This window comes from Colletotrichum graminicola (genome assembly GCF_000149035.1).
Source record: "Colletotrichum graminicola M1.001 genomic scaffold supercont1.8, whole genome shotgun sequence".
Classification (NCBI taxonomy): Eukaryota; Fungi; Ascomycota; class Sordariomycetes; order Glomerellales; family Glomerellaceae; genus Colletotrichum; species Colletotrichum graminicola.
In genome coordinates this window covers 963,482-1,069,230 of record NW_007361012.1, presented here as the reverse complement: position 1 = coordinate 1,069,230, position 105,749 = coordinate 963,482, and the positions used below count along the sequence as shown (strand labels likewise).

The window sequence follows — 105,749 nt, the reverse complement described above, 5'->3', positions numbered from 1 at the left end:
ATTCCTACTTACTTAGAGCTAATAACTAGAGGATCCCTTATAACTATAATCTAAAGTTAGCTAGATAAATAAAGATAAATAATAATATAAACTTAAGGAACCTTAGACCCCTAAAACTACATCTAGATAGTAATAATAGACTTTAATAGGGACCTATCTTCTAACAAACTAGAGGACACTTTAATAAAGGGTAACTTAAAGGATAGTAAGGATAATATAGATAAGAATAATTAGGAAGCCTTAGATAAAAAATCTTTAGCCTAAATACTTCTCTTAGTAACTAGTAGAGAAGGTAAAATTAACTAAGAAAGGCCTAGCATAGAAACTAAGAGGGCTCTAGGTTTTAAGAAACTAGAAATATCTAGACTACTATCTATTTATATAGAAAATCTAGACTTTAAGGCCTACCCCTTAGAAAACTTAAAAATACCTACTTTTTAAGAATTATTAGACGCTCTATAACATAAGGTGGACTTATAGTTTTAGGACTTATAGATAACTATAAGGAATATAGTAAAAACAGAAGAATAGAGGGCAGATATATAAAGACTTTATTATACCTATTAAGAATACTTTATTAAGACACTAGTAAATATACGTTAGACTATACTTATAGAACATATAGTAGACCTATTACTAGGAGTATAACTAAAGATAAAGAAATAACTAAGGTATAGTAAAAAAGAGAGAGAGTTTATAGCTATAGTATTCCTAGAGATAAAGAGTATAAATATTATCTTCTAAGCAGATAGATAATCTCTATAGGTAGTAAATATATTATTCTAAGTAAAACTAAATAAGCTAAAGACCTTACGTATTATATATAATTTTAGACTAGTAAATAGGTCCTTAGTTAAACTAGTATACCTATATTATAATATAGAGACTAATATTAACTTTATCTTCTATAAGAGACCCTATATATACTCCTAGTTAGACGCCTTAAATAGATTCTAAGGAATTCCTATAAGACCTATAGACAGATATAAAGTTATATTTATAGGCCCTAAAGGTATATAGGAATATAATAGTATAGCTTAAGGACTAAAGGGAGCACTATCTATATATATAAGATTTAGTAACTATATCTTTAGATATTATAATATTAATTTAAAGTATATCCCCTTTATTATAAGATACCTCTCTTACTTAAAGTCCTTACTTTTTATCTTTATAGATAACTATAATATTACTAGTAAGATATATAAGGAACACTTCTATTTCCTTTAATACTACTACTTCCTAAGAATCTTATAGGCCCTAATTAGACTTAGTAGGAGTAAGATATTTCTCTTTAATAACTATATAAACTTAGTTAGTTTTAAAATACGTAATAAAAAAGTAAAGCTATTACTAAAACACTAAAATAAGTTTATAGTTTAAAAGATATAATTTAGGGAAATACTACCTAAAATATAAGAAGAAGTCTAAGGACTACTATATTTAACACCTTTTATATAAAAACATATCCTAAGAAGAGCTAACCTAGAACAGACTATTAAGTAAGCTTTTTTTTAAGAAGAATATAAAACAACTTAGTTAGAGAAGAAAAGCGTCTAGTAGGAATAAGTCTAGATTAAAAACCTAAAATAAGGAGTAAAATAAGCTAACGCCCTAAACAAGATATATAACACTATCTAGAATAACGCTACTTATAGTATAAGTTTAAGAGCCTAATTCTATCTTATAATAGATTTAAGTAACTACATAACTAAAGTAGTCTTAATATAGTTACTAGAAGACACTTTAATTAGCACCTTAATAATAAATAAGAACTTTAGGGATATAGTTATTATTATATAAATAAGCTTTTAATTTTCTAACTAGGAGAAAAGATACTTTATTCCTAAAAAGGAGACACTTATAATTATTTAGGCTTTAGTAGAATATAGGTAGCTTACTAACACTAGCCTTTACCTAGTTATAGTTTATACTAACTATAAATTAATTAAATAAAGTATAAAAAACTATAAAGAGATATATAGTAAGCTAGTAAGATAAATTAAATAGATAATAAAATATAACGTTATCTATATTTATAGACTTAATACTATAAAGGTTATTAAGGTTATAGATAGTTTAAGCTAACTACACCTTAGAATATAAGACAAACTACTAATAATAAAAACTAGGATAGCGTATAAGGCTACTATTAAAGACAGACTTATTATTTAGGGGGAAGAGGATATATAGTCTAGGATAGACTACTTTTTAAACACCCTAGTAGTAGTAATAGGCATACTTAATATAAATAGAAAAGTAACTATATAAAATAAGAGGATTATTATAAATATAGAACTAAGTAATATTATAAGTTAATAAAGATAAGTAATTATAATAGAGCTACTTAAGGTATAAGGTCTAGAACTATAGTATAAGGATATTATTAGATATCTAGTAAACAGACCTATAGCCTTAGAGGGACTATTAAGAGATAAATAATAACTAGTGTAAGTAAAAGTAATATAGTACTAGATATAAAACTAGACTTTATTAAAGATAGAAACAGACTTAAGCCTAGTAATATATATATTAAAAATAAAGGTGCTATTAGCACTATACTCTACTTATAACTAGATAAGACACTTTAGAAAGATAATAACCTTATACTATTTAAGAGGAAGATAGTTCTAGCTAAAAAGAATATAAAATATTAATATATATATATAATTATATAAGACGTATATAGTATACAAACTAAAAGTGCCTTTTTTAACCCTAAGGAAAATATTAGTACTATAACTATAGATAATAGTAGTAATAGACTTTATAAGAGAAATAACCCTAATAGTAGCTAATAGATCTAAATATATACTACTTAACGTTAATTACTTTACTAAGTTTTTTACTTTATCTTTAGTATTAGAAGTAATAGTGTAAATAGTATATAACGTCTAGTCCTTAACCCTATTAAGTATTTTTAGGTAGCTAGACGCTATTTACTATAATAATAGATCTTATTTTAAGAACGCCTTATTTAAAGTAGTTACTAAATTTTATAGTATATAACTAATATATAGACCTATATTATATTTACACTCTATAGGATAGGTAGAAAGAATAGTACGCCTAGTAAAGATATAACTAATAAAATAGGTATATAATTAAATAATAGAAAACTAAAGACGCTAGTACTATAAGATTTTAAATATATTAAAATAGAGAAACTTAAGGTTTTTAGAAGTAATTTTAATAAGTCTAGCTAAGGTAATATTTAGCTTTAATATAATTAGACTAAACCTAGGGATTAAGGGTCTAGAAAACCTAGAATAATATTAAGCTAATAATAGATATTAAGAAGTAACACTTCTAGAAGATAAGTATACTTATATATCCTAAGAACTAAGTTAGATAGTATTAAAAAATATAGATAAATAAGATAACCTATATAAACTAATAATAAATATATTAATATCTTAAGCTAATAAAATAAATATAGAATAGGTAATTAAGAGGACGTTTAAGACTAGTAACTTAGTATAAGAAAAAGAGAATAAAGATAAAGTAGCTAAGTTAAAGTTTAAAGTATTATAAAGCAGACTATAAATAGTTATAAGACTAAAGTTAGAGGTCTCTTACTAGATTATAAAGCCTAATAACTAAGTGCGTATAAGAAAGGTTTACTTAAATAATCTAAAGCTATATATAAAGCGCCTAAAGTAACTAGAGGTGTCTAAACTTAGACTAAAAGAGGATACTATAAACGTAATTAGAGATATCTAATTCTAAGATATAGGACACTTAATAACGCTAAATTTAGAAATAATAAGAGAGGAAATAAATAAGGCTATAAGGGTAGAGGAAATATTAATAAAATAAGGACTAAAGGAATAAGATATAGTAAAAAAGGGAATATTAATAATACTATAAGGACACGTTAGGGTTCTTAGGAGAGATAGAGAGTAACCTAGGTTAGGCCACTTTTCCCTCTAAGGTAGCCTAAAGGGAGGAACAACCTACCTAAGGGATAGTAAAGGTTAAGCTTAGACACAGAATTATGTCAGCACAGCATACTTTAGGCCAAGACAGGTATAGTTTAGCATTTGGAAGAAACAAGCACAATTATTATCACCTTTCACTCCTTAGATCACGCCTGAAGGTTTTGGTAAAGTTGACAGTCAACTTTCAGCCTTGAGCCACGGCGTTCGTAGAGCAAGACACGCCCAAAGTTAAAGAGGTACCTAGCCTGTGAGAAGCCAAAAGGGTCGTCTCCGGTTCCGATAGAAGTCACATTTCAGACGGGGTGGCGCATCCATCCACGGGTTCGCAGCCGAGGCGACATTGCGATGACTAATAAGCGGCCGAGGGAACCGCGGCGGGAAGCGAGCATGAAGCATGATGGCGCTTGACAGCCTGTCCTCGAAACCTCGCCCGAACTCGCAGCATTGATAGAGGGCAGGAATGCAAGTCCCGATCGCCAAGGCATCAGACAGGGTCACAAGTCTCCCTTCCACCCCCATGTTTCTCGATTGTTCCTCTGGTTTGCCAAGTCATCTCCGGAGAAAGCCATCCTGGTGTGAATGAATGTTGGTGGTGAGGACAAGCACTCGAGGTTTCTGGACCGCCAAGGATGCACCGCCTCGGAAGACACGCAAGACGAGCACACCAATCACCACTGGCGCCATCAATTAAAAAAGGGCACAAAAACAGAATTCATCCCTCTTTCTCCAAAAATAAGAACCATCCGCCACTTAGCAGTCGAACCGATCCATTGCAAAAGCTTGGGCCACCCTCTAAACGTCTAAGGGCCAGTCAGCAAGCATATGGAATTCTTCCCTCTCGGTACGGTACGGATATACGGAGTAGGTCGAGCTAATTCTGCATTAAGGTAGCTTAGCCCGCCTCCAAGTTCGAGGTCACCCGCGCCTCCGCCGACCTCAACCGTTCCTCTCGTATCACCGTCTGTCTCCTCGTCCCTTTCGTTCCTTCAACTCCCTGGGACGACGTCTCGGCTGCCATCACTGCGGTGTTTCTCGTCATATCAGACATCTCAGTTCCGAAACCAGCAGTCGGCCCTCTCACACTAGTGCAGCGCTAAACAGCAGAAGGAGGGAAGTCTTACCGCCGTCATCCGACCGGTCCCCCGGGTGTTCCACTGCCATTCATCACCCACTGCTCGCTACCGCTCCTTCCCTCGCACCTGCAGCAGCGACAGCGACTGAGCGTGCATATATCTATCTGATCTGGTCTGATCTATCGTAACCACTGAACCCGCCCACCATGTTCTTCTTCTTCGTGTGCGGCGAACACACCTTTCGCAAGCCCGTCGAGGGTTACGAGGGCATGGTCTGCCAGTGCTACAACTGCGGCAACATGGCTGGCCACGTCATCAAGAGCCATCCGTGGTTCACATTTTGCTGGATTGTGAGTCCCCTCTACCTTTTCTTCATTCTGTTCACTACTTTGTGCCTGCCTATTTCTTGCCGTCTACGCCCCTTTGAGCTTGATGTTCGGTTTCTTGTCGGCCGACTCAAAGCCCTCCGTCATTCCACCCGCCACCTTCATCTGGCATCTTATCTTCGCATCGCGACCTTGATGAGACCTATGAGAAGTTTCAAGTCCAAGAAAGGACATCCGAGACTAACTGATCCCGCAGCCTGTCATCCCCTTGTCTTTCAAGGGCTACACCGATGTTGTCTGCCACATCTGCAACTTCGCCCAGCCGCTTGAGAACCGCCCTGATGTCACGTCGATGAAGGGCGGCAGCCCGATGTACCCTCAGCCCGTCCATGGACAGCCTCCTCAAGGATGGGGTCAGGCGCCACCTCAGTACCGATGAGAGGCGAAGCTTTCTCATATTTGGCCATCAACATCACTAGCCATCTCAAAACTCCTCACTGGGGAGTGGACGATCGCATCAAGGGGAGAAAGCGACAGGCCTGGGAGGGGAACTCGAACGGACAGGCTATTAGTGATGACCTCTTGCCCACCGCGAAGGGTATGGTATGGCATTTATGTTTCCTTGTGATTACAGGCAAGATACCAAGCTGGTTAGGCGTTGGGGCAGGCCATTGCGTACGATGACGACAATTGAGTTATTAAGATTTCTTTCAGATACATCGCTTGCCCGAGGAGTGGCATTCATCTTGATGTCCTGCGCCAGTTTGGCGCCAGTCTTCCTGGTAGAACTTCTAAATCAGGTGCTCTACTTTTCGATCGTTTCCGCTAATTGTGGCGAGATTATACAGGGACCACGGGATGCGCCTGTCAGCCATGTGTGAAGCATCCGTTATCGAGACTGCATTGCAACGTCGCCTTCTGTTTAGTCCAACCTTGTCAGAGCTTAATCATCACGGAAGTCAAGCGATATTGCCTCATGCCCAGCTTGTGCGGAGGTCTGGGGATCATATCCCTGCTGACAGCCTAAACAACCCCAACATGTCAGCTCTCATGGAGCGTCAAGTCATGGCAACAGAGTATCCCTTGTGAGCAATCTGCCGCAAACAGTTTGCTGGCAGCCAGCCTGCGGAAAACTCCAACTTGAGCGCTGGTCGGGGGTTGAGTCAAGACCCTTGCCACATCATGTACCACACTTTCTGTGAATGCAATTTCACATGTTGAGTGCTGCCTGTATATTGAATGAGAAAGGGGGAATGCATCATTGAAACCAAATTGAGCAAACATCAACTCTACACGTTATAACACGATTTGAATCCAACGACATGTACTTATTGAAACATTAGCATCGTAGTTTTCGTAAAAGTCAACTGAAATTTTGGACGCGTGTATAATTACATGTCTGTTAGTAGTGTATACCAAAATACTTTTAGATGTAAAGAAATACCTTGACATAGATGCATCTCAGCCTAGATGAAAGCCAAGCATTACGGCAGCACATGACGTATGCCTTCTGCACCAGCCACAAGTGGGAACTGTGGCGGTACACAAGCACTGAACTTTCCTGACTGCTTCCGTCATGTCAATGTTCGCACTACTTCAGATCCCCGACATGGACTGATCATCGAAACCTCGGTTATCAGTTTGATCCAACAAAAGAGGAAAAATCTGCGTGATGCTCGTTGAATCTGTTGCGCGATAGAGACAATCTATTTCCGACCCACGAACTCGACCGACAGCCTCCAAACATCCGCAACAATGGCGTCCGCGAAGCGAGGTCCATCCGTGCTGGTCCGTCACAACCTCCCGTTCCCCTGCCCGGCCATCCAGTCATCCGTAAAGACACTAATGCATGCCTTCTGTAGGTGACCGACTCGCGAGAACGTCCTCCGCAGAGAGGTTCTCTCCAGCGGCAGAGTACCGGCATAGGAGGTGCCCAGGGCCGGCCGGCCATGCGCTTCATCTCTGTCGACAATGTGTTGCAGTACGCCTCCGACATCCCCTCGGGTCAGCCCCGCGTCGCCCCCCCCTCCCAACGTCCCGGAGGTGGCCCCGCGAGCGCTCGACGCGGCGGCGCAGGCCTGCCGAACCTGCAGTCGAAGACGGGGCAGCAGAGCATGCCTTCGCGCACGACAAAAATTAGCGAGAAGCTCGTGTTGCTTCCTGAGACGGATGAGAAACCCGGATCCGACGAGGACCTCGACGAGCCCGCCAGCAGGATAGCGCGCGAGATTGAGGCCGAGGAGAACCGCCCACTACGCGACGAAGAGCTCGATGTGCTCCGCAAGAGAGGCGGCATCCGTGGCAAGAGTTACGCCGAGCGCCTGTCCAAGGTCCAGCGTAAAGAGAAGCTGGCGCGGTTGACGGCGTACTGCACGGCGCAGTCGTACAAGATGAAGTCGGCCGCCGAATTCTTCCGGACCAAGCACGACGCCAAGACGAAGCTCTACGACGACTGCCTTTACGTGGTCTACTCTTTGCCTCTCCTGAACGGCACCGAGGGCTACCGCCTCCGCAGCCGGCCCATCGTCAAGACGCCGGGAAGCGGCAAGACGGTCCTGGACATGGAGATTGAGCGGAGTGAGCAGCGCGACTACCACGAGGGCTATTTCGAGGACGTCGTCGACGCCGAAAGCCCCATCAATGGTAGCCCCATGAACGGCAACAGCGTCTACGGGGACGGGTCATCCTCGCCGCGCCACCACCGCGAGCAGTCCCCCGAGGACCCCAACATGTCGCCCATGGCGCGGATCCCGGACGCCAAGTCGTTCGCCGAGATGTTCCTCTTCTCCTACGGCGTCGTCGTGTTCTGGAACTTCACCGAGCACCAGGAGAAGGACATCCTTGCGGACTTGACGTTCGCGCAGAACGAGAATGGCCTCTCGCTGCTCACGCGCCCGCTCGACGAGGATGACTTCGAGACGGAGGAGTTCCACTTCGAGTACAGCCACGACGTGAAGCGGCCGCGCATCTTCAACGACATGATTACACTGCTGCCGCGCAGCGACCACATGGTCAAGCTGACCATCAGCCATGCCATCGCGCAGAGCACAAAGCTGTGTCTCTTCGAGGAACGCATGAGCGAGACGATGCTTGACGCGCAGCATGTTCCGAAGCGGTTGGCCCTCACGGGCGAGCTCAAAATGACGAGGGTAGAGATTTTCAAGATCCTGGGCCGGCTGTTCAAGAGCCGTGTCGATATCAACCTCTGTAGGTTTGCCCTCCTTCCCACATGCCCTGGCACGGCAAGTCTATTTGGACGCGGCTTCCGAGGTGTGCTAACCCATCTTGCCCAGCCTCCAACATCCTCGACGTCCCCAACTTCTTCTGGGACTCGGAGCCGACGCTGCACCCGCTCTACGTCGCTATCCGCGAGTACCTCGAGATCGACCCGCGCATCAAGGTCCTCAACGAGCGCTGCCGCGTCTTCCTGGACCTCGCCGAGATTCTGGCCGACTCGGTCGCCGACGCCAAGATGAGCTACATCACCTGGATAGTCATCGTCCTCATCATCATCTCCATTCTGGTCACCATGACCGAGGTTGGCCTGCGCTTCGGCATGCTGACCAAGAACAACGGCAAGGGCACGGACGTGCCGCTGATAGCCGCCGGCGGCGGCTCCTCGGGGGCGCAGACGCAGCTGTTGCCGGGGAGCGTCAAGTGGGAGCTCGAGCGGAGGAACGTCAGCGTCGACGAGCTAAGGCTCTGGAGTCGGATGCTGAGCGAGGAGGAGGGGGCCAGATCCGATCAGTCTCCTTCTACGGGGAGCCAGATCGTGGGCAAGACCTTTGCTGGCGTATGAGGACTGCGTCGACTTCCTCCCCCGCTCCAGCTCTGGCTTCTTCATTTCTCGTTCCCTTTTCCATCTCTTTTGTACCATTAGGTACTGCATAGCGTGGCGTTGGCGGATTTACAAGTTTCCTTCCAAAATAAAATCATACGCGAAGAAGTTAGGCGCAATAGGAATGGAGGGTTATTCTCTTCTCATCAAACAAAGCCTCGCACGTGGCCCCAACAGCGTCGGCGGATCAATCCGTCCGTCTCACCATTGACCGTCAGCACAACGAGAGTGAAGACAAGACGCCTTACTTGGGAAAAGGACAGCAGATACGGGGGGGGGGGGGGGGGCTCTGGCATGATTACACCATGATTACACAAGTTCACACACCTATTTAGGTTCCCCTGGTAGATTGAATTTGAGAATTTGGTAGTCTCGTTTTAAACACCCAGTGCTATGATATCCAGACAATGTGCAGTGAGGCAAGGCAGGAGGGTGTTGGAAAGAAACCCAATCGTCAGGCGAACTTTGTTAAAATTTTCTCTCCAACAAGGGCTCTAACGAGGAAGGAATGGATACTCTGTCCACTGCCCATACGCGACCTTGACTGCAAAGGACCATCTACGCCTATTCTGTACATTTATATCCACAAAAAGGAAAAAAAAAAAAGAAAAAAAAAAGAAGAAAACCCCCAAAAACCCGGTTCTTTTGACGCGATCAAAAAGACGACAGCAACCCAACGGGCCTCTTACTCATCCCGGTCCGCCATGTTGGCGAGCGGGACGTAGCCCTGGTCTTGTGTTCGCCTGCCACGGAGCTTGCGAACGACGTATTTGACCCTATCGAGGAGGCCGAAGCCGCGGCTCTGGGTGCCGGCCGAGGGGTCCCTCATGTAGCTCGGGCGGGTCCAGAACTTGAGCATGAGACTGCTCACGACGACGCTGACACTGCTGCAGGCCATGGCGGCACCGGCAGCCATGGGGTGGAGGTGGAGGCCGAAGGGGAGGAAGACACCCATGGCGAAAGGCAGGCCGATGGCGTTGTACAGGCAAGCCCAGGCGAGGTTGAGCTTGATGCGGTTGAAGATGGAGCGGGCAAGGTGGAGGGCGGCGGGGATGTCCATGAGGTCGGTGGGGCGCATGAGGACTACGTCGGCCGCCTCCATGGCGACGTCCGTGCCGCTGGCCATGGCAATACCGACGTCAGCGGTCGCGAGAGCAGGAGAGTCGTTGATGCCGTCACCGACCATGCCGACGACCTCGCCTTGGTCCTGAAGCTGCTGGACAATGGCCTGCTTCTGGTCGGGCGAGACACCGGCGTAGACGTTTTCGGATGGAATGCCGACAGCAGCCGCCACAGCGACTGCGGTGGAGCGTTGGTCGCCGGTGACGATAGCCGTCTTGATCTTCATGCGGTGGAGGACAGCGATGGCCGCGGCCGCGCCTTCCTTGATGGTGTCAGAGAGACAGAGATGACCGCTGTACTGACCGTCGATGGCAACAAAAATGTTGGTGGTGCCTGCCGAGGTCTTCTTGGCGCTGGAGTTGGCTTTGGCATTCAGCTGCTCAGAAGCATCGACCGCCTCGGCGGGGACATTGACATTGTTTTCGCGGAGGAAACGGACGTTGCCAAGGAGGACGCGGTAGCGGGTGCGGTCGTTGCCTGTGGCCGGCTCGACGAGAGCGTTGATACCTTTGCCGACGACGGCCTTGAACTCGCCGACGCTGCCCTCGATGGTGGCCTCTTCATCGATGCCAAGCTCGGCCTTGGCGGCATTCAGCACGGCTTTGCCTACCGGGTGCTCGCTACCCATCTCGGCGAGCCCGACAATGTGCCACCACAGCCGGCGCTGCCACTCGATGTCTTGCCAGGCGGAGACAAGGCTCATCTTGGCCACGGTCATTTTGCCGTACGTGATGGTGCCGGTCTTGTCGAGGACGATCTGGGTGATTCTCGTTGTCGTCTCCAGAGCAGCTCCGCCCTTGACCAGAATTCCGTTCTCGGCGCCTATACCCGTACCCACCATGACGGCGGTCGGGGTTGCCAGGCCAAGCGCGCAGGGACAGGCAAAGACGATGACAGAGATACACAGCTTGACGCACACCATGATCTTACCGCCACTAGCTGCTTCAGTGAAGATCTTTGGTGGGTTCGCGAGCACGTGGCTGAGGATCATCCAGACGAGGAACGTCATGAAACCGAGGATGAGAATGGCCGGGACAAAGTAACCGGCAAGCGTGTCGGCAAGACGCTGGATAGGGGCACGGGTAGTCTGGGCGTCCTGGACAAGCTTGACAATCTGGCTGAGCTGCGTGTCGCGGCCGGCCCTGGTGACGCGGAAGTCGACACGGCCGTGACCGTTGACGGTGCCGCCGATCAGGTAGCTTCCCTTCTTTTTCTGAACGGGCATGGCCTCGCCCGTCACCATACTCTCATCGATGTATGTTTCACCGCGGACCAGCACACCGTCTGCCGGGATCTTGTCGCCAGGACGAAGGATGACGACATCTCCGACTTGAAGGAGCTCAGTAGGGATGACCTTCTCCTCTGCTGCGTTTCCGTCGCGGTTGGGAGTCTTGGGCTCACCGGAGACCGCGGCGTTCTCCCAACCCTCTGCGGCTTTCTCGGCAGCGATGGGATCGGCATAGATGGTGGCCATCGACGGAGCCAGAGACATGAGGCGCGAGAGGGCCTTGGAAGTCTGGCCCTTGGCGCGGTTCTCCAAGAATCTGCCGAGAGTGACAAAGGTGATGAGCATAGTGCTGGTTTCGAAGATTGTCGCCGGCCTTGTGTGCGGCGGGAAGAGGAAAGACACCAGCATGGCGATGATGCTGAAGAAGAAGGCGCACGAGGTACCGAGGATGACGAGGACGTCCATAGTTGGCGATCCGTGCTTGATGGATTTCCAGCCCGAAATGTAGAAACGCTTTCCAATGCCGAATTGAACGGGGATTGTGAGACCCATGCAGATCAAGTCGCCGAAGAAAATACCGGGAAGAAGCTCCCAGCTGCCGAAGTCCAAGGCGGGAAGGACCATGGGCAGAGCCATGCTGATGAGAAAGACGGGAATGGCGAAGGTCAGGGACAGCTTGAAGGCTCTCCGCCACTCGTTGATTTCTCGAGTCTTGGCGAGCGACTCAAGCTGCGCGTTATTGTCATCGTTATCGGAAACCAATGCATTAAGGCCCTCGGCCTCAACAGCCTCGACGATTCCCCGCAGTCCGATGAGGGTGGGCTGGTGAACGACGGTGAGTCTCGAGGTGGCCAAGCTGAGTTTGGCAGAGTTGATGCCGGGGATGGTCATGAGCTTTGCTTCTAGCGCCGAGGCACTGCTGGCGTCGGGATTGCCGTAAATCTTGAATTGGGCAGTGGAAGAAGCGCCATTGCCCTGTGTGGACGCCTCGAGCGCGGTTGACAGGATTTCCGCGCCAAAGCCCCTATCCTCGATGATCTCGGCAATCTTTTCTGCTGGCAGCTTGGTCGTGTCGTGAGTGATGACAGCGCGCTCGGCCAACAAGCTGATGTTGAAGCGCAGGACACCCTCCAGCTCCTTGAATCCTCCTTCGACGGCTGACGTACAAGCGCCGCAGGTCATGCCCTCGATGGAAACTGTTGTTGTGGCGACGGAGCTTGTGGGGTTGCTGCTGGCCCTGGGCTTCTCCTGCTGGGTGGTTTCGCTGTCTATGATCTCGGCGCCAAAGCCTCGGTCCTCGATGATTTCGGCAATTTGCTCGGCAGTGAGCAGTTCCGGATCGTGCTCAATGACTGCCCTTTCAGACAGCAGAGAGATGCTGAAGTTCTTGACGCCCGGGATGTCTTTGAAGCCTCCCTCGACAGCAGATGTGCATGCGCCGCACGTCATTCCTTCCACAGCAATAGTGGTTGTCATGAACCCGCTCTCCTCCTCGGCATCGAACAGGTCCTGGTGTGTTGGGAACATGGGTGAGGGCAGGTCGGTGGACAAGACTTCGGCGTCGAAACCGCGGTCCTCAATAATCTCGGCAATCCTCTCAGCAGAGATGGCTTCGGGGTTGTGCATAATGACTGCGCGCTCCATGACGAGACTGACGGAAACACTTCCCACGCCGTCAACGCCCTTGAAGCCCGACTCTACTGCGGAAGTACATGCGCCACACCTAGCAACAGGGGAGACTTGTAAGCAAGCAGGCGGCGGGGAAACATCACGCAGCAAGGACTCAACTCACGTCATGCCTCCGACTTTGAGGGTCGTCGTCGCCCATTGAGTTGGGGTCGGAGTAGCGAGAGTGGCTGTTGGCGCGCCAGCCTCAAGCTTCCCCGGTACTCTGATGGCTGGAGGGGCCATGATTTCGGTGTTTTCCGTGGAACGATGCGCTTGGCAATTGCGGAATGTCAGGAATGCAGGGCCAGCCTCGCGGTTTGTTGGTGTTTCGGTCTCGAGTCGGTTTCCAGCTATTGGGCTCCTGTCTTCGTGGTAGGGCTAGCAGTCCATAGAGTGCAAGAGGAGCTGTCGAGCTTGCTTCGAGGTCGAGGCAAAACGGTTGGACTGCGAGAAGAGGGTTTTGGTGAGAAGGCTCCAGAAGACCGGCTTCCAAGTACTATGTACGAATGCTCCCGGGTTGGTGTCGTGGTCGGAATGTTATGTGGAGTATGTGCACGAGGTACGATGTGTACGGGGTAGCGTAAGGCCGCCTTGAAAAATAAAAAGGTTGGTAAGATTGAGAATTAAGGGCCGGGGAGGCTTCGGGAGAAGAAAAAGAGCAACCGGTGGCAGTCAATGACACGATTCGGGGGAAGAAGGGAAAAGAAGACAGTCTTGGGGAGGACGTAAGCGGAAGGACGTAAGCAGGAGTTTGGGTTTTGCGGGTTTTGTCAGCCAGAGATCTTGCCTCGATAGGCATGGGAGGAGGATGTGATGGGGGGCGTGACAGTGGCAGTGGGCAGCGTGGTATCAGTTGTGCATCTATCTATTGTCTGTTGTACCCGTACATAGTAGCACCGCTGGACTGCTGCGAAAGCGAGCGATAGCCGGAGAGGAACAGAACATGTATGTGTGTGGATGCAGCACGGCTCGACCGGCATACAAGGTGACAAGGTCATCCATCATCTGGCGCAATCGTGGGACGGACGACCAGGGGTGTGAGAGGGAAAGGGGAGGGGGTGGGTGGCGTGTGTCTGGGCGGGCGGGCGGGCGGACACAGACAGATACTGGAACAGGTACAGGCACAAGTACGGAACAGACACGCCAAAACTAACGGGGACCGGGCTTTCTGACTGGCGAGAAGACAATAGCATGCCCAGGAGGGAATTACCTAGCAAGGTAGTGTATCTATTTGTATCTAGTCATGTTCCGCGTCGCTGCTAAACCCGTCGGCACTGAATAGAGGATTACCAGGGCTTCTTTGCTCCTTACGGGGCTCGTGCGGTTGGCTTTTCTCTCCCTCTCCCCCCCTCTCTCTCTTTCTTTTGCTTTTGGCCGAGAAAAGAAAAGAAACCCGTTCTACTACCTAGGATGCTGACCCAGACCTAGGTACCTACATGATTTGCTAAGGGGGAAAAGGAGACACCACGACGCTTGCTGGGTGCTGCAGAGCGGTTTGTGTGTGGAATGGTGGCCTAGTAGTAGGGGAACCAATTGGGTTGCACGGGCCATGTCAGCCCGTGCTGCAGCTCTCGGTAACTTGAAGTCGTCGGGGGCCGGGTCGGGGTGCCCTCCACACACTCCTCCCATTTCCCTTTTCTCTTGGTCGCAATACATATGGACATATAGACACGGCCCGCAGCGAGACCATCGCAACAAGAGGGGGTGCTAATGGCCATCTCGCTTTGCTGTGCACGTACGGATCGTATAGCAGGTTTCTAGTTGTGCTGAAGGACCACTGGCTTACCGGGCGTCCGGTGACGCTGCCGCCATCTGCCATCTCTCAGCCCGGTAACGCGGAACCGACCGCTGCTGATCCTTCGTAAAAAGTACCCGGTCAAGGACCTGTTGAGCCAGGGATAGGGTTACCTATGTGCGCCTTGTACAAAGGTAAGCTGAGATGATGAACTCAAACTTGCCACTGCTACAGTACGGATACACTACAGAATAGGCATAAAAACTGACAGTGCATGTATACTCCGTACGTAGTACACACACAATAGTAGTCATTCTGGTGTGGATATGTATTGCATGTTGCATGCGCGTACCGGTACGAGGACCACGCACCTGAGCCAGGCTTGTCAGGCCCTCGAAACATTCAAGGGCACCGCAGTTGAGGCAGTTTTCCCCTCGAGGGTCCAAGAGGGGGCTTCCTTGGTTCGGATAGAATACTAACTTCCGACTATCAGAGAGTCGCCAAATCCAATTCATCCGAATTGTTTATTGGGTCTGATATGTCTCCGACGTGGGCCTCCGGACGCTATGCCTCATGCTCCTGAATAAGTCTTCCGTGCTGTCCTTCGCGCTGAACACCTTACGGTACCCAGTACCTCATGCCCTGCAAGTCATGTATTCACACCGCCTTCTTTTTCCTTTTTTCTTCTTTTTTTTTCTTTCTTTCTTCATCATCGCCTTCTGTCCCCAAGTATCCTCCTAATTTCCATCAATTGATGCCTTTACTACACACAGAGATAGGAGGAGACAGCTGGTTACCAATGTCATCCTCGGGATTGCCGTGACTGTGACCGAGTTTACTTTAACCTTGAGTTTCCGACGAAATGGCCAATGGTACTGATCTGACCTACTGTCAGAGTCAACTCCCGTTGTTTGCTCCCACACCCGAGCCACTTCCTCGGGAGATTCTCGCCATGGAGGTACCCCCGACAAAAAGCCAAGCCCCGGCTCGAATTTCCCCCGAATGCTTCATTTTGGTGTTTTAGCTCCAGACTAAGTCCATGATCGCCTGCAGCCCCCCTTTTGGCCTTCCTATCCATCCACCCGAAGGGTAAAAGACAATGGCCTCTCTCAACCACAGTGTTTTTCACCCAACTGCCATCTTCCAGCCACTCTTCCAATTATTGGAGGGACACCGACAAAGAAAAACCCATGCTGCACTGTCTTTGTTCCGTTCTGTGATAGTCGCTGGAGGCTGAACCTGAGAAGAAAGTACTACGCTGGGGAAACTGGACTGGTCAATCACATTATCTTAGTGCGAGATACCCCACTGCCTGAGCTGCACACTCAGCACCTGCCTGTCAGGCGGCCTGCATGACTGCCCCGCGCCGGAACCGTAGTGGGCCCCCCACCCAAACCACTTGCCGCCTGGCTTCCATTGACTGCACCTCAAACAGATCTGACACAAGCCTCCTCTGAAGACATCTCCCTTCAGAAAACACTCCAAAGAACCCCATCTGCTTCTGACGCCCCCCATCCATCCATCCGACCACGCAAGGGTCAGGAATCCAAGCGCCTCCTCTCAGCCTCACCCAGTCTGTTCGCCGCTGAGGATACCAGCCCAACCTCAGCCTCGCCACAACCCCACCTTTGGGGTATCACAGCGTGCTCTAAGTGACGACAACTGCCGCCCTCGACCGGAACCCCCACCTCCAGAGAGCTTCGTGAGCGCTGCCGAGAAGCTTTCAAGATGGAGCAGACGAAAGCTCTCAACGCGCTCGAGGTCAGTAATTCCCCAGTCGCTCCTTCCATCGCATGCTAACTCATGCCCGCTCCAGCCCTTCCTTGCTCTGAGCAAGTCGGCCACCTCACCACGCGCCGCGGCCGATCTCATCACCCGCGCGACTTCGAATCCGAACACTTTCCTCTTCACAGAACTCCTCGAGGCCCCGCAGATCCAAGCCCTGTCCCAGTCCCCCGAGTTCCTCCCGCACCTCCGCCTCCTCGAGATCTTCTCCTATGGCACTTACACCACTTACCTCTCCTCCGGCCAGCAGCTGCCCCAGCTCAACGACGCCCAGACCCTCAAGCTCCGCCAGCTCTCCCTCCTAACCCTCTCCAGCAACCGCTCGAACCTAAGCTACGCCGCCCTCCAGTCCGCTCTCGGCCTTCCCTCGGCCCGCGCACTTGAGGACCTCGTCATCTCGGCAATCTACGCCGGTCTCATTGATGCCACCCTCGACCCCCGCCGCCAAGTCGTCCAGGTCAACTCCCTCGCCGCCCTGCGTGACCTTGCCCCCGGCGCCGTCCCGCCCATGATCCGCGCCCTGCACGCCTGGTCCTCGCGCTGCGAGTCCACACTCGAGGACCTTGAGGCCCAGATCGTCGGCATCCGCGACGCCGCCGCCCGCCGCCAGCGCGACAAGGCCGACCAGGAAGCCCGCCTGGCCAAGCTGGTCGATGAGGTGCGAAAGGATCCCGAAGCAGGGACCGGGACCGGGAGGAAGCTCGCCGTCGGCCACGGCGGCGGCGGCGAGCGCGGGAGCGGCTTCCTGGGCCACACGTCCAGGGCGCAGCGGTACAACAAGAGAGGTAGCACGAGCATGATGGACAACACAGCCGAGAGCATTGACGACGAGGCCATGGACGTGGACGAGGAGGACCCTGAGCAGGAGAAAAAGCGTGCCAGTCGGCGGAAGCTTTAGCATGGGTGAGGACGGCAGTTCTGCTTTGAGAAGGGGGCACACACATACACACTCCCTTCCTGTTCAGGGAGCAAGGAGGTCCTTTGGAGATCAAGAGTTTGAACCGCGGCATTACGAGGACCACGAAGTATCAGTCAATGCCAGGGTAATGAATGGGAAACGAGGAACAGCATGATCCGCAAAAGAAGAAAACCAGGAGCTGGGAGCGTAACCGGCAAACGGCAGCAGAATATCACGATAGATGACGAAAAAGCATTCAACTTCAAGTCAGCCCCGAAAGCGCGTTGATAGAGAGAGGCCACTACTAGCCTCTTCCCATCCCAGGTCTGTGGTACCTATCTAGAAAGCCAAGAATGAAGATTGAGGGAATCAAGAAATGAATGTGAATGAATGTGTCGAAGCCAAAAAGAAGAAGAAAAAGAGCTCTTGCCCGACACGCCTCCGCCTCTTCCCTCCATCTTGGGCTACCACCTCCGTTCCCGTTCCTGCTCAGGCAGGACTATCTTCTCTCGGCCCCCTCCAAAGTAATGGTACACCATGCCTCGTGTGCATGAAATTGTAAAAAAGAGAAAAAAAATTAAATATCTCACTCTCGCCTCTCATTCAACGCCGAATGCGAGGCTGGATATCCCATGTGGCCTCTCCCATTTGTCCCTACGCCGTCCCTCTTTTTGGGTAATGTGGAATCCTGAACGGGGAAACTGATGAAAACTGGAAAATTCGAGAAGGGGGGAAAAAACGAACTCTGTCGCTCAAAATCCTGGTGGGGGTCATAACGTTCGTGAAAGCTCTCTCTCTGTGTGTCTCTCTCAATGACAAGGGCCATAATTAGTACATCCTTGATGTTGATTGGGGAGGCCACATTGTTGATGAGTTTGGGGTATTGCAAGTCATTTCCTTTTTTGTTTTTTTTGTTTGTGACACAGAACAACACAGTGCAGAGCGACCTTTTAAAGCCGCTTGCCTGGGACAAGGATGAAAAGCACACAGAGCGCTGCGTCAATCAAAAGTGTGACAGAGAGAACCATGACGGCCCGCTTGATGAGGAGATTGCGAACGTAAGGCTCACGGATTTTCGAAAAGTTGAATGGCGTGTACTCACTCAAGCCGATAAGAGCAAGCACGGGGTCCAATGAGTATTGGTAGGAGGCAAGGAAATAGACACCAATGGTGAATGGGAGGATAAGCTGCAAGTTGGTTAGCGAGTGGGCCCATAAGAGGTCATCAGGAAACTCACCCAGCATCTTGTCAAGCGATCAGCATCAAGGAAGATGAGAATAAAGCCGGCCCAGAAGCCGCCAAACATGGACAAGAGGCCGAGAATCATTCTGATCTGAAGAGTAGTCGGGATGAGGTTGCCAAGAGCCTTCATCCTCAGGAAGTTGGGAAAGGCATCGCGTTCCATCGCCTGGAATACGTAGTCCTTGGCAACGTCGAAAACCTCCGGGTCATCTCTGCCAAAGTCCTCTATAGCGGTGGTGACGTCCTGGGTGATGGATCCCGGCAGGATGATCTCGCGTTCGGCGCCGGGGAGAAGAAAGGTATATAGGATCTTCTCTGCAGAAGCGCGGATATCCTGTCTCGCGACGGTGTGAGCCGGGGAGTTGGAGTCGGTCATGTCACGCGGGGTACTGCTGAAGGCTCCGCTGCCGCTATTGGGGGAGTCCTCGTGGGCCTCCTCTCTCAGGTAGGCAGACATCTGGGCGTCCTGGTTCTTCTCCTTCTCTGTGGCGTACATTGAAGGCCCAGCAGCGCTGTGGCTCATCTCCCCGAGACCCTCCAAGATTGCGGAAGACCGCTTGGAGCCTGCCTTGTCCAGATCAGGTGTTCCGATGAGGACGGATCTTCGAAGTTCGCGCACATAGTGCCGGCAAAGAGACATGTGCTGAGCAACATCGAGCCTATGGTCCGTTAGTGATAGTGACGCGTTTTCCAGATATCGTTTGCACGTACCAGAAATCGAGATAGTCGACGGATTTTTGCTGGTCTCTCATGAAGATATAGAAGGAGAAGAGGTCGACGGGAGGCAGGGTACGGCGGCTCAACACCTCGAACAGAGTCGGCAGTCGGTTCCGGTGCAGGTCTGGCTGAGGGGATGGCGTGCCGGACGCCCCAGTCCCATTTGATCGGTCCTCCATCATGTTAATTCAGTCGCGATAACAGAGATAAAGTCGGGGTATCGGGTTTGGGCGGTGAGTAGTCTTGATGTAAAGAAATCGGATCGAGAACGAGAGGTCGGGCGACGGAGTCGCAGTTGATTAATGTTGTAAAATCGGGAGTCGAGGGCGTCGAGGGAACGCGAGTTCGTAGATGAGGTTCGGTAGGTGTGCCCAGAAACAGCAAGAGTCGGCTTGGCTCTTCGTCGCTAGCTTTCCCCGTAGTGGGTTCGGTTGTTTACTGAATGAGCGTAAGAAGGGAAGGATTGCGAACGGCGCAGACTGACAGCGTCAGTGTGGTTGACGATGGCGCTCCAAGAATGGCGTTGCGGCTTGGATGGCACATCAGACCCAGACACTAATTTCGTTCATGTTGTCTGGTCAGGGGGGAACAAACGGTCCACTCCGAAGGCTGGGTACGTACAGTAGAGTTACCTCAGCGGCTCAGACCAGAGGGAAATCGCGCTTTCCCCAAGTGGGCGTTAGGTCGGCTTCCCTCTGGATGCCAAAGTCACCTGACTTGACGGGTCCTCGATGCACCGCCACTCACTAGCCGCAAGCACGGACTCCCCACTTTCCAATTCGGAAGGCGCTTTCTAGGGCTTGCACCTGCCTTTTCGCTTCACAAACTTTTCGTGCTCGATTACGGGGAAAACCACCACCATCGACCGAACTTCTCAGCCAACTCGACTCCGCGATCCCGACGACCGAACGCCCAACGAGAGGTACCGCCAAAATGTCGACCAAGCAGAAGAAGCCCGCCGGAAAGCAGCGTTCCGCCATTGCGGACGTCGTCGCTCGCGAGTACACTATCCACATGCACAAGCGCGTTAGTATTTTCCTCTGAGAAAACCCAGGCCGCCGTCGTAAGCCAAAATCCGACGGCGTCTGGTGACGGGCTACAATCGAGCACGGCGATGCTGACATTTTCCCCCTCCTGCAGCTCCACGGTGTTTCGTTCAAGAAGCGTGCCCCCCGTGCTATCAAGGAAATCAAGGCTTTCGCTTTCCAGGCCATGGTACGTTTTACTGCCCCTCGATAATACAATCTCGAAAATCCAAGCACACACACGCACGACATCAAGACCCGACTCATCGCCATTCCTTACCCATTCCTCGGGAGATGATCACGAATCGGCCTTTCGACTTGAAAAGAGGAACGCTCGCTAACCCGCAATGATTGTATAGGGCACCACCGACGTCCGTGTCGACCCCCAGCTGAACAAGAAGGTCTGGGAGCAGGGTATCAAGGGCGTTCCCTACAGACTCCGCATCCGCATCTCCCGCAGGCGAAACGACGAGGAGGGTGCCAAGGAGAAGCTGTACAGCTACGTCCAGGCCGTCAACGTCAAGAACCCCAAGGGTCTCCAGACTGTTGTCGTTGAGGAGTAAAAAGTTCTCTTTGGGATGGTTTTAGGGCGGCATAAAGGCATCGGAGTTGCATTCGGCATTCTAGTCTCACATACAAAATCGACGGAAATGTGAACAACGCTTGATTCCCCACACACGAATTCGACGACTTATTACTAGTGGTCCTGGACCCCGCGATGTGGTGGGATGTTATTTTTGTCTGCGCCGAGTGCGCGCGCGAGAAGGGGGCGTTGCGTATGTGCCAGCAATGGTGATGGAGGACTTGGGACAACAGTTTACTTTGTGGTTCGTGTTTACACACATTGTCCGACAGGGTCTTTTCTATCGACTTGGGTTGTCTGCCTGATGCAGACAACAGGATATACCCAATCCCAGCCAGGCCCCAGCCATGCAATGCAGTCCAATTCCTAACAAAAAAAGTTACAAAAACCACCAGCCCGTAATCATACAAGACAGACTCCAATTCTCCAGTGCTCAAAACAATGCCTTCACTCTGTACTGGCCCTCGCTTCGTCTTAGTTTGGGTACACTCACTCGTCCTCGACATCACGGTGACGAGCGAGTACCTTACGTTTGAACTCTTCGTGGTCCTTGTCCCAAAGCTCCGCGGCCTCGCCGTTCAGAGGGGAGGCGCTGGGTCCCAAGTGTCAGCTACAGGTACGTACGGTGGACCACTTTTTGCCGGGGCAACTCACTTGTTTGGCTCGCCAAGCAGACTCTGCAAGCTGAGGAGGACGGTCTGGATGTTGTAGGCGGGCGTCCACTTGTCCTTGAGGATATCCAGGCAAATACGGCCGGAGAAGTCAAAGTTGGGGTGGTAGATGGGTGTCTTGAAGAGCACCGTCGGTGGCGCGTAGGGGTAGTTGGTAGGGAAGGACAGGCTGAGCTTCAGAGTCAGGCCGGCGTACGGGGTCTGATCGGGTCCCTCGATCGTCGCTGTCCAGGACATGAGGTTGCCGTCTGCTGAAGGGAAGGCCGAGACACCGGGAGCGGGCGATGTCATAAGCTGCATCAGCTCCGTCTGCAATCTGCGACGACAGTGTCAGCTCATCTTTTTGGGAAGAAGGGCGGCGAAATACACGTACCTCTTGGTGACGCTCTGCGCGTCGGGCCCTTTCCTGGCACCGCCGAGCTTGGCCGCCTGAACGCTGCCGGGAGCGGCATTCTGGTTTTCCTCCATGCTGTAGTCCATTGTTGTAACTGTGTATGTGATTTCAAGTCGATGAGCAAGAAAGTACTGGCGTCGAGAGCAATGGAGCCGAGACGAAAGGGAGTTTCTCGAAACCGGAAGAGTGCTTGAGGTGAAGAGCTGGGATGAAGCAGGTAAGTCGTTTGGTAAAACAAGGAAGCAGTCCGGCCGTTCAGTACTTATGTGCAAGGGAGAAAACGCAACGCGCAGGAAAGAGGAGGAGGATCAAGGGGCGAAGGAGACGAGCAACGTCGAGAACAACAGCAGGGCACTTATTCTGCAGGGCTCCCGGGATTGGTGAATCGGCGACGCTGGTACCTGGGCGACGCGCTGGGGTTCGACTGACGTTTTTGGGCTAGCGCCGTCGCTGCTGTATAACGGGGTACAACCGTCCGGTACGTACTGCCGAAACGGGTCAACGTCTAATAACATGCATTGGACTTCAATTCATCCCCAATAGGCAGGCGCTTTACTTCAACGTCAAGACTTTGCATACACATTTTTGGTTTACCATTTGTATATATTGAGGTATTCTAACTTCAGTCCCCGGTCAAAGCAGCTATAGAACTGCATACCAGTTTCTGGTACGTAGATGTATTCATCAATGCCACTTGAGCAGGAGCTACCTAGATGCTTCAACATACAATGAATTAGTTGCCGAAGCCTGGATTCAGCTTCCATACAAAAAAATACGTAAATGGAAAGACCTGTTATAGTGACTGTAAAGGACCCACTTGGACGACTCTGAACTAACAAAGTCCGTAATCTGGTTGTGCACGCTTTTACTTGTATCTTACGATGATTGTTCAGACGACAATTTCGTCCCAGGTTCAACATCAAAGGTCATCTTTGACTCGTTCGAAAATTCGTCACACTTTTCAAGGCACCCGATTAAAAGTGTTCCAGGCATGCGCTCTCAACCTTGCGGAAAGAAGAACAATTGCAGTGATCTGGTTATTGGAAGCCGTGGCGGAAGGCTGACTCTGTCTGGCCCCCTCCCGCCATTTCAACTTTGCCTGCCTTCACTTCTCCTTGTTCTTTTCTTCTTCAGTTTTATTTTTCCGATTCTTCTATTCCAACGCTACAAGGAGTACCCAGCCACAATTAGCTGGCCAGACTTGAAGCTTCTGATCCTGCAGGTGCTGGGATTTGTCAGGCTCAACTTTTTCTGGCCGGTCTGCCTCACTATCTCCCTTCCTCCTCTTGCATATCGTCAGCATGGCACAGTTTCATCAGTGCCCGTGGGAGAACTGTTCCCAGGCTCGAGAGGAAGTGTCAGTCGGGTAAGTCATCCGATTTATTCATTACCAGGTTGATATGGCTAACTTGTGGTTGGCAGCATTGTCTCCTCGCCCGAGGACAACTTCAAGCTTTGCGAATTGGAAGACATCAAAGATTCGTCATCTTTTTCTGCTCCATCCCAAGAGGATTGCAGTGACGTTATGAGCATACTTGAGATCGGTACAAGCATTTCTGAAGCTACGTCCACGAAGGCCACGTCTGTCACCGCCAGCTCGCACCCACTGAGCGAGAAGGGAAAGAAACCGAATACCCATTGCGTTCATGAGAGTTCACGATATACATGGAAGTTGGTCGACAAACGGGGTCAGAAATGCGATCTATGCGCCGGCGTGCTACCAAAGTTCGTGCTTCGTTGCACTAGGTGTAATATACGAGTCTGCATGATGTGCGGATCTCGAAAGGGATGGATTTCGAGACGAGATCAGAAGTAAGTCTGGAAACTAGGATACTTTGAAGGCTTTTCTGACGTTTGGTGGTTTTAGGAACCCTCCCAGCAACATTCGACGATGGGACTCTGCTCATTGAACACTTGGTCGATCCAAGCTCCGTCTACCGCAAGTTGCCTTGCCCGAATGACCAACTATGCAAATAAATAACTATTGCAATGAAAGAAAAGGGAAAAGGGAAAAGGCAAAACTAAGAGCACAGTATCAAGGTTTCGTTAGTGCTTGGACTGGAATGTGATGGTTGAGGATCATTGGAGGGAAGCAACTATCCTCAGTTTCTCGATAGGCAGGGAAGGCAGGCAGGCAGGGAAGGAAGGAGTCCAGATGGGTGATGGTGGTTGAGAGTTCATCAATACGCAATTCAACCGAGTCAGAAACTCAATAAAAGATGTCTGTCTACAACCATTATGTGTCATGGGCTTACTGCAGAAGTGGTGCGACGTTTTATAAAGGATCTTCCCAAGGCGCGGGGTGCTGCAAAAGCGGCGACTGCTCAGATGTCAGTCCCTGTCAGTTTAGAGGGGCGTAGTGGCGGAACTGTTTACCTGGCCGACGCTGCAGCAACCGCGATAAGATGACTTATCGGCCAATGGGTTCGCGCCGCCCCAGGCGGCAATAAAACATTGCATCGAAACAAACACGCTCAAAAAGCTCTTTACGCGGCTGAGACGCGCGCTGGAGAGGCACCCGCGTTGGGACAGCTCGAGACACCATCTCAGACAACATGGTGAGTTCTTGCTGACTCTGGTCCCTGGACCTGGGGCCTTTGTGCGCAATCCACCTTACGTTAGTCTGCTACGTCCAGCCGCTCTGTCGGGTTTCCTGTTGGGGTTTTCTTTGTCTGGTGTCGTCTGCCTAAAAGAGTCATCGTAAATGGATATCCAAGATCCCTGTTTGCCCATGTCATTTCCCCTTGGCATTGTATGGAATAGTCCACCACCACAGCTTCTGCGAGGGAATCATCCGAACATCTCACCCACTGCGATTTACTCACCAAGCAAAGATGCAACAGTCGCAGCTGGACCCTTTACCCACTGACCTGCCCTTCCGAATCATCTCCAAAACGATTGGGCGAGGCGCTTATGCATCGTGGGCCGCCCCTCCACCCCCCTCTCACCCAGGTCGTTCGTGATGGACCCCTCCACTGACACTCTAGCACGCAGAATAAAGAAGGCCGTCCCCCAGGACGCGCAAACGCCCGTGTTTGCCGTTAAATTCATCCACAAGGGCTATGCCGTCAAGCATGGCAGGGTATCGGCGAAGCAGCTGTTGATGGAGGTGTCGCTACACTCGCATGTCGGCCAACACCCGAACATTATCGAGTGGTTTGCTTCGGGAGAAGACACCAACTGGAGATGGATCGCCATGGAGTTCGCCGACGGGGGCGACCTCTTTGACAAGATCGAGGCTGACGTCGGCGTGCACGAGAACATTGCGCACGTCTATTTCCTGCAGCTCATCAGTGGCGTAAGCTTCATCCACTCAAAGGGCGTCGCCCATCGCGACTTGAAGCCCGAGAACATACTGCTATCGGAGACGGGAACCCTCAAGCTCGCCGACTTTGGTATGTCGACCATGTTTGAGTACAAGGGCCAGCGGAAGACGAGTTCCACCCTCTGCGGCAGTCCACCCTACATCGCCCCTGAGATTCTCGCCTGCGGCAAGGCGGAGAAGAAGACGTCGTCGACCGTGAGCAAATACTCGCCGGATCTCGTCGACATCTGGTCATGTGGCGTCATTCTATTTGTGCTGCTGGTGGGCAACACCCCTTGGGACGAGCCGTCGAACGGCAGCTGGGAGTATCAAGAATATGTCCGGACAAACGGCCGCAGTACGGATGCTATTTGGGGGAGGATACCGTCGAATGCCTTGTCGTTGCTTCGCGGTATGATGAACATCGATCCCGACAAGCGCTTCTCATTCCGGCAGATTCGTCAACACCCGTGGTACACCAGACCAAACCCACACCTAACATCGGACGGCAAGGTTTCCGACCCCATCAACCTGGCCACGCAGATGCTGGAAAGTCTCAAGATCGACTTCAACCAGCAGCCGACGGCGTCCCAAGGTAACCCGACCAGTAGCGACCCCATGGTTGTCGACACCATCGGCCAGGTCTCCTTCACGCAGCCCGAGACGCCCATCAACGACGTCACGTGGGATTGGGAGCGTCCAGCCCTCAAGACCATGAACCCCATCGCCGTCCCCTCGACGCTGCCTCTGTCCAGGAGCGTAAGCGGCGTCGCCAACAGACGCATGTTCCTGCAATCCCTCGCCGAGGAGCCGTCAATGAGCCAGTTCTCGCAGACCCCAAGCGTCCCGTTGACCCTCACCCAGGCGGCGCGCCGGTTCCGCGACATCGTGCCGCCCGAGTCGCTCACGCGCTTCTTCTCGCACGTGCCGCCGCAGCTCATCGTGCAGATGCTCAGCGACGCGCTGCACCAGCTCAACGTTCCGCTGCCGCCCGTGACGCCGAGCCTGTCGGCGGACCACATTGTCACGATCAAAATCAAGACGCTCGATGAGCGGCGGCAGTCGATGCACGGCGAGATCCACGTCGACAAGCACAGGTTGCCGGAGGAGCAGGAGCTATTGGACATCCGGTTCGTCAAGATCAAGGGAGACCCACTCGAGTGGCGTCGTTTCTTCAAGAAGATTGTGGTCCTTTGCAAGGACGGTGTCTATGTGCCGGAGTCATAGGGAATGAGGCCGGGCTTGGATAGAGTGATGGATGTGAATGATGTTTACGCCGCAAAGATGTATGGATAAGACCGTTTTCCCAAGGAATGAAAAAATGTAATACCCCACAAAGGTCATCGGGAGTTTGGAGCGCTACCGAACCGCGGTGAAACTCGATCATGGCGTCTCCAGCTGCACGCAAGGAAAGCAGAAGCCTCAAGTCGGCCATCGACAACAGTTGAAGTCGTCGCCGAGAAGGAGACGAAGGACATGCCTGTTTGGGCGTTATTCTACAATCCTAGACATTGAGAGCGAGGGTACCTTGAACTCCTTTGATTGCTTCAGTCTGGACCCTGGTAACACACACCCCTCTCCCTCAACCTTGTTTCCCTCTCAAATACATAGGGCCCCGTCACATACTGTCGGATCGATATCATGAAGCGTACGGAATTTTCTTAGCCAACACAAGCAACAGGATTGCACAACCCGGGTATTGCCAATTGGAAAAAACACTACAAACGCACATTCTATCAAAACATCAACTCTCAAGTAATCTGCCAACCAACACTCATTCTCCAGAAATCGCATCCAGTCGTGGCTTCTTCAACGCCTGTTCCATCCGTCATGTCACCTTACACGCCATCCACGTCGCAGCTCCCGTCAGCCTCCTCCTGTCCAGGGATCCTCGACCCAGGCCTGCGGTAAGTGATGCTCATCACGGATATGCCGTTGATCACCTCCTCCGTTTGACGGACGAGATTCCGGGGGCTGTCTGCCCTGAGGGGGAGCAGGCCTCGGTCTCGGCCGTCGGATCTCCATTGCTGACGCGCCGCGGCCTCGAAGGCGATATTATGACTGACGATCGAAGTGCCGGGAATGCATTCGTGTTTGTTCAGGGACCCGAGTTCGGGATGCCACTCCCGGACCTCCCCCAGAACCAGGGCGTAAAGCTTGGTGAACGTGGAGGCGTGTCCGGTCACGCCGGTTGTGTTGAGGATGTTTCTTCGGCACTGTGCACCTGCGCAGACGAAAATGCCGAGGTACGCGTGCACCAACTCGTGGATCAATGTCGCGACATTCCGTGCGAATGATAGCCTCCGTATCCTCCTGCCGCCGTCTCGGCTCTGTGGGCTATCGCACGCTAGTCTGCTCCAGAGCCGTACACGAGCGTATGGCTGGTCCGTATTATCCCAGTGTGTGCGGTAGATCTGCGTGTCGCCATAACGGCCTTCGGCGACATCCGCCTTCAGTCGGCCGAATCCCGTCTCCAGAGCCAGCAACAGATACTGCTGGCCCTCTTGAAGACGTGTCATGGTGCCGAAGAAGAAGTACTCGTCGAGGTACTTCATCATCGAGCGCAGCGAGCCCTCGAGAAACGCCCCCTCGGCCTCGTCCAGTTTGGAGCCGCTCCCTTCCTCGAAGCTTTGCACGCGCTGGGCGGGGAGCTTGTCCCAGGCGGTCCCCCGCGGCGACGCTTCCAGGTAGCACTTGACGAAGGCGTCCCGAGCCGCGGTCTGATGGGGCTGCAGCTCGCAGTGGAGGAAGTGGCCGCAGGTCATGTTCAACAGAGGGGTTGCGCCATACGAGGAAGGGGAGATCAGGATCAAGGGCCGAGGCTCGGGCGCCGGCTCATCCGCGTCCTGTCCGTCGGGTTCCTGTGGCAGAGTGGTCTTGGGGAGCCCCGGGTGCCGGCACGGCTTCACTTTCTTGACGCGATGGCCTTTTGGTCGGCGCTTCGAGCCGAAGCGGCGCGTCCTTGTCGTCCTTTTCGGCCTCGTGGGCCCCAAAGATGGCATGGCGGCTGGTTGTAGATTCGAGGTGCGCTAGGGTTGGAAAGGGTTTCGGCTCAACAGAATGGCTGGTCGATGACTGGGACCGTCTGCTCGGAGTCCGGCATCCCGCTCTCTTTAATAACATCTCACAAGATGACTAGAAGATGCTCGTTCGCCGGCCAAGATGCAACTCGCAAGCTCGCGAGACGGAGACCCGACAGACTTTTTGTTGGACTGCTTTGGAACTTTGAAACCGGCAGAACGTGGTGTGCGTTTTGTTCGAAGTTGAGAACTAGAACGAAACTTCCCGGCTTCGACCTGATTTCACTCGCAAGGCCCGTCGTGTTTCGTAGACTTGTAGCTTCCCGGTAGGTGGAAGACGCCTGAACATCGCTTTACGCAGCGTGTACCGAAACACATCGAAGATAAGGTGCAAGAGCTCATGTTTCCTCGCGAATATTGTAGCTACAAATGGAGCTGCTGCATCCGGTCTCAAAAACGGTTCAGACATGGAGCCGGCGTAGAACCTTGACGAGTTTCTGCCCGAGAAAGCACTGTTCTAAGAACTAATTAGTCCTTTTCTGCAGTCAACTGGAAACTGGGTCCGGGGCAGCGGGAGATATCACGGAAAGTAATGGCATGGAAACAGTCCATTAGCGAATTCGTCAATATAAACGTTCTATGCGTAAAACTGCATCGTTTCTCTGTTTCACCGTGTTTCTATGAACTCATGGGTGGGTTTGCGTTTCCTTGTCTTACCTTTGGTTGTTTCGGGAGTTCAAGTAGCTTGACAGCCTGTCCGAAAAACCATGGGTTGCTGATGCTGACTTTATAGAGGGCCATGGGAAGGCTGTAAGTCGTCCTGCTTACGAGTCTAGTAAGGAAAGAAAAAGGAAAGTCAGGAAGAAATTGGCTTTGTCAAAATCTAGTTGACGTGGTAGTGACTTTATTATACAAACGAGACGGACACATATGCTCTTCATACTGGAAGTGAGGGAGTCTGGCGGAACACCCCGTTGTGGAACTGCTCACCCTCCTGCACGAAATTGGCGAAATCGATGGGCGGCTTCCTCGGCGAGTTCGTCGTACCGGTACCATTAATCGCGAGGCCCGAAGAAATCGACCTGCCAATGTTTTGGTTCGCTGAAGGGGAGGTCTCGGGGTTCTCTACATCGGTAGCAACGAGACCCAGACGCGACCCAAGAGCCTTTAGAGTCGGCAGGCAGAGGCAGACCATGGCCCCCGTCAGCTCGCCCATCGACCACATCGCGGGCTCCACGTTCGCCCAAGTGAAGTCGGGCCCGATGTCGAGGTAACGAATACGGATCACGGCAATGACCACGACGCTAGTTTAGGGCCACGCAGTTAGTATGACAGCTCTGCTGTACCGGGCACACGCTCGAGGGAGACCACCCACAAGAAGCCGAGGCTGAAGATGGCCAACAGATAGTTCTTTTGTGAACGGGGTATTTTCAGCTTGGACAAGGCGGGAAGCGGCAGCAGGTAGATGATGACGTCCGTCGCGATACTAAGGGAACTGAAAGCGTAAAACAGGACCTTCTGGTCCATACACCGGGCCGGGACGCGAGGGTCCCAAAAGCCCACGAGAGGGTCGCAGAACTGGAAGATGACGAACAAGTTGCCGAACCCCCACAGCCCGATGAGAACCATGGCCGCAATGTAGATATTTCGCATGCGGGGGGTGCGAAGCACATTGTAATACTGAGCCAGGAAGGCCATCTTGAAAGACAAGTGTCCATAGCCGTAGAACAAGACGCTACACCAGAAGCACTATATCGAAGGGATTCGTCAGCTGTTCGAAGTGGACAGCTTTCGGGCCGTGCATGCTCACTTTGAATACTTTTACATGCTCTTCCAATGTATTAACCGTCTGCTGATGTCTCCCAAGACCGTATCGTGTCACTGTTGGCCGTCAGCATTTATATGCACAGGCCGGTTTTAATCAACGGTATGTATCACTTACTGACTGCGATCGAGACTCCGCATCCCCATATCGACAGCTAAACCGGGTCAGCTGGTTATTCCACCAAATCCGAGAAATTGACAGAAAATCACCAATGCGAAACTCGCGGCGTAGTCATCCCAGCCGATTTTCTGCAGAATGTGATGGCGCGTCCAGAGGCGGAGAGCCAATACGCCCGTAGCAATGACCAGACACATGGAAACGACGCCAATGACCATTGGCGACACGTCCCTCCCTAGCTCTTCGGAGGAGAGCTGCGGTAGATCCATGACGGCTGGCGTCTGACGGAAGACGCAAGCTGCGGAGATGCGCGTCCCTGATGGAGATGGGGTCCCCGTGAATGATCGGCGCTATGAGCAACTACTTATGGCATGCCACCGAAGAGAGAACCACCTCGATGCCCGGGCGGGTTGGGTATCCGGGCCGAAACCAATGACGCCTTCATTCCGCTCGGCTGGGACTAGTAAACAACGACAAGTCGCCTATGTTGGAGACGCATGCGGCCAGAGGCGTACTTTCACGAAAGGCGCAAGCCACAATCTACGGAGCGAATCACGACGCAAGAAGCCCCGAGGCACTGACCGGCTCCGGCTAGTCCCCGGCATTTCCAGAAAAGATGACGAGTCCCCAAGGAGGCGGGAGAGATGCCCTTTCGACGGCCCGTCTAGAACGCGGGACACTGGGCACGGCGTTTCGATAGACCGGCCGAGCCCCGCCGACAAAAAAGGGGATGCAGAATGTGCATACAATGAAAGGTATAAAACGGTGCCGATAGCCGTGTGTTCAGAATCGGTCACATGAGCGCCGTTCTCTCCATGGATCTGTCGTCGTGGAAAGCTCGAGATCCGGGGCCTCGGGCAGTGCACGACACCAATCGCCAAGGGGAAAAGACCAAAAAAAAAAAAAAAAAAAAGGGGGGGGGGGGGATAAAAGGTGCCGTTGAGGCTCAAGTCTAAAGGCTGAAAATAGGCTTTGTGTTTGCTGTTACGCAACGTCCCGTACCGGGAAGTTTTCTCGTTGATTCCAGACCACGCCGGTTTGATGCCCCCCCAGCCCATGCCGACTTTGGTCTTTGGCGTTGCCTCGATGCCATTCGACTCCGGGAACAGGTCTCCAAGATGCAGAACTGTGCCTCACGGGTGCAGTGCAGGGTTGCAACCCAGCCGGTATCTGCAAGTGGACCATTTTCCATCACAATTCCCCCTCGAGGCCAAGACTCGGACGGGTAAACATCCCCACTTATTAAAATTTGGGTTGATTGGCTTTCCCTTCGTCTTCCCGTTGGGTCGTCGTCTCGACCCTCGAGCGCCACTGTAGTGTTAATTCCGACTTCACACACGATGGGGAGGGGGAGAAGGAGGGGGCTCTCGGATTGTGGTCGCGGGATTTGCAACGCAAATGTGTCCGATTAGTCCTCATCGAGGTTCGAGGAACATAGCGAGTGAATAGCAGACGTCCAAGCGGGCCAGTGTCTGCGTGACAATAGTCTCTGGAGACAATGTTAACAACGTCGCAACAGCCGATTGCGCGCCTGGCTGCGCATTACCAGAGAGAAACTTGGCGATTGCATATCGCAAACTTGGATTCCATTGGAGTACAGAACGAGGCTGTCGCAACTGTGTCGGCCGTTCTCTTGAACTTGTTTTCCACAGCCAGCAGACGTATTACCTCATGTACGGTGGGAGCAAGCAGTACGGACGTTGGTGTGCATCGGCCAATATGCAGCGCAAGTGTTGATGCGACGTAAGTGAGTCGTCGGTGCTCATTTCAACAACTCTTCAAGAGTGTAACGCAAGCAAGGCTTTCCAGCAGAAGAGGAGGAGGAGGAGGAGGATTCTGTGTCCATTCTGTCAACTCGTGAAGACTGGAATGTAAGTAAGACCTTCCACTAGGAGAAGAGAGAAGCGATAAGTGAAAAGGAGAGGTGGAAAAGAAGATGGTCAAGTTCCGAGGGTTCCGAAAACTCTTGGGAGGCATCGATGTGAAATCAGTCCATCGATACTGGCTTGGCCAGGACCGGAGTTCTACTCCGCACCATACTACCATGGGTTGTCGTCAAGTGGGTTTGGGACAACCACGGGATCGTCCCATGCGAGCTCAGTGACAGATTGGCCAAGTTCTGGCGGTGAGGGGTTCGTACGATATTGACGTATCGTTGGCTTGTCCATTGGCATCTGGACCGAAAATCTAGTTTCAGGTCGGCGATGGTGCCAGACCGTCGGGTTCTCGAGTGAAAGCGTTGTGCAATGCAGAAGCAGCGAAGAGACGACATCTCACTTCTCACATGAAGGGTGAGGGTTCGTAACGGCGCGGAACCCCTTGCAAGGAATGGCCCTGTATCCGACTCGAATAAGCGGGATTGGCGCAAGAAAATCTGCAGGTGCTGCAACACTGCAGCAGTTCTTCGGCGGAACCGCATCTCGCGCGGATGCGTGACGAACCGATTGCCAGCGCTCCCCGAGACGGAGTGTAACGGGGCCGACGGAACGATTACCTACATGGTTCTGGCCCTAGAGAGCCGAGACACAATGTAACCTTGCACCAACAACACTCTTTCTGCATCACCAATCACCATGCATAGGACTATTGGTTCCGTCAAAAGGCTAACCGGTATGACTCTTCCTTTCCAACAGAACCCATTGGCTAGACCTTGGTACGCCAAGTGGGCACATGCCTACAGTAGGAGGGGGTAGTGTTACTGGGGAGGGGGTTCAAGAAAACCCTCACACGTTGACCATCTCAAATCCCGTCTCCTCTGATGTTCATGGCATGCCCATGCGGGATTGATCAACCGCGGGGTCCGCCACATTTCCCAAAGACTGGTTATTTATACCGTAAGGTGTCATTGTTTTCTTTTTTTTTCCCCTGTCATTGGCGAATAAGCAAGGTAAAAGGAAGAACAAAACGAAGTCAATTGTCTGCTGCTTGGAAAGAATCCAGGAGAAAACTTTTGGGTATCCTCATCGTTACAACGCTAAAAACCGCCCTTCCCTGGAATTCCCTTTCCCCCCCGTTAACACCTCGAGATAAGTCCGTCCTCGAGATGGCTGACGACAGACAGCCATCTTTGTTTCGGCACCTCCTCTCGGGGTTGCCGTCAGATCTGGGCCGCCGCGAAACCAGCCATCGACGACGACGATGCGGGCCATGACGGCTATTTTGTGTCGGTGGACCGCGTGGATGAGGTCGCCCTGCTGCTCCCTGCCTCCTGCAGGATCCTGGCGTCCTCTAACGCCTCTCTCCGCGCGAATTCGTCGAGCAGCTTATGCGCGGTTTCCAGAGGCAGGTCGGCTATCATGGCCGCCAAGTACTGTAGAAGAAAAAAACGAGTCAGTTCAAAGGATTTCTCATGCAGCCTGCGTGTGCGAGATCCCCTCACGCTGCAGGCGACGGGGCAAGGGTCGAAACGGGGAAAAGCTCGCGGCGTTGTTGGTACACATACCTGGGGGAAGATGTCGGAGGGATGGTACTTGAACTCCTCCATCATGCGGTTCAGACGCAGGACCTGCTTCCACGGCACGATGGTGTCGCCAATCAGAAAGGTAGGGAACCTGGCCATGGCTATCTCCTCGAGGATCCATCGGCGTTGGAAGTACGGACGGCCCATGAAGTCGTTGCAGCCGATCCAATGCGGCAACATGAAGGGGATCTCGCCGGTGGCCCCCGGCTCCCACAGGTGCGTGATAGACTCGGCCCATTTGTGCGTCGGGGAGTAGTCCTCTGGATGCTTCTGCCGGTCGCCGGGGTCTCCCCAGTGGGGCGGCATGGCGTCCTCAATCTGTGCGAGCGTCGCCATCGCCAGATCCGTATGTTCCGTCTTGTCGCCCAGCCACCCGACGACGAGCTCGGCGTTGCGGTAGATGTTGCGCATGTCCGAGTGCTGCTTGTTCTTCTCCAGGTCGTCCATCTGGTTGACGCAGAGGAAGTCACACCAGACCCGCAACGCCCTCGGCTCGTTGTCGCTGGCGCGGGAGCTGCTTATGCCGAACAGTTGCCTCAACCATCGCGGAGCGCCGTGAGGCCGCCTCGCCGGCGTCCTCTGGAAGCGCTGCGAGATGGTCGGGTAAAAGACTGCGCGGACATGCTTTAGGGCTTGGGATAAGTGGGCTGTGATGGTGACAGGCTGGCCGCTCACAAAGATCTTGTCGGTTTCGGAGGCGTCGCCGTAGAGTGAGGAGAGTGCGATGTACTCCCGTGACAGGTCGTCGGTAAGGCGGACGGTAATGAGCCGGCCCTCGACGGGGTCGTTGATGCTGCGCGCCGACTGGATTTCAAACAGACGGATCTCGCGCTTCGAGGGGTCCAGTCTTCGGTAAATGATACTCATTGTACGGGTTGGGACAATCAATCGGTCCGACGGTTGGCGCGGTTTCCGAGACGAGCTCTGTCTCTCTTTGTGTGCGAAGCGAACCGACAACGAGTCCTCTTTTTTTTTTTTTTTTTTTTTTTTTTTTTTTTTTTTTTTTCCCTTCCTTCCTCTCTTTTTTTTCTTTTTTTTTCGGGATTCCACCCCTCGGCCTCCGCCCTTGCTTTTTTTTCTGGGATCTTGTTCAGAACACTCCTGTTGGTTGTCTCTTTCCTGTTGTTGGAGAGTGGAAAGTAGCAAGGCAGGGGTGGTTTCCGGGTTTCTGCAGGTCGCACCAACGACGGATGCAACACGATTGATGAGGACTGCGTGCGACACAGGACGGGATACCGGCGTTTATACCAAGAAGGCGCAAAAGGCGGGCCCAACGTCTCGGGCAGGGTATCTCTAGGGCAGCGCTCTATCAACCGTTGCTTCTACCGCCTGCACCGCTACCAGGTCGAGATTTTTTCAATGCACAAGGGTCCAAGTCTGAAGTGGCAGAAGAGGGGGCAGGAGACGAAAACGGATGGGGGGGTCGAGGTGACCTCGCATAGCAGGGTATATTTGTACATGACATCGGCGGGGGGATAAGGTAACGTCTTCATCTCTTGACGTGCTTGCAACGTGACTGAAGGAAGCCCACTACTAATTACCGGTGCAAAGGGATTGCTTGCTAACTCGAGGGTTGTCAGCCGTTAATGCTCTGCAGAGTGTTGTTGCCTGTCATTTCGTTTCGTCCCTACACTCCGGTATGGTTGCGTCGAGTGCGGAACAATCGCCACGAGTTGTTATTGCGAGATGGGTGACATGTGGGCTGGCTACCCCATCCGGCAGGCGATTTTGTGGCGTCGTTCAAGGACAGGGGAGGTTTCTGTTCGCCATCAGACAAATTGGTACCTTTTTTCTTTCTTTCCCACTTGTGTGCGAGCCCGAAACCGCACCAAAAGTCTTCTTATCCTCCTCCTCCTCTTCCTCCACTTCCACTTCCACTTCCACTTCCACTTCCTTGACTTGCCGGACTTCGCTAAAATGACCATGCAACCCTGCCTTGTCACCCGTGGTAGACTGGCATAGGAATACCTACTATGCTGGCTTCCTGCGTGCATCACTGTCTAGCCGAACGCAACCTGGGCAATGCTGGTGATCAAGCATGGCTTTTTCCCAACCGCAATCTCCTGTGCCTCTCGACGTATCTTCGCAGAACACAACACCAACTACCGTTGAGAACACATCGGGGACCACGTACGAAGTACACCGCACGCTGGCTCCGTTGACAGCATGTCGGCGATCATGGCATGTTTTGGGGCTTGGCCTTGACGAACCCCGGATGATCCCCACCCCTCTCAAGCAGGGTGTTCCATGCCGCACTGGCTTCTTCGGCCCTCTTTTCTCTCTCTTCTAGAATGAACCCCCCAACTCCTGACTCGATAAACCCAGATTGAGCTGCACGGGCGTTGCCATTGCCGGAGCAGTAGCCCAGCAAGGAGAGCCAATGCTGATTCAGGAGTCAGGACGAACAGGTACGCCATTCCCCTCGCTGTATCCCTATTTTTGACCAGGAATGGGGCTCATGTTGGGAAGGCCAGATACGAGACGTCTGCGGTTCGGGTGCTTGACGCGACGTTTCGAGTCTGCCGCCCTCGTCTCCCAGCTGTCCTGCCCGTCCACCAAACAGAGAGAGAGAGAGAGGATCGGGCTCCGGACTCTCCTCCGGCCACGTTTCCCGTGATCAGGTGTGTGCGTATGCACCCGTCTTCTTTACCTGCCGCGCAGCCGTCCACCGACACTTTTCGAGTTGCCCTCGATTCGTCCAAACGTCCCCCTGGCAAGCTCACCCCCACAATCCTGCGTCAAGTGGGCAAGTACATGCAAAGTCTGTGCCCATATCGTATCGTACGGCCCAAACCTGCAGGATCAATGGTACTGGCAACGGCGGCTGTTACTACTCCATCCCGCACTTCGACGAACCTACCAACGTAAACCACTTAGCGAGGTACCCCCAAACCCGCATACAACGGGGATGAAAATAGTCGACCATCTGGCTGTCGTTCCAGTCAGCTTGCTCGGGATGGAGATGAGCAATGTATCTTGCCCACAACCCTCCGAAACGGCCTATGTCGTCTGGATTCCTATACTACGTACACTCCGACGCTATCCATAAAGATCAAGGTCTCCCCCGTCTGTCTGTGCTCCATGGACATAGTTGCTAGTTTCAAGTCTGTGCTCCTTCTAGACCATCCGTCGGCTTTCACCGACTCTTTTAACCCCGTAGTATCCTTCCACGTTCGTTCTTCCTTCTTGCCCATTCCTGCCCAACGAAGGATCCTAGCACACCAAGGGTCAAACCGCTGCGACCATGATTAGTCCGTCCCAGCTCACACCCGGGGCTCACGACGCCGCCGTCGCGGCTGGCAGCCCGATGTTCCGGATGCTGGGCTCGCTGTGGGGGATGTTCTCCCCGAAGCGCACCCGGTCCGAAGACGACCTGGCAACGGCGCCGGAGAGGTTGGCCTCTCTCGTCAAGCCCATCTGCACAGATATGCTGAAGGGGCTGAGATATCCTGGCGTCCCGCAGATCAAGGAGGAATCGGTAGAAGCGCTCTTACAATACATGTACAAGAGGGCCGTCGAAATCGGCTACCCTCTCGACACCCCCATCTCCGCAAAGGCGTTCCGGCTGGGCCACTCGCTAGGACTGGTAAATTACCTCCCCCGCCCTTCCCACTATCTCACAGCCTCTCACCGCCGAATTGTCTACCCTCTTCCAAGAAAAACGAGCCAATTGCTGACGAGGCGGCAGCTCTGCCATCCTAACCACCCGACAGAAGTGCAGGGTTACGTTGGACTCTTTACGTGGCTCGTCGTGCAGTACGATGACATTGTCGGCCAGAACGACGAGATGGCCGAGGCCCAGCTCTTCCAGGAGCGGTTCTTCAAGGGCGAGAAGCAGCCGAATGCCATGCTGGAGGGCCTGGCGAGCCTGATGCGAGAGGCTCCTCGCTGGTTTGACCCTGTCATGGCCAACCTGCTGCAAATATCTACCCTCAAGTTCTTGACGTGCAACCTGCTGGAGCGCCACAAGGGCTTCATGAACATGAACATCACGCGAGCCGGGGTAAAGTTCCCCGATTTTGTCAGGGACTTATCGGGCATCAACGTGGCCTTCGCCGTCTTCTGCTTCCCCAAGGCCCAGTATCCCGACGTCGAGCAATACCTGGAAGCAATCCCTGACATGGCCAGGTTTATTGACATTTCGAATGACGTTTTGTCGTAAGTCCCCGCCGAATAGCAGAAGTTAAACACCCCCCCTGTAACACCTTGCTCACGGTCGTCTCAGATTTTACAAGGAGGAGCTCAGCGGCGACACCAGAAACTACGTACACAACCGCGCAATGGCAACCGGCCGGCCTGTGCTTGTCGAACTCGAAGTGATCAAGAACGAGGTGGTTGAAGCCGCCAACCGAGCCGCCGTGATCCTCGAGGGACGCGGCCAGTACGAGCAATCTATGCACGACAGCGTCCGGGGCCTGTTGGCGATGCATACGGCCAACCCCAGATACAAGTTGAAAGACCTTGGGCTAGCCGAGAAGCATCCGCTGGCCCCCTTCGAGGACCAGATTGGCGAGCTCTTCGAGCGAATGAGGGAATAATTTTGATTACGAGTTGGGTTGGCGATTTGCAAGAAGAAGAAAAGGCATGAGATACCCCCTGGGTGGCAATCTGATTTTTTTATGGCAATAACACATCGGCTTTTTCTTTTGTCATAGTTTGGGTGTTTCTTGTATCAATCGGCGCATGGGCAATGGAGCTTGGAAAGAGAGAAAGAGAGATCTCGAAGAGGGAGAGAGAGAAAAAAAAAAAAGAGGGGAAAAAAATAAGAAATCGACAACAAAGGCGACAGACAGCTCGCCATGTAGTTTATGGAACAGACGAGCTGTCCTACGCTATACATATGTACTCACCACAATAATTCCTTTCCGTCATGCTGGCGTGGACTCTTTGAGAATTTCCCGCTGTGGAAGTCATCCCCCGACTGCTGAAGATGACGATCGACGTCTGCTAGCCCTAACCACTTCCCGTGTACGGGTTTCGCCCGCTGCTAACTAGGGCCCTGGCTCACTTACCACCACCGCACAGGGCCACGACTCGAATGGCCCGGGTCTTGGGATTCCTACCAAGTGTCGTTACACTAGACCTGGTGTCGTGTGGAGAAAGAAGGCCAGCTGTGAGCACGTAGAAAGGGACTGTGCGGCAGGCGTTGGTGACTTGTCAGTTTTAACTCGGCTCGGAGAAGACACATCACCATAGAAGATGACGTTGACCACCGGGGATTTTCCCCCCCCCCAGACTACTTACTGTCTCAGTCACATGCACATCATTATCATGTTGAAGCAGAAGAACCCCCGACCGATACTGGTAGAGTTTGCGAGTTGCGGATACAGCCGCCTCGCCTAGGGTTTAGAAAGTCCGAGATCCAGTGACTAGGGGCCACAAAAAAACAAATCACATGGCTATCAAACCTAGTTGCATTCTCGCAGTCTAGTTCGACACCGGAATTCCTGACCTCGCCATGTTCTGGATCGATTCCAGATGAGCAGCGGCGGGGTCATGGCGGTCAACAGAACCAAGGCAGGCGCCTGTGATGAATCAGGCATTCGTGACGTGTTGAGCCGCCGATCTTAAAGCCGGGATCCAACGGTACGCTGATGGTCGCATGTGCGGCATCGGGGTCTCCGGCGGAACGATTGTCCTAATCTGGCATGTCTATTCGGGCGGTATCGAATTTCTCAAGTGACCGTTCCACTCAGGGTTACCATGGAGGCTCTGCTTCACTTGCACAGGCGCGAGTGGGGTTTCCCGGGTTCATGGAAAACCCATCGGGAGATAAGATGGTGGTAATATTCGCTGTTTAGAGTTCAGCCAACGAACATATACTCCGTATACCCCGTTGCTTCAACCAGCCGCAGATCATGAACGGGTTTAGCGCGCTCAAAGTGGGTTGATTGAAATTGCCGACGGAAAATAAACGATAACGTGTCCTGAGGAATGACAGGTGGATGCGGACAAGATCGGAACATGAGAAGGCAGATAGGTAGATTCAACATATCCAATCAGAAAAGTATAACAACGCATGTAACTACTCCAAGGCTAAATTATAGGCTTGAGCTAAGCTACCTAACTTGTCAGCTTGTCAGACTATAAAATCCGGCTCCGAGGTCCTGGTAACTGGTACACACAGGAACGGTTCTGATATACCTAGCGCCAGGTCCGAATCCGGTCTAGTCGCCACGCTGCCCGCACATGCGGTCAGCAGCTTAGCCTCTGTATGACCCGTCGCGATTGGTCGAGCTATCTGAGCGCGTATTGCGGTACGAAAGGACAAGCGAGCTAGATCAACCCATACCAATCGTTACCGTGGGTCTGGAAGACTCAGTCACAATTGCACAACTTTCTTCTGAGCCCCCATAGGAAGACACTGGGATGTTTATGTTTTATGTTTTGTGGTTTACAATTTTTTAATATATATACATATATATATATATATATATTGCTGACCATGCATGCATCAACTGTACGCGGTTTCTAATACAGCACATAGGACGTCGGATAGATTGCTAATCCAGCGGAATCTTTGGACAAGGCGACGACCCACTATCGGTTTATACACACCATGAAGCTCGCGTGAATTTGTGAAGCTGCCCTGAGCTATTTGTTTGGAACCGCAAGAGCCCTTCCATGCCTCCTACGGCATCCCCGGGGCCGTCAAGGTTTCCTAACGCTCATCAAGTTTGAAAGGATCTCGCCCCTCCAACTCTCGGTACTTTTTCCGAGCCCGAGAGAGAAGACCACAAATACCATTCCCGCCCGACTGAACATGTCGGCGGAATATTCGGAGCGGTGCACGGACGTGTTTTTCTATTACGACGAACTGTCGCTCTAGATGATCAACACCCACCCCATTTCCCGCCCAGGCTCTTTCACTCTATGTATTACGAGTACAGGTTCCTCACATCAACCAACACATCATCCTGTCTTTCTTGGTCGCATCCGTCAATAAAGTCCTCCCCGAAGCCGCCCAGGGCGTCATCCCACTCCTGTATGCTCTCGTATATGTGCTTCAACAACGTGCGGGAATGGCATCCATGCCGTCCTCTTTTGTCATGAGAGTATTGGGAGCAAACCCCGAACTCCTGGCAGGAGCCGCCTCGACACGAGAACAGCAGAAGATACCCGTGCACCATCTCGTGGATCATCATCTCAACAATCCGCCCAATGGTCCACGCCCCTGCAGCCTCGATGTCGACATCGACGACGGGAAGCGACCCGACGCCGTCGCTCTGCACCCCGACTCGGAAGCTGCTGCATGAGTCTTCGCAATTCTCATTGCCGTCTCGGATATCGATTCGGAGGTAGGCTATCTCCTGGCCGGACGGGCGTCTGTGGGTGTGGGTGAGCCAACCTTGCAGGAAATACTGATCAACGACCCTCGCCACCTCGAGCATGTGGTCAAGGTGCTCTTGGCTTTGGCTGTCGTAGAGCTCGTGAAGCCCTTCGATCAAGGCGTATTTCAATTTGTCTTTGGCATCGACTGCGTCCTCTGCATCAAGAGAGAGGCCATGTTGAATGCTTCTCGTCACCAAGTCGTCAATGTAGTAGGCGCCATACTGACCGTGCGGCCGAAGTTCGGAGCTAGAACCGGGCATTCTGTTACTCATGTGAACAACGCAAGGACGAAGAACGACGTCTGTCTGGCGAGGTCCGCTGTTATATCTCTTCATGGCTTCCGTCCGACTGTACGTGACTGGCTCGGATGTTGCCGTCTTTTGAATGGTTGGAAAGGATTGTGAGATTCAATGGCGCGGACAGCCGTGATACTTATAACTGTGCACTTCTTTAGAAGCCAATACCGGAAAGCCATTGTTCGGCTTTCGACCTTGAAGGCCAGGGCCAGAGTTGCGCCTTGATTTGACCCGACTGCCGACCTACACGACGATCGATGGCCTGGCTCGACAAAGAATGGAACAATGAGTTGGTTTCGTGTTGAGACTGGAGCATTGTTGAAAATGTCACAAAACTGGCCTGATATATCATTTCTCGACTTTGTTCACGTTTAATAACTGACTGAAGAGCCTTCACACAAAACGCAAATGCCGGTTCTGTTTGCGTCTTCAGCACTCAAACCTCGCCGGATGTACAAGTCATAGCCGTCCCACAATCCATACGACAAAGTTTCCCAAAGAGAGGTTCTATCCCGCCCCGGCCCGTGCCGTTGAAAATTAGATTCTAGCCCTGCCAGGTCCCGTTTACAACTGAACCGTGGTGGTCATGTCACATATGCACAGTGAAACATCGTCGAACTAGAATTCTTTTTTTGAAAAAGGTAGTGCCAGAGCCCCGGGCCTTCGCCGAAGGAAGACACACGTTCATGTTGCCGTATTAGAGGTGAATATGGCTCGACTCCAGCGAGTGGTGTTACCCTCCGCGACCTGTGTAACGCCGACGCCGACGAGAGACGAGAGCTCCCGCTCCGTGCCGCTTGCCGAGACATGACTCTAGTCTGGGTTGCCGTAATCCCCGGAACTGAGCTTGGGTGTTGAAATTAACCGCATCAGCCGGCCGGGCAACAGTCCCGGAGCGGGTTTCAAGCATGCGCAGGATAGACTGGCCGCCAAGAGGCGAGACTGCTCAGGTGGGCACGAGGAAGAGCGCGACCAGGTCGAGGACTCGCAGCTGATAGCGAACGACAAGAGTGCCCGCCGCTCACGCCTCGGCTACCCATCAGGTGCTCGAGGACTCTCCTCGTAACCGCTCCTTTTTCCAGTTTTCAACGCGCGGCTTGCGCCATCATACGGCCGGCGACTGTCGCGAAACTGATCTGGGAGAGGGTTGCGAGCTAGACTTCCCCCCTTCAATGATTCCATTCACCGAACGACATGCTTCGGGCAGAGAGCACTTCCGATGGCGGCCGCATTCTGATACCGCGCATCAAGGCGACCGTCTATCTTCTGTCCGTCGGCCTGCGACATCAGGAAAAGTGAATGCGAGAAGAAAAAGCTGGGCGGGCGACTGCAGAGACACCGGAGACGACCACAAATAGATCCTTACTAGCCCTTCAAAACTAGTGCGCCGTGCCGCCCTCTGAGGGGGCATGGCTCTGATCTGGTAACACGCCGTGTTGAATGTCTTGGCCCTGCCTCTGTGCAGGTCCTACGTCCTCACAACCCAGCGTCTTCACAAGAGGGCTTTGTTCCCGAGGTCGGTTCTCGGGATCCATGCTGATGTCGCATCAAAGACCTCAGGTTGAGAACAAGGAAGGGGTTTTTTAAGGGGTAGGGCCTCCAGACCGCCTAGGCAAGTTTGCAAGGCCTTTATGGATATTATAACCGACAACAGCAGGAAAAGTACGCAACAGGACTCTCCTGCGAACCTTCAGGCCTTGAGCTGAAATTTCCAAATCCTGACTCAAGATGGTTAAAAAAGAAGGGGAAAAGAAAAAGAAAAAATGTTACCTCACGACCGGCCTTGGCGCATAGCTGAAAATCACCTCCACTCGTCCAAGGTTCCGTCGACAGATCGACCGATCAGTGGTTAGGCAACTAGTACATGCTGTCAGCACTCACAGCTAGTTTTGAAGAAGTAACTAGAAACAAGTAGAGAGTCTAAATAGGTATACGATGGGAAATACAAACAGAAGAGTTGCGGTGTTGAATTGCGGCATTGCATGCTACCGCGACCTCTGAAGTAGCTTCAAACTGGAGCAGCTTTTCTGCCTTTGCATCTTATCAACTTAGACAGCTCATTACTGCACGAGGCTAGCTCAAGACGAATCATTGAGTCATGCTATTGCTAGCTCCGATCTCCGCCAACTGCGTTGACCTTGTAATGGTGCCGATAACGCATGGTAGATATATATCTCTGAACGAGCATCTACAGAATAGGGGTTTGGCGCAGAAACCCATATTCGGCTTGAAGGAGCATATCAGAAACAAATACACAGAAACTACAACAATTTTGTTTAGGTTTCACAATTCTCATTTCAAACTACCTGCTGTCACATCTCGTGGCGGTTTTGTTATACGCCACCATCTCACTTGGCCGGGCTTTTCCACTACCCAACGTCCTAGAACCAACAAGTCTGGGAGGGAAGCGAAACAATCCGCAAGCTTGCAACTGGTACAAAGTCCACAGGCTCCTCAAAGACGACACCGATCGCTTGTTAGGCAGGGCAACAGAACAGTCCATACGTCAGTTAATCGTTCCTGTCAAGGTTTCGACAATGTTGATACCTCCGGCTTTACATCGGCCTCGCAGCAAGCCACCAGACGCGCTGCCCCTTGCCCCGGGACGAGACCCTGTCCCCTCTCTTCCACAGCTCGAGCCCAAAGTCCTCGTACGGGTGGATTGCCTCGTCTGTCAGCCCAAAGTCCCCCAGTCCGGGCGCCCAGCTCTGGATCTGGCACACGACGGCCTTCAGCAGCGCGACGAACGCCAGGCCGTGTCCGCCGCCGTCCGCGTTGCGATGCATGACGTCAAAGTCAACCTCACACTGCCCCCGGCGGCAGGAGAACAATATCAGATACGCATGCACCATCTCGTGGACCGCAATTTGAACAAGCTCCTTGAGTGGTAACTGCGTCCTCGTGCCGTTGGGGTGGTAGCGGACCGTGCTCAGACGGATCGCGATGCTGGGGCCCCCAGACGACTTGTGACCCCGGAGAGGTTGCGTCCAACCGACACGACCCCGTGCTTGTCCGACTTCCACAAGTACGGGGTGGGACACGTGATTGATCTGAGATGTCGGGAAGAGCAGGCCCAAAAGGCACAACTCATCGATGGCCTTCATGAGAGAGAAAATCGTGCCGGGTGAAACGATGTTCGGATCCGTTTCGGTGCCTTGATCGGATAAAACGCGGGCGACACTGTTCTTCAGCGACTTCTCGCACGCATTCCACTGAACCGGTCCGCAGATACTCTCGGATAACGTGATGGCGACATCGTTGATGTTGTATGAGTGCGGTTGAAGGGGGTCATCTTGGCGAGCCTTCTGAGAATGGTGTGGGCATTGTTGTGGGAGGAACCTGGCTCGCTTCGGTTCTGCCATTTCAGTCTGCCACGTTATTGTATGTGTATGTGTGTGTGCGTGCTTTCCAGCCGTTTGTTTCTGAAATTCTCTCTTTCGACGATCGTGTCGCTGGCAGCATCATTTTGTAAATTCAACTCTGGTCCGTAGCGACGCTTGGGTACGTGCGGCACATCTGACACCTGTCGCAGGCGCGGGCACGCTCCCCTCAAAAAGCGCTCTCGAGAGAGGCGCATGGTTTCGAAGCAGAGGCTCGATCGACTCGATCCGCGTCGTCGGCGACGATGGACGGTGCAAGCGTGGTTTGCACGCTTTATAGCGGGTTTCGATGCTGCATTGCCGTCAACGGCAACCGCCCGGTTGCCCAAAGCACGGAGAAAACCAGTGATGAAGCCAATACTTGCTTGATGCGAATGATGGAGGGGTAGTGTGGCTGCCCGTCTAGAAGACGGGCCCGTAGATAAATGGTCTAGTTAATGACGAGGTAGAAGACGAGCGGGATTACAAGATGATAGCCTGGTATGATATTCCGTCCGCCAACCCATAATGATGCACCAGAAAACCCCCCATGGTAGTAGAGACGCCCGCAGTAGTATATGGAATAACTCCGTCGCCATGCTTAAGATGCTTTTGAAACCAATCCGACCGCCCTCTTATGAGCCCCAGACAAAAGAGAAGAAAAAAGTGGTGTGAATAACGCCCTATAAGCAGGTCGGAGATGCATCTCGACATCCCCCAACGTATGGTGAGGCGACCGAGTTTGAAGTGCTGCCATAACCCATTACAACGATCCCTCTCCGGTCGTCGGGACAGGCCCATCGCCCGTCATATGAAATAGGCCTGTCATGTGACTCATAATGTCGTTCGCGGTGGTTCGACGAACGCCTGCTGGGCACGTAGTCATCTGGGCATAAGCGTCGGCCACGTCGCTCGCGTATCTCGCCTTCCTCCAAAGGATCCACATCTTCCGAGTCCTCCTCAGTTGTCGTAGGAATTGGGGAGGTGGGACTGCTGCCCCGACTGGCCGGGAAGTATTCGCGGTGGTCGTTGATGCAATAGTCCCATCGTTCTTGGGATTGATATCGAGATCGCTCGTGATATTGGTGTTCGTAGTGTGTATGATGGTGAGGGCTAAGGTGTCCATGGACCTCGGGAAACACGGCCCTGAATGTTGTGTTCATGGAATTCATGTCGTCAGCTGGGAAGTAATCTTGATCTTCCCGAAAGTGGTCCAGGTCGGCTTCCATATCTCGGAGGTGCAAGTTGTCTGAGCCTGCCCAGAGATCTATGAGCTCGGCGATCCTTCGAAAACCCGCCGTGTGGCCTCCGCATTCGCGAGCTTTGACACCGCATTTGATAAAGAGATAGCTGTGGATGAGCTCGTGCAAAAACGTAGAAATGAGCAGCCGCCGGTTGTACTGTTTGTTCTTGAGGATTGGGTTAGATAGAACGATGAGAGTCTCAAAGCCTCCCATTTTAGAACGTCGAAGAGCCGTAGTGCCGATGATGTGATCCTTATACTGAGCGCTAGATGCATGAGACCAGTCCCATGTGACGCGTTGCGACAAGCTGTTGTGGAAGAAGATTTCATTGGCGGCAGAGAAAATGCTCTCCAAAGCAGCGTTGTCAATGGAAAATTCGGCATCCCGGGATCGTGGGCGGATGAGGGACCGCAGGATTCTCTCATGCTGGGTGTCCTTCGTACGTCGCCGGCCTAGGTGCAGTCGATCTTCAACCAGTCTCGCCGCGGCGTCGTCGTCCAGAAGCGTCAGATCATCGTCGTTTTGGGCGCTGTAAATGTTTGTGTCTGAGGAAATGGAGAGGCCGGAGGCGGTTCGCTCCATTTGCGATGAGCTGACATCGGCGTCGGCTGGGTCGGGTGACGGCGACGCTTGCTCTCGAATGACCAGAAAAGACAGGTTCTGGACAGGCACCGAACCCCTCGGTGAGCAATTGCGGTGTGCGCCTGGGGCAAGATGCGATATCCGGGTTCTCTTGTGCGGAGGCGTCTCGTCGTGTGCGTAGGGATAGTCGTCGTAAAAAGCATCCTCATCAGTATGACCAATCCTCCTTTTGCCACCCACAACGTAGAGATCGGGACTGAAGGCGTGGCCGTTGCACTGGGACAATGGGCTTGCCTCCCCGCCAACCACCCAAAACGCCATTGAACATGCTTGAGATATTGCGAATGGTGGAAAAGGGCGAAGTTGGAGGGAATGGGCAAAGCTCGGGGTGTCGGGGAAGGACGAAGGATGGAAAGCCCGGGGGGTTCTCAAGGTGAAATACGGGGGGTCTGTGTTGGTTTGGGTGTCATGTGCGCCCGGAAACCGCATGAACACCGGTGGAGAAGGGTGGCCGGCCCCGGGTGTTGTGGTTAAGTACGGTAACTAACGAGGAATGAGTAGCTTGGGAGAACCATGCCAACGAAACGAAACAGAGAGCCAGTCCGAGGGCGGAAGAAGTGAGGCGAGAAGCAGGTCATCCCGCCGTTTTCCGTCAACCAGTCTGTTCTTTTGGAGAGAGATAAATGCATGGAGAGACCCAGCTCATGGCAGGACAGCGTTGCAAGGCCCATCTAGCCCCCCTTCCCTCCCCCTGGCTATTCATCTGCAGAATCCCAACGAGAAGAACAAAAGGAATGTAGCTTTGGGTGGACGATAGCCGGGCTGCGGACGACAGGCGGTCCTGAGCGGTGAGGGAGGGAGCTAAGACGGATATGCGTATGCGGCGTTGCGCATCGCAGATTTAGTGCGAGGGCCATCGCTGCCGCCCACCCCGACCGGTGCAAGGAACGTGGCGCCTCCAGGCGGATAGTTGTTGAAACTTGACGAACCTACGCAGTGTAAGCTCCAGCTCGCCCCCAACCTTGTGCCCACCGAGACTGGCTGTCATTGCACGCCTCAGTGGTAAGGTGGTGCTGCGCTGACTGGGCAGGACATTGCTGGTTATGCGTACGTGCATGTATGCATGCACGCATGCAACAGCATGGCAGGCTTGATGGTAATGATGATGATGATGATGATGCGTCTCGTATTATATGTAGGCCGTCAACCCAATAGCTTTTCTGATTCTTTTTCATTTTGTTCTTCTTGTGTCTCGCAGTTGTGTGTACCCCCATTGTGGGCAGACAATGGGAATTCGCGAGTCCGCCGCAAGTTCGGCGTCCCGCCGACTCGAAACAGGATCGGAAGAGGGAGACAGGGTGGGAATCCAAGTCGAGACATGCAAAGGGCGAGCGGTGCCGCCAGCAGAGCAGGGAGGCGAGGGAGTCGAAACCTGGGCCGTACCTAGGTATTCAACAAGATCTCTTTTAGCAAAGGGGCTGGATTTTGGCCCTGCATGATTGGCTCTGCATCCCAGGCCTCGGGATTCCATTGGTTGCCTCATCTCCGTGCATATGTTGCTCCCTCGTCGGCTCTGGTCGCCTCCTTAGATGAGGCTTTCCAATACTCGGACCCTTGAAGAGATTGTCATCCACTGAGATTGCCATCCCACTGAAGCAACGCAATGCCAGCCTCTCTTCTTGTTGCTGACTTACGGATTCAAGCTTGCCCATCATCCATGACGCCTCCGCGAGACCCACGCTCCGCGGGACAGATTCCGGTACAAGCCCAATCGAATTGGCAAGGCATGACCAAATATGACCGGGAAGCTGACTCCTGCACCTCGTCGTCGGGCCAGTGTACTATATCCGTACGGAGTACTGCAAGCAGAAATCCGATCCACGGCTACGCCACGATGCCATGCCCATGCCATGTGTTTGCGATGCATCAAGGATTTATTCCATTTGTTTGTTGTTGATGCAGCTCGACGAGATGGTGAGCTTGCAAGGGTCGGGTCTGCTGCATTGGTGGCACTCGGGGCGACAATGCTCTTCGCCTTGTCTTCATCAGGGATGGGTCCCGGGCGTCCAGTCCGGTGGCGATCCTTGCTTTTTCGGCTTGCCCAGTTTGGGATCTTGCTTGTTCATCTGTTCGTCGAGTCTCAGCCGAACAGAGGCGTCATGTACGTATCCGTAGTACCGTATGTAAGAACACTACGGCCCACCCGTACGAAGTAGGTATGCAATCCCACCCTTCTTTCCATCGTGAAGCCTGCAACGCGATAAAGTGCTTGCGCCTGTCAATTGTCGTGAGGCCCTGTTAGACTCGAACAAGACGAGCACGGACTGCGGACAAGCCAGAGTTTATCTATTCGTACCTTCTCGTGTCTTCGTCGAGACTTGGACCAGAATCCATGATTATAGCATGCCGGCCTCCCCTCCCTCAGTGAATATTGCGGGGATTTTGGAGTCTGACGCTACGTGTGCGCGATGCCGCCCCAAGGTCATTTGCCGTACTCGATGAACGAACTTGTTTCGTCTTCTGTAGATCGGCAACGCACGAGCAGATCCTTTGTCGCGATCGACAGACTTGTCGGCATCCCTTCGCTGAATTGGATATGAGAGACCGGCGGCTTCTGTTGATCGTAAGTTGCGGAAGGTTCGAGCCAAAACCGTCGGCAGTTCTCGATTTGAGAGTAAACAGGTGGAGATGCATGACATTGGAATGGAAAATAGACGCCGCTGAAGGATTGTTTGTAACTTTGGAGTCTTTGAAATACGCTGAGATATGTGAGGGCGGCGGTAGTGGACGGAGAAACAATCGCCTCAGATGTGCCGACGATACCCTACGCGGAGTGGAAAAGCGGTTTTAGAGGCCATTAACTACCTGTGAAATCGGGTCCCCCTCCCCTTACCCAACTGGTAGATACTTAGGTACCTACTACCATTTACCGGTTGGTTGGTTGGGTACCTAGGTACACCCTGTAGGTAGAATAAACAAACAAAAAGTTCTAGGGTTCGGTCTTATCGATATCTTATCTGACTATATCTTATCGCATCTCACCAATTCCTCGCTCCTCCAGGAGTCTAGACCTCCGGCCATTGGCCTGTGGGTTGCTGGATGTGCCTGCCTACTCCGACGACGTCTCATTCCTTCCCGGTAGACTTGTCTCGATAGCCCCCAAGTTGCCGGTAGGACGGACGTGCTTTCCACATCCTGCGATAACGACATTGCCTGGAAGATTCAATACAAGTCAAGGTAGAAATGGTTTGTTGAACGCGCCTTCCAGCAACGGATAAACTATTCTTTGTAGAAGTATTCGTTATAAACAGACCAAACTACCTTTTGTCTCCAAGTCGAGTCTTTGTATGCGCTTTGACATGGACATTGAGAAGAATCTCCGTAACTGAAAGGTTGGCCATCAAGAGCCTCATCTTCTCCAACCCCATCATCTAATATATCTCCAATTTGGTTTCGTACATTCTCATCAACAAGTACTGCAATGACTAGTTGAGAAAACTATTAATTACCAGGCTCTTCTTGGATTTGTTATCATTCTCAATCATCAACTAATATGTTATTTGCATTCTGGGTCAACCAGTTCATAAATGGCTACTTCAACATAAAAGCGAGAATGAGTCGAGGGCTAATAGTGGCGTGGTCAAGGCACTTATTACGCTAGCCACGAAAGCCAACCAAGGCTCTCACAATGGTCTGGTTGCCTTCCTTCAACTCATTGATCCAATTACTTAACAATTATCTGTACATGATTTTGTCCCCTCTGAGGTCCAAGTGGCCGGAGCAGACATTGGTGCATACCATTCGCTTCCCTAGTGTCAGATTACCGATCTTGAAATAGCCCGGATGTTGTTCCTAATGTGGCTCGCAGTGGATAACGGTATTCGATTTCGACCAACATGAGGTACAACACTCAAGTACAGGCCAGTACTCACATTAGGGGCGTTATCATACAAAACCAAGACGCTGCAGAGCCGCAGCTTTCTGTTCATTCTTTGACTTGAGGAGTACAGCTATAATTCTGCAGTGCAGCACGAATGGGGGTGATAGACAGCCTACCGAGAAGGGAGGGCTCTGAAGACCCGGTCTTTACATTTGTGCTGGCCGCGATCTTGAACCCGGCATCACGTCTCCTGGCCACGCGACCAAGTCTAACCGCGTTGTTGCTCCTTCCTTATTTGCAAACAGAAGCACCAGATGAACTTCTGTCACACACCTCTGCTGCCCCTTTTTCTCTTCAATCTTTCCCCCCTACCGCGTCTTGAGATATTCTTCTCACCCGCAACCCTCTCACCCGTAACCCTCTCACCCACAATCTTTTCCTTCACACTTTTCCTTTTCACCCATCCAATATTCTGTCTGCAACCTGAGAATATTCTCATCTTTCTTCTCCAAACTCAACATCGGCTTTTTTTGTTTTGTTTCGAGGGCACTCTCTCATCTCTCTACTTTTGTTGCGACCAAGACTTCTTGCAAGCTTCAAACGCACAAGCGAGTATTGCATTACAAAAGGGCCTTGACCAGAATCACCAGAACTTTGCAAAGTCAGCTCTTCAAGATTATTCTTTGGAAAGCACAACTTACACCATCAAAACTTTGAATGGTCGCTCACTTCTAATCTTGGAGGACTGTGGCTGCCCACCGACTTCACACAGCCCGTTAACGACTCTTGCCTGTTCTGTTACTCTAATTTCCCCCTTATCTCACTTGGACTGCGTTCTGAACAAAAGAAAAAGTTCTGCCGGGCAATTTCACAGACTTTTATCCAAACAAGCGCCTCAGCATCTTCAGGGTTTTCTACTCCCTGCGGAAAGACACAGGCACTCAGTCGAATATCCTTTGTCCTCATCAACTCCAGAACATTCCAAGAGAGCAAAATCTTTTGCCCCTTCTACTTTTACGCAACACAGAAGGACTCATCCATTGCAAGAATGTCGAACAATCAGGATACTCAAGAGGTAAGCGTCCCTTATTTGTTTTATTTGAGCTTTTAGCTTCGAACTGACTTTGTTCAGCGGCTATCTAAGCGGTCTCTCACACCAAACCGACCTCTGTACAATTCTTTCAACGAGGCACATCGACACATTGTTCCTGTCACTCCCAGAACTCCGATCGAGGAAGAGCTTCGCGTTGAGGAGCAACTCACCCAAGAGCAAGTTGAAGAAATCCTGAAAGTATCCAACGCATCCAGACAGCTCAAGGGACAGGATGAAGCGGAACAGCCACAGCAGTCTGTTGCAGAGAACCAGTCTGGCCATGAGAGCAAGTTCACCAACCAATCTTCCGCCTCCGCCATTGAGTTTCAGACCAAGACGACCGACCAAGGCCCCCATGCGTCTGTCTCCCTCTGTCGATCGGACAATGAGAACGCTTTTGTTGACAGCTCGGTCTCCTCTATCCAAGAATCCAAGGACCAAGTCAACCAATACAACGCTACTGACAACCCCTTCAGTGGTCAGCAAGCAACATTCGATTGCCCAGATGCTTCTTCCTTCTATCCGGAAGATGGCGATGATTATTACCCAGCCTCTACTGATGACGATTCTTTTGAAGACAAGGTCAAACTCGAGCCCAAGTCTTCTCCTGCTCTTGCATCATCTCCCACTCTACCTCCCCCCATTGCTCCAGACTCTAAGCACCCACCCCAGCAGTTGCTCCAGTCTCACTTGGATGATGTCATCAAGAAGAAGCATACTCTCGATAATCTTGAAGCTACTCATCTTTCTGGTCAGAACGGCACTCAATACCCAATCTTTATCGACCGCGGTGTTCTGCCCCCTCCCGCTATCCCTGCAACGCAGGCTTTCTCTATCACAGAGCATACTACCCGCCCTGAGTCTCATTATGAAGGAGATATCTCCGATATCTCAGAAGGCCAGTTTATTGGCGAGGACAAAGGAAAGGCTTCTGTCAGTCGTCTGAACCCATTTCATGCTTTCTCAGGCATATCATCCCATGCTTCAGACACTGATGCTCAGCCATCCGAACCTGAGGACAACAAGGTCTTCTTGCGCCCTCATGCTGAGAAGGAGGTCTCCCGGGCTCTTCATCATGCAACCGGACTCAGTCTGCCTTCTACTGGTCTCATTGTTCGTCAAGGCCTATCTTCACGGACATACAATTCACAGCAGTCACCTTACCGCATGCGTTCCAGTCAACAAAAGAAAGACTTTTATCACGCCCCAGCCATACAATCAAACTGGCAGATCACTCAATCCGGCATCAAGGTTCCTGTCTCAACGTTACAAAATGTAGATGAGGTCGACATGCAAGCCACAGAGCCCTACAGCGCTATTGACAATACTCGGATGGCAACAGTGGCATCGGGCGACACAGAGAACCGAACAGGCCTTGAGGGAGACGAAGACTGGCGAACCGTCACTGATGACCGTGAATTCCTTACTGGTGCTGTTGGTCGTGTTATGACTGGCAGCAGCATTGCCAACGTCTCTGACACACTCTTGGTCCAGAAGAACCAGCGCACAGGAGCTCCTACCAGTCGCAAGACCTCAGCTACCAAGGCCTGGTGGGAGAAGAGCAACCAGCCTCTTTCGATGCCTTCGCGTTCTCCATCTCCTTCCTTTATCAGACCCCCAAGCCGTGTATTCCAGCAGAGACAGCTTAACCAGGAAGGATGGGAGGAGATTGAGCTGGAGCCCATGCCTACCCCATACAGAGACTTTTCATGGCCCCGCATCCGTGCCGAGCGAGAACGGGCGCAGCAAGCCATGGAAGTAACACAACCAGCTAACAGCGCATACGCCAATCTCCCCTTCCCCTTGGTCGCCCTTGAGGATGCTGCCAGACGCCAAGCTGTCCGCCGCGCCAGTGGTCTTGAGGATCAGACTCTCTCCGGCCGTATCCTCTCACCTGGCCTGCCTTTGTCTTCTCAGGGCGGTAGCCACGCTCTACCTCGCCCAGCCATGCGAAAGGATTCCGCACGCTCAATCTTCTCCCGCATTAAGAACTCAGACTTTGACTGTCGCAACCACTCTACCACGAGTAAGTACCCGCTTCTCTCACCCATAGCTTGCCCTATATATTCTTGCCCTCCCACACCTCCTGCTCTTGTCTTGCTCTCTTCCTTCTTCCTTCTTCAACAACAACGCTTCAAATCTACCACGTTCGAATTCCGGTTCGAAAACCCACGCTCGAATCACCACGTTCGAAACCCTCACTCGAAGATCTCGTTCCCTCTCGGCGCTCCCTCGTATGAACAAGCCCTCATTCTGCCAAGCTATCTTGAGTCAACCGTTTTTTCTAACTCTTCTCCTCAATCTAGGACACCGGGAAAACACCTTTGGGCAACCCGCCCACGAGTACTGCTCAACACAGTACTCGGGGCGGGCCCCAACCCCCTTGTCGAGGGAGCGGGCCTCGACCGCCGCCACGGCCAGGCGGAATGCCACGGCCAGCCACCAGGCTGCGGTCGAGGCCCTGGCCAACGACCCGTCGGCGGGCCGGAGGTCCTCGCCTCACCTCTACTCAGAAGAGGTGATGGCGAGGTACCGCGCTCTGCAGGCCGTCCGTCAACTGGGCGGCCAGGGCACCGACTCCGAGCTCGCCGACATGGCCGCGAGCGTCAGAGACCTCCCGCTCTCCGAGAGGGCGGTGCTCCGCCAGAAGGCGTTCTACTACGCCATCATGGCGACCACCGGCGTCCTCCCCTTCGTGGGATTCGCCATCCTCGCCCTCTCGGGGGACACACTGCTCGCGGCCATCACCCGCGGAGAGTGCTCCGGCCTCTCCTTCCACCAAAGGCGCAACTTGCGCATCATGCTGCTTGTCGGCTGCGGTGTGTGGGTCGTGGCCTTCGCGGCCGGCCTGATCTCCCTCCTCGCCCTCCGCAACTGAGCGGCTGCGGCCTTTTTTTGTTGGATTAAGATGTAGGTTCTCCTTACTTCCTGCCTGCTGACCCTTGTGTTCTAACCTGAACGCCAGTAGACGATGTTACGATTACGATCTTGGGGTCACTGCCTACGGGTATACCCATTTGGTTTGGTGTGGCATGGTGAAGGAATGGGGGTATGGTTTCGGGGACGCGTGGAAAGCATGCCTAACAGTATATCAAATGAAACACGTTGGGAAACACTCATCAAAGGAAGCTTGTACACATTGGGAGGCAATGGCTAGGCATCGATGAAATCTGCTCACTGTATTACCGAAGCAACAGGCATGGTATCTAAACGCCCACGATAGCCCCCAAAGAAAAAGAGTTGATCGCCACCTTGGTTTCCTGCTACATACTTACCCACGACGGCGCGTGCTGGGGCCCTTCTTGGGCGTCGTCGACGTGGCCGTGGAGGAGCCGCTGGAAGGAGGGGCGGCGGCGACGGGGACCTTCTGCTTCCCCTTGGCCTTCTTGGAGGGCGCGTTCCAGTAGTACGCCATCTGTGCGGCGAGCACGGCGTTCAGGAGGAAGCCGGCGATGAAGTTGTACAGGATGAGATTGTCGTCGACCTCCTGGAGGGTGGTGAAGATGCGGGATAGAGAGCCAGCGAGGTAGTTGAAGACCTGGAAACCCGCAACGTCAGCAACTCAAGTCTCGGGAAGGGATAAAAAAAGGGAAAAAAAAAAAAGCGGCAGAGGGGAGAAACTCACAGCGAAGGCGCTCAGCTGCCCGGTGCCGCCCTCCTGCCAGATGGCCAGGATTTGCGGGACCTTGCTCGCGACGCTCAGCACGCCCGCGCCAGCCTGCAGGTACCCGAGGGTCTGCATGTCCACCAGGTTACCGGTGAACAGCGCGGCGACGGCGGCGGCCAGGACGGTCACGAAGACGGCGGCGAGGCCGGCGCGGCGGGTATAGTTGAGGACTAGGACCGTGATGATGACGTTCTGGCCCATGATGAGCGCCGTCTCGCCGTAGGTGCTGAAGGGGAACTGGTTGCGGTAGTTGTAGGCCAGGGACACGATGTACGAGGCCGTCTCGAGGAGGTACGAGAGCACCGAGATGCCCTCGCCCGATTGCGAGGCCGTCAGCTTGCGGATCTGCGGGAGCTTGACGATGCCCGAGACGCCGACGATGCCGAGGCCGACGCCCTTGGAGAGGCCGAGCTTGATGCAGTCGACATCCTCAACGTTGATGTCCAGGAGGAGGGACTTGTAGCATTGCTCGCCGATGATGGAGACGCCGAGGTCGCGGATCGGAGCCGGGAGGTTGTGGGTAATCGGCTGGAGGGCGGAGCGGACGGCGTCCATGTTTGCGATGTAAAGCTTCTGCTGACGGGGGAGGGAAACTCGGTGAAGTTTTGCTTTGGGTGTGTCGCGTATCGCGAACCTTTGGTTTAGCACGCCGTCGAAGCCTTGAGGGAGCGTTTATGCCAGGAGTCGGGAGAGTGGGTGGAGGCGGAAGGAAAAAGTTAACAGGCAGCGATTGTTGGGGCTGAGTGCCACCGCACGACGGACACGTTGAAGGAAGGGTTGAGGTCACTATGAACCCTGAATTGGAGGCCAGGGGGGATGGTAAAATCATCCAGTCGGAGAATATCATGTGGGGAGCTAAGCTAGACTAGTTGGCCAATCTACTGTCGGCAGATACCAAAGCTGCACCACCCCACGTCATTCCGTCCCCATGCGAACGCGAAAGCAACCTGCTGCCAGGAAACCCAGTTCAAGGCGCTCTCCTATTCCATTTAGCCCTCGATATCCCTTTTCCATGATTGTTGACCGTCTTAAAGTCAAAATAAAAATAAACCCGCGACGCAAAGCGCAAATTTGAGCCAGGTTGTCGACTTGAGCATCGATAACAACGATGCGGGTCAACTTGTTGACATGGCCTGGCCAACACCCTTTACTTCCTTCCCTTTCTCTTTCCCTTTGACTTTTGAGAGTCGGTAAATGTCTTGATAAGTGAACTGCATTTTCCAAGGTTATTCACCGGCTCCCAGGTGTTGTCCTTCGCGGCGTAATTCTTCCACTTCACCATATACATCTGCTCTTTGGTGATGGGGTCGATGCGGGAGCCGACGATCTTCTCCACGACATACTCCTCCCTGGTGAACTGCGGGGTGCCCGAATTTCCTTTGCGGGGAGTCTTCTTGAGACGACCAACACCTCGGCCATAAGATAAAGAAGCCTGTCATTCTCTTGGTCAGTTCGGAATCTCGAAACAAGAAGAACCAAGAAGCAAATACCCTCTTAGTGGGAACAGCCTGAACCTGAGGGGTTTTGGCAGGAGCAGCTTTCTCGGAACCAATGCGAGCAGAGGCACGGGTGGTTCGAACCGAGTCTATGATCCCACGTCGGTTAGTTTTTGCGTATCGCCTGGGGAGTAAGCGCCGGGAGACGAGCCGAGGCAGCTTGGTTTTGGACTTGCCTTTACCAGTTGTGTTGACTGGAATGGGTGTCTGGTTCTTTCGTGGGCGACCGCGCCGGGTAGGAACTGAGACGGGCTCAGGAATAGCGTCGTCCCTCATATCGTCATCGGAGTTGTACACATTGGCACCTTGGCTGAGCTCTCGAGCAGATGATTGCATCCGAGTCACAGGCGTCGCTCGCTGGTTAGGCACATTCTCAAAGTATTCGCCGACCTTGAGAACTTTTCGCCTATTGAGAGAAGGAGAGTCCGGAGTCGCGTAAGGCGAGGAAGACGAGTTCTCAGCTGATGGGACAGCGCTCTGCGAAGTTCCGACCGCGACCTCGGGGTTTTCGGCCAATGTGAGATTTTTGACAGCCCTACTCGCCTTGAGAGGGCGACCTGCTTTGCGCTTCTTGGTCTCAGAGGCGACGGGCCGTGCATTGACAGCTGGACTGGAGGTAATGTCAGATTTGATCAGGGGTAAATCCTCAAATTCAGAGCCTCCGCTGGTAGACTGGATCTTTCTATTAAGGTATTAGTACAAGTGAAGCTTGGCTTGGTTTATTCCTCATTACTTACGCTGCAGCGCTCGAAGCCGCGAGCTGTTCCATCGTCATCTCCTCTTCGCGACCCTTGAAAACTCGAGGCGCGGACATTCTGATATTCGGACTTGTTTCTGGCAGAGTACCTAGAGAGCTGAGGGAATGGGAAGATGATCTCGAACAATTGAACAAAGGAGGGAACGACTGGTAAATGACGGCGGAAGTAAGAAGGTGGAAGCGCGGTAATAAGTCGTACCCATCTAGGCTGTATATGAAGGTGATTGGTTGAATTGATTGTTTTCAGACTTTGGGAAAGAGCCTTGGTCATGTACCTACCTACCTTACGTTCTAGAATAGGTTGGACAAGAACGGAAGTACAAGCCCCTTACCTAGGTACCCACCTAGGTAGGTAGGCAGATAGACTGGTACTTCGGATCGGATTTCTGAAGCCAGGCAGGCAGGCGCGTGATCCTAAAAGATTCGACTCCCGCTTCAATTGGCTGATGTTTCTTTCGCATGGTAGCGCAAGGCTACGTATCAGGGCTCTAGGGCGTGAATGCCTTGGGCGAAACCGTTTGCTCAGGGTGATGGTATAAGAATGATAGACTGCGTCAAAGAACGCAAATGCAGGGGCTTAAAAGACAGAAGACCATAGAAGAAAAGAGTCTGAACGTTTCCAAAGAGTACGGAAGAAAGCGTTTGGAGCAAACAACCCGTTCATCCCTGGATTGTCGATGTTGGGCGCTTGGAGCCCAGGACACATGTTCAAAAAGCACGCATATATAGTAAGCACAAGGAGCGCCATGCGAAAGTAGATTTGATTGAAGCCTTCACTCGGACTTAAGCAAATTGTGCGGGGAACCACAAGACGCTTGATACCATATCGCCTTCGATAGGTATATGGGCTTAAATTCATTGAAGATACACTGACCGGTCACCGAAGGTAAGTGTAGTCCACCATAGTCACCTTCCGAGCTGTTCCAACGCAGCGCTCATTCATCGACTTCCTCTACTCGTTTATCTCCAAAATCATGAAGTTGCCCAGATCTCGCCGCCATCTCGACCGGGTTCTGGATATCGACTACACCCGTCTTGCGCAGTCTTCCACGTTGTCAGCATGAGCTCAAAATGAAAAGCCGGGCTTGGCTTACCTTTCAAACAGTACAAAAAGCCTCTCCGCTTCTCTTATTTTCTCATCTTCCGTCATTTTCGGGACATCCACGTGCTTCTCGGACTCTACAAACTGTCCAGTAATGGGGTTGACTGGCATCTGGGCCTCGCCAGTGCTGGAGACTTCAGATACACTCGCTGGGACCGGGATGTTGTTCTGGAAGAGGAAACCCGAGGCAAAGCCGTATCCGACGTTCTGAACAAACTTGGACGCATCCTGGTCTGACATGTCGAAGAGGAGACGGGAGATGGCGTCGCGCAGATGAGGAGTCAGGGGGTTCGTCGAGTTACGCAGCAGCCGTGACGTCAAAGATGAACCGCGACCAAGAACCTCTTTCCTGTCCTCTTCAGTTGGAAGAAGAGTCTTTCTGACATACTTCTTGACTTCTTCAGGAGCACCATCATAGACCCGGCGCAATACGCCTACAAGAGGTGTCACAAGCTGCTCGAGTTCGTTGTCGGGGTAGGTCTTCAGCGCCGGGTCCAGTATCTCAATCAACCGCTCCGCCAACATGTTGAGTTCGGACTTGGGGTAGATAAATGCTTGGATGTCCTTGTCCTCCAACTTCAATTCGAGCAGCGCGTTGACGAGGGCATTGAAAGGTGGGTTGAGGGGGTTGTCGGAAGGGACGTCGTGCTTCCAGAGCAAGGCAATGATGTGTGGTATGCAGCCCGTGAAAGCATCCACCTCAGAGGGACAGTAATGGGATACGTTGAAAAGCAGCTTCAAAGTCTCATTCAACGCCATATCCTCCATAGGGTCAATAGGCGCCTTTGGTTCGCGATCTGTCAGAAGCTTGGCATGTTTGGATAAGTTTCCAATAATGATCTCTGCCAGCCGGTGTTTCTGGATCAGTGCCAGCAAGTCAATATTGGTGCCGTACGTTGTGAGGAAGATAACTCTCGAGACAAGAAACTCATCATCGAAGCTGTCGTTTCTCAACCTCTTACAGGCCAGGTCTTCATAGCCCAGACGGACAAATGTTTGTCGGGCCGTAGGGTTCAGCAGCATGGAATTAGCCAGAACTCTCAGAGCGGCTCTGGCTGTCGAGTTTGAAGGGCTGGTGAACGCGTGTTTTGCGAGAATTTCAATGCCCTATTGGTTATGAGTACCGAAAGACCTGGAAAAAAGCGGAGAGACTGACCTCTTGAGTGAAGATCGGATCAGCATTGGTGGGATCCCGTCCGTATACCTTGAGTTCTTCGAGTGCAGCATCGCGTTCTGCAATAATCAGCCAGAAGCTCTCGGGAATGTATGTGAGTCAGATGAGCTTTACGTCGAGGGAGCAGCACAGGCTCCTTCAAGTCTTCACCTAGTTTGTCCATTAAACTTTTGACCGCGTCTAGTTTTGCTAACGGGATCGTCAGCTGAAGAGTTACAGAGCCGCACGGAACGATGAGGACCTACCAGGACCAGTGAGGTTGGCCTGCATAGCGGGGGGCTGCGACATGATTTGGCGTGCCGGAAGAGGCTTGGAATTGAGACTGAAAGCCTGAAGGAGTCTCGGTAAACTCGGCGAAGACGGTTGTCGGTTGACTCTGCGGTCCTTGGCGCTTAGCATTCGTTTCAACTTGGATGCCATGCTGAGTAGAGTGCTTGTGTGAAGGTGGTTGCAAGTAAATTGTATTACCTACATGTTGAAATGCAGCAGGATTATCGCTTGCCTGCAGTGCTTGAGAAAGCTTGTACGATTCAACGGGCGTGCTTTGTGGCACTCGAGGTCGATTTCAAGTGGTTGCTTGATATTTGACCATGATAATCCGCTAGGTTCGATGGTGCATCAATCACAAGCTAGAGAACCCTCGATTAGATACCCAAGACAAACAATGATAAAAGGATTCGAATCTTTAAAACGAGGGCAAAAAGCGTAGTTTAGATGTTCACAGATGGGGGATGTCGGTGTTCAGGTGAGGTCGAAGCCGATATGGAGAAGGGAGACGAATAAGCACATTGGCCACGACGTTTCCGAGCCCATCGATCGGTCGTCGCACAATCAAGAGGGGCGCCGCAGTGGCTGTTGATGCTTAAGCCCAGGGGTCCGAAGCCACAGATGAGCCGGGCGAGGGAGCTGCTTACCTAAGACACCCGTGGCCACTCCGTGTTGCTGTGTGACGGCCATTTTTATGGATACAGGCACAGGCTATGCAAACTCCGAGATGGAAATTCCACTGCCCCACTCGGGGTTGTTCAGCGGCCCAACCCCCCCGAGCAACCAGGCAACGAAACGACCGGGATACACGCCTGGCACGGGCCACCACTTTAAGTGGTTTCGCGCGCTCACCTCGCGTTTTTACGTGCATCGTCGACGTGTTTAACCAAAAGTCGTCAAGCGCCAGCCAATTAACCAGCTCGCTCCACCCTAACTTTGACGAGGAGTATCCGTACTCGCGAGCCACGACTCCGGCCCCCAACCCCATCCTCATATCCGTACGGATATCTGTGCATGGCTTCGCTCTTTCTTCTGTCTCCATACGGAATCTCTTACTCTCGTTAACGCTGGAAAGACCCCCCTTTCTACCACCGTCCTTCCTTTTTGCATAGCTATAGTAGGAGGATTGTACATTACCCTTGGTTCCACGCATCGCCATTCCCTCCGTCTCTGCTGGTAGGAGTCCAACGCACGCATGCTCCAGTCGAGATAGGAGCAGAGCTAGCTGGTCTTCGGCGTCCCCTTCCCACACCTGACGGGAAGCCTCCTCGCAGCCATGGGATCTGTTGAAGTTGTGTCGAGCCGACTAGAGTCGCTACCTCCTCGCCCACCGACACCACCCCGCGAGACCAGCCAAGCTGCTGATGCCACCCTCGCACCGAAGCATTTTATCGTCCTCCCTCCCTCCTCCGACCCTCGTGCGAGTCTCCACACACCGCCGAGTGGCTGTTCACCACTCTCCGGAACCGATTCCACGAATCCGAGTGTACGAAGAGCAAGGAAACGGGTGGGCTTCTCTGCAAAAGCCCAATACAACGAGGCGCCCCATTATCAAGGCGTCAACGTCTCTGGCAAGCGATCGCCTCTCTCGGTACCGTCGTCGACTCAGCCCAAACCCGTCAAGGGCATTCTCAAACAGACATCTTCGCCGAGCCCCCTCAGCACCAGTACTAAGGCAGATGGTTTGACGGCCTCGGTCAATATCTCCGACATGTTGGAATCAACCGTGAAGCAGCTCGCCGGAGCTGACAGAGACTCCAAGCGGGATGCCTATTCAACTTTGGTCAATGCTCTGAAGACGTCCAACAATCTCCCCGACCGGATTGCCCTTCAAGTCAAGATGGGGCTGTTTGTCCAGTTCATTCAGCGAGACATCACCGCCAAAAACCCCGCCTCGAGCGGACCAGACGCGCCTCTCGTCAACGACGCCCTCCGCCTCCTCGCCACCTTCCTGCACTTCCCTGCCATCGCCTCGACGATACCCAGCGATTTCGGTGTTTTCTTCATCGATCACTGCATCCGATCCTTCGAGAATCCGAGCACACCGAAAGACATTGCTCGACACCTGATGCACGCTGTCGCTACTCAGGATTTCTCCCCCAAAGTCATGACCTCTGATCGTGTCCGGCGTCTAGTCGCCGCTCTGCGCAACATTGAAGATATTCTTAAGGGAAAGAGCATAGTAATGTCTCGGATCTTGATCTACAAGCGCCTGGTTCAGCAGTCGAAGCAGTTGATGGTCCTCCACTCGGACTGGCTGAACGATCTTCTCACGGATATGCTGAGCAGGGTTAAAGAGCTGCGATCGGCTGCGATATCCCTCGGTTTTGAAGCTGTCTACACTTTTGGAAAGGAGAAATCGCTTTCGCGGAAGGTGATGGAACTATTCGATACATCCATTGAAGAGATGAAGTTCGCAGAGTACTACCACCAGCAACTTCGTTCCATGGCCAAGGACAAAGATGACAGGCAATTGACCGCTGCTGTTCCCAAAATCTGGAGCGTCATCATCCTCTTCTTGCGCTGCCCGCTCGACCGGTGGCAGTTCTTCAACCAGTGGTTGCAGCTGATTCAGATGGGCTTCAACAACAACGACCATCCCCAGACCAAACAAGAGGCGAATTTTGCCTGGAACCGTTTCGTCTGGTCCATGCACACCGAAGGGCAGTCTTTTGCCAAACTGCTACCTACACTGTACCAACCTCTAGGCAGCCAGCTCAAATCGAAATATACTAGCAAGCACATCCGAGAGGTCGTCTTCGGAAGCGTCTGCAACCTCCTTTACTACACCTTCAAGCCTGGCACGAGTACAACCCTTCTAGAGAGCTACTGGGATGCTTGTGTCAAGCCCATCACAGAGGCTCCCAAGGCACATGCAAGGAATGCCGATGCCGTTGACGAGCACCTGCGGCAGGCAACCTTGATTCTCACCGGTCTCTTCGATTCAACTACACCGCGGCTATGGAGGGAAGAGCGCATTAGAGAAACGCCTCTCGCCCGACCACATGAGTTGCCGGCTATTGACCCCAAGTGGCTTCGGCGTAACTCCTCACGCGTTTTCCAGGTCATTGAGCCCATCATGGAGAAACACTTTCTGGAGCTTTCGGACAAAAACAGCCGTATTCATTGCTTGTGGAGGACTTTGGTCGGGGCGATGGTTTCTGCAGCATCCAAGGAAATCAAGGTCTCCGTCGATACTACTGCCTTCATCTCGCAGATGTGCGGACTTTTGCTCAAGCGTTGGGAGGCTGGCCTGACTGAGATTAAATACTTGAGCCCCGAGACAGCAACACGGTTCTTGGCCAGTGCTGGTGAGCTTATTACGGTTACTGTGGAAGCCCTCGGCCCTCTGCCTTTCACCGAGAAGATGATATCTCTTGGACGACTTCAAAACTTCACTCCTGTCTCGACGCCCTCTCACAAGCCGGCAAAAAATGCAGGCGATGCTCGGACACCACTTCAGCATCTCGCCGGATTGATGTCGAGGCTGCCTCCGGGTATCGCCGACAACGAGGAATTCGTCGATTTTTACCGGACCGTTTTCAACCCCTTCTTCGCGCCGAGGTCAGCGAAGTCTAGGTTCGACCTAGCACAAGAGATGCTGTCCGCCACGCCCATTTGGTCCTCTGCAGTTACCCATTCTCCCTACGCACCATGGGTTATCGCAGCAGAGTGCTTGGCTTCTATCTTTAGTTCGTCCCAAAACAATGTGCAAACCACAAGCTCCACTGGCGAGCCCGCCCTTGGCCACGAGTATCGCACAGTTGTGCGCCTTTTGGAGCGAGGGTGGCAGGAGGCACCCAATCTTCCCTGGCAACACTGGCGTTTCCTTCTCACGGCCTTGTCCAACCGTGCCAGCGAAGAGACTGGCGAAGCTGGACGAGCCTTGGGAGTAATTGAACCGCTCGCGAAGGCTATTCACGAATCCATCCCTGCCGATAGTACCTCCTTGGTATCTGCGAAGACTGTTACAGCTGCAGCAGAATTGCTCTCCATTGCCAAGCACCCATTGGATAGGCAGGCTGTAGAAGCAGCTCGGCGCCGGCTTTGGGGCACTGCCGTTACGGGGTCCAAGTCGTCCTCTTTCGATCCATTCAATAACCTGTACAAACTGACCAACGAGCTGCTGGAACGGCTATACGAGGCCAATGAATCTGACAACATGGATGACTCGGCCACTCTACTCAAAGAATGCGGCGGATTTCTGTCCCGCTGTAACGTTGAGCTCGCCCCGAGAACAGTGTCAAACTTGGAGAGTGGCCTTGTCATGTGGATCCGGGATTCGCAGGGTATTATCAAAGCTCGCCAGAGCCCTGCTACCTCTGAAGCTGTAAGTTTCTCGGTCAACTGCACAGTTCATCTTGCTAACCATGAACAGGCCAAGGCCCTTTGGGATGCCGTGAGGGGTATCATCCTGCCTGACACTACACCAGCAGAAATCCAACTTGAGGCGTTTGAGGAACTTTTCTGTGCTGCCTTCGAAAGCAAGCACCGGCACATTGTTAACTCGATTGCTCAGGCATGGAACTGTATCTACGAAAATGCGGAGAGCATTCAGTACCCCGAACACCTCAAGACCGTTTTGCTTGCCGTCCGACCGACTGTAGACATCATTCTTCCGGGTCTGGAGTCTACTCGCGAGACAGCCACAGATGAGAACCATTCTTTCGTTGAGTCCCAGGACGATATTGAGATGCTCACCGTATCTTCAACACGATCTTCTCGAAATAGGCCAATCAACTTTTCATCTCCTCTCAGCTCGACCAAGGCATCATTGTCCGCGAGGAAGAAGCTGGGTAGCACCCCTAGGAGAACTCGCAGCGGGGGCCGACGTAGTGCTGCTACTGCTCGTCTGAGACACGACGACTCACAGATTCAGTTTGCCCCCATCGAAAATTCGCCATTGAACCCGGCAGTCAACCCCGAGTCTCAGGTGCTCACCGAACGGCAGAAGGAAATCAGAGAGAGGCAGAAAGACACTGTAGCAATGTTTCCGGCTATGCGCTCTAGCCCCCAGGCGCAGACAGAGGAAGATGCGTCTGTCGAACTCAAGGCGGTGGTCCCTGAAAGCGTTCCAGAGACATCCAAAGACGTTACGCCAAAGCGCAGCGTAAGGTATGAGGATTTTGTCAGCTCAACTCCAACACCCCGACGAGGCCAAGCAGTGGCGATGGCAGACAATGATCAAGATATGACGGACCCGCCATCTTCGCCCCCCGAGCCGCGGCCATTTCCCCTATTGCCACAAATCAAATCCCGTACCAGCAGTCGGAGCGAGCTTGATGACTGGCACTTTAGTTCATCGCCGGTATCAGGTTCACCGTCTCTGGAAATGGCAATAGTTACCGATGAACCTACCGAGCTTCACCTGACAAACGCCGATGCTTCTCTGCGTCAATCTGGAGAAGCCAGCCCGGATCTGTCAGCAGTTGACGATTCGTTCCAAGGGGTGCCCTCCAGCGCTGTAGAGGAACCAGAGCTGCCACCGCCTGTTCTAGAAAAGGCGAAAGAGACTCTGCAGCCTCAGCAGTCTGAGCAGGCGACAACCGAGACCACCTCAGTACCGCAACCTGACAGCACCCCGTCAACCCCTAAGAATACCCGGGTGATCAATGTGGAGGAGCCTAGGTCTGGCAACGAGGTGTTTGTCGACGCACCATCCAGCCCCCAGCCTACCGTTTTAACGAGATCCGCAACCCGGGCTGCAGTCAATAAGGATCGCTCTTTCGAGATGAGCGACGGAGATGAGACCAGCATGTTAAGACTTGTCGTTGATTTGGATCGTAGAAGGTGCGAGCTCCCGATTAGCAAATACCCTGCGACGTCGCCGCCCAAACCCTCCAAGGGACCCAGAAACGGGAAGCAGAGGAAGGGGAAGCCCGCTGTTCTTGACTGCATCACCGTTTGCGGCGAGGACGACGATGACGAGGAGGAGGAGGAGGAGGAGGACGAGGACGAGCCAGCAGAGCTTGCTCCTTCTCAGCCCCAGACGGCACCTCACGAGAGCAAATCTCGCTCACCTGGAAAACCCTCGACTCCTGTGACCAGGTCGGCTGCATCTCCTCCTGACAAGTCGGCTAAGAAGCGGAAGCGAGGTGGTGCTTCTAGGTATGGCACCCGTTACAAGAAGAGAAAGTCTACCGCCGGAGAGGCAGACGACGAGACCAACGAGATGGAGACCTCACAGCTCGCCATGTCACCCGTTCTTGGCGAAGAGGCGTTCTGCGAGAGTCAGCACTCATTCACCGGGGATACACCATCGAAACTCTCCACCGGTTCCAGAAGCGAAGACTTGGAGGCTGAGATCCACTCGCAGCTGGTCCATGAGCAGCAAGAGGCGGACCACCGCGAGAGCCAGTCTTTCGAGGCGCCCAATCTGGAGCCATCTTTGACACAGACACAGCTGACAGCCGAAGACTCGATGGATGTTGACGTCGCAGATACCACCAATGCCGTCATCGCGCAGCCCAAGCCTCAGGCCCAAGTCGACACGAAAGACGTCCGCATGGTGGACTCATTGAGCAGCGTACTCGACCAGCTTCGTTCCGCAGCGCTGTCCCGTGACGAGGTGTACAAAATGGAGGATATTCTCATGGACATCAAGAGGGAGCTCTTCGCAGCTGAGGCCCGCGGACGTGCCTGAGATGACTACTGCGGCCAATGCCACCACGCACGAAAAAACAAACACAAAACAAAATCACAACATTCCTGCTGTAATTCAATGGCTTTTTCCCTTTCACTTTTTTCCTGTTTTTGTCAAAGTCCTCATGAGGATATGTCGATAGTCTTCGCCCCCCCCTCCCCCCACGTACATGCTTTTACGACCAACAAGAGGTGTCTGGAACCTCTTTTTTTGCATCATTGGCTGGCGCAGATGTTTGGGTACGAGGTCGATGAGAGAGAGAGAGAGAGAGAAAGACTGAAGGGAAGGGTCTGTAGCAAACCATGCTCCTTTCTTTCAGCTCTTGTACTGGGAGAGGAGGAAAATGTGTGTCTTGACCCGGTCTGTAAGGAACTCACGGCATGAAACTGAAAAAGGGGGATTCTTTTTTTTCGGCAGTTTTTGTTTAACAAGCATGGGGGAAAGACGCCATAACTCCCCGTCATCATGTATAAGATTTGTCGCGGACGCATCTGTAAGTCGATCGCCGCCTGGAATAATGGCCAGAGGAGGAAGAATTGATGGATCATCATGATCTTATGCAACCGTCCCGTCCGCCTTACACGTGTACCTGGACGAGTATGCGCGTCTCGTTTCAGCGTGATATTTATTCAGAAAAAAGGATAGTTTCCAGGGCCTGCTCTCCCTCGCGTGCGCCTGATCGCTCATGTTGACACCGGGTCCCCGGCACCCCGGTCCACGTTTCGGCCGTCTAAATGTTCCTTTCTAGCTGATTTGAGCTTCGAGCGGTAGGGGTTATGGAATTTCTCCCGAGATGTTTTCATATGGTGGTATCTTCCCGACCCTGTATCTCGGCCACAGATCTCGGCACCCTCTCAATCAATGGCTTTCTCCGCATGGAGCCTCACAGCCTCTCCCTCCTGATTCCCTTGCCTCAATTCACCGAGATGACCTGCGCACCCTCAAACGCATCGCCGGGCTCGAGCTTCTGCCAGCCCTTGACGGCACCGGGTTCGACGCAGATCATGTTCTTGTAGCCGTCGTCCGGGGAGAAGTCACCGATGCTGGCGGCCTTCTCGACCCAGGGGTTCCAGACAACGACGTCGTCAAGATTGTCGCGGACGATAGAGTAGAGGGGCTCGCCGTCCTCCAGGACGACGACGGGGGCCTTGGGGCCGCCAGTGGGCGTGTAGATGCGGTCCGTCTCGGAGGTGATGGTGACGTCGCCGGATTGCGTCTTGGCGGCACAAGCGTCAACCTTGTCGATGTAGGGGGCACCGTCGAGGCCCTGAACTGTGACTTTTGTGATGTCCTGCGAATGGAGAATTGTGTGTTAGGTTTTTGTAACATGGGGAGGCAGTACATATAGAACGGGAGGGACATACATTGACGCGCAGGTAGGTGTGCATCAGGGTTTGGCAGTCAAACGCCTCGTCACCCTCGTTCGTGATGACCATGGAGGTAGACAGCGTGTCGCGGTCGAGCGAGACGCTGTAGATGGCGCCGAACTTGTACCCCCACTTGGCCTTGGTCTCTTCGTCGAGGTTGGCCGACGACAGGCCGAAGTCGAGCTTGACGGAGGACTCGGAGCCGGCGGAGCCTTCGCTCGTAGACTTGCCGAGGAACTCCCAGCGCGAGCTGCGGGCGAAGCCATGCTGGGAGAGGGAGGCGGTGGGCGGGTGAGCGTCTGAGGGGGCGCCGAAGACGGGGAAGACGAGGGGAATGCCGCCGCGGACGGGGCGGGAGCCGTCGAGGACGGAGGAGGAGGAGAGCCAGAGGCGGTCGGCGCCGGTAGCGGACTTCCAGGAGATCACGGTGGCGCCGTGGAGGAGGATCTCGACGGACTCGCCAGTGGGCAGGGTTGCCTCGACGCGCGAGTTGCCGTGGGTGATGGAGACGGTGGCCTGGGGCGGGAGGCCGGGCGTGGTGGCCAGGGCGGTGGGTTTGTTGGGCCGGTCAACCATGGCTGCTACGTCCTTGTGCGGATGCGCTGGTGTTTCGGAGGGAGCTTCTGTGGGCGCGCGGGGTAGAGGCGAAGTGGATTCACGAGGGCGTGATGGGGTTTGGGTGAGTGAAGTCCTTGTGACGAAAGCGTCCGAATTGAGGAGAAGATAGGTTGCGGAGAGAGAGAGACAGAGACGAAAAGAGTATGAGGGAGAATTGGGTGTTTTGAAAAGGATGGGTGGTTTCCAATGGGATGGTATCAGCAGCAAGTAGCTGTAGGAGACAATGGAACCGGGTGGATGCACGGGTAAAAGGTCCAGCGCCGGGGAGGGGAGAGAGGGGAGAGGATGTTGTCGTATGTAAGCAGAGGTTGAGCAAGATCTGCAAGACCACGGGAAAAGCCAACACAGGGTCTCCCTACTTTACTGAAGATGCGAGGTCGGTCAGCGTCTTTGTCGGCGTTGAAGAGATGGCGGGGCGGGAGAGGTAGAGGCGAGAAGAGGGGGAAGCTGTTGGTGACGGGTGAGGGGGAGGGGGAGGGGGAGGGGCAGCCCTGTCTAGCGTATGTACGAGTAGAAGGGGGCTAGGTACAGGTGCCGAACTGCCTGCCTGCCTGGCTGGCTACTGTGTCGAGCATCACTGTGGTTCGAGGCGCGCCCCGTGTGTCAAGGTTCCCCGTCCCCACTTTGTCATCGTCAAACGTCTGACATACTTATAAGCTCTCTAATTAATCAGGTAGCAAGAACGCTGTGGACCACGGGCACATGTACATCTTCTGCGGAGCTGTAGCACCACCGAAGTTCCTCGCTGTTTGCCAATCCGAGGAAAGGGGGGGGCAAACGACACCAGTTCTTTTCCGCCATCGTTCCTCGTCTTTTGACTTTGTTCTCCATCCTGGAGGAAAGGTGGGGGGTGATCACGGCCACCGCCATGCCTCACGGGTAAATGTCCCCGTTCAGTCGCACCCGTCACTCTGAAACGAGCTTCACCCCTCGACCAGCTCCTCCGAACGGAACTGATTGTACACTGCCTCCCCCACCCCCTGTCATGTATACTGCCTCGGTATGTAAGCGGGGACAACAACCTCTAATGCTACACCATCGAGACAAAGAGATGTGAGGAAGGGAAACCCAATCTTCAGGAGGTGATTCGCTCTCTCTAATGGCGAAACCGTGTGTCCATTCTTGGGACCCGACCTCCAAAGTAAGGAGATCCTTTTCCGTGAGAGAATCGTGATGGGAAGAGAATTGACCCACGCCCGCCACGCTCAGGGGGGTGATGATCGTAGGGGAACGGAGATCCTCGCCTCGTCCTCCAAGCATGATGGGAGAGAGGGGGGAAAGAAGGAAAAAACAAGGCCTGCGTGAGGCAGCAGTTCAGGCCAGGCGGACGATGATCGGAGCCCTTTGTGGGTATGGTGCCGAGTTAGTCGCACCAAACAGTGGGCTATGCTATCTGATGGACGGTCCCGATGAATTGGGTATCTAAGCTTCGCATGCATATTGCTACCCTTCCCACGATGTCACCTTTACTGGTGGTCGTCGACGCATCCTGGCGGGGAGTGTTGAGGATCAAGACTCACCGGCACATCAATCGCGCGAACACATGCTGTTGTACCTATTTTATACATGTCTATGAACAGTTCAAAAAAAGAAACCCAGCCATCACGCCTGGTCTAGCTTGAACCCAATGCTATCCCGGTCATCGCTCACCACGCGACCCCATTCTAGGAGCAGCCGGAACAGGTAAATCTCCATATCCTCCCTCCGGAGCGCCTTGTCCGCCCACCGTGCCCCCTGTGTTGCGATCCACTCGGCGTCCTCCCACCGCGCCTCGAATTCCAGCTCACGCCCGTTGACCTTGCCGCGGCCCTTGAGCCCGACAAAGTACGCCACCGTGCTATGGAGCGCATGGAACCGCGTGTCGATAGGAACGAAGTGCAGCCATGGGAGCAGCCGCTCCGAGTACCACTCTCCAAAGACAGACGACAGGAACGGCACGCTGCCCGGCGACCGGACCGTCCGCAGCAGCCCCGGCGGCGGCGCCGTGTCCTCGTCCAACAACAGCACGTACCGGTTCTCCAGCGGGTCCCCCTCCGCCCGCGTCTGGCCCAGCTCCGCCTTAGCCGCGTCGCAGCCGGGGCCGCCCTCGCACGCATATTCCGTTATGCCCACGTCGAGCGGGAGCACGGCGTTGGCCTCGCGCGCAGCGACCGTCTCGTAGCTATACCAGTTGCCCTGCGCCGGTGCGCCGAGCATCATCGTGACATCGTCCGCCGCCGTTGCGTTGTTGACAAGGTGAACCAGCCGGTGCTTGTGGTTGCCGCGCAGCGCCTCCTCGCTGATGGGCTTGTCGCCGATCGTGCCACGCCAGTACACTCTGTCCTTGCGCTGCCGGAAGTCCTTGTTCACGCCGGGGCCCTCCTCGGCTGGTGGCACGAGGGGTATGAGGATGTCGTTGAAGCCGTCGGCCTTGTGCCTGCTGAAGACGGGGAGAAGCTCCTGGAAGGGGGTGATTGGCGGAGCCGACGTGTGGAAGCTGTGGAGCCGGGTGAGGTCTTGTTGGTCACACAGGCTCTTGGATTGGGGGTAGCGTTTCAGGAACTGTTCGTCGGAGTGCATCTTGGCACATGAGGTGCAGAAATCGCGGACGTTCCAATGGAGACCTGACCTGCCTGGGCTGTCTACTGGGCACACGGCGGCCTCCATCTCCCGCCAGGCCTTGGTAGATGAGAACATGGCTCCCTTCGTGTACGGTATGACGACGGATGAGCCTGCTGCGGCTTGACGTTTCGTCTCCGGTTTGTCGCCGGTGCCTTGCTTCTCTGGGCTTTGCTGCGCGGCGGCCCCCTCTGGCAGGGAAGCATCGCCGGCACCATCTGTCGCTGGATCCTCGACTGAGCGCGTTGACAGGTGCTTGAACTTCTTCTTCATCCCCGCCACATCGATTTTACGAAGATCGTACCATGGGGTCAATACTCTCGGCTGGTTGCTCAGGTTGATGGGAAGCTTCATATCGGCTAGATGCTCTACAAACCCCTGGATCATGGCGACAAGTTCATCGAGCACCTTCTTGTTCTCGCCGTCGCCTTGGTAGTTGTGCGATACTTGCTTATTCTCAATCGTGACGACCGCAATGTGTGGCTCTTTCGGAACCCTTTCGTTGTAGGCTTGCCGAATTGCTTCTGGCTTGACGCCCCAGAACGGAAAAATGTCACTCTCCATCTGCTCAAAGTGGTCTGTGATGGCCGTCTTGCGCGCCTTGGCAAATTCGAACCACTTGTCAAAGTTGGGAGGTGGATCTCTGCCATAGTGTCGTTCATGGTACACGCCGACGGCGGCGCGGACGTTCTCGCTGGTCTTGACATGCCGGAGCCAGCGGTCCGATTCCACTCTGGTCTCGTAGATGATTGTGTTCAGGGGGTGGTTCTTCTGGGTGGTCGACTTGACAAGGCCGGTGATAGTCATCCCAATGAGCGTTGCCAACAGAAGGACAATCAGCAACATCCTTGGGATGAAGAGGATGGACCGGGCGTTCGTGCTGTATAGGAACAAGCTGTAGCCCGCACTCAGCAGGTAAAGTGGTCCGATGGCAACAAGTTTAGACTGCATTTGCCACGTACCAATGTGAGCAATGTTCTGGAAAGTCGCTGCCATGCCACAAATGAAGGTGATGATGCTCGCAGGGGCGATAGGACTCGTTTCGCAGATGAGTATACCCAGAGAAATGACAAGGATGGCAAAGGCAAAGCTGTCGATGAAGACGTCGAAGATGTACAACGAGTCGATTCCGCCAATGGAAGCCGGGTAGCCCTCGCCGGTGGAGATAATTGGGGATATGAGAATCTGGAAGACCTTGATGAAGACTCCCGAAAGGAGCAGGACAAAAGCCAGCGTCCTCAGACGAACCTTTGTTGTCTTCGTCCACGCCAAGATACGCCAAAACAGCGAGATGATGACGGCATCCAGAAACAGTCCGGCGAGCTGAAAGGCGAGCGTCGATAGCCGACTATCCAGCAAAGACGAGCAGAAGAAGGTTGATCTGGTTCCCTGAGAGATAGCGAGGAAGGTGCTGTAGCAGACAAGGGCGATGCTCCCTAGCGCGAGGGACGCAGAGCCGCTGGCCCAAAACGCAAGGTCGTCAAGAGGCGTGGCCCAAGGGTCCTCTTCCGGAGGTGGCGGACGAGCTTTCTGGTAATAGAGAACGTGGTATACAACCAAATATATGCATAGGAAAGCCTGCGATCCTTAGTCCGCCCGATCTCTCATCAAGGGGTGGGCTCCAGAGCGTGGGTACTGCGGCTCACCTGGATTCCCGGCACGGAGCACTGGAGCTGAGAAGTCACTCGGTAGAAAATCTCGAGGCGCAAGAAGATGCAGAAGATCAGAAGGGGCGCAAAGTAGCGTCGTGGCCTGGCTGGAACAACATGCTCCATGACTCTCGTGGGGTCGGCATCGCGCTCATCTGTAACACAGTTAACATACGTTGGAGGGTCTGAAGGGGCAGACAATAGACTCACCGAATCGGCCGTCAGATCCAGGTAGCCACGCCGCGAGGCAGCTTGCAAGCCATGTCAGACCCCCCGATATCAGGAGGATCAAGACAGAAGACAGGCGGGGGTATACTAGGAGCGGGTTGCGTCAGTGGATGAATGCCTTCACACCAGACCGCAGCGGATGGTAATGAAAAAGAAATCACACACCAATCAGAGAATGGCGCTCAACATTGGACGAAATCCATAGAAAAGAACCGACAGCACTTTGAACGGGTTAGTCGGTTGTCTTTGACCGGACAGTGTCTAACACATCGCGAGGTGGGAACGGGGAATAGAGCTCCGTACCAAAGCGCCGTCATATGTACATGCGCATCGCGTGCCATTGGGAGAGAACCTGGGTAGGCCTGAACGATTACAACGCAGCCACAGGTGGAATCATCAGCACATTCGTATAGAAAGGAAACAGTCGCACTTGGGTCAGCAAGCCATGGAATTTTCGGGTTTGCTTTCCCAATTGGCGAAGACCTGATAAACTTGGAAACACAGTTAGGCAAGAAGAATCGCCCGCAGGGAAACGTGTTTGCCAAACAGCATCAGACCTTACATAATCCGATTAAACCAGGCTTCCCCCCTATTGAGACGCGTCTCGCCCCCATAATTCTCCCTTGCACTGCCCCCTTGGCCCGCGCCAAGCTCCCCCCTTCCCCAGTCCATCCGACGCTCCGTACCCCGAGCCGTCCGTTCGTTCCGTCCCGGCACCGAGAGGGTTCCATCGCGGACTAACAGCACCTCACTTCCTGACCTTCCGACATAGGCCTCATAACCCTCCTTTTCCGGAAACGACACGTCCCCACGCCGAAACCAACGTTTCCTCCCCTCCGGCCCCCGAACCCCCAATGGCGCCACAACAATGGCCGGCCTCAACGACTCCCCTTCCCCCTTCGTCAAGCGCCTCGCCGTGCCCGGTGTGTGCCTGCTGATCGCCTTCCTCGCCTACACCTCGCAGCTGCTCTTCTACCTCGCCGACGACTCCCTCGCGCCCGGTCGCCTCTCCCGATCCGAGACCTACGTCTTCAACGGCCTCGTGCTCTGCCTCTGGTACACCTACTACAAGTCTTGCACCGTCGACCCGGGCCGTTATGTCTTCCGCGACTCCGTCATCGAGGTCCCCGAGCCGGACGAGCACGGCCTCTTGCGCCGTTGGTGCAGGAAGTGCGCCGCGCCCAAGCCCCCGCGCGCGCATCACTGCCGACATTGCGCGCGCTGCATACCACGTACGTAGGGTCCTCTCGCCCTTCTCCCGCCTTGATTGTTGCCGTGCTGACGAACCGCTCCTAGGCATGGACCACCACTGCCCCTGGACGACCAACTGCGTCTCCCTTACTACCTTCCCGCACTTCCTCCGCTTCCTCCTGTACACGAACGTCTCCCTCTGGTACCTCGCCCGCCTGCTCTACCTGCGCTTCGCCGCCATCTGGGAGCACCGCCGGCTCCCCTCCTACCTCGGCCCCTCCCTCCCCGCCCTCGTGCACCTGACGGTCCTCTCCCTGGTCTGCTTCTTCACGTCCTTCGCCCTGGGCATCCTCTTTTTCTCTACCCTCCGTAGCTGGGTGCTGAACGAAACCATGATCGAGGGCTGGGAGGTCGACCGCCACGCCGCCGTCTGCGACCGCCGGGATCGCCTCGACGGGGGTGCGGGGGAGTTCTGGTCCATCGCGGGCCCCGACGGCAAGAGGCTGCGTTTCGGCAAGGTCGAGTTCCCCTACGACGTCGGCATCTACGCAAACCTCGCCCAGGCGATGGGCACCCCGAACCCGCTCATGTGGGTGTTCCCTTTCGCGGGCAACCCGGACCTGAGCAAAGACGGGCGGGGTGTGGGCTGGGAGTGGCCCGAGAACGGACTGAACCACAAGCAAGGCATGTGGCCACCGCCGGACCCTGACAAGGTGCGCCGCTCCGCGCAGGGCGGTTGGCCCGCCGCGCGGGACCCCAAGAGCGTGCGAGTGCAGCGGTATAGAAGCAAGGAGGAGGAGCTCGAGGCGTTCCGGACGCGGCAGGATGCGGATCTACAGCGGTGGCAGGGCCAGCGGTCGCGATTGATGGCGGAACTGGAGGAGATGGACGACTACGACCTCATCGACGACGAATCCGACGACGGGTACGAGCAGGGCGCTGACGGAGAACCCGGGTGGACCAACGCCGACGGTGAGCGGCTGCAAGACTTTGGGGTCGACGAGGACGAAGACATGAGTGATGAGGCCGCCGACGACGACGACGTACCACTTGCCGAATTACTGCGCCGGAGAAAGATACTGCAAAAAGACGGAGAGGACTAGACTAAGTGGATAGACGCATGAAAGAAACAAAAGTGAGAAAGAGGTTGTGTAACGATAAGTCTTTTTTTTGGATCACCTCCCAGGTTTCTATACTAATCGTCGCCTAAAACCAACAAAAAGGGACATCCAAAGAGGGCTTCGCCCAGACCATGAATCCCTTTGACCTCCCCGCCTCTATCAAGCAAAAGGCGCATACAAGACAGGACGAAATCCTTCCTCCCATCCGGGGTTGCCCTGATCCTTGTATGCAGAAGGAATTAAAAAAAAAAGAAGAAGAAAAAAGTTGCTGGTCGTGAAATGCTTGCCTCTCTAAACGCAACTCACATTCCACAATCTCGCTTACACCATCGGTCCAAAGAGCAATCGTGTCGTGCAATCATGAAGCATCGTTCCGGGTCTAGATCTATCGACCCAACCTCATCCCTGACCTTCCACATGCGTATCGATCACCAGTCGTCGTCGTCGTCCTTCTTCTGCATCGCGTTCTTGCGAGCGAGAAGAGCGTCCGCCAAGCTGTTGCTCAAGCTAGGAGTCGGGGTGTTGCTGCGGCTGTTGTCGGAGCCGCTAGCTCCGTTCAGGCTCAAGCCCGAGTCGCGTGGCTGAGAACTGACAGGCCTGCGGCCTGCGGCAGGTCGCTTCATGGGCGGCTGAGGAGGAGTAGGCTTGCCACGGGCAGCAGCTCCGTTGGCCGAAGGGGGGGGCGGGGGAGGACGAGGAGCCACGACAGGAGTAGGGGCTTGCTCTTCCACGTAGGCGGCAGGAACCCAAGCTTGGCTGCCACCATTCTTTCCGAGCCACCAGCCTATAGCATGCAAAATCAGTCTCCGTTTGGCGAGCTGTAAGAGTACTAGGGGATTGCGCTTACCATTGGTTTCCTTCTGGACGATCTCGATCATGTCGCCAGCTCTGACTGTCAACTCATTTTCCTTCTGGCCTGCAAAGTCGTACAGGACCTTGGCCATGATCTTGTTCCTCGCCGGCGGCGCGGCAGGGGGGGGTGGAGGAGGCATCCTAGTAGCTGCGGAGCTTGCTGCTTGTGGTTTCGTGTGTGTAGGAATTGATGTCGCCACGGCCGCAGCTTCTTGGTGTTGACGTCCGAAAGGCCCAGTCTTGGCTGAGCTCACTGCAGCAGGAGGTTGAACAGGCCCGGTCCTGGAGGTCGAGGCGGCAGGTCGAGGCTGAGGTGTCCGGTTGGTGTTTGTCATCCGGGATGGTCTGCCGTTGGGACCGCCGGGCTTGATCAGTTTGCCACGGGTGATAGGCCGAGCAGCAACCGGCTTGCCCTTTGGTGTGGGCTTGGACACGGATGAGGGGGGCTCGCCAGGCTGGGTGTGCACAGCTCCGCTCTTGTAGTAGTCAACAGCCTGCTGGGAGTCTTTGAGGACCTTCACTGTCTGCATCTTGCCAGGCTTCTTTGCATACTCGATCACTTCACCGATCTTAAGGCTAAAGCCACCGGGCATGACGCGCTGCATCTGTGTGAACATTTCGGTCTTCAAAACACAGTTCAACAAGGGGTCGGCCTCCTGGGGCGATCCCACACCGAGAGAAAACCAATCATCGCGAGCCGTTGAAGCACCAACAAATTTGATGGTACCCAGAGGCATGGACCGTTCAACCGAGATCTGCGGCTGGCCGTTGACGAGCATCTGAGCAACAATGTAGAACTTGCTGCTGGTAACAATCAGAATGCGGGGGCTCGGTTTGCTGGATCTGCCAAACTTGGCTTCCAGGATCTCTCCGCGACAGGAGAAGACAACCTTCTCGTTGTTGGGGATCCCGATGGCGTTTCTGATCTGGGAGCCGGGGCCCATTGAGGCGTTAATGCCAAGATAGTCGCCCAAGAATCTTCGAGAGCCGAGCAAACTGTATCTCCGTCTCTCCTTGCGGTTTTGAAGGACTCTGTGGCCTTGATCGCGAAGCTGCAAATACTCGGCACCAGTCCTCTTCTTACGCCAGAACCGCTGGATACGAGTAGCAGACTCAGCTCTGTAAGCCAGATATGCTCGCCACATGCGCTGGATACGCGTGGCCATGTTGTGCCAGTATCGATCTCTCATGTGCTCGAGAGCAAAGAGTGTTTCAGGGGATTTGATAAAGGCCTTTGTCGTACCCATCTGCCATTCCTCCTTGGGAATGCTAGTGTCCTGGAGAATCTGCTTGACAGCATCCTGGTACGATCCCTGCCAAGTGTACTCGCCGGCGTATGACGTCGCAGGCGAAAGCAGAAAGAATCGATCCACGAACTTTTCGAATGTCTGGCGGTAGGCAAATCCGGCACGACGAATACGAACGTTCTCCTGGAGACCAAGGTATTTGACCTGATGCAGTACATTGGGCACGTTGTATTCAGTCGGCGACTTGTTCTCGTTGGGCTTGATGGTTCGGATGTACGAAGGTTGGCACTTCATCAAAGTTTCCACCAGCGCATTTGCAGAAGCTCTGATACGATCACCAGCAGAGGGAGGCTGCTTGCGGTTGTCCTGATCGACCTGATTGGGGAACAGTGTGTGGACAAAGCGGTTGCTGCTGCCGGAGAAAAGGTTAAGCAAGCCCTTTAGGAGCAAGTCCTTGTTCTTGTCCGTTATCCCGTCAACTGTGTAAGACACATCGCCTGCATAGTGCTTGATGATGAAACTGCCTTGACGAGGGGTCAGGTGGGGATTAGACATGCCGTTGATGCTCTGCATAAAGGTCCGGTCAGAAGCGGCAGGGTCTGCGTGGGCCGTCTTGGTGGCATCCTTCATGGCAGAGAGAACACCTGGAGGCCGGATCGACTCGATGAGGTCGCACACAATCTTGTTGTCGAAGTACTTGATAGGTGTCCACTGAATCTGTTCGCGCGCGTATTCGTCCTGCTCCGCCTTCAGCGTGAGCTGAATGAAGATCTGCTGCAGCTTCTCGTTGACGTAGTTGATGCAAAGCTGCTCGAAACTGTTCTTCTCGAAGATTTCGAAGCCGTAGATATCGAGAATACCAATGTTGTTGGTCGTCGCCTGCTTAGCCTTTAGGGACTTGTTGACGCGCTCGACAATCCAGTCGAATAGATTGTTGTAGATGGCCTTGGCCAGGGCGTCTCGTGTCGCAACAGCCTGGGCTGGGTTCGTGAGGGACTCGATGATCTCTCCATGTCGCGGGGTAAGGATACGAATGGTGATGGCTTTGATGAGCTGTTCGGGTGTCACCTCCAGGAGGTAAGCCAAAAAGTCTACGACCGACTGGTCGCTGACAGCGGCGTATCCATCGTCACCTTCGTGAAACTGGATGTTGCCGGCCCACAGGATCGCAGCCAACATGCGGAAGATCTCATCCTGCTCTGCCTGGCTAAGGCCAATAACCTTCATGGCCTCGAGCGTGTCGTTGAACTCGGCCAAATCGTCGATTCCGTCGACCTCGAGGCACTTCGACCTGCTAGTGTAGACGTACGTCTCGGGGGTCTGGATTCCGAATTGCTGTCGGTAGGTCTGGGAGGCTCCCTTGGTGAATTGGTAGAAGATGTGGAAATTCCGCTCGTTGGTGATCTGGCCGACGACGCGGGACTTTTCGAGAAGGTAGTTGGTGATGTCGGCGCCGACGGGTTCGCCCTGCGCATTGAAGTGAATCTGCAAGTACTTGCCGAAACGGGACGAGTTGTTGTTCCTCAACGTCTTTGCGTTGCCAAAGGACTCCAGCAAAGGATTGGTAGCCAGCACCATGTCCTTGATCTGCTTGATGTCGCCCGACTCTCCTCCCGAAACGTTGGCGATGTATTGCATGATCCGTTTGGCGGCCTCCGTCTTGCCAGCACCCGACTCTCCGGAAATGATGACACACTGGTTATCTTGGTATGCCTTCATGTTGTAGTACGCCGATTCGGCAATAGCGAACACGTGCGGGGGCATCTCGAGGCGGTTTTTGCCCTTGTAACTGTCGAGGACCTGGTCGGTGTAGATGCCCAGGTCCCGGAAAGGGTTGACTGACACCAGCACATGGCCGATGTAGGTATAGATCTCTTGACCTTCGAATCGTTTCTTAAGGTTTTCGTTGATGGCTTCGTTGGACACCTTACTGAGCAACGTAAGATCCGAAACGCCGATCTCCTTCTTCTTGGTGACCTCGTAGGTGGCCTTCTTCGGCTTGCCGCCGCCCGCTGCGCCGGACGAACCGGCAGGGCCCGACTTTGCGGATTTATCCTTGGGACGTCGTGAGATACCCTATAGAAAAGCATATGCACATCGGTCAGTCTTGTCCTCTTGTGCTCGGTGGCCGGGTGGGATTTTGGAGTAGCTGCAGCCGCGATCGGGGTGGTGGGCGCGCGGGGGAGGGCATGAAGCGTCTCACCATGCTGGGCTCTTCTCGATGGAGATCTCTCGTTGGTTTGCGCAAAGCAAGCTTGACGGGTTGCTTGTACACTGGTGATGAATGAGCGAAGATTGGGTTTATTTCCCCCTCGGCTTGGGGTAGAGTGAGAGACTGGAAAGAGCGCGCACCCAGGGTGACGTTGCGGTACGGACGGTGGGATTACGCAGATGCAGTGTGGCTGGTTCTCGCCCGAGATGCCAAATCCAAGCGTTTGGCCGACTGTCCCTCCCGCCGGTGCCTGACGACAGACAACTCCCAGTGTATCCTCGAGGGAGGGGCTTGAGGGGCGCAGTAAACCAATCATGAGCGTCACTTGAGAGCCAGCACAGCCTCAACCCGGAGAATCGGTGGCGCCAGATTCCGCGTAATGCTCAGTAGTGCTTTAGCGCCGTTTAAGCGAATCTCCACTCTTCGTGCTATGCACCCATCTTTCCCCTGTCCATGCCGCAGAAGGGCGGGAGACTTTCTTGGAACCTTACGCCAACCAAAGGATTCTCTGTCCCTGTCGTCCCTGTTCTGAACAACGGCTCTGAGGTCATAGCTTTCTATACGCCTCCGGCTATTGGTTGAGATGGGTTGTCATGTGTGTGTGTCGTGCCATACCATGCCACGCCATGCAAACACAAAACCCTCGTCTCTGCCCAATTTGCAGTCTAATTTGCCCGTGGTCTCAAATTAAAGTCTGGCTACGGTTCGTCCCAGACAGCTCTTGTCGTGGGTTTGTAATGTTTCATCCTTCAGAGTTCTCGGAGTTCAGAAGTCCTAGCCGACGTCGCTTCTACCCTCTGTGCCAATGTCGGCGTCTCCTGTTCAATATTGATGCATTGCACGATTGGACCCATTCGCTGCTTGCTACCTCGTATGCTCCTTGCCAATAGTCCCTTAAGCGGTTCCTCTAGTGCTCATGGTCTGGAAAGCCTTCTTAGACATGGTTTATCTCACTCTATGTCGCAAAGTCGTGGAGTCATCGTAGAGCCATCTGTGGCCTGCTTGCTCATTTCACCAGGCTGCGCTATGAGAAAAGTCTTCTTTGCTCTGGCCACACCACATCCGTATAGTCGGCGCATTACCCCATTAAACCCAAGCCCAGACCCTGTACGAAACGGACGTCGTCCGCTTGCCGTTCAAGGGCCAACCTCATTCTCTCGCCATACTCTTTCTCTGCCTCCTCCACCTTCACCTTTTCCTCCGACTTGAGCACCGGATCGTCGAAGTCGTCTGCGGCGAATCCAGGCTTACCAGAGAAACTGACGAGCCCAAGCTTCTCGCCTGTCCAGAACAAGATATCGTCATCGTTGACATTGTCCAGTCCGTTGCGCGTTTGTGTCGACAAAATTTTCCGGGCAAGGTCGTCCGAACCAGGCATTGACGCAAAAAGAGAGGACCGTTCCAAAACTTCGCTGTGGCCAATCTTGTGCCGCCTCACTTCGGTGAAGCCGTCGCGCTCGAACCATTTCAGGAGCCCGGAGCCGTCCGAGAACACAATGCGAGTACCTTGATTCGAAACCGAGAGAATTTTGGACTGCGAAGACGTCTGCCGATTCTTCATCGTGGAATTCTGCATGAGATCTGCCGACACTTCGCCCGGGCGCTGGCACAGTCCGTACAACTCGAGTGAGCCCTTGGTGTTGTATTCACCACCAGCAATCAGAGTTCGGCCGCCTTCTCTCGTCTTGGACGCCATCACTTGTTCGGCGGACAAGTCGCTCCTCCGACGTGTTTCGCTGTCCAGCGTGGAGAAGGGATACGGGAGAGATGCGAGGCTGGCCAGCCGAGCGCCCGAGTGGATGGAGCCCACGATGGAGGGAAACTTGCGTCTGTCATAGTGAAGGATGTTTGAAAAACGACCTGCCACATAGATGTCGTCCGAAAAGGAATATTCATCGCATGGCTTGGGTAGATGTAAAATGCTTAGGGGCGTCGGTTGTGACAACGGTGCGTACGGCGGAAGCGGGTCGTCGAATACGTTTGTTGGCCTCTGTGCGTAAAGCCCACTTCCTCCACGCACTGCCAGCACGTCGACCTGGTCAATTGTTTCACTCGGTGGCCTTACCCGTGCTCTGTAGTCGTATAAATGTATCCCCAACGAAGTTCCCACGGTCAGTGGCAGACCTGGAGCGGCCGACGATAAGGCCGTGATGGACCACTCGAACGACTGCTCGCCGACGACCGCCAGGCGATTGAGGTCCACTTCTAGAATATGACCCTGGACTGCGACAAAGGCCTTGTCGGCGAAGCTGTCAACGCTGATGCACTCCGATACCCCGACATCGATCTTGCGTGACCTCCCCATAGTTTGAGGACCGTCGAGGTAAAGAATCCCTGCCGAACTCGTCGCAACGATGGCGCCTTTCCGACTTGTCGCGCCCTTCACGTCCCACAGGCACACGGATCCGTCGTCTAATGGCGATACAGCCAGCAATTCGTTACTCTCTCGATTCGGGCTATAGAGGGCCATTCCTCGGACATCCAGAGTATCCACCTCGTTGCCGTCTCGAATCTTGGGCTGCTGCAGCCAACTCGTTGTGGTAGGCGCATACCGCTGTATATATTCATTATACCAAAAGACAGGCTCTGTCGGAAACGAGGGGTCCCAGTTCACCATATCCCTGTGCCGCTGCAACTGGCGCTGCTCTGCCGTTTCTTCATCGTGGAAGTGCGGGGACAATTCTGTATCACCATGCTCATGGCTTAGCTGCACGGCAGCGCTGAGGAGAGGCTCGTCGATGACGTCGTCCTGGATGGAATGGGTCAGGCGCCGGCGCCGTCGGATCGATTCTAGAAATGGTGACTCTTCAAACGTCCTTGATCGCCAGTGGTTGTTGTCGAGGGAGATTTTTTGAAGTTTTCGGCATACGAGTTGCAGTCCGGGGAAATCGTAGGGCTCTAGAACTAAGCGGCACCAGGCTGTCAGCTGGAAATCTGGGGCACGCCGTCGGCTAAAGAAACATAGGTACTCACATGATAGAATGCGGAGAAGAATCTCGTCCGGCAGATCGTCCAGCTTCTTCGGAGAGGCCAGCAACGCCATACTCTGTGTGTTTTGAAGTACGCTCGAGTGCACTCACTCGGTGATTTTATTCCGGGTCTGATTTTCGGACTCAATGTGTATAGTAGAAGGGAGTTCCGGGCGAGATCCATGAAGAAGAGGATCGAAGGATGGCCATATCGTTATCGTTATCGGGGGGGACAACTGCCAGCGCCCTAGCCAATTCAGGATTGGTGCAGATCCGGGGGTGGGCCGGATAGAAATGCCTAGACTGTGGGTGGACTGGCCCGGCCTGGCCTGGCCTGGCCTGTCAAAGCTCCAGTTGGTTTGGGCTTAGCAGGCACGAGCTGTTGTATCGCACCCGTGAGCAATCGACTTATGAAACGCAGTACAGTCACGTCCCTCGTAGTGCAGTTGCTGGGCAAAGCCAACCGCAGATTAACTCATGTTGACACTGAAGGCTAGCCAGGGGCTTAGCAGCTGCCGATTTCCCAAGTCTGATCGGCCCCTAACACCTAGAAGATACTCGACCACTGCTAGAAATCCGCCCATCGTCCTGGCAGTCCGTCTTTGAAACATTTGTTGCATGTACCATGCATACAGTTTAATTGCATTCGCGGCAGGTCCATGTTTGACTGTAGCGTCAAAGATACCAGCGTCTCGAGGGCTAAGAACGCATACACCTTGGAACTAAGCTTCACAATTCAACAAATGGTCGGTTCCTTCTGCCTCGCTGCGTCATGCTGAACGACTTCTTCCATCCTATGGTCTTATACATGCTCGAATATGGATTCAACGCTGAGTTAGACAGGAAAGGCTCAGTACATGAATAAATCCGATCGCTTTTGTTGGAAGCGCTCACAAACCCCGTCGGTGAGACGATCTATCAGTAACCCAATCGATCCAAGGCTTTATTGATAAGTTTGACGAATGAGAATGAGGCATTAGAACACAAAGGTGGACCCATAATTGCCGTGCTGCAATTGTGGCCTATCACCTTGTGACAATAAGCCATACGTCCTGAAGCATTGTCTCACGAACTAGAGCACACAGCAGATAGGGTCCTACGAATGAATGAAGAAAAGGCTTGTCTTGTGGGAAGAAGAATCCCACGGGTGGAGGGCCGATATAAAGGGGGGGCCTCGAGCTCGTCCATGTGACGAGGCACGTGGTGTGGCTGACGGTATCCGCCACACAGACATGAGCCTCCTGTGATACATTGTTATCGAGGGATTATTCCATAAGAAAGCTGGATATTTGAAACTCGCGGCGCAAGTCCTCGTTGGAGTGTCAGTACGTTCTCGCACTCGCCAGTATATATTCTGACCGCGGCTCTCTATTGAAACCAGGCCGTTGTTCTGACAACTGGTATCTCCATGTGGCATCACTCATCAGTCTTTCGTCGTGCTTGGTTATTGGCTGAACATCGCCCATGTCTAGACTTCTATGCTGCAAACCCATTCTTTCAACACGCATATGTTTTTGTCGTGTTTTGTGTTACGTTGCTACTTTTCGGCTGAAATATCATGAGTCTCACAAAAAGATTCTCATCGTATCTATCCATTGTTCGATGTCTGTCAAGTCAGGTGGCCCAGTCCGGTGTAAAGAGAAAAGAGGCGGGCGGGTGGAGTTGTAAGCCGGGAGACAGAAGACGGTAGCAAGACAATAAGATAAAAATGGTCGATACAATGAGCGCGTAAAGGTATTTAACACGCGTTCATGTCACCGCCTCTCCCGCTAGGTCGTCTCGCAAGGATGGCCGGCTGCACCGGAGAAGAAAACTACCAGGACTGGAAGAGGCCCGCATCACCTCTCTTACTCGGCACAAGTCATCCGGAATTATTTTTTCTGTCGGCAAGAGGAAATAGCAGCAGGGCACGCAGAAGACAAAGGGCAATAAGTTGCCTGGATTCATGATGTGTTGATTGCATGCATTCTGATGGATGCTTGTTCGCCTTACTCATGGCGAGTATGATCATTGGATTCGCTTTTCCTTTTATGATATCGACAGGTAGTTAACGTCTCAAGCGTCGTTGTGGCTTCGGACAAACCGCTTCCCCAGATTTCATGTACATTTCCTCTTCTACAGAAATTTACCGTAACACATTCTCTCGCAATCATCTGAGTGGTGATCACCATCAAACTCTGGATACCACGTGTCTGGGTTTAGTGATAGGATTCTGGGCGGGTACCATGGGCGTTCCTACACAGTAAATCAAACTTCTCACTTGGTAAGCTTTCTACTGACAGTCACAGTGTCATAATCTCCAATATGTCAACTTCTCGCGGGATCAACCTTGGTGTAGAAATGACCCCTAGTTTCAGTTAGTAGTTTGTAAATGACAACGTGATCCACCAGGTATCCAGAATGCAGCTGCAGCAACGCGATCAGCAATGAAGACTTCCCTTCGCAGTAAGAAGGGGTCGGGATCCGTAATTGCGAATGAGTTCCTTGAATCGTGCTATACGAGTTACAAAAGGCACAAACTCAATATCTGCGTTGACAAGGGTCAGGCCTCGTGCCTTAAATGTGGTTAGGTCAAGAGCTTAAGCTCCATCCCAAGGTTCGCAATGACTAGTTACCCGACGACAGCCCCCACATGGGGGAATAGAGCTCATTTCCAGCACATCGTGACAACGTACACTGACGTCTAGCGCGAAACCCAAATTGTTGGGGCCGTTCCTGGATTCGCGGCTTAACATTGCCGGACGACCGTGCCGGGTGGTTTCCGTATACCTTCGTTGGCTCGACCTTCACCTTTATATATAGGTCACAGACACCTCTTGCTGATGTCGAATTCCTCCCTCTATTGTCACCAACTGATCTAGTCACTCTTTTCCCAATACCGGGTTGTTGCTCTTTGAAGTCTGTCTCTACAAGTTTTCTTTTTTATACCTTTTCCATAATTATCACCAATCTCCAATTTTCTACCCAACCGCCAAAATGCAGGTTTCCATTATCGCCGTCCTTGCCACCGCCGCCAGCCTCGCTGCCGCCCTGCCCGTATGTCAATACCAAATAAGTTCCATATCTTGAAGAAAGAGTTATTAACGGTCTTCTGCAGACCAACACCGCTAGCCCCACCTGCGGTCTGCCTGGCAACTTGCACAAGACCAAAGTTAAGGCCGGCCAGACCCTGACCGCCATCGCTGAGCGCTTCCACTCCGGCATCTGCGACATCGTCTCGCTGAACAAGCTCGAGAACCCTAACGTCATTTTCCCCGGCCAGGAGCTCTTGGTCCCTGTCGACGTCTGCAACCCCGACAACACCTCTTGCATCACGCCCGTCGGCGAGGCTACTTGCGTCAAGGACGGCCCAGCCACCTACGTGATCGCCAGCGGTGACACCTTCTTCACGATCGCCCAGAAGCTCGGAATCACCACTGACTCCCTCACCGGCGCCAACCCCGGCGTTGCCCCCCAGAGCCTCAAGGCCGGTCAGGTTATCAACGTTCCTGTGTGCAAATAAATCACAGGTCTGGTCATGACGCTGTAGAGGCTCAGTGAATCCCATGTGGATTTGAGTAGTGTTACTCACTCTTGTACATAATTTTAAGCATATTATGGCTAGTTAGCTCAAGAGGCACAACCACAACAATTTCCCATTGACAGCTACGTTGTTGTCAAATAACTAAAGTCATAAGTAAACCGCAGCCCAGTGTTCAAGAACGTTTGACGGGTTCCCGCTGGATGTGAATGGAAGAGAGACACAGTGCGCCACACAAGACATAAGCCCAGGCACGAAATGACCTCAAAATAAAGGTCGCAGAGTTTGACTAATTCCCATTGAGAACCTTTCGCAAATGACGAAGTGTTGAGGGGACTCTTTAGGCCAAAACATGTGACTTCTTTTAATCAACATGTCAAGGCCTCGAAAGTCTAACGCCTTCATTCTGCCATGCGCGTACCACCTTTTGGAGGAACGACTGCACCCTCTTGTGGTCCATGCCATTGTATGGCTGTCCGATGGGTAATGAGGTCTCAACTAAGTATCGAGCAATGGTGATCATGCTCCGTCATTTGAAGCAGCTGCTCTGAGGTGATACCATCGTGGCAGGGGGGGGGCATTCCCGTTGATCCGATTGCTGAGGTTTCTGGACCAGGCCAACTGCCTGAAAGCGCATGGATAAGCCGCAAACCAGCCGAGCCGTAGAGCCAAATCTCGGGTCTCTGGCCGCTAGTCATTATGGTTATCTAAGAAACCGAGTCTTGATTTGGATGGTTTCTGGGACGATGAGCCATGTCAAAAATGCAGACAATCATCTGAATAACATAACTTAAGTCGTATAAATTTTCTCGGCAAAACGTCCAATAAAAAGGCTCGCTGCATAGTATAGTCGCCCGAAACGTGGTCTATAGCCCAGTATTTATTGATTGCGTACTACTGAATACGCCGTTCATGATTGTCCTGTACTAACCTTTAATGGTCTCCAGGCTTTTCAACAGGAAGGTCTCTTTTCTCTACCAGGCCAGGTTTCCCAAACTGTGGTCGAACAAACTTACACATGTCTCCTACTACTACTGGCTTAGGTATGAGGACCAAATAATACTTTCGTAGCACTCCTAGGCTCTAATGGTAGGTGTATAGTAGATTGCAAAGAGGCTTTCTTGGGTTCTATAGGACATTCTATTCTTGTTAACACGTAGTTGAGAAATCTGAGAAAGGTTGTCTATGACAGATATATAATAAAGATGAAAGTGAAATGTTAAATGTTAAAGTAGCTAACTAATAAGTCTCCTGTCTAGTTATGCTGCATGACATCCCTGCGTACCCTTGTGAATTAAAAGGTTTAACCTCTAACGACCTCTTTGATTCTAAGTGTTAGGATATTCAACCAGTCAATAGTGGAGCCGATCTAGAGTCACATGACCTACCTTACGTAACTCACCTTAGCGGCTTACTTACACTATTATAAATATCTATAGTAGTAACCCCTTCCCTTTTCTTCTAATATTATCTTTAACTAGTAACTAATAGTTAATTAATACTATTACTACTACTATTGGAGTAGGGCGGGGTGATCAGCCTGGACTTCGGAAGATACGTGCACCGATCGGAAGAACTTAGCGTCCGATCGTGGGCTAAAGATATAAGCCGGCAGAAGATAGATTAGGGACACACACACACATTTTACACATTCATTCTCAGACCTACCTTTGCCTGATCGAACTAGGGCCTTTCTATGATCTATCGTCGGACGTGATAATACAAGATGATCGGGAGTATCTACTCGCTTGATTTGGAGCACTGTTGCGACCGATCGGGACACTTGGTTCTCACGAATGAGGCCAATCGTGGACCGATTGATGCAATATGTACGCCGATCAACGAGGAATCTTGTGTTGCTTTTGATGGTTGAGGTGTTCTGTATAGTCACCGCACCGCAAAAGTCCCATCATACCCTACGCGCTTTCACTATAATTATAATCCCTATCATACTAACACTAAGTTTTGGTTTATAAACCTGTTTTATATGACAGATACCTGTAGCCAAGCCCTATTTCCTAACTCTGGGTTAACTCCCCCACCCTATATCCGAGCCACCCCCGCATCCGAGCCACCCGAAAATGCCGCATTTCCCCTCCTTCATCAACACCACTACTTTTTTCAAACCATCACAACAATTACCATTCATAACCAAACAACGCCATTTTTTCAGGATACCTTCTTTAACCCATTATGAAGCAATATTCCGAAGATAAGCTCCAACGGGCCCTTCTAGAGGTGCAGTCTGGAAAGGGTATGCGGGCTGCTGCTCGCGCATAGGGTATACCATATCAAACACTTTAACATCAATACCACAGCAGGCAAAGCAGGAATGCTGCCTTTGAAGATAGGCAGCACTTATCCCAGGCCCAGGAGGATAATCTGGCTGCCCATATCACCCTTCAACAGTCCCTTAGCAGATACGTCAACCATCAACAAGTAAAGGGCCTAGCAGAGCGTATGATAGGCGATAGGCATCCTCCCATAGGGAGGAAATAGATGGCCTAATTTATGCGGCGAAATCCATCTATCAGAACCCTCCGATCCAGAGCAATTGATGCCCAGCGATAGGCAGCCCATTCCCCCGAGGTTATCCAGGATTTCTTCCATCGCCTTAGCAGTATCCCTGCCATCCAGGGGATCCATCCATCCAACAGATAGAATATAGATAAGACTGGCATTATAGAGGGCAGAGGGGGCAATGGGCTAGTGCTGGGCTCTAAGGCATCACAATATATCCAGAAAAAGCAGCCAGGATCCCGGGCATAGGTATCCATTATCAAGTATATATCTGCTGCTAGCAGCTCCTTGCCCCCCTTAGTTATATATAAGGGCAAATCACTCCAGGCCCAGTGGTTCCCATCCAACCTTAATATATATAAGCCATAGCGATTTACAGCAACTAATAATAGCTAGACGACTGATAATACTGCCCTTGAATGGCTAGAGAAGGTCTTTATCCTACGCACTAAGCCTACCTAGCCAGAGGAGGCCAGACTGCTGGTTCTTAATGGGCATCACAGCCATATAACTATTGATTTTATGTGGCAATGCTAGCAGCATAACATATATCTACTATTTCTACCGCCACACGCCTCTGCCGTCCTCCAGCCTCTAGATATGGCTGTCTTTGGCCTATTAAAGCAGGCCTATCGCAAGGAGGTTAGATATCTAGATAACTGGGTTACGGATTCAACTGTTGCTGGCAAAAAGGCATTCTTGGAGTGTTATTTCAAGGCCCGCGAGGCATCTATCACATCCATCAACATCAGCAGTAGCTAGAGGTCATCTGGATTATGGCCTATATGTGTAAGACGCCCCCTATCTAACTCAATGGTAACTAGGGCCCAACAGAGCCAGCCTAGCCAGCAGACTGGTAGCCAACAGTGGGATGAAGCCGAATCCATCATCCCATGGTCAACGCCTCGTCGATCTGCCGATCTACGGCATCAATTACACCAGTTAATCCAGTTGGGCAAGGATGAGTTAGATACCCATACTATTCGCCACCTATCTAGAAAGCTGCAAAAGGGCTATGATGAGCAGGCATCTAGAGCAGCCCTTCTAGAAAGGCAGGTCAACTCATTACAGGCCCAGTTAAATGATATACGGTCACGCAAGAGGAAAAGGGTCCAATTATCTCCTAACAGCACCTTTGCTACTATAGAGGATATAATCCGGGCCCGAAGTCCGGATCCCGGCAATATAGATAGTCCGGATGAATCTAGGGCATCCGAATTACCCAGCGAGGCCGAAAGTTGCATATAGGTGGGCGGCAGAGATGGTGAAATAAGTGGTGATAGTGGTAGTGATGGTGGTGGTGATGGTGGCTCGGATGCGGGGGTGGCTCGGATATAGGGTGGGGGAGTTAGGACAAATATTTTTGAACAGTACTTCCGGTTTGGTTAGCAGCCAAGCTGGGGACTGGATGCACTGCATCAGATGAGCAATAGCATTGGGGTCGCTTCAGTCCTCTTACGGCCCGATTAATCGCTAAAGTATCACCTCTTGATGCAACCTACCATGCCAATATCGTAGCGAAGTGGTCCTGCATCTGCGGCTTCTTTGCAGAGCAGTCTGGACAGGCAGCCTAAAGGAACGAAAACGAGAAATGATGGCGGTTGCACTCCATGAGAACTTAACTGCATGCTAGTATTCCGATATGGCGCCATCGGCCGAAAGCCGACGTAACGTGCATATCTACGGTAGGTACGAACATGCTTACCTCACGTTTTACATCGGCCCCATTCTTAAGCCATCCCTCCGCAGCTTAAACAGCTACTGTACTATTAAAACACTCGCCAAGACCTAAACTTGCTACTAACAACCTAGCTTTCCTTCTCTCCATTGCTCGCTTCCATTCATAGCCGCACTCCAGAGTCTACATTCCTGCAGACCAGGAGAGGTACAGCAATAGGCTATGCAGCTTCCCTTCAATTATGACAGCATGCTGACTCGCACACAGACAAGCATTCACAATCGACACTATGGCCTCCTTTGCCGCAGTAGTCTCGACCTTGGAGCAAGCCTTCACTCCCCACAAGTTGAAGGATTAGAAGCCGAGCAAGAAACGGCAATCCCCCATAACTCGCAATCAACAGGAAGGAGCTACAATGACTAGGTCGCATACGATCATCGCGCTAGATATAAAACGCAAATTGCATGTTAGTCGGCACTTACCATAAATGCCTGTCGGGCGAGACGCAGAGGCCAGTTTCCCTCCCCTTTTCTTTTCCCTTCTTCTTTTGTGCGGCAGACGTCCCCTCCAAAAGTAGCGTTCGCTTCTATGCACTTCAAGCCTCGACACTATTCCCCGTCGCCCTTTAGAGACTCGTCTCGTCAAATGGGTATATATCCCGATTCTGACGCTGCGCTTAAAACCGAAGAAGCCATTCGCCGGCTCATCGAGCAGGATCCAAACACGCCGCCTATTTATTCCCCGCGATTTGGCGGACGGTGCCAAGGGATAGGCTGTTGAAACCACCGGCAAGCCTGGTATCCGGGTAAAGTCGCGCATGAAATACGATAACGAGGAGCGCATTTCGCCCGTCTCTCTGCGCCCGGAACAACTGCGTAAAGCGCCGAAATTGTAGGCTAACCTCGGCCAGATTTTTCAGTTAGCCCCCGAACGAACGACCGTTCTACTAGTCACCTATAGTAAGCAATCGAGATTTGTCTTTATGGATATTACAGACACACGCGTGGCACGTTTAATACAGCTGCCTAGATCTATGTCTGTTATGGTCTATTAGAGCGACAAGATTTAGGTAGTCCGAATGTGTAGAACTCAAGGCCCGAGATAGGACCGCAGAAGCGGACTGCCCCTCTTTCATTCCTAAATCGCTTTGCCATGCCTGGGCGCTCTCCCTTCAACCTAGAGAGGTGGACTGTTATACGTTGGTGTCGCAATTGCCTGGGCCATAGAGCGGCACGTTGATTATGGCACAGACAAAAAAACAACAACCCCAAAATGGATTTTCACGGGCCACGTACGGAGATCTCCTCCTGCGGCAAGGGACGTTTACACATTGTTATCTGCACTATAGAAGACAAAAGACCAAGTCCGGACATCTCGTCCTTCTGGCTTTAGAGCGTCGAGAGCTCGATGTCTTGGCCAAACCCAGGACCCAAAGCAATAGCTGACCGCGGTGTTGCTTTGTGGAAACAACTGGCCGTTGGGGCCTTTAATGTAGCCTCGTACAAACGCTGTCAAGCAAACGGAGGTGATTGATTCAAAGTTTACCCTGCTTAGACCCTTATATCTCCTGGCTCCAAATGTTGTAGTGTGATATATAAAACCCTCCTAGAATAGGAAAAAAAAAAATGTTGCAGCCAGTGATATTGGCCGATTTATGACGAGGCGTGTGGTTCACAGCATCGGCCGAATACCATGGGTACAATGGGGCTTTGGATTCTGGCCCGAGTGTGTGCTGAAGGAAAGGGCTGGGGAGCGGCCTAGCGTTCATGGCACTTGCGTCTGTCCAAGGCTTGGCGCAGTATGCACAGTCTTCTTTCGTAGCATTCCCTGAACAGGCAGAGTACCCACCGGATCACTGGCACGTCTCGAAAGTTCGGTCGTTATGACGCAGTCGAGAGTCGCCACGGAAAAAGGAGCAAAGAGACATGTGTCAAATTCCCGATGTCTCACTGCTCTGGGCAAAGCAGCAAGGACGGTTGTTTGTAGGGCCTGCGGAGTTTTACTGTTGCATGCGTGTAGTGCACGACAAGACCTCGGGATGAGATATTTCGGTTTCATCCCTTAATATCATCCGCAGATCGCGCCTTCGAGGCTGGTTGATACAAGAGAGGAGATAACTTCAGTAGTTCAGACGCGGGGAAACCGGGATGTATGAGTTGAGACTGAGTCAAAGGCTCTACGAGAGCATGTTGAAGCCCCAGGACAGCTGTACCTGTCACAGCGTAACCTTGGAGGGCGGCGCTCTTTACGTTCCGAGCTGCCGAGCTGCAAATCGGACATCTGAGGGATGAGAAATATCTTGCCCATTCACTTTTGGAACAGGTTCTCGAATCTTCAGACACTTCTAGTCCCTTGCTCCGGTGAGCCGCACAAGGGCTCGTTTCTAGGATCATGTCTGATAGTCTCGTTCGTGACAGTGCGCGTCTTCTGCAAGAGCCCAGCCAGCCGGTTCAGTGGTGCGACAGCATAGAAGACGAGTTCTAAGATCGGCGGTCAGTAGAGGCATAAAGAGTTGTGCGAAACATTCAGAACCCCCCCCTTTTGTCGATTCACGAAGGCGTGGAGGCAGCATGTTTGGATCGTAAACCCAATCTGAAGCAGTGGATTACACGGAGGAGATACCGGACTGGCTCCGTCGGGCAAGGTGACATGGTGAGGTTCGAAGTCTATGTCGGCAACTGCCATTAATGGCAATGGCAAGATAACCCCTTGTTAAGGGATGGAAGATTAGGAGGAGTGAACTAGCGCAAAGCTTGGCATGAAATGCGGGTACTGATGTGAGATCCTTGTAGGTATAGTCCGAAGAGAGAAGTGAGTGACTTGAGTATGTGTCAGTGATGATCATGCAGGTGGGTAGGGATGGCACTTCATGCGGGTATAAAAGCCGTTTTGAGTGTGGAGACCGGTGCCATTGTTTAGCGTTACCCGTTTCACCAAGATTTGGCATTGCGGTGTCGGCCTCGGAGTGGTGGCGGCTGCAGCAACGCAGAGGAGCCGGTGGTTTGCTAGAGTGCCCATGCCGAAGCTGTCGCAGGTCTCAAGCCCAGACTGGGGCCAGGCGGGGGCTGTTAAAGGAGGCTGGCTGATAACCCGCGTCACATGCGGAGGGGTTCGTAAACACAAGACAATGCTGACGGGCTTGAGGGTTCGGGTCGCCGATGATACTGAAGGCGGAACGAGTCGAACTCGGGGCGAACCAAGCCGGGGGTGACAGGTAGGTGTTAGGCTCCCCAACGTTGAGTATGCGGGAGTATTCGAGTTGGATAAGGTGCCGAGTCCCGAAACGAGCTGGGCGGGCACTGTGCGGGTGCTGTCAGTCGTCGTGTTGCGGGTGGGTTGAAGCGAGTGTGAACGAGGCAAAGCCTCAGCCTCGCTCAAGAGGCGACGTTGAGCCAAGCAAGAGATGGGCTGATGGACGGGTGGAAGAAAGCGAGATGCTTGATCTCTTTAAGCTTGAACAGCGGAGCGACAGACGGTTGATTTGACCGATTAATTAGGGTGAATCAAAGACAGGTGATCTGTAAACAATATCGTACGAGTCTGACGTGGAAGAAGGCATGGATGGGTCGATGGAAGGCTTCTTTGCTGGGTAGTGTGGACGAGTGGCACGTTGAGCAAAGGGGCCAGACATGGAGAGAAAGAGCGCCCAGAGGTGAAAAGTCATGCGCCATTGGACCCGACCCAAGCTGCAGATGGCTCTTTCGCGAGTGCCAAGGAGGAGCAGGCCACCTGGCGGAAGGGGTCAGAAGCGCCAGGGGCCAGAACGGCTGTCATGCGAACCTTGCTCGGGCGACAGGTGGGGGGGGTTGGATGGAATCAAAGTGGTGGAATTGGGTTGACGTGTGAGGTTAGCATGCACCCAAGTGACCAGGGATGGAGGGCGTTGGCAAGGGTCGGAACGAGAGCCTCGAGGTTTGATGCACGCGACGGGTCGATAAAGCCGCGAAGGATCTTGTAGGTTTCATGACGGGGATAAGATATTGACGAGGGGGGTGGGTTACTTCACTAAGACCAAAGTGCTGGGATGACGAGTTTGGAAATTGACGGGTGCCACATGGCCTATAACGGCCAAATACTGAAAGAAGACAATGAGGACGGACGGTTGTGGATAGGGGACCCCCCTCTGTAACCTTGGTCCCCTGTCGCTAATCCTAAACTTAACTAGCGCGACCAAGAGGATGACCCCTGTTGCGCTTGCCGGTTTCCCGTCACTTATTCTTGACTTATTTTTCTCTCAGTGAGGAAGGAAGAGTTCCCCAGGTGACTGACTGACTGACTGGCCAGAAAGGCAGATAGGCATCCGATATGCCCCGATGCATTTTCGCATACTGCCTGTATTTTTGGTGCTGCTAAGTCTCAACTTGCAGAATAGCTACCGAACTAATTCGGGCACCTTGAGGAGGCCACTGCCAGGGGTCATGCAGGTCGTCGAATTGCATCCATCACCATGGATGCAGGCAGGTGGACGAAATAAACACATCTCGGTAGTCGAATCTTGCCACAGGTGTGCCTAGGTAGTCAGAATAGCACCCTCTCAGAATACGAAGCATGCCTAGGTACCTGACTAGGTAGCCACCTAGGTACTAGTACTAGGTATACCTGTTCGTAGGTGCTGCGCAGAGGAAACCATAGCGAATCGTGTGTCACCCACCACCAGTCAGCCACTGCACCCTCCCGTGCATTTCTCCCACCGTTAAGCGCCCAGCGAACATGGACCCGACCAAAACGGGTCTGGCGTCCGTGTTCCAAAATTACGCCCCCGCCAATCAGCAATCGTATTTGCTTCTTTTTCACGATTCCCATCACCTGTTTAACTGTCCACTCTGAGATCCGTTCGTCTGGGCGCGCGGCAAGAGAGCAAAATACGTGGGCTGTCCTGCCCAGCTGACCATTAACTGTAGTCGCTCGACACGACGCTGCGCTGGAGGAATTGGACAATGCCCCCCCCCCGACCGCAATAGCTGCATGCGCCATGCGATCAACGTCCATGGCTCTGGCGGAGTCGATGTGGAAGCGCGTATATGAGGATCCGAACTCGACCCGTTGCACCTATTTCCCTTTTGATTCCCTGGGTTTCCCATTCCTTTCCTTTATCCCCTCTCCCCCTTCCCAACAGTGCGGTACACCTTATCTTATTTCCGGTCATAAAATCCTCTGTTGGTTCCAACTCGCAGCAATTGAGCGTGGCATCGCACCTACGGCGCATAACAGAATCGAGCCGCATTTGCCACAGCGGTATAGCAGAGGAAGCTGTGAAAAAAAACAAAGCGAGAGAGGGAAAGAAAAGCGGATACAATAGTCAGCCCCCTGTTGCAACCGAAACGTCAGAATAGCTTCGGAGCCCCTCGTCAAAGCGCCTCTAACAGAAGTCGTCTCAACTCCGCCCACCACCTGTCGCACCTGGCCCTGCCTGCCGTCTGATGAGTATCGCCTCTCGGATCGGACTGACACAGCTCCTTCCAACTACGAAACCCCTCCAACGTCTGATCTACCAAACCGCCCAGTCAATTACCCAGAAGCCCCCCCCCCGGCCCTGTCCTGTCCACCGCGCCCCCCGCTACCAACTCACACAGGTTTTTTTGTAGTTTTTTTTTTTTCTCCCTTCAATTTCTTCGTGTTACCTTTTTCCCTCCTTGGTCCATGTCAAGCCACCCTTACAGCAAGTGGATGAACGACACCCTGCTCAACAGCTATCGATATCGACAGGGGGGCTCATGGGACATTCAACATCCGAACAACTTGGCCCCAATATCATCATCATCATTATCCACCCCCTTCTTTCCGCATCGCACGGCACCGCCAGCGACCAGCGAACCTCCTCCACCACTACAACCTTCCATTGCCGGATCCAAGTCTATCCATCCCACAGCGATAGGCTCTCCCCGGTCCACCCTGGTCTCCTTCCAATAACCGATTTCCGTCCAGAGCCATCCCTGCTACGCGAGCATCAGGCGCGCCAAGTAGACAAATCCACCCTCACAACGGATACTGCTCGGTGTTGACTGTCTTCCGGCTCGTCTCTTTATGACTTTCTCCCCCCCACCCGCCCCAAGCTTCGTCTCGTCTTCTTCCACCTCCTCCTCTCCACCCTCATTTTTCTCTTCTTCTTCTTCGTTGTTTCTCGGCTAGGTCGAAGAGTCAAAATTAAACCCTCGAGCCCGTTGCGACTAACGAGATTCCTTCCTTTCCTTCGCTGCTGGCTCAGATCATTCTTTATTAAACCATCCAAACCCGTTTGCTTGGTGTCTATTTTTTCCTTCCGCTGCTATTGTTCGTCGAGCGCGCCGCTCTGGATATCTAAGAGACGTTTTTTTAATTCGGAGATTGACAAGAAAGAGACTGGGAAACGAAATTTGGTAACGCGACGTTGTAGTGGATTGGGTTTGCTGGAATTCGTCACATCGCCCCTCGCCCGACGCCCCCTCACGAGCCGTTCGACGATACAGACACGACCCTATCGCCAAGTTGCCAATACTGTCGCAGGTCGACACCCTAATACATCTACACAAGGGAGGGATATTCAACTCAACATGTCGGGTGATCTCACTTTTGGGGTTCTGGTTCGGAAGCAGTTTACTGCCTCCAAGTTGCTGTTCCACCTCCTCTTCTGGACTTTCCATTGGGGCATTTTCGCCTATGGCTGGTAAGCCTTCCTATATTCTATATATTATACATTGGCCCGTATACTAACCCCTCTTTCAGGTGGAAGCAGGCTATGGACGCGAGACTCGCGGGTCTGAACACTCTGCAGTTCTCCGTCTGGATTTCAAGAGGTGCCGGTTTGGTTCTAAGCGTCGACGCAATGCTCATCCTGCTCCCGGTCTGCCGAACCATCATGCGGTGGATCCGACCCAAGCTCCGCTTCGTGCCCCTCGACGAGAACCTTTGGCTTCACAGACAGCTTGCGTACTCGTTGCTCATGTTCACCATCTTGCACACGTCTGCCCATTACATCAAGTAAGCCAGTCCGCTCATCTAGGACGAGCTCGCAAATGCTAATACGCACAGCTTCTTCAACGTCGAGGTGACCCAGATTCGACCTGTCACGGCCATCCAGATCCACTACACCCAGGCCGGTGGTATCACTGGTCACGTCATGCTGCTGTGCATGCTTCTGATGTACACCACCGCCCACGCCCGCATCCGTCAGCAGTCGTTTGAAACCTTCTGGTACACTCACCACCTCTTCATCCCCTTCTTCTTGGGACTTTACACCCACACCACCGGCTGCTTTGTGCGTGACACTGCCCTCCCGTTCTCTCCGTTCGCCGGAAAGGACTACTGGGACCACTGCATTGGTTACCTCGGCTGGAGATGGGAGCTCTGGACGGGTGCTTTCTACCTCATCGAACGTACCTACCGTGAGGTTCGTGCCCGTCGTCTCACCAAGATCACCCGTGTTGTTCGCCACCCCTACGGTTAGTTTGCAATCTTGAAATTCCTCCCCAATGTGATGCTGACTCATTTACAGATGTCGTTGAGCTTCAGTTCAACAAGCCCTCATTCAAGTACAAGGCCGGCCAGTGGCTCTTCCTTCAGGTTCCCACTGTCTCAAACTACCAGTGGCACCCGTTTACCATCACCTCTTGCCCGTTCGACCCCTACGTCTCTGTCCACGTCCGCCAGGTTGGTGACTTCACCCGGGCTCTTGGTGACGCTGTTGGTGCCGGATCTGCCCAGGCCAAGCTCTACGACGGTGTCGACCCTATGGGCATGTACGAGGTTGCTCTCCAGAATGGTCAACAAATGCCCGATCTCCGCATTGACGGACCCTACGGAGCGCCCGCTGAGGATGTCTTTGAGAACGAAATCGCCGTGCTGATTGGTACTGGTATTGGTGTCACTCCTTGGGCCTCGATCCTCAAGAACATCTGGCATTTGCGCAACAGCCCGAACCCGCCTACCCGCCTCCGTCGTGTCGAGTTCATCTGGGTCTGCAAGGACACGGGTTCTTTTGAATGGTTCCAGACCCTGCTTTCCTCCCTCGAGGAGCAGTCTAACGAGGCTGCCCGCGTCCCTGGCAGCTCCGGTGTCGAGTTCTTAAAGATCCATACATACCTAACCCAGAAACTGGACATGGATACGACACAGAACATTGTGCTCAACTCTGTCGGCGCCGAAGTCGACCCCCTTACCGAGCTCAAGTCTCGCACGAACTTTGGCCGACCCAACTTCTCCAAGCTCTTCAGCACCATGCGGGATGGTATTATCGACAGAACATACCTCAATGGCTTGGAAGGTAGCATGCGCACAACTGTCGGTGTTTACTTCTGCGGTCCTTCCGTTGCTGGTGAGTGCCAAATTGATGACATCGTTCGGAATTTCGCTAACATACATTTGCAGCTCGCGATATCCAGGCTGCTTGCAAGGACGCAACCGTCCGCGAGGTTAACTTCCGTTTCTGGAAGGAACATTTCTAAATGGGGTTATCGCCCTTTTCACGAACAAAAACACCAAAACAAGCATCTTCAGCGACACGGTTGGGTTCTGTACATGTAGGAAGAGATCATGCCTGGAGACGATACCTACAGCTGTCGGAAGCTTCCCAGCTACGGAATGTGGTTGGTGACGCCCAGAGGAAAGCCAGCTGCATAGCGGCAGGCGGGAAGGCGTTGGCTGGAATGCATTAAGACACCCACTCAGCGATGTGCATCATCTTACATCTTTTGCCGCCACTCGCGTCAAAGATCTATTATTTGTTACCTGTTATGGAGGCGTGGGTGGCGGGCGGTCAATGTTCTCTCGCATATATAAGGCCCATATATAACATTTTTTTTCCAACTACAACAAACTGTTCATTTCAAGTCTTCTTTTTCCTTCGTATCACCTTGCGGGAGATGACTGAAGACGTCGGTCCGGTTCAATAGGGTTATGTTACACAACCTTATGTAATATACCTACCATCCAATTGCAAACCGCTCCAAAGTGATGACTTGACCAACTTCCTTGCACCGGATGCGGATTGTCAGCGGCCCGTTATGCTGAATCGGTCTGCCAAGACCTGGGGTTCCATCAAAGCGAATAGGGCATTGCGTCGCAGAGCAGGGGCAATACGGTCGTACGTCTACCGGGGATAGCCATACAGGTAGGGCTTTCGTCAGGGTGCATCCGGCGGGATCCATTTGATGTTGCCACGGTCTCCTTGCCCGTGGCTGCCGTGGCTGCCGTGACGTTGGACCACTTAGTCAGCCTTAAGAACCGCCCTGGTTGTGAAGGGAGTCTCTACCGACTCCGACGACCAGGTGGAGAAGGGGTTTGATGCGGCGGTGGTACGTGCTGATGGTTCATATTTGTGTGGTTCTGATTCTGACCGCTTTCCAAACCGTTGGCGTTTCCAGTCCTCCCAGGGGGACGTGTTCCCGTGGCCCGGTTTGTGCGGGCTCAAGGCGGGAGAGCAGTGAATCGACCGGTGTGGTTCGGTCAGCGTCGACAAGTCATTTCGGGATGAGTCCCTCTTTCTCTCTATATACGTATCTCTCCCCCTGCGTTGCTGGACGGTAGTCATTGGTTTGGCAAGTTTAAGACATCAGCACATGGTCGGGCGGGCGCGCTCGGTCGGCGGTATGATTATACGACGACGAGAGCCCCCCCGGACAAGAAGCCGGGCGAGAGCGTTGGGGGAGGTATAAGTCCTACCCGGGAGATCCGGATTGGAAGTGAGAGAGTAAGTGGAGAGCGAACGTCCTTTGTAGCCGCTGCCCATGGCCGGCAGAAGAAGAGAGTGGCCCCAGTGACGAACGTGAAATTGGGGGAGGGGGGAGGGAGGGGGTGGTAGCTGTAAACTGTAAGACAAAAGATGAGATGAAGGCGGCATCTTTGGAGTCGCTGGTACGATGTGACATCACATCGCCAGCCAAGCTCGGCAAAGGGAAGCGGACAGTTCCGGGGGCGGGGGCGGTGGTTAGCGAGGCGTCGGGTTCGCAACGAAAGTCGGTGCTCTCGAATGGCTTCCGAGGTTTGTCCCGAGAAGGAGATCTTTCAGTGGCTGAGAAGCAGAAACGATGAAGACGTGGCTGCCCGCCGGGCGACGGCGGGTGTCGAAGGTGGGGGGCTGACAATTCTTGAGCTTGTGGTTGAGCAGATTATTGGAAACTCGACGGAGTCAGGTTCCGTGTGTTGACGCGTAAACCTTAAGGGGGTCGGTTTTCCCACTTCCTATTCTTCTATCCTTTTTCTTACAGTGATTGCGTTTTGATTTTGGGATGACTGGGAATACATACTGACCGTGCACTGCTGTGCATGCCCGAAGATAGATTTAGGCTATTTCTACTTGGGGCAGTCAAAAAGAAGGGAAAAGTTCGTCCGAAGAGCATCCCTCCCTCCCCTAAGTAGAAAAAAACGCCTCAATCGTGTGTCGAGTTAGAGTTTGAGGGCTGAGACACCGCCTCGGGTTTTTGAGATGGAACTGGAACGACTTTAGGCTAGTTCGAGGTCTCACCCGTCAGCGAGGTAAGGTGGGGGTTTCTGAAGTGGATGGGCCTCGATCATGCATGCTAGAGATGAAGTCGTGTTCAACTACAGATTGTTGAAAAGAAAAAGAAAAAAAAAAGTAGTAGTGATTGCAATGGAAGTTCAGCTGCGAAGTGGTGACTACCCGGGCGAACTGATATGGCTGGGGTTAAAGCACATGGCGCAGACAACTCTACTCGTCAGGTGTTACTCCTTGAGATAAGCCACGAGCGCCATGCAAGAACGATGCTCACTTTGACAGCATGAGCAATAGCAATTGTTTTGGCCGTCCAGACTACACCCGCGGCACCAAGAACCCCTCCACCAAAGGGCATAGTACGTAGCTGCCACGTATAGCAACTATAGAGGCAGAAGTCCCAGGCCGCCAAATTATTGTTAAGCGCGAGACAGGATTGTTTACGGCCGTGTTACTTTTTGGGGCATCGGCTCGGTAGAATGTCAGCGCAAGAAGTTGGTCAAATTCTCGTCATTCTCCCCCACCAGCTTTCCTCATGGCATTGAACACTCAAGATAATGTAAGGGGCTAACTTTCGACGGCATGGAAGAGTGAAATAGTAAACGACGGTACGGTGCTTTAATCCTTTATAACAGCATCAAGTGCTGAGCACAATCCGCATATCACTCTCCTGCACGTGCTCCCACACCCGTTTTGTCATGCTCTACCTACAGAAGTCGCTCTTCCCGCTACCGCCATCTACACAATTACCGCAATAGACATTCCAGCGGATCCATCCGTTGCTGCCACAGTGGAAGAGGGAATGTCTCTCGTACGGGTCCTCGCGGGGGAGCCCGACTCTCTTGAGCTCGTTGTCGATCTCGCTCATGTATTTGCCTTTTTGGTCCAAAGAGTCAGTGCATAACGCGATAAGCGAGAGAGTGGAAGGGTACCCTTCTTCAATAGGTTGTAGCCGCAGTACTCGAGACCCTCAGTACAGGCCTTGGCCTCTGCAAGGGGGTACAGAATGCTTGTCAGCGCGACAAAAACGGTGATGGGCTTTGTCATGATGGATCTATTGGCAGAAATTGGATTGAAGGCGGGTGGTATGAATGGAGATGCTGGTTAATGAACTGTTTGAATGGAGCTGCTCTGGAGGTTCTGTCCAGTTATCAATGACTTGCAAGGACAGGAGATTCACTCAACTTATAGTTATAGTCTTGCCGGGACGGTCTGATTATACTCAACTCTCTCTGATAGGGTTCAAAAAAATGACAGCCATCAGATGTTGTTGCGTCAATGTCCACCCGGCTGAGTGCTCAATCAGCACACAAACGCCTAATTAGTGAATTTATGCAGCTTACGGATCTGTACTACTGCGGAGTACGAGGAACTCAACAGCCAGCAGTTGGAAGTAACGGCATATGAGACACAAACACAGCCATTGACAATAGCTATCACCTGCATATACTATTGCTATGGTGTGGTGATTGGTGCTTAGGTCAGCATTGTTTACGCACAAGTTACTGTCATAAAGCCAATTAACATCCCATTGCACAGAAGTGTCTAGATTGTTTTCTTCACGTGTTTGCTTGGCAGGTACATAGATACCTGATTTATAGACAACACATCGCGCAACGCTCCGCCGGCACTGCAGGGAAAGAACACGACGAGTGTGCATATTCAATCACCCCCCCCCTCGCCAAGTCAACATTTGTTGTAGTTTTGAGGCCTCCTTCCCGGCAGACGAAGGGGGCTAGAATTCAAAGTCCTGCCACTTCCAGCAATACACCCATACTTTTAGTAATAAGCTGCATTCAGCCGTCAAAACAGTTGCATTTTACCTGCAGTAAGATGACAACTTGCCAGCATATCTACTGCCAGTTGAACTGCATGTCTTGGCGTGTATGACACGGGAGAGCGGAGATGGTTGTAGAGTCTCCGGAAAACGATCACCTCCGTATGATGAGACGGAACGATTCACGTAACATAACAGAAAAGCAGCCAAGTAATATGGCGTAGACTAATTCTTCTCGCACCTTGACAAAAGACCATGCTGGGCTCGCAACTCCGTAAAACCGGCGAATCGGGGTTGAGGGGTTTTGAACAACTGGCTTGCAGCAGTGCTGTAAGCATGCCCACAACCTGTTTGGGAACGACGCCACGCATTCGGTGCGGGGGAATAAACTGATGTTTGATCGTATCAGCTGCGGAAGGATGTATAGTGGACGGGCAGATGTCACGAACCAGGTAGTCCAAATAGACGGCAACTTATGGTAACTAACTCATCGGCACCTCCGGTATACATGCACGAGGTTCTCACTAAGCGCTTGTATGACTGGGCGTCTGGCCAACAGCAGATTGCATTCGGGTCAGCACGCAAGGCGTTTTTGTTGTGCGTTGATGTTTGCCAAGCCCAAAAATTGATCCGCAGTTACTATAGTAAAGCTATACCAGTCCGGCCAGTGTGATGGTTCGTTCTTAACGCTGAAAACGCTATATCGCGTTCCCGGAGGAAGGGGGGTTCCGTTTTCTTTTCCTTTCTTTTGTTTTCTTCAACGTTCTACCACAACCTGCCCCATGGGCGACCGAGAAGACACGGTAAGAAAAGTCTTGTGAATTGTCAGTTCCAAACCCCATATTCGTGTAAGAGCACGGCAACCAATGCATGATTTTATAACCCTACATTTGCAGGATGCAGACAACCTTGTGCGTCCCAGTTGGCCATTGTTGCAGACGAGCCGGGCCCGGGTTTCTTTTGCATGAAGCATTTCAGCTGCGGTCACTTAGCCCCATGCAGCATAAGCCGGAGAACGCCGCACGAGGCCTGCATCGAGAACTGTCCGCGTCAAGCTAATTGGTATACGTAAAGCGCAGCGATTGAAGGCCTGTACGACGGGTTGTTGCCTATCCCGCCAGGTGTCAAACCACTTCGCTTATGGTCTCACAATGAATCTTCTCCAGAGTGATGGGCCTATAATTATAGTCAACTCACCACCAGGACCCTAGGGCTCTAGAATCAGAGTCTTTACAACGTCTCGAGCAACGCCTCGGCTGCATTCAACACCACCTTTTCCTGTCCTGCCAAGCAACAATACACGATGATGTTCCCAACTCCAGCTCAACTTTTTCATCTGCTCATGGGGCTGTTGATGGCGGCTGCTGTCCTTGCTGAGACTGGCGTTACCACCCGATACTGGGACTGCTGCAAGCCGTCGTGTGCCTGGCCCGGCAAGGCGCAGGTTTCGGAACCCGTGCGAACCTGCAACAAGAACGACAAATGGCCCATCCCGCTCAGCCCCAACGCGCAGTCGGCTTGCAATGGCGGCGACGCGTACACGTGTAGCAACAATGGCCCGTGGGCTGTCAACAACAACCTGGCGTACGGCTTTGCGGCAGCCAAACTCGCTGGAAAGTCTGAGCGGGACTGGTGCTGTGCCTGCTACAAGTAAGTCGGACCTGACGTGATCCACCCTTAATGTGGAAGATCAACGCTCAAACAGTGAAAAAATGAGAACCCTGAGGACCGATCGTGGAGGCATTCTCAGTTTGTTCTACGCGGCTGACAAGTCTTCCAACCTAATAGGCTTACCTTTACGTCAACGTCTATTGCCGGCAAGCAGATGATTGTCCAGGTGACCAATACCGGCGGCGACTTGGGGGCCAACCACTTCGACATCGCCATCCCCGGAGGCGGCGTGGGCATGTTCCCCCAGGGATGCCAAGCGCAGTTCAACGGTGCCTGGATGGGCGACACGTACGGCGGTTACCGGAACAGGAACGACTGTAACAACCTTCCCGCGGGCCAGTTTCGCGACGGCTGCTTCTTCCGTTTCGACTGGTTCCAAAACGCCCAGAACCCAACCGTCGAGTTCCAAGAGGTGTCTTGCCCGCAAGCCATGATTGACAGGTCGCAGTGTGGTCGCTGGAGCTCCGCGGTGCTAGTCGACCAGAGCCAAGAGAGGGTTTACCAACAGCCCGGAGAAGAACTGTAGATCGATCTGTCTCCCGGAAGGAGCGCCGGGCTATGAACTCCCTTGGCTCTTAGGGGAGATTGGCGACACGGAACTGAAGATGGCACTATTCTTGTGTAATCAGAAAGTTGTAAGGAGAGCAAAAGGCAGTTTTGAATTTGCTAGGCTTGAACGGGTAGTCATGGGTTTATTGAGGGGAAATTGACAGATGCGTTTCGTTGGATTAGACTATCCACCAGTTTTGGCATTGCCGCTAGTTGCTGACAACTTGAACTAAGATCGACCCTGCGCACCACAGGTTCGGATGTATGTTGCCATCTGATCCATCTCACCCACAGGTGATCAAAGGCAGGAATACCGGGGCGGGCGACCCTTACACCAGAGTTGGCATGCGTGAGTGGCTTCCACCGCCGCGTTGTTGTACTGCAAGAGAAATCCGCAGTGCAATGAGACAGAAACCTGGATTGGTCTCACTCGAGCAACACCGCGATTTCCTACTACTTAGAGTTCAACTTCTGATAAGCAACGCCCCAGGATGATGAATGAGAGTAGAGGCTTGCTCTCCGGCATTTCTTTTCTCGGCGAGGAAATCCACCGCATGGATAGTGCCACTTCGTGTACATGTCGAGTCACACTTGCAAACGCCTGCTCGAACATTGACAGACAACAGGTGCCGAGCTGCCAAAGATTTCGAACCGTTGGTGTGAAGGAACTTCCCCGTGTGTTCCCTGATTTG

The 105,749-nt window shown here is 52.8% G+C and overlaps 30 protein-coding genes across 30 annotated transcripts; 13 read left to right on the top strand and 17 right to left on the bottom strand.

Moving 5' to 3' along the window:
• Positions 1-4,763: 4,763 nt before the first annotated feature.
• GLRG_02973 (uncharacterized protein) lies at positions 4,764-5,038 on the top strand (the record flags this gene model as incomplete). Its single annotated transcript, XM_008093658.1, has 2 exons — positions 4,764-4,787; positions 4,838-5,038. 2 exons carry the CDS (start codon positions 4,764-4,766, stop codon positions 5,036-5,038), a joined length of 225 nt encoding a protein of 74 aa, XP_008091849.1.
• Positions 5,039-5,220: 182 nt separating this feature from the next.
• On the top strand, positions 5,221-5,779 carry GLRG_02972 (uncharacterized protein; the record flags this gene model as incomplete). Its single annotated transcript, XM_008093657.1, has 2 exons — positions 5,221-5,364; positions 5,597-5,779. The coding sequence occupies 2 exons, from the start codon at positions 5,221-5,223 to the stop codon at positions 5,777-5,779; spliced, it is 327 nt and encodes a 108-aa protein (XP_008091848.1).
• Positions 5,780-7,095: 1,316 nt separating this feature from the next.
• Positions 7,096-9,139, top strand: GLRG_02971 (uncharacterized protein; the record flags this gene model as incomplete). Its single annotated transcript, XM_008093656.1, has 3 exons — positions 7,096-7,128; positions 7,203-8,547; positions 8,634-9,139. The coding sequence occupies 3 exons, from the start codon at positions 7,096-7,098 to the stop codon at positions 9,137-9,139; spliced, it is 1,884 nt and encodes a 627-aa protein (XP_008091847.1).
• A 724-nt stretch (positions 9,140-9,863) lies between these two features.
• GLRG_02970 (heavy metal translocating P-type ATPase) lies at positions 9,864-13,439 on the bottom strand (the record flags this gene model as incomplete). The annotated part of the gene is made up of 2 exons (XM_008093655.1): positions 9,864-13,251; positions 13,321-13,439. 2 exons carry the CDS (start codon positions 13,437-13,439, stop codon positions 9,864-9,866), a joined length of 3,507 nt encoding a protein of 1,168 aa, XP_008091846.1.
• Positions 13,440-16,659: 3,220 nt separating this feature from the next.
• Positions 16,660-17,614, top strand: GLRG_02969 (PCI domain-containing protein; the record flags this gene model as incomplete). Its single annotated transcript, XM_008093654.1, has 2 exons — positions 16,660-16,692; positions 16,748-17,614. 2 exons carry the CDS (start codon positions 16,660-16,662, stop codon positions 17,612-17,614), a joined length of 900 nt encoding a protein of 299 aa, XP_008091845.1.
• A 950-nt stretch (positions 17,615-18,564) lies between these two features.
• Positions 18,565-19,752, bottom strand: GLRG_02968 (uncharacterized protein; the record flags this gene model as incomplete). Its single annotated transcript, XM_008093653.1, has 3 exons — positions 18,565-18,801; positions 18,852-19,515; positions 19,568-19,752. The coding sequence occupies 3 exons, from the start codon at positions 19,750-19,752 to the stop codon at positions 18,565-18,567; spliced, it is 1,086 nt and encodes a 361-aa protein (XP_008091844.1).
• Positions 19,753-20,506: 754 nt separating this feature from the next.
• On the top strand, positions 20,507-21,161 carry GLRG_02967 (ribosomal protein L31e; the record flags this gene model as incomplete). The annotated part of the gene is made up of 3 exons (XM_008093652.1): positions 20,507-20,599; positions 20,714-20,788; positions 20,958-21,161. 3 exons carry the CDS (start codon positions 20,507-20,509, stop codon positions 21,159-21,161), a joined length of 372 nt encoding a protein of 123 aa, XP_008091843.1.
• A 509-nt stretch (positions 21,162-21,670) lies between these two features.
• Positions 21,671-22,332, bottom strand: GLRG_02966 (ubiquitin-conjugating enzyme; the record flags this gene model as incomplete). Its single annotated transcript, XM_008093651.1, has 3 exons — positions 21,671-21,773; positions 21,836-22,168; positions 22,226-22,332. 3 exons carry the CDS (start codon positions 22,330-22,332, stop codon positions 21,671-21,673), a joined length of 543 nt encoding a protein of 180 aa, XP_008091842.1.
• Positions 22,333-25,208: 2,876 nt separating this feature from the next.
• On the top strand, positions 25,209-26,777 carry GLRG_02965 (uncharacterized protein; the record flags this gene model as incomplete). The annotated part of the gene is made up of 1 exon (XM_008093650.1): positions 25,209-26,777. One exon carries the CDS (start codon positions 25,209-25,211, stop codon positions 26,775-26,777), a length of 1,569 nt encoding a protein of 522 aa, XP_008091841.1.
• Positions 26,778-27,388: 611 nt separating this feature from the next.
• Positions 27,389-28,315, bottom strand: GLRG_02964 (uncharacterized protein; the record flags this gene model as incomplete). The annotated part of the gene is made up of 1 exon (XM_008093649.1): positions 27,389-28,315. One exon carries the CDS (start codon positions 28,313-28,315, stop codon positions 27,389-27,391), a length of 927 nt encoding a protein of 308 aa, XP_008091840.1.
• A 1,192-nt stretch (positions 28,316-29,507) lies between these two features.
• Positions 29,508-30,781, bottom strand: GLRG_02963 (uncharacterized protein; the record flags this gene model as incomplete). The annotated part of the gene is made up of 5 exons (XM_008093648.1): positions 29,508-29,874; positions 29,946-30,319; positions 30,381-30,451; positions 30,513-30,549; positions 30,605-30,781. The coding sequence occupies 5 exons, from the start codon at positions 30,779-30,781 to the stop codon at positions 29,508-29,510; spliced, it is 1,026 nt and encodes a 341-aa protein (XP_008091839.1).
• Positions 30,782-33,666: 2,885 nt separating this feature from the next.
• GLRG_02962 (heterokaryon incompatibility protein) lies at positions 33,667-34,839 on the bottom strand (the record flags this gene model as incomplete). The annotated part of the gene is made up of 2 exons (XM_008093647.1): positions 33,667-33,822; positions 33,955-34,839. 2 exons carry the CDS (start codon positions 34,837-34,839, stop codon positions 33,667-33,669), a joined length of 1,041 nt encoding a protein of 346 aa, XP_008091838.1.
• A 2,377-nt stretch (positions 34,840-37,216) lies between these two features.
• On the top strand, positions 37,217-38,510 carry GLRG_02961 (longiborneol synthase; the record flags this gene model as incomplete). Its single annotated transcript, XM_008093646.1, has 2 exons — positions 37,217-38,130; positions 38,198-38,510. The coding sequence occupies 2 exons, from the start codon at positions 37,217-37,219 to the stop codon at positions 38,508-38,510; spliced, it is 1,227 nt and encodes a 408-aa protein (XP_008091837.1).
• Positions 38,511-40,850: 2,340 nt separating this feature from the next.
• Positions 40,851-41,564, bottom strand: GLRG_02960 (uncharacterized protein; the record flags this gene model as incomplete). Its single annotated transcript, XM_008093645.1, has 1 exon — positions 40,851-41,564. The coding sequence occupies one exon, from the start codon at positions 41,562-41,564 to the stop codon at positions 40,851-40,853; it is 714 nt and encodes a 237-aa protein (XP_008091836.1).
• Positions 41,565-44,155: 2,591 nt separating this feature from the next.
• On the bottom strand, positions 44,156-44,704 carry GLRG_02959 (uncharacterized protein; the record flags this gene model as incomplete). Its single annotated transcript, XM_008093644.1, has 1 exon — positions 44,156-44,704. One exon carries the CDS (start codon positions 44,702-44,704, stop codon positions 44,156-44,158), a length of 549 nt encoding a protein of 182 aa, XP_008091835.1.
• Positions 44,705-45,722: 1,018 nt separating this feature from the next.
• GLRG_02958 (uncharacterized protein) lies at positions 45,723-47,106 on the bottom strand (the record flags this gene model as incomplete). Its single annotated transcript, XM_008093643.1, has 2 exons — positions 45,723-45,781; positions 45,825-47,106. The coding sequence occupies 2 exons, from the start codon at positions 47,104-47,106 to the stop codon at positions 45,723-45,725; spliced, it is 1,341 nt and encodes a 446-aa protein (XP_008091834.1).
• Positions 47,107-51,713: 4,607 nt separating this feature from the next.
• On the top strand, positions 51,714-54,636 carry GLRG_02957 (uncharacterized protein; the record flags this gene model as incomplete). The annotated part of the gene is made up of 3 exons (XM_008093642.1): positions 51,714-51,740; positions 51,798-53,784; positions 54,065-54,636. The coding sequence occupies 3 exons, from the start codon at positions 51,714-51,716 to the stop codon at positions 54,634-54,636; spliced, it is 2,586 nt and encodes an 861-aa protein (XP_008091833.1).
• Positions 54,637-55,029: 393 nt separating this feature from the next.
• GLRG_02956 (uncharacterized protein) lies at positions 55,030-55,980 on the bottom strand (the record flags this gene model as incomplete). Its single annotated transcript, XM_008093641.1, has 2 exons — positions 55,030-55,296; positions 55,384-55,980. The coding sequence occupies 2 exons, from the start codon at positions 55,978-55,980 to the stop codon at positions 55,030-55,032; spliced, it is 864 nt and encodes a 287-aa protein (XP_008091832.1).
• Positions 55,981-56,572: 592 nt separating this feature from the next.
• On the bottom strand, positions 56,573-57,735 carry GLRG_02955 (chromo domain-containing protein; the record flags this gene model as incomplete). Its single annotated transcript, XM_008093640.1, has 3 exons — positions 56,573-56,857; positions 56,916-57,603; positions 57,659-57,735. The coding sequence occupies 3 exons, from the start codon at positions 57,733-57,735 to the stop codon at positions 56,573-56,575; spliced, it is 1,050 nt and encodes a 349-aa protein (XP_008091831.1).
• Positions 57,736-58,613: 878 nt separating this feature from the next.
• On the bottom strand, positions 58,614-60,374 carry GLRG_02954 (guanine nucleotide exchange factor synembryn; the record flags this gene model as incomplete). Its single annotated transcript, XM_008093639.1, has 5 exons — positions 58,614-58,722; positions 58,773-59,887; positions 59,937-60,013; positions 60,069-60,143; positions 60,200-60,374. The coding sequence occupies 5 exons, from the start codon at positions 60,372-60,374 to the stop codon at positions 58,614-58,616; spliced, it is 1,551 nt and encodes a 516-aa protein (XP_008091830.1).
• Positions 60,375-61,497: 1,123 nt separating this feature from the next.
• GLRG_02953 (uncharacterized protein) lies at positions 61,498-66,864 on the top strand (the record flags this gene model as incomplete). Its single annotated transcript, XM_008093638.1, has 2 exons — positions 61,498-64,551; positions 64,600-66,864. The coding sequence occupies 2 exons, from the start codon at positions 61,498-61,500 to the stop codon at positions 66,862-66,864; spliced, it is 5,319 nt and encodes a 1,772-aa protein (XP_008091829.1).
• Positions 66,865-67,777: 913 nt separating this feature from the next.
• Positions 67,778-68,807, bottom strand: GLRG_02952 (aldose 1-epimerase; the record flags this gene model as incomplete). The annotated part of the gene is made up of 2 exons (XM_008093637.1): positions 67,778-68,155; positions 68,229-68,807. 2 exons carry the CDS (start codon positions 68,805-68,807, stop codon positions 67,778-67,780), a joined length of 957 nt encoding a protein of 318 aa, XP_008091828.1.
• Positions 68,808-70,451: 1,644 nt separating this feature from the next.
• GLRG_02951 (capsular associated protein) lies at positions 70,452-73,665 on the bottom strand (the record flags this gene model as incomplete). The annotated part of the gene is made up of 5 exons (XM_008093636.1): positions 70,452-73,025; positions 73,094-73,251; positions 73,307-73,411; positions 73,490-73,545; positions 73,628-73,665. The coding sequence occupies 5 exons, from the start codon at positions 73,663-73,665 to the stop codon at positions 70,452-70,454; spliced, it is 2,931 nt and encodes a 976-aa protein (XP_008091827.1).
• Positions 73,666-74,192: 527 nt separating this feature from the next.
• On the top strand, positions 74,193-75,618 carry GLRG_02950 (DHHC zinc finger domain-containing protein; the record flags this gene model as incomplete). Its single annotated transcript, XM_008093635.1, has 2 exons — positions 74,193-74,556; positions 74,621-75,618. The coding sequence occupies 2 exons, from the start codon at positions 74,193-74,195 to the stop codon at positions 75,616-75,618; spliced, it is 1,362 nt and encodes a 453-aa protein (XP_008091826.1).
• A 446-nt stretch (positions 75,619-76,064) lies between these two features.
• On the bottom strand, positions 76,065-79,941 carry GLRG_02949 (uncharacterized protein; the record flags this gene model as incomplete). The annotated part of the gene is made up of 3 exons (XM_008093634.1): positions 76,065-76,420; positions 76,484-79,811; positions 79,939-79,941. 3 exons carry the CDS (start codon positions 79,939-79,941, stop codon positions 76,065-76,067), a joined length of 3,687 nt encoding a protein of 1,228 aa, XP_008091825.1.
• A 1,084-nt stretch (positions 79,942-81,025) lies between these two features.
• On the bottom strand, positions 81,026-82,990 carry GLRG_02948 (F-box domain-containing protein; the record flags this gene model as incomplete). Its single annotated transcript, XM_008093633.1, has 2 exons — positions 81,026-82,851; positions 82,921-82,990. 2 exons carry the CDS (start codon positions 82,988-82,990, stop codon positions 81,026-81,028), a joined length of 1,896 nt encoding a protein of 631 aa, XP_008091824.1.
• A 2,902-nt stretch (positions 82,991-85,892) lies between these two features.
• Positions 85,893-86,418, top strand: GLRG_02947 (LysM domain-containing protein; the record flags this gene model as incomplete). The annotated part of the gene is made up of 2 exons (XM_008093632.1): positions 85,893-85,952; positions 86,014-86,418. The coding sequence occupies 2 exons, from the start codon at positions 85,893-85,895 to the stop codon at positions 86,416-86,418; spliced, it is 465 nt and encodes a 154-aa protein (XP_008091823.1).
• Positions 86,419-97,164: 10,746 nt separating this feature from the next.
• Positions 97,165-99,054, top strand: GLRG_02946 (ferric reductase like transmembrane component; the record flags this gene model as incomplete). Its single annotated transcript, XM_008093631.1, has 5 exons — positions 97,165-97,277; positions 97,337-97,591; positions 97,643-98,052; positions 98,106-98,924; positions 98,978-99,054. 5 exons carry the CDS (start codon positions 97,165-97,167, stop codon positions 99,052-99,054), a joined length of 1,674 nt encoding a protein of 557 aa, XP_008091822.1.
• A 2,709-nt stretch (positions 99,055-101,763) lies between these two features.
• On the bottom strand, positions 101,764-102,107 carry GLRG_02945 (uncharacterized protein; the record flags this gene model as incomplete). The annotated part of the gene is made up of 2 exons (XM_008093630.1): positions 101,764-101,936; positions 101,993-102,107. The coding sequence occupies 2 exons, from the start codon at positions 102,105-102,107 to the stop codon at positions 101,764-101,766; spliced, it is 288 nt and encodes a 95-aa protein (XP_008091821.1).
• A 2,033-nt stretch (positions 102,108-104,140) lies between these two features.
• On the top strand, positions 104,141-105,034 carry GLRG_02944 (glycosyl hydrolase family 45; the record flags this gene model as incomplete). The annotated part of the gene is made up of 2 exons (XM_008093629.1): positions 104,141-104,487; positions 104,626-105,034. The coding sequence occupies 2 exons, from the start codon at positions 104,141-104,143 to the stop codon at positions 105,032-105,034; spliced, it is 756 nt and encodes a 251-aa protein (XP_008091820.1).
• Between the last annotated feature and the right edge of the window lie 715 nt (positions 105,035-105,749).